We start from the raw sequence: 144,179 nt of genomic DNA, 5'->3' as shown, positions 1-144,179 counted from the left end.
GATTGTAGAAACATATGTAACCATTTAAGGATAGTCGGAGGGTGTCCGGCGAAAATTAAGGATCATCCGTATCAGGTATTATAATCTTACCATTTCTGGTGGTATTGCTTTTCTGCACATAAGTATGAACAGAGGCATTGTTATACAATAAAAGGCTAGAAATGCAAAGAACTTGAATTTTAATCCAAGATAAAGGCTATGAATTGCTTGTGCTTCTCTTGTCTTTATACATCCTGTGTCACACTAATAAAAAAACTAACTTTGTCAAAACAGGACGCAACTAACTAAAAACGTTCAACCTCTTCATTTTCTTGTACTGTTTCAAGGGACTCAGCGTGCCATGCTATGATCAGTTTAACTTTGTCACAATGAAATGCTATTGACAAATATAATTCAGTCTTCTTCTTCTCTTTACTGTTTTAAGGGATTCGGTGTACAATTCTAGTAATAATGAACATTTTTTCTATTTTTTCTCTTGCTGCGAAATAAAAGTAGGTGAATATTACTAACATGTGAGATCTAAATCTGAATTTAAAATCCAATTTTCCCCATTATGTACCATTTTCCAGGGAAAGTGAATTGCAATTTTTATGAAAACTTGTTTTTTTTATACATTTTGATTACACAACTTTTAACAGTACATCACTTCGGAATATGCAGTATATTACTCTTGCGTATTAATTATTAGGTACAGTACCTACCTTGTTGACTAGTTTCAGCCTGTTGTGGGCTATTCTCAGAACTGGTTGGTCCTGGTCTTTGCGCCTTTTGTTTGCGTTTTCTGTGGTAGTGTGTTTGTATAGTATAATGTGGAGTCAAAATGTGTATGCGTTCTGAAACTGAGTTGTGTGTTGAGAATTTCATGTGTATGTTGTTTTGTGTGCCTGTATATTTCGTATTCTAGTATGTTTAGTTTCTGGTTTTTCGGTTGAATATGTAAAATGTTCATGTCTGTGTATATATTGCTGTAGGTATGGTTGGAATTCGTGATGTGTTGTGCGTATGTGGAAGTGTTTTGTAATTTGGTCATGGCTGTGATGTGTTCTTTGTAATGTGTTTGAAATGATTTGCCTATCTGTCCTAAGTAGAAGTTGTCGCCGGTGATGCATTTGAGTTTGTATATGTCTGTGTGATTGTCTTTGTTTATTTGTGTGTTGAGATGCTTTTTTAGAGAGCTTTTAATTCAGTATGCAGTGTTGTAATTTAAATTCTTGAATGAGATTGCAATTGTGCTGCTTAGCGGATGAATTCTACTGACGGAGGAATTGAATATTAAGAATAAAGCTCTCCTCCGGAGATCTCCGGAACTACCGTAGGTAATATAGAGAGTACATGGAGGGATGCGGAGCTCCGGAGACAAGCGACAATAGAGAGATCGAATTCTCAAGGACGACCGGCAGGCCGACCCAACGACGAGACTGTCGGTAATTTGTCAGTAGGCACTGAAGCGGGTATCCGACACATGCAAATTTTTTCATTCTGTTTAAATTGGAAAGATTTTTGTCAAGATGATTATTATTAAAATTGTTTACAATTTACATTATCGCTACATTAAATTTTGTGTATTATTATTATTATTATTATTATTATTATTATTATTATTATTATTATTATTATTATTATTATTATTATTAATCACTTTAACTTCGACTGACCAAAAGAGTTCAAATTTTCTTTCTCTGTAACAGTCTTAAGAGATGCAATGTGTCATGCTAATAAATATTTTAACACAAGACAACGCATCTGACCAAAATACCTGGTTCTCTACTTTCACTTGTACTCTGTTAAGCGATGCCGTAGGCCAAGCTAATAATCAGTTTAACTTCGTCTCATGAAGATACAACTGATCAAAAGACTTCAAAATTTTCCTTCTTTTGTTCTGTCTCAAAATACAGTATGTCGTATGCCTTTCTAATAATCAGTTTGACATCGTCACAAGACGTTGCAACTGACCAAAAAACTTCAATACTTTCCTTCTATTGTACTATTTTAAGAGATGCCGTATGCAGTACTATTAATCAGTTTGACTTCATCACAAGGGGCTGTAACTGACCAAAATTCTTCAATATTTTCCTCCCATTGTACTTTCTTGAGGGATACCGTATGTAATGCTAATAATAATTTTAACTTTATCGCAAGAGGTTGCAAGTGACGAAAAGCTTATGTATTTTCTTTCTATTGCATTGGTTTAAGAGATGTCGTATGCCTAGCTAATAAACAGTTTTGTTTCGTTACAAAACGATGGAACTGATCTAAATGCTTCGCTATCCTTCTTCTAATGTAATGTTAATAGATGTCGTATGCCTATGTAATAATCAATTTTCCTTCGTCACAAGAGGCTGCAATTGAACAGACAACTTCAATATTTTCCTTATAATGTACTGTCTTAAGTGATACCGTATGCAATGCTAATAATTAGTTTTACTTCGTCACTAGAGGATGCAACTGAGCAGAAGTCTTCAGTATTTTCTTCATATTGTACTGCCTTAATGGACGTTGTATGAAATGCTAATATTCAGTTTGATTTCGTCACATGAGGATGCAACTTACCAAAAGATTTGAATATTTTCCTTCTATTGTATTTCTGAAGAGATTTTGTATGACTTGCTAATAATCTGTTTGACTTCGTCTCTAGAGGACGCAACTGGCCAAAAGCCTTCAATATTATCCTTCTATTGTAATGTCTTAAGAGATGACGTATGTCGTCCAAATAATCAGTTTGACTTCTTCAAAAGAGGATCCGACAGACCAAAAGTTTTCATTCTTTTTCTGTTGTATATGTCGAGAGATGTCATCAGTTAACTGCTTCACAAAAGGGCTGAAGTGAAGAAAATTGTTTTCTTTTTCATTTGATATCTGAAGATATTATACATTATGTCTGTAGTTGGCAGCTATATTTACCGTTTCATTTCATTGCACAGGTATTATTTGCTGGTAGTATTTTCTTCTACTAAAACTACAGTTTATACAATACTTCGGCTCACCCACAACTCGACACCTCCTGTTACGTTTCAAGAATAAAATGCCAACATATCTTGCACCAGCCATGTCAATTGATTTCAAGGTCTTAAAATGCTCTTTCTTTTGACAACGGTACTCTGTACAGATCAGGGCTGGGGACGGAGCGGTTCGGTTCGGAGCAATTACTGTGACGTCATTACTCGGTTGATCCGAGTACAGTACTGAGTACAAATTTTTGGCTGCAGATTTAAAATTTAGATAAATCGAACGTTTTATAAGCGATCTTTCGCTTTGCCAATTGACGAGAAAAAAAAGTGCTTCTCTTCATTGTAAAATGGCGGTTGCAAATTTTATTTGCGTGATTACAACTATTTGCGGAGTTATTTTATATGAAAGGCTATTCAACCTTCAGTGTTGTTATATATGACAGAAGAAATGAAATTGATAAAATAATATACAATACTAATGGCTAATAAATAAGCATGTGAGGTAAACGTTAAACGCTGCGGCTAAGTAACAAAGAAGATAGAAAGAAATGTGCTCCATGAAGCGCTGCCTAAAGCACTTAAAATTAATACACAGAATTATTTACTATTGCGGAAAGTGAATAAAATAATCAATAAATTGTGGAATCTTGAACTGAAGAACATAGTCTAATGTTTATTTATTTTATAACATTACTAGTCTTCCATGTTCTCTTTGATGAAGAGTAATATTAGTGATAAATTAAAGTAATTAGGCAACATAATTCGTAGAAATAAATACAAATAAAATGATGACTGTTCAGGTAACACAAATCCAATAAACACAAATAGAAAAAAATATAATGCACTTCCTTTTTAACATACTTCATTATTAATCAAACACTGTAATATAATAATAATAATAATAATAATAATAATAATAATAATAATGTGCGTGTGAAGTGCCCTTTAGCTCTTTAAAGGGGAGAGAATAGGTCCGTGTCCGTGAAAAATACAGCGTAACTACGAAACTCATTGTTGGATGATGGATAAATTAATAAACCAATATGATTAACAAATATAAACGGCCGTTTTAATAACAATTGTTAAAGATGTGACTAAATCTAGAACATAAGTATAAATAATATAAACCAACCAAATCACTCATAACCTGACCAAGCACTCACACATGAATAGAAAAGCCATACACAACGAACTAAAACCCACACAAGCAAGAGTATAATAAGAATCATTCATTACCCAAAAACGACTACACTCAAAATCCCATCGAACAGGCAAAGAGGGTCTCGGGGAAAAAACCACGCACAATCTTGTGGCAACTGGTTCGTGCCCGCTCGCCACAATTTACACAAATGGTTCATGCACATACCGCGGGCAATAATAGCTTGTCCACTGGGGCAATCCTCTGGTGCTGACACATACTAGGCGGCACCCCAGGCAATGGATCGATCTTTTGCGGGCGTTGCTTATCAGTATGCGACATATGGCACAGAAAACAATCTGAAAACTTATTTCCGGTATCTCACTCACCACAACTCGCACATGTCACCACAGGCACACGGTCGACTCGTCCAAAAACCATAGGGCGTTCGTCGGTCCCAGACCGGCATCCACAGAACGCCGTCCGACGCTTACTCGGAGTCCTTTGACCGCACTGCGGCAGTTAGGGGCAGGTGATCGAACCGAATTACGTAGGCTTGAGGCGTTCCTCACCGAACGCCCACAAATCTCGGAGGTCTCCACAGCGGGACACGGTCGACTCGGCAATCTACGGTCAGGCGTTCGTCGGTCCCAGACCGTTATTCACAGAATGCCTTCGATCGTAACGGAGCCCTTTGACAGCGCTGCAGCCGCTGATCGTCAGTCATTAGAAGATACGCGGTAAATGCGCCGACATCACCGATAGTTGGCTTAAGGAGTTACTCCCTGAACACCTCCCAACCCCGGTCGATCTTCACTGACCCCAGCCACACCAATGGTCACCACAGCAAGCCATTGTGGAAGTTCATTTGTCCCGCGATATCTAGAAAATAACTGAAACACTCATGTGAGCACAGCGAAATACCACAAATAGTCAATGCCACCTTTCCCCATGTCGCAACCAGCCGGTAGTCGTAGAGAAAGTAGAAGCAGCTAAGCAATAGCTTTTCCATAAACACATACAATAGGCACACAATCACTCGTTTTCCAATAGTTCGTGTAATCATTGAGCACAACATAGCGTTTATTATATATATATATATATATAATCAATAGTTTGAGAGGATAACTATCTTGCAAAATTCGTGGTCTATAAATAAATATTATAATTTTTATATTCAATAAATAAAATAAAAAATTGTAATATTATGAAAATAGTAAAATTGATATTCATCGTGCAATTATAAATCATGTCAAAATTTACAATTGTATATTTTGTAATATGTCCCATTAAAATAAAAGATAAGGAGGAAAAACTATTCAAAACTTGTACATGTAAGGATCAATAAACTATATCTGACAGTTAAGACTATAAATTCAACCCAAATACTGTTAGGTAGATTAGTGTTGATTATTTAATTATAATTAATTAATTAACAATTAATAATTAATTAATAATAATTAATTAATTAATAATTATTAATTTATATAACGGACACATAAAAATGAAAGAAAAGTACTCAAAATTATTATTATTATTATTATTATTATTATTATTATTATTATTATTATTATTATTATTATTATTATTATTATTATTATTATTACTAGCCGTATCCGTGCGCTCCACTGCACCTGATAGAAATAAATATAAATTAATTACATAACTAAAACAGGACGTTTGATCCAGGGAAAATTCGTGTTTGTTAGAAGGATAAATCGTTTAATATGTTACGTAATTGAAATTGTATTTAAATAACTAAAATGCGATCATTTTGGTCCAGAGACTACTCATTTGGTGCAATGACAAATCCTTTAATATGTTTCTTATTTGTTATTACATGCAACCATAGTTTAATGAAGATTGACATATCATTTAGTTTTAATGTGTATACTTTATACTATTTGCTATATATTTCCATTGAATTATGGTAATAACTTAATTTTAACCATTGTTTTCTACGTCTTCAGTAATTGGCTCTTGGTCCTGTATGGTTGTGAACCCTTCAAATAACTTAAATAATGATACAGCATAAAAAGTGATATGTAATTATATTTCTTTCTTTCGAAAATGTAGGAATTCACGATCTCCTATGTACCATTGCCATGGAATGAATTTAATGTGTTTTTTCTTCCTACTCAAAAATTTTATATTTTGCACATAAAGTAGGAATTACTGCAGGAACAACAACGCTACAATCTGAGGCGGGCGGCGGTGAAAACGTATTGTTTTGTTATTTTAAAAGTCTATCAGTCCTATCAAAATTTTGCATAGAATAAAACTTATCGGAAATCATTTTAAAGAAACTTTTGTTATGTAACATTTTTCACAAAAAAGCAATAATAAGCGAGATATTTCGATTTATTTAATTCAGGCCCCGTTAAATGAAGTACTTTAAATGCCATATAGCCTACAATCTAAATTGCAACGGACTTAATTTATATTTCAATTTTCATCGAATCCGTTCAGCCATTATCGCGTGCAAAGGTAACAAATATCCAGACAGACAGACAGACAGACAGACATACAAACAAAATTTTCAAAAAAGCGATTTTCGGTATCAGGATGAATAATAATGCATGTTAACACCAATTATTTTTGGAAAAGCGAAAATTAGCAGAAAAATTTCGGTTACGTATTAATTATTATATTATATTATATTATATTATATTATATTATATTATATTATATTATATTATATTATATTATATTATATTATATTGTATTGTATTATATTATATTATATTATATTATATTATATTATATTATATTATATTATATTATATTATATTATATTATATTATATTATATTATATTATATTATATTATATTATATAAAATGTGCGTTGATAACGGATGTACTCCGATAAGTAAGTTTTTAATTTGATGTTGAGCTCTTGAATCTCAGAAGGAACAAATTTTACAACAGAGCAACATAATCTGCTTGGCTCATTACCCATTTTTTTTTGCATTGCATTTATTGCATATATATTTTATGTATTTTAAGACGATTCAATTGAGCATAGTTAAAATTTGAATTATAAAATAATGGATTGCTAAGCTAACGTACTATTACTGCATACTAAATCAATACACTCTCGTTCGTTAATTCTCTGAGATTAAAATGAAAAATACAGAAAACGAATGTACAAAATAGCCTATCTAATTCTGTGCATAAGAAGCTATTTTAATCTTACCTCTCCTCGATTTACTCAGAAGTTACTGTAATAACATTATATCATTATGCTCATCTAGAGAAACTACACTTTCCAATAGTGAAATAAGATTTAATTATACAAATCGGTTAATTTAGCTTCCGATATTACTTCATACAAACACATAAACATTCTCTATAGGCTGTGTTTAATAGCTTTCGATTGTTGTTGTCCAAAGCCCCTTACAGACGAAGTCATTTGTTCTTATTTCATTGCACCGTCTTAGATGGCGTTATTTTAACTTTAAAACTCATTTATCTCATTAAATATCAGTCCTATCAAACTCTTGTAAGGAATAAAACTTATCGGAAATCATTTTTAAAGAAACGTTTGTTATGTAACATTTTTTACAAAAATCAATAATAAGCGAGTTATTTCGATTTATTTAATTCAGGCCACCTTATATCCCCACTTTTAAATAGAGTATTTTGAATGCCACATACCCTAAAATCTAAGTTGCAACGAACTTAATTTATATTCCAATTTTCATATAAATCGGTTCAGCCATTATCACGTGAAAAGGTAACAAACATCCAGACAGACAAAAATTGCAAAAAAAGCGATTTTCGGTTTCAGGGTGGTTAATTATATATGTTAGAACCAATTATTTTTGGAAAATCGAAAATTACCAGAAAAATTTCGGCTACAGATTTATTATTAGTACAGATTTATTATTAGTATAGATTATTATTATTATTATTATTATTATTATTATTCTTATTATTATTATTATTATTATTATTATTATTATTATTATTATTATTATTATTATTATTATTATTATACAGGTTTGTAACGCATTAACAGTTTCTTCCTGTGGCCAAAATCTACTTCTTATATTCTTACACCAACCTTCTCTAGATTTTCATTCCAGTTCTTGTAACACTTTATTACCACAGCGCACTTTGACTTATATCATCCATGTCTTTTGAGACCTGTCTCTTCATTTTCTTCCAAACGGAATATATTCTAATACACGCTTTGGACACATTTCATCAATCTTACGTCTCACGTGTCTGTGCCACACCAATTATCTGCACTATATATATTTCAAAATTGAATGGTCTATTTTGGACTTGTTTTCTATCCACCTCATTTCTTATGTTTTCATACCAGAATGTTTTATTGAATGTCTAAAAATTAAATTTCTATTGATAATAATTTTGTCATAAAATTTCGGTTTATCTTTCACGTTTCCGCTTCGTATATCATAGTATATCGAATATTTTATCTATATATTTGAATTTTAATGTCCCTACAAAAATTGTGTTGCTTGACATCCCATTTATCGTCACTGATGTGGATCCCCTTTATTTTTGCTATGTTTAATACCATAATTTTGACTGACTTCATTATTAATTTTGACATCTAAATATTTCTATTCAATACACCCTTTAAGTGAAAACTTTAACACCATTCAAAATTAAATCTGCATTATTGCACCACCCGATATGAAAGTCCTACTATTCATTTATTTCCAATTCTTTATTTTTCATAGCATGCTGTCAATTTTCTATTCATATATTCTGAACCTTCATATTCGTGTGATATTATTACTTGACCATCAGCAAACAATAATGTGAAGAAGATTTCTTCTCTAATACAAACTCCCTTGAGAAATTTGTTTTCTTTTTCATATTTCTAGTGATTTCTGTAAATACATATTGAAGGAAATGGGAGGCATAATATACCCCTTTCGAAAATCATTTTTTTTTGTTTACTCTTAATTTAGCACCATTGCACAATTTTCTTATTCAGTTCTAATGGTCGCACAAATTTTTATTTCTGCCAATATTTTCCATAAATTATTTAACGGTACGTTTAAGTAACTTTAAAAAAAATCCAAGAATACAAAGTGAATGTGTTGTCCTAATGCATTCGTATCTTCTATTGACTATTTGACTATACATAGTGATTCACGAGGATTTACCGTTCCTTACGGAGCTTATTCTGACCAAAAATTGTCAATAAACATTTGTCCTAATGTCAATATTTTCAGAATTACACTAATTTGAAATTGTGTGTAAAATACCATTATTCTTCAGTTTTAATGGTAAAAGAACATTAGAGATAAAGAATGAACTACTCCGGAGTATCATTTCTTTAATTAGATAATATTCTGAAGCTCAGAAAGTTGTTATAAATTCCATAGTTCCTTTGTTTTTCGATTTTTAACTACAAAATTATATTTTCTTAAGCATTTATCACAACAATTGTTACAAGTCACGCCCCTCTTGTACATTCTTCAAAACTGTACATTAGGATGCGTAATTAAACTGTAAAGATTCAAGTTCCTAAGTCGTATGATTTGGCCGACCTGGGTAGCACAAGCCGTAAAGGCACGCAATGAAAAAGAAACAGAAAACTAAAAACCTGCAAAAACAGTAATATTTCGGAAAATGGCCTCTGGCCGGATATAAAAAATAAAAAATATTGTAACAATTTTTGTGATAAGTGCGTAAGAAATATGTCACTTTCAGTTAAAAATTTAAAAACAAAATCTATATAAAGCAAATAAGATATTTTTAACTCCAGAACACTAGCCAATTAAAGAAATGATACTTCTGAATAGTTCATTACCTATTTGTAATATTCTTTTACCCTTAAAACTTAATAAAAAAGGTATTTTAAAAACAACTTCAAATTAGTGTAATTATGAAAATATTGAGATTAGGACAAATGTTATTATGACAAATTTGCTCAGAATTTTTTCGAAAATATGCTCCGTAAGTGATTTGTAAATCCTAGGTGAAGAACTCTGTATAGACATGATCATCTGTTGGTCTTTTTACTCTAATTTTTACTTGCACCACATTTTTTCCATTATTGGTTTCTTCTTCTAAAAGTATTTCAATACTCTTCCGCATAAACTAAGGAATGGTTTTAACACTAGAATTTCCCTATTATTTTCGCACACCCCTCTTCGCCCCTTTTATCATTAACAGATATGATTCCAATTTTCCATTGCTCTGGCACCTCCTCATTTTTCAAGTGAACTTCTAATAATAAAAAATACTTTTTTTTTACGTTTAAATATTCCTACTCTGATCCCTCCTTCACCACAAATTTTTCATATTATTGCTAATTCTAAAGTTGACATATTTAATTTTACCACCTTTCCTTCTCTTTGTTTGTTGTGTCTATAGTCCGTATATATTGTTTAAGATTTTATATTATTAACACTTCAAAATATTTTTTTTTCATTTGGATACAATCTCACCCTATTAAATACATTTTTTCTCATACTTTATAGAATATTCCAGAATTCTGTACTTTTTCTTTCACCATTATATTTTTGTATTTTACGACATGTTATTTACGAATACTGTAATTTTTCTGATATCTTCTTTCTGATTATAGCTTGAGCTTTTTAAATTATTTTTTTTTCCTCCATACTTTCAGTTTTCAGCCACATAAGCTATTTGTTTCAATGTATGTACCTCTATTAATATATATTGCTGAAATAATTAGCGGAACAGGTTTCCGTCTGCTGTAAATTCATGGTATAAGGCAATTTGTTTTTCATCTTCATCGCAGTCCAAGTCAATCGGATAGTAATCCATCCATGCTGAAAACCAATATGAATTAGCTAGATCTTCTCCGCTTGACTATGGTCATTTAGAACATATCGGAGGCTATGGTCATTGTTGTGGTATAATTCAGATGTTATTGCAAAGGAACTACAAAATGGCTGATATCAGGGAAGTTGAAGTCACACTAGTTTTCACCCTTATTCACCAGGAATGGACTTATCCTCAGATTGCCAAAGACCTCCGTTACTTTGTGTCGGTTGTGTATAGTGCTCTCTAACTTTATATGGCGTCAGGGCAGTACGACAGAAGATGTGGGTAATGACGTAAACAAAAATAACTGGAATTCAAGACAAATTTTTAGTTTTTCCTACTCTGTGTCGGCGTACATCCACTGCTCGTGATCTGCGAAACCACCTCAGATTAGTACACGGAATAGCAATTAGTCACCAGACGGTCAGGAATTAATTGTGGGACTTTAATTTGAGAACTCGGAGACTTCTACGTGCTCCTCGTTTGGAAGTTCATCACAAGCGAGCAAGGTTAAGATTCGCTCTAGAACATGTAAATTGGCATCTTCAACATTGGTGGCAAGTACTGTTCACAGACGAATCAAGGTTCTCCTTGACTTTCTGTGTTGAGCGATTACGTGTCTGGAGACATCGTGGAGAACGTCTCGAAGAACCTAAAATTCTTGAAAATGATAAGTTTGTTTGGGACTCAGTTATGGTCTTGGCCAGCAACAGCTTAGAAACGAAAACTGCTCTGACCGTCGTTCCTGGCCGGCTAAATGCAATTGGTTATGTTGAGAATATATTGCGACAATATGTTCTGTCTGTAATGGAAAGTATGGGTTTTGGACTTGTGTTAATGCATGACTATGTGAGAGCCCAAGTTGCCGCCGTCTCCATGAACTTCGTTAACGAACATGAAATCCCTGTAATGGATTGACCAGCGATTAGTCCAGATTTAAATCCTATTGAACATGTATGGGACATGCTTGGAAGACGCATACGTAGACGACATCGAAGCCCGCAGAACCTCGAAGAGCTTGCAATGGCACTTCATGAAGAGTGGAAGAATATATCCAAAGTCAACATTCAGCGGATTCTGGGAAACATATCTCTCAGATGCCAAGCAATAATTCATGCTCATGGGAGCCAGACGAAGTACTAAAGCTATGTAAAGATCGTGAGGACACATGATTGTTAGAATAAAGAAACAGATTTTTCACTTTGTTTTGGGCAATATTCAGTAAGATACCACAACTTGGTGGACCACAACTTGGTTGTAAACGACTATGGAAAGTAATTTGTTATACAAAATATAGCGCCTGAAGTTCATGCTATACTAAGGACAAAATTATACGTTTTCGTTTTTGAAAAAAAAATTAATTTCGAATCTTGTTCCGCTAATTTTTTGAGCATTATTATTTACGGTTCGGGAGTAAAACATTGTAAGTCACGTTATAGCGTTTTAAAGTTATTATGTATGTAAAAATTAAATACATGCAACAATTTGTATAGTTACCAGCAAAGTAAAATCTGTATACTTCTGCCATCTGTTGAGATATTGGAAAACTAACTACTGCATTAGACGCAGAATGTAAGATACCTATTATACGCTACCAGTGGCGGCTCGTGATAAAATACTATGTGTTCACAATTTTGTAGTTCCAAAATCGAAGAGAATTTGAAATTGTACGTTTAGTCTAATATGAAATGTCATGATTCCAATGTTTCACTATCGAAAAAAACCGTATATAAATTCAAAACGACATATAATAATAATAATAATAATAATAATAATAATAATAATAATAATAATAATAATAATAATAATAATAATAAGAGTAATAATAATAGTAATAATAATGAAACTCAGTCTTTCTATTTCCAATTTTTCCTGGTAAGCCAGTTTACCCAGTTCTTTACTGTTCCAAATTTCATTGAACAGAGTTCATTGTTTACGTTTGTTAAAAATGAATACATACCACAGTCTCGTTGTTTACAAACGCGTGTGTTCAGTAATATATTTTGATTCACAACACACTGATACACTATAGCCTATACCAGTACTGTAATCCCATTCGCATAGATTGATTGCTATAAATACATGCCAGTAAATATTATTCTTAAATATTATACACTACCATACAGATACTTAAATTCATACCACCACCACAGTCAGCCAGCACGTGTTTGAAAGTCAAACTATGCTATTATGCCGACACTGAAGTATAGTAATTCACAAACTACACTCTCGTAGCAGCACTGTACACACATCTACGTAAAGTAAACGTTCCTATAGTCAGATGCTGACATCTACAGGCTTTTAAATTTCCTCCTCGAGATATAGCACGTGAACGATAGGCACCGATGCACCTGACATCTGTAGGATAGATACTCATCATGTTCACTTAATGCTTTGTGCTCTTGACGAGTCATAAGCGGCCAGCTAAAGACAATTTTCTCCCGCGCATGCGTGAAATTCCTGTGACCATCTCGAAAAGAGCACGGCTTGTACGTGAACGGATATTGCCAAGTTTACATAAGAAGTCTATGCAAGATGCAGGAAGTTTAAAATACTCGATTCTGATATTATACATCCCCACTACGTCAATACGGTATCAAATAATAAAACTAGTCGTGCATTAATGGAAACAAGGTGTTCACGTGCTCTTGTGCTCTTATTGACGCACCGCCACTGTACGCTACATATCTAATTTTTGACCAAAATATCAGTTACAATGTTTTACGTCCGAGCCTCTCATTTTATTATCTCACAATGTCTTCCTCTTTGTCCTAAAGTAGCTTCAGCACCAGAATAAATATTATTTATAATGGCTTGATCATAAATTTTTTCAAACTTTGTTTCTATTCGAATCCTCCCCTGAGCACGATAACATTCTCTTTCAAGGGAATGCTAGAATTTTGTTAATTTACAATATTTCTTTGCATTGTATTTTTATGGCAATAAACATTATTATTATTACTATTATTATTATTATTATTATTATTATTATTATTATTATTATTATTATTATTATTATTATTATTATTATTGCTACGTTTTATCAAGTCCTTATTTATACCGGTACAAAATGCTATCATGTATACATGCATACATGAGTTCTGCCCTTGGGCAGATCTATCACTGTAAACCCAGCTTTCCTCAGTCTTTCCTATGGTTTGCCTTTCTCTTAGTCTCCGCATATGAGCCATATATCTTACTGCTGTCTATCATCCCATATTTACTTCTGCCTCAAAATCTTCTCCCTATTCACCATTCGTTCCAGTGCATCTTTCAGTAGGCATTTTATTCTCAGCCACTGTCCTAACCAATTCCTTTTTCTCTTTCTGATCAGTTTCAGCATCATTCTTTCTTCACCCACTCTTTCCAACATAACTTTATTTCTTATTCTGTCTGCCCACTTCACACGCTTCATTCTTCTCCATATCCACATTTAAAATGCTTCTATTAGTTTATCTTCATTTCGTCGTAATGTTAATATTTCTGTCCCACACAATGCCACACTCAACATAAACTCCTTCACTAGTCTCTTCCTTACTTATTTTTCCAGAAGTCCACAGAAGATTCTTCGTTTTCTATTGGAAGGATCCTTTGCCAGTACCATCTTCCTTTTGACTTCCTGGCTGCAACTCATGTTACTGCTTATAGTACATCCCTAGTATATGAAGCTGTTCATTTACTCTACTGTCTCATTTCGAATTCGCAAGTTTACCTTCTTTATTTTTCTTCCTATGACCTATCTTTTAGTATCGTCTCCTCTTCAGCTAACAACGCCATCATCAGCAAATCTTATGCACTATATTATCCTTCTTCCTCCTACTTTTACCCTCCCATGTTCTGCAAACTGTTCTTCATCATATCCTCCAAGAAGATGTTGAACAGGATAGGAGATAATGGACATCCTTGCCGTACTCCTCTCCCTATTTCACTTCCTTCTGATATTTCTTCTCCTATCCTGATTTTGACTCGGTTCATATATAGGTTACTGAACAGCCTCCTGTAGTCCACACCTGTGGAGTAATGGTTAGCGCGACTGGCCACGAAACCAGGTGGCCCGGGTTCGATTTCCAGTCGGGGCAAGTTACCTGGTTGAGGTTTTTCCAGGGTTTTCCCTCAACCCAATATAAGCAAATGCTGAGTAACTTTCGGTGCTGGACTCCGGACTCATTTCACCGACATTATCACCTTCATCCCATTCAGACGCTAAATAATAACCTAAGATGTTGATAAAGCGTCGTAAAATAATCTACTAATAAAAAAAGCCTCCTGTTTTTCCAATCCAAACTTATTTTCTTCAGGACGTTCATCAGTTTGTTCCAATCCAATCCAATCTTTTCACAAATACTATATACACTTCTTTATTCTTCTCTAAGTATCTTTCGTTAATTGTTCTAAGTAGTCCAATCACATCCTTCTTCCTTTTCCTTTTCTGAAGCCAAACTGCTCTTCTTCCAACCGTCGATTCAGTATTCGCAAAAGAATCTTCGCCGAATGCGATATCTGGCTCATAGGTTTGAACTCCTTACATTCTTGGCATTAATTTTCTTCGGCATTGAAAGCTGCACCGTCTCCGTAAAACCTTCATGTCATTCGCCTTTCTCATATATTTCTTTGCATAATTATACAATTTCCTTCCTGTTTTCGACCAAGCACTTCACTAATTCAACGGGGATTCCATGAACTCCTGTTGCTTTCTCATCCTATATTTCCCTAGAGGCTAGTTCAACTTCTTCTCTTAAAATAGAATATCCTTTTTTATCTCCTAATATGGTTGCTTCTTCTTCTATGGCTAACTAATATAGTCGATTCCCTTTCTCATGTAACTCTTCTACATATTTCGTCCATGTGTTCAGTATTTCTTGTTTGTGTGTTATTTCTTTTCCTATTTCGTTTTTTGTCAATCACATGGATTTTCTTTTTTTATTTGTGAAGTCCAAACATTTAACTTTGCAGACATTAAATCGTATCTTCCTTTTCTCTCTAGATCCTCTACTTCTTTACATTTCTCTGACATCCAATCTGCCTTGGTCTTATCAGTTTCTCTTCTTTGTTCGCTGTTAAATTTCTTGTCGTTTCTTCTACCTTTTCCCGTGTTGATCTTTTTCCATTGTCTTCTTTCCTCCATTTCCAACATTTTCCCTATGACCTAAAGTTTCTTCGTTCTCACTCCTTCTCTGTATCCTTTTGTTTCTTCTGTTGTTGTCTGTATACAACTTTATAGATGACTCCAGTACTCATTACTATTCTGAGGTGTGGATTCTAATGTAGCGCCTTTCTCTTGAAAATTTGCTCCACATTTTCTTCTTTCCGCTTCGTTCTTCAGTTTTTCATTTCAAATTTCTTCTTCACTTGTCTTCCTCTCATTTTCTTTACACAAATATCTACTTCACCTATCAGCAGAACATGATCTGAATTAATATCCACTCCTGGTTAAATCTCCGCATTTTTTTTAAGCATTTTCGGAATCTTTCCTGTACCAGTATGTAGTATATCTGATGTCTGTTTTCTTTTTTTGGGCATATATTCTTCGTTTATGTTATTGGAATAATGTATTTCCAACAATCATGGAATTTGTTTTACATAAATTCACCAAAGATTCTCCTCTGTCATTTTTTCCAATCCATATTTTCCAACTATTCCTCCATCTTTTTCTTATCTTTCCACTGCGTTCCAGTCGCCCATTATGATTACGAATTCCCCCTTCTTCTCCTTCTCAACTGTCTCTTCTATCTTGTCATAGCTTTCTTCTACTTCTTCGTCTGATAACCCAGTATTTAGCATGTAAATTTGCACTAGCACAAAGCCTATTTTGTCCCCTTGTAGGCTCACCATTATCATCCGGTCATCTACATAACGAACTGATATCATTTTATCTTACACATGAGGTCCTATTAATACACTAACAACATGAATTCCTTTGTAATTACCATTTGAATAAAAGAACATCAATTCATCACTCACCAACTCACAACTATTTTCCCATCTCATTTCTGACATTCCCACCACATCCACTCTTTTTCTTCCCGTTTATTCTTTCAAGTTTTCGAACTTACCTACTTGCAAAAGTCCTTACATTCTAAGTTTCAATCCTCAATCTGCTTTTCTTCTCTCTGGTAGGTTGCTTCATAATGTGTCCTTGCCCAGCACCCCACTCCCGGACATCCGAATGGGGAGAAATTTTACGTCCGGCATCTTTTACCATGGAAGACTCATACCATGTTTGCAGTTTTTCTTGGGAAGGATAAATTCTGTAGCTTCCCGTGCTTTCATCGTTCAATAAATTGAAATTGCCCTCAAGTTGATTTATGATTTTTAGTTTTTCTGAATTTTCGTCAAATAAACTATATTGTTATTACAAAAGGAAATTAACTTTATATAATGACCAATTAATGGTCACTAACAAAATTGGTATATAAAAACTCTAACAAGTTGTCTTGTAATATTGTAACCAATTGAAGCTTTGCCCCGAATAGGGATCTAAGAGCCACAATAGTCGACAACGTGTTTTTAGTGAACAAGAAATCTATGATAGTTTCTCTATCATATGGGAACATCAATGGGTAGCTATGGCTACTGCATCAGGTTGCAATTCCGAAGCCGAAGTTCGTTCATTGTGGGAGGTGGATCTAGCTCCAGTTTGTTTTTCTTAAATTTATCAAAAGAATAGAATTGGAGATTAGATCCCTATTCAGGGCAAGGCTTCAATTATTAATTTTATCTGCTAAATATTTCGATGCCATGTGAATTTGTGAATGTTTACTTGTTGATAAAAACCCGTTCACAATGTTTAAAGAACAAGATTCTCATATGTATTTAGTAATAATTCACTATTATCAATTATATTTTCGTTTCCTAATAGTAAAAATACATCATTTTCATTCTCTCTACATATTCCACCATTAAAGTTTCCAGGCTTTATGATTTACGAGGAATCCCTAATTCCGCTCATAACGTTGTTGATTACATCATAAAACTCCAATTTCTTTCCTTTTGTCCTTACTCTATATACTTGAATAACAGGGAATTTTCTTCCAAACAAATTGATGTGAAGTTTAATTATATTTTCATTAATCACTCCCAGTTATCTATACATTCTTTGCATTTGCTCTTATGCTTAATTTACAATGACGCGACATCCGCGACATCCGCGACATCCGCGACATCGTAGTATCGCGTCGAGGACTGGTGTTCGCAATTCCGCGACTTGAATCGCTGCTGTTCGTGTTGATTAGGAAACTTAAAATGAAACGATGTCTGTCTTCTCTATTTTTGGAGTAGAAGAAATCAACATATCATAACTATATGCGGATGACACCTTCGCCATTTGATGATGTCCTGCATATCATTGGCCCTCAAATACAAAAAAGTTCAATGCGGGAGGCATCCAGCAGAGCGTCTAAGCATAACTTTGAGGTTAGGTTTTCCTAATAGTTGGCATCTCTCTTTAAGAACTTGGTTGTCTCTCTTTACGATTTTCGTATTGTAAGTACACAATGTCCATTAGGCCTATAAATTTAGAAACAAGTCCTGTAATCTGGGATAAATTTAAAAGCACCTCAATGAGCGGAAACTCTTTAAGGACAATTTCACGAAGGTGGAAGAAGGATACCTATTGGAAAAAAGTAAATTTTCCGAACTTCATGGGAGCCATGGATGGAAAGCATTGTGTATCTCACGTAAACAAACCGTAATATATAAGGTGAACCGTAAATAATGTCATTAATTTCAGAGGGTTATTCTTTGAGATATTTTAAACAAACGAATTTATATAATTTTTGTTTTCCATTTTGCTTCCTTTTCGATATAAAATCTGTTTTATATGAAACATTTCTTACCGTCGTTTGGAAAAACCATTGATTTAATTAACAATATTTTCAGTCAATTTAAAAGAGCACTGTATTATGAAAATAAATACGCAGAAATTTGATGTAACAAATGTAATGTTTTAAAATTCCTTTTCAGAACGAAAATTTACAATTATTCAGATGAAATTTTTGCATATTTGAACGACAAAAATTATTTTTTTTATCATAATACACTGCTCTCTTAAATTGACTAAGCATATTGGGAATTAAGTTAATTCAATGGCTTTCCCAAAATATACGCCATGAAATGTTTCACATAAAATAATTTTTTTCTCGAAAATGAAGCAAAAACGAGCAAAATTATATTAACCTTTTTTGTTAGAAATATCCCAAAGAATAACCTCTAGAAATTAATGACATTACTCACGGTTCATTCTGTATAATTCAGTGTATCCTTTAACCAATTCTATCAACATCTCATCTGAAAAAGTATTCAATTTTCTTGCAGACGACGCCATCATAAACAAAACACATACGCATTCCGGTAACGTCGCGCGGTAAAAGTTAACTCAATTTTAACTTTTGTCGCGTCGCGATCTGCGTCGTGACGTCATGGAACTCGGATTTCCTATTGGGCTATAATTAATATAATGTCGCGTCGCTTTGTAGTGTCGCGTATGTCGCGTCATTGTAAACGATGCATTAGTCATTATTGAGATTCCTAATTTTTCTGTTATATTTTTAGGAACCCCGGTATAAAAATGGATATATATATATATATATATATATATATATATATATATATATATAATCTTCTATGCTCTTCCACATTATTTAATATTTTTTATAATTATGAGTGTATTTTGGTTCAGTGTTTTTAGTTCATGTTGCATTTCTATAATTTTATTTCCAAATTTCTTGCACATTCCAAGTTTATATAGGGGAATGTCGGGTAGGGCCGGACGGCGGGTGTGTCCGGACACTTACAGTTTTCGTAAATGCCGTAAGATAGAAGCATGTTCTTGAGTGCGTTTAGAAGCCTCCGTCCAGAGTACTGAATACACATCAGTGTGTAGCTCTACCTCCTGGTGTTAAGTGTGTACGTCATTGTCCGTGATTTCCATTGTGTCTGCTCTCCGCCTCAGTATTATTCAAGACATCACTACTTTGAAATAAGGTAAGTGAAGTGCATCTGCCAACTACTGTTGTGTTTATAGAAGTGTTAGGGAACTAATTATAGAAGTGCGCTTTAAAATTCAAGTAACTTTAGAAATGGCGGGAATTCTTTCGTTGGAGTGTGTATCGGGTAAGACAGGACAGTGCTTTGTCGGGTAGCACCGGACACATAAATAAAATGCTTTTCTGTGTTACAGAGCTCACTGTTGGAGGAGATAATGCCGAAATCTGAAGAAAAACATAATAAAAAGGGATGTTGGACCGAAGAAAATATGAAGCATGCCATGAATATGTACTAATGGGAAAAATTAGTATTAGAGAAGCAGTTAGGGTGTATGACGTTCCGAAAAGTTCTCTGCATGACAGAACTAATAAAATAAAGAAAGGGAAGGAAGCTAATGTACCGGCTAAATTAGGCATATTTGAACTTACTTTCTCCGAAACATATGAAGAGGAACTATTAGCCCATATCAGACAGCTCGACAGCATGTTTATGCCACTAAGCAAGAAGGAATTCTTGAAATTGGCATATGATCTAGCCGTGGAGTTGAGATTGCGACACAGGTTTAACAAGACAAAGAAACTTGCCGGCAAAGACTTTTATTATGGATTTCTGAAAAGGCATCCTGAAATAGCATTAAGAGTACCTGAATCCACTAGTATGATGAGAGCAGTGGGTTTTAACAAGCCCCAAGTAGACCTGTTCTTCAGCAAGCTTGTGGAATTGATGGAGAAACATTCATTTCCCCCTTCACGGATATTCAATGCGGATGAAACTGGTGTTTCTTCAGTGCATGATAACTGTAAAGTGATGTCCGTGAAAGGAAAAAGGCAAGCGAAGGTGTAGCTCATGATGAATGTGGATGAATGGTGACATATTTCTTGGATGGCTGAAACACTTTGTAAAGCACGTGCGTCCAAGTAAAGATAGCCCTGTGATGAAGAAAATGAGAAAATGGATGAAGTGGTTTTCACAAAACCACATGTCGAAGAAAGTCAATCTTCAGTCAGCACTCCGTGCAATGATTCTGCGTTCTGCGTCAATTGCGCCTCTCTTGAAGAAACTGTCCCCAATCCCTGATGCAAGCAAACGAAGACTTGCTACGAGAAAACGAAAGGCAGAGAAGAGTCAAATTCTGACTGGAACCCCCTACAAAGAGTCGCTGGATGAGAAACAGGTTCAAAAGAACAAAAAGGATGAGAAAAAACGCCGGAAATTCGCAAAAACTCTAAATTTGGATCAATCTTCAACATCAGTTCAGGCTTCTGTTTCCAGTGTGACTTGTTGCATATTGTGTGGTGAGAGTTTTGAAGAAGACTGGATTCAGTGTGAAAAGTGCAAGGGTTGGGCGCATGAAAAGTGTGCAGATTTAGAAAATGCGACCTTTTATTATGAGTGTGACAAGTGTATGCAAGTGCAATAACTCTTTCTTTTCAATTCATACCATCTGTTGTACTTTTTTTTAAAACTATTTGACTGTCCGGTACAACCCGCCAATATCCGAATCACTAGGCAAAATGTATATTTATTAATAGGCCTTTCCTCAGATTATTAATGTCTATTCATCAATAACAGTACACGTATATTGTTTTATGATTCTTGAATAGTGTTATTAAAGATTTTGTTCTTTTCGTTAACATAAAACCAAGTCAATATAAAAGAAAAACCTTAAGTGTCCGGACCTACCCTACTCTCCCCTAATCATAGTCGTTTCCATTAGCTGTTAAGTTTACTTATGTTTCCATCCGTGAGTTTGGGCCATTTAGCATTGTGTATTTCTTTTTATGCACAGAAAGATGACTTGATGCATGTACACCAACTAGGAAGAAAAGTTTACTTTTAATCCTGGTTTTTTTACTCTATAATTAGTAGAACCGACTACCAACTATAAGGCAGCAATACTATATTCGATCCATCCTGGGTATTTTATTTTCTCATCACTCACTATTATGTGGTGAGGGCGGGATAGAAGTATTAAATAATATCAATTATGAAAAATGTAAAGTTGATTTCTGGAGCCGACAGTAATTTTCAAAACACAAAACGAAAGTCCTCCAGGAGAGACTTCAAGCAGTGTGTCCCTTATTAGAGTTTTCCGACACGTTACAGACACTCAGGCCTAAATTAGAACCTCTGGGCTAAATTTCTCCTTTCTCGCGTTAAAGTAATACATTAATTGTTTAATAGGCGGCGTTTCTGGCAATGAGTTTATCACTTATCCCTCTGCCTCTGTCGACACGTAAGTGTAACTCAATTCCTTTTAGCTACGGAAAACTACTGCCAGGGTGTAGTGAAATTGGAACTATGGGTCAAATACATGCATAAAGATTGAGCTTATGTTAGCTTATCAATTGTAGATAGAGTGGGTTGTCATAGAAAGCAATAGAACAAATACTAATAATTTGAAGTTTCCCTGCATGATTTCCTGCGAGTGTGACTGAGGATGGATATCATAAATTCGAATAAATTGAACTTACATTTTAAATTAATAAGGGTTTGACTTTTAACATTTAAGTGAGGATGGTGTGATCCTCCAATTTATTAATCACATTATTCACCACTTTCAGGTTTCAATAGAACACGTTTACCGAGGACACTTTTGTGGTGGCTCAATTCTCAGCAAGCATTGGATAGTAACGGCTGCTCACTGTGTGAAGGAGTAAGTATGAAACGGCTATCCTCAATGGATAGAATAACCCCGCCGTCAACCGTACAATAAGGTTGATTGTTTCGTACAGGTGAGGTTGAACAAATAAAACACTTACAACAAATAATAGATTACCTGATAACATTTATTAATTTAAAATTCAGGTAATAACAAGAATATAAACTATATAAGAGAAAAAACAACTAGGTTTTAGAAATTTTAAAAATTACACAAGATTTGCAAAATTTATATATATATACATATATATATATAAGAAAAGCTTAACAAAATATGATCGACCAAGGGAACACCTCCATAAGAAAACAAATAGACAGCGGGTGAAAAGCTAAATATAACCCAAACATAAGGCTACTGATCTTTCGGGACTGGCTTGCCGAATAATGTAAGCTCATCTGACAATCGCCATTACACACGAGAATCGCATTAGCGTCTTTAACAGAAATTAAGTGTAAATTTAACTGATCTACAATTCTATCATTAAACAATGTAGAATAAACTAGCAATATGAAAGAGGAAACCAGTACTAGGAAATATACAACTGACGAATGTCAGAGGACTCCTTTAAATAGGTACAAGTTACAAATAGCCTTTAGAAAAGTAAGAATATATATTCATGAAAAAGAAACATATTATCACGAATGGTGACAAGCCTGTTATAATCCTCGATAGGCCAGTCTCGGTATCAGGTACCAATCTTCTTCCTCAAACCGTCGAGTAGCCATCATCAAAGAATTCCAAATCCGCAAAGCCAGGGCACGCCCATGCGTAGTTAATCGCCATCCCAGATCGGCATCAAACTCCAGCTGTTCACGTCTTTCCCCAGACCGGTTAGTCAGTTACTCGTTCGAATGCCGCTGTTTAACTAACTCCAGCCCCCGATGGCTGTATCTCAACCTCTCGCCTCGAGCGTCGATCAGAGACTCACCACTCGCGTCAACTGTTCCACCAGGAAACGGACGCTAATCACCGAAAATAAATATGAACAGAGACACCAATGAAAATCAAAAACCAATATCACGTGATAAATAAACTCGCTCCTTATAGCCTACATATAAACAATCAGACCTAAAATGGCGGATAGAACAACGCCATCTATTGAAAAGGAAAGGTAAACTAAAAGCAGGAAGTAACATAAATAAGGAATAAGAAAGAAAATCAATAAAAAACACGGGGTGCCGAAAATTAAACGGCACAAGTATAGCTTCTATTCAGATTTTTTCACAAAGACTAAAGCAATGGTCGCCTGTTCTCTCAATGTTGTTTATCATCTGACTCTCTCTACCACGAACTTTTCTCTCTTTCATCATTCCCTACATTGCATCCTTAAGTAAGTAATTTCTTCCTAACCAGTGACCCAGCCAATTTATATTTCTCTCTTTGGTCACTTTAAGCTTTATTCTTTCTTCATCCACTTTTTCTGGAACAGCTTCATTTATTATTCTGTCTGTGTATTTCCAAACGCTCCATTTTTCTTCATATCCACATTTGCAGTGCTTCTAGTGGCTCCTCTTCCAACTTTCGTAATATCTATGTTTCTGTCCCATCCAATGCCACAATCAAGCAAAGCACTTCAATGGTGACTTTTCCGCCCAATATTTAGGCGGAATATACAGCAGATCGTTCCTTCATTTTCCTTCCTAAATTACTTTACTTTATGGCCTGTGTGTCCGAAAGTAATACCTCAGTTCCTAGAAAAGGATCCGTTATGACACCCATAATATTAGTCGGGGCATCGGACAGAAGCGAATTCTGTCTGCAAAACGGGAGTGGTGGAATAATATGGAATCGGTAGGAAATATTGTCTGATATCCCTCCATAAGATGTAAGGTTGATATGCTGCGAAAAACCGGCGAAAGATACCTAGAGAAGAATAAATAAGGATATACAGGTCCTAGTATTTATGAATCTAGAAATGACATTTTACAGCGGATTGCAATTAACTGATGGGGATACGGAAGAAACTGATGTGGATTAGCAAAAGAGAAGGCTGTTCTGTAATCTTTACATATGTGAAACGAGTCAAAGTCAGAATAGGATAATAAATGTCAGAAGGTAGTGAAATAGGGAGAGGAGTACGACAAGGATATCCTTTAACACCTACCCTGTTCAATGTCTACTTGGAGGATTTCATGAAGAATTGTTTTTAGAACATGAAAGAGGTGGTAGTAGGAGGAAGAAGAATAAAATGCATAAGATATAATGGCGATATTATGGTATTGTTAGCAGCAAAGGAGCCGATACAAAAGGATATGCTCGAGGAGGATAATGCCTGCTATGGGCAGTGTGGGATGAATAATGTTATGTTTTATTTAACGACGCTCGCGACTGCAGGGGTTACATCAGCGTCGCCGGATGTGCCGGAATTTTGTCCCGCAGGAGTTCTTTTACATGTCAGTAAATCTACTGACATAACCTGTCGCATTTAAGCACACTTAAATACCATCGACCTGGCCCGGGATCGAACCCGCAACCTTGAGCATAGAAGGCCAGCCGGGATGAAGATAAATGCAAACAAGACGAAGACCATGGTTATTTTTAAGAAACCTAAAGGAGCTAAACGTTCGAATTCGAAATGAGGCAGTAGAGCAATTGGACAGCTTCAAATATTTGGGAAGTACTATAAGCAGTAAAATGAAATGCTGCCAGAAAGTCAAAAGAAGATAGCTATGGCAAAGGAAGCTTTTAATAGAAACAGAACATCTTCTGCGAAATTCTTGGAAAGAATTTAAGGAAAAGACTATTGAAGTGCTTTGTGTGTAGTGTGGAATTGCATGGAACAGAAACATGAACATTACGACGAAGATAAGATAATCGACTAAAAGCATTTGAATTATGGATATGGAGAAGAATGGAGCGTGTGAAATGGACAGACAAAATAAGAAATGACGCTGTCTTGGAGAGATTGGGTGAAGAAAGAATAATGCTGAAACTGATGAGAAAGGTAACAAGGAATTGGTTAGACCACTGGCTGAGAAGAAGCTGCCGACTGAAGGATTCACTGAAAGGAATGGTGAACGTAAGAAGATGTCTGATGATATACGACATTAAAATACAGTATATTGAGACAAACAGGAAAGAAGAAAATACGAAAGATTGGAGAAAGTTTGGTTTGCAGTGAAAGACCTGTACTTGAGTAGAAAACTATGAATGAATGAATGTACCGAATTATAACATGTTCCCCCTGTGTTTTGCTTTAGGTACAAAGGAAATTATCCTCAAACGGTACTAGAGTATGTCAAAAAAGCGTGCATCCTGTGTTGTGAAAGTATGTGTTATGTTTGCAAAATTCTTATTCGTCAGTAGTATCTCATGTGCAAAAATTACAATTTTTTAGGTCTGTAGACATCGAGAAGTTAGATACCTACATTAATGGATCTTTTAAAATATTGAGGGGAAAAATATGTATATTTTATTTGTTTATATAATTAAATTAACTTTTCTCTTTATCTATATGAAAATTGGAAAAAAATTATATATGTATGCAGAGTGATTCACGAGGATTTACCGTCATTTACGGAGCTTATTTCCGAAGCCATTCTGAGCAAAATAATATATCATATAAACATTTGTCCTAATTTCAATATTTTCAAAGTTACATTAATTCGAAGTTTTTAGTAAAATGCCTTTTCTCTTTAGTTTTATGGGTAAACGAATATTAACTTACAAATAGAGAATGAACTATTCAGGAATATCATTTCTTTAATTGACTAGAGTTCTGAAGTTAAAATAGTGTTGTTAATTGCTTTGTACAGATTTTATTTTTCCATTTTTATCTAAAAATGATACCATTTTCACTAACTTATCACAAAAATTGTTACAAAGGATGTAACTTTAAGAACTGGATTCTTTACGGTTTAATTATGCATCCTAATGTACATTCTTAAAGAATTTACAAGAGTGGCGTGATTTGTAACAATTATTGTGATACATGCGTAACAAAACTTAATTTTGAAGTTAAAATGAAAAAAAAAAAAATCTGTACGAAGCAACTATGGAATTCTCAATACATGTTAATCTTCAGAATACTAACTAATTGAAAGAATGATACTCCTGAATAGTTCATTCTTTATTTTTAATTTTTCCTTTACCCTTTAAACTCAAGAATAATGGTACTGTATTTTACAAACAACTTTAAATTAGTGTAATTCTGAATATATTGAAAATAGGACAAATGTTTATATGACATTTCTTGCTTGGAATGTCTTCTGAAATAAGGTCCGTAAGGGACGGTAAATCCTCGTGAAGCACCTTGCATGTCACCAGTAATTCTCGATTTATGACCTAAAATGTGAGAAGGGTTGTTATTCAGCAATACACGTTTTCGATAAGTTTCTCACTCATTAGACGTAGCCTACTTTGGATTTATTGATAGATCTAACGTTTCCATGGTACCTCACGCAATTTTGAAATAGTTTAATGAAGTTTCATAGAGAACAACTTTTAATCTTAGCATATAGGCTTTCACGGTCGGCGACAATGGAACAACGATTTTTCGGGCTAAGAGGCCGTGGTACTGCACAAAATATTGATGTTATAGATTGTGATGAGTTAGAAGATGTTAAAAATAGGAAAGCCCCTAGATTAGATAATACAATGTGTCCGAAATGAAACCTACCGATAAAGAAATGAACTAGACATCCATAAAAGTTACATACGGCCAGCTTGCACTAAAATATATAGAAACTCAACAAGTTTTTATGCCGTGAAGTTGGCGAACCTGTTATTCCTATTCTTGTGTATACACAGATTGTTTTCCAAAGTGGCTCCAAGAAGAAGTGCAGTGGTGTTATTTGTTAGCAGAGTTTAAGTTTTCGGTTACAGTTGAGCGGAGATTTCGTGATAAATACGGCCGTGCAGCTCCAGATAGACACACCAATGTTCAGTGGCAAAAACATTTACTAGAAAATGGATGCGAAGAGGACGTCGGATAAAAACGTCGAAGGCATTCGTGAAGCATTCACACTAAGTCCACGGAAATCTGTCAGGCAAGCAAGTCGTCAACTTCATTTACCTCGTTCTACCATTCATGATGTTCTTCATAAGTGCAGATATTGCAGCACGACGAACGACCACAACGATACAACTATGCAGTTCATGGATTGGTCGTGGTGGTCCTATTGTATGGCCCCACGAAATACTGATCTTACACCATTGGACGTTTTTATTTGGGGATTCGTGAAAGACCGTGTCTACAACACCACAGTGGATAACCTTCAAGTGTTACGTCAAAGGATTATCGACACAGTAAGATCTGTAACTCCGCAGATGTTACACAATGCCTGGAGAGAGATTGAATACAGGTTAGATGTGTGTCGTGGTACTAGAGGGGGACATGTTGAGATTTATTGATAGTGACATATTTTCCCCCCAATTAAGGAAACAATTATTTCGTATCTTTATCGGTAGGTTTCATTTCAGACACGGTGTATTGTCATGGAATTGATAAAAATATAGTACATTAATGTGTAAATTTCGAATATTACAGCTAATTAACAAATGTTGGCAAACCTGCAAAATTCAAAATTACCTCGGATTTTTCGCTTGCTACCTGCCTGCAGTATATTATATGCTATAAAAATAGGAGCGACGAAAAGACTAGGGTAACCGAGCTGAACATTATAAAGTCGAGATGCAATAACTCTTTATACTTTTTCTTACACATTTTAATAAATGCAATACAATTATTTCACAGCAGAAGATGTTACATATGTATGATTTTGAATAACGAAATGTTATTTGTACGTTCCATTACGGAATGATTAACTTGAAATAACTGCGTCCACGTACTTAATTTCCGAAACTGCTGGAATATTACATCATTGTCTTCATAATAACAATGCTATTACCGTACGTGAAAATAAACCTTTTGAGTTAAAATTTGACCAGAATATCTTCTTCGATTTCGGCTTCAAACCAGCCTTACTACTCCCACAAAATGTTATTCAAAGAAGAAAATCTAAGCATAGGGCGCTTATCGTGATGGAATAGCTTTGTCCTTAATCTTGGCTTTGTTAGGTTCATGAAAACCTACTGTTACGCACAATATGTGCTGCTGAAAATCGTAATAGAATAAATTTCGCTGCAAACTTACGAATCTTCGGACGCAGTTGACAGTTTAGAAATCGTAAAAGCTACAGAGGTTCTTGTCATTATAGGCTACGTGTATTTCAGTAGAGGAGTATATGGAAGATTAGTTAATCTTAGCTGTAACTCTTGAAGCAAATTTTCTGGATATAAGAATTAAGGGTGACAGAAGAGCTCTAATTTGTGTTCAATCATTTCTATTTAGCGCCTCTCAACACTTCATTTCTTAATAAAGCAATGTTTTTCTACATATTAAGAACAATATATCTCATTCTTGGTTTATGCATCGCTACTCAACTAAATCTATACATGCACCGCAACCCTTCTTTCTGTGTATTCTAGTAGGGGAAGAAAGTTAGTCCGCACGCAGTTTCACCTGCCCGCCGCGTGCTGTAGCCCATACGGGCTTGAATATCTATCTCTCATTTAATTCATAACCTCACGACAGTTCTAATACATCACGGAAAATTTGGTGTCTACTTTCACCGTTTAAAAATTGTAGAGGACTAAACTTGCGCGTGCAGAAGAGGCATACAAACAGCGAGCGGCTCGTACATTGTGGGAATGCGTGATCTTGACGCCAGATAGAGACAAATTTCGTCAGAGTGTTGTGAAACCTGGTGGAAGATGACCGGTGGAAAAAAACAGAACGTATAGTTAATTATTTAAAGATTTTTAAGAAAGTTTAATGAAAGCATAGGCTTTGACGCAGTACAAAATTACACAATGAAATCAAAGGCCACAGCAATTCTATAGATGTAATAAATAATCAGTGGAAATGAGTAACACAAAAGTATGCAGTATAAGTAGGGTAAAGGTGCCTAATACATTGATACCCCTAATCCCGTGTTAAAATTTCAATTGACTGCCATGGAGTTGTGGTCTCTGACTTTAATTTTTTTAAATACCTAACAGATGCCAGGAAATGTCTTCTTTTCAATTCTATTGACTACCCTCCTTTTGAATAGAAGCAGTCGACTGCAGAAGCTATTTTTCATTGAAAGGTGGTTGACCAGTAAGTTTTGACAGACAGACAGACAGACAGACAGACAGACAGACAGACAGACAGACAGACAGACAGACAGACAGACAGACAGATAGATAGATAGATAGATAGATAGATAGATAGATAGATAGATAGATAGATAGATAGATAGATAGATAGATAGATAGATAGATAGATAGATAGATAGATAGATAGATAGATAGATAGATAGATAGATAGATAGATAGATAGATAGATAGATAGATAGATAGATAGATAGATAGATAGATAGATAGATAGATAGATAGATAGATAGATAGATAGATAGATAGATAGATAGATAGATAGATAGATAGATAGATAGATAGATAGATAGATAGATAGATAGATAGATAGATAGATAGATAGATAGATAGATAGATAGATAGATAGATAGATAGATAGATAGATAGATAGATAGATAGATAGATAGATAGATAGATAGATAGATAGATAGATAGATAGATAGATAGATAGATAGATAGATAGATAGATAGATAGATAGATAGATAGATAGATAGATAGATAGATAGATAGATAGATAGATAGATAGATAGATAGATAGATAGATAGATAGATTTATTCGTTCCATAATATTCTTACATTTGCTTTATAGCATAGAATAAAGAACCTGTCCAATTCTTACGTTTAACAATAAGATGCAATACATATAAAATGCAAATATGAAATATGTACAGAATTAATATCTTCATAACAATAATATTTTATACAATGTAATATGTTTACCATTTAATAGTATTATAATATTTACACAGTACTTTGAAATGTCAAGAATTCATCTACAGAATAGAAAGTGTGAGATATTAAGTAATTTTTTAGTTTTACCTTAAATAATGCAGGGTTTTAGCTATGATTCTTAATGTCTTCAGGAAGACTATTAAGCATTTTTATCGCCATGTAACGTACTCCCCTTTGAAAACATGATAAATTTGATGATGGCGTATGAAAATCATTTCTTCTGCGGGTATTTATACTATGTATGGCTGAGTTAGTTGGAAAATTTTCTTTATTACATAAGAGGAAATTTATTGTAGAGTATATGTATTGATTTGTTAAGGTTAAAATCTCTTATTTTTTTTTAAATAATCTACATGATTCTCTATCTTTTGCTCCAACTATTATTCTAATGGTTCTTTTTTGTAATAAGAATATATTTTTACTATCTGCAGAATTTCCCCAAAATATTATTCCGAAGGACATAATGGAATGAAAATAGGCAAAATACGAGGGGGATCCAGGAAATAACGACCGTTTTGTTGTAATAATTAAAAAAATATATTTATTTGAAAAAAAAAGTCTGTTACATAACTGAAGCTTCCTTTACTTCTCTACATATTCACCACCTACATTTAAACATTTGTCGTATCTGTTCACTATCTTTAGAATTCCCGTGTTATACTCTTCTGCCGCCAGTTCATTAAGCCAGGTGTTCACTGTCTTCTTCAACTCTTCATCACTTCCAAAACGCGTACCACCCAGAAAGTCTTTCAGCTTAGTGAAAAGGTGAAAATCGCTAGGAGCAAGGTCTGGACTATAGGGCGGATGATCAAAGATTTCCCAACCGAATTGATCAAGCAATTCTCGAGTTGAAGCAGCAGTGTGCGGGCTGGCGTTGTCGTGAAGAAGCACAACTCCTCTCGAAAGCATTCCTCGCCTCTTGTTTTGAATGGCTCGCCGTAGTTTTCATAAAGTTTCACAATAACGATTTGCATTGATCGTAGTGCCTTTTGGCATGAAATCCAGCAAAAGAACACCTTTGCGATCCCAAAAGACAGTAGCCATGACTTTTTGTGTTGAGAGAGTCTGTTTGAATTTTCTCGGTTTCTTGGGTGATGAGGGATGATGCCATTGACGTGATTGGCGCTTGGTCTCTCGGGTGTTGTGAGACACCCAGGTCTCATCACCAGTCAGAATTTGATCAAGAAAGGCGTCTCCATCTGTGTGATATCGCATCAAGAATGTCAATGCTGAGGCCATTCTCTGAGTTTTGTGTTGGTCACTCAGTTGCCATGGAACCCATAGTGCACAGATTTTGTGGTAGCCAATATGTTGCGACATAATTTCACCAAGCAAAGAACGAGAAATGTCAGGAAAGACAATATGCAATTCGTCGAGTGATGTGCGCCTGTCTTGCAAGATTCTGTCGTTCACTTTAGTCTTCAGGTCTTCTGTGATGAGTGATGGGCGTCCGGGTCGAGTTTCATCGTGGACATTTGTTCGCCCATTGTTGAACATTTCGCACCATTTTCTCACATTTCTTTCATTCATTACAGTATCACCATACACTTCTTTCAATTGCCGGTAAATTTCTGCAGGTTTCAAATGTCGGGCATTCAAAAATCGAATCACACTCCTCACCTCACAGTCGGCGGGATTATCAATCACGTCGTTCATTTTGAAGTAACACAAAATGCACAATGGCGACTTGTTGCAACCAGTACTCACAACATTATGAGAACACATGTTAAGGAAGCCAGTTGACCTACAAACAAGGAAGGGGAGTCAGCTGCGCGGCGGGTATGCGCGAACGGTCGTTATTTCCTGGATCCCCCTCGTATATTGTCTTTAAGGTACTGCTGTTTCGAAATTGTTGTAACGACCTAATTGCGAAGCATGCTGAGCTAAGTTTTGGGGTTATTGTCTTTCTCTTGTGAGCGCTCCTGAAGAAACATATATTTGAGGTAAGGATTAATATTGCATTATAAAAATGATGTATTACTGTACATTAAAGTCAGCTGAATCAACGAGTATGATTATTTAAACATTATGACACAATAACAATGCTACAGGAGCTTTCCCATTTTCGGATTTACTTTCATATTTCTCCTCCTTGGCTCACTCCACTAGTAATTCCAACACAAAATTGTGAAAATTAATGTCTATGAAAGAAAATAGTTCGTGGAAATAATAATAGAAAAAAGTTATAGAAAATATTAATTATAATTATAATTATAATAAAATAATAGAGCATATATTTAACTTAATTACTGCTGCTGTTAGGAATATAAATAATGAGAAATAATTGTGTTATAATTCAATTTATTCAAATTTAATTTTGTACTGAATTGAACTTTCAGTTTATTTCGTTTATAATATATTAATATGTAATATATATTCCTACAGTTACACAAGTATTTTATATGAAATTTGTCACTTTAGGCCCTTTTTATATGTTGTAAATTCTTGCTTAGTCCATATTAAAATAATATAGCATGACTTTAATGTGTTTTTCCAAATACACGTTTGTTTTCTGAGCAGTTAGTGAGGATTATTTTAGTATCACGGAATTAGGAAACCACTATCACGGAATTTGGATCCCTGTCAGGGATTTAGGAGCCATTCTATAACAATGAAGAATCATATATTATATATCAAACTTGTGAAACTGTTGACACTGAATGTTGTAAACACTGTAGCTAAAGGTCCAAATAATGTCATTTAGGTGTTATTTGAAAATTTTTAATACAATTGTGGCATAAATATAGACTTTATTAAATATGTCACGGAATTAGGCAACCTTATCCTACTTGTGATGGAGCATGCAGCAAATAAAGTGTTATAAAACACATACAAACTGCATGTGACAATTAGAAATGTTGATGTTCTAATAGTATTGATCAAATTTTTCGGTTTTTTTCATTTCTGTTGAAGTGTGATGCACGGAAATAAGTGACGCGTTGAATGAAATGCATAAAGTCATCAGAGATTTTTCTGGAGCAGGAATATAGCGCAAGAATTCAACTGATATTGATGATCTAACGCTATCGAGTCGCCAGTACTCATCATGGAGGACCTCGCAAATTCATAAAGCTGATGGATTGTCTCTATGCAATACACATTCTCTAAAGCATTGTTCACTCTTCCCATTACAGAATGAAGGCTAACCAATTACGCGTCCGCGCTGGCACCAGTCATAAGCATGAAGAAGGTACTGTTCGAAAAGTTCACAAGATAGTTGTACACCGGAAATTTCATAATTTTGATTTTGACGTCGCTCTACTCAAGGTCAGTGTAAAATAGATTAAAGTACCTATCGTATTCATTATATACATCATAATCATATTCATCTTCGTTAACATTTCATAATTTAACCAGTGGCTTCTTCTGACCTCATACTCCGTATTTCAAATATGTTTACCGAGTTACAAGTGCTGTCAATAATCCGCATAACGCAATAGAAATTTTTAAAGGAACACATAATGAACAACGAAGAAAAATCTACATAGTTGAAACTACAAAATATGTATTGTTAATTTAATAATCTTGTTCGAAGGAATGAAGTTCAAAGTAGATGTAGAAAATTAAACAAAGTTATTTAAACATCAATTGTGATCAGTCTTATGTCTAAAAAATGTCTACTAGTCGAGTAGTCAGTAGTTCAGCTGAACAGTATTAATTAGGTGCCGTATGTTATATCAGCATAAAGGCAAATTGCTCATTCTTTCTGAAGAACTTTTTTTCAAAACTGAACATATCCATTTGACTATATGTTGTAAGAGAAGTAAAAAATGTATATTTTCTGAAACAAAAGAATATTTTGATTTTACATAATAAAAGTATATAGAGAACATGATACGTTATATGAATTTAAGAGAATTGAGTCCAACGGCACTCCAGTAATTGCGAGAAAACATTTGGACATATTCAGGTTTGCTATAAAAATATGGATAAGTATAATTTAAAAAAAAATGAACGTAATATAACTATTATTAATTATTAACACTAACTCGTGTTAATTAATGATTTTACATTCTTTCACAAAATTAAGTAAGAGTTCAGTTAACATGCTTATTCTCTTAGATATGTAAGCCACAGTCATCCACCAGACACTCACAAATCACTCTTCTCCATTACACTGTTGTGACGTAAGTGTCTGAGTCCTAGCTTTCAGTGCCCAGCTTTCCATCCTGTCACTGTTGCCTCATGTCCAATTTCCCTCGGTCCGTGGTTCATCCTTCTACCGAAGCACCTTCGAGTTGCCTCGTTGTTATAAGGGGAGCGAATAGATGACAAATTATAATTAAGCCATTAACAATTAACAAATGATTTATTAATCTAAATGAGAAACTAAAAATTAGCAATGATAAAAGTGTGATACAGATTACTATACTAAAATGAGAGCTACATCTAACTATACTAGAATCAGTGAGAGGATGATTAATGAGTCCTGGGGAAAATCCCGCGAACACTACAATAAGACAAGAGGTCCAATCTTGATGATGACGAACACATAGTTCCAATAACCACAAACTTGTCTCGCTGACGCACATGTCTTTTCCCACAAAGGGGGCAACTGTACTTTGACCTCTGCCATCAAACTGAGTACATACCTCGGTATCACTCGCACCGTAACCAACCCGAAACGTACTACTGCGGCTTGAATAGAAGTCCACTACCTGGCAGCATATTTCCAACATACCGCTGACAATCCATGAACGACTCGTGATACAGGTGTATGACGTCCCGTGGATAATTCGACATCGGGGTACCGATGCCGCGTAGTCTATACACTCTGAACGGATACACCAATCCGTCCCAGTACGTAGCCGCCGGATCACTCTCGTATACACGAAGCGGTGCTTTCGTGTACTCAGCAAGACACGAACTCCAATGTGAGCGGGCGCGCTCACGGCCCGTTCCCCACGCGTAGATATCTCCGGACTCCAAGTCCACTGCAGGAATACCTGTCTGCGGAAACGTCCAGTCGACTGTTCCCCAACACCCGAGTTGTAATCAGACTCTCTCAGACGTATCCTGGATGTAGGTCCTCTCCCGGGGGAACCCCAACCAACTCTCTTCTACGATGTCCTGCAACCAAGTCCTCACTCAGAGGTACTGTCCTCGACCTCTCCTCGTGATGAACCCTCGTGATGAACTTCCGTAATGAACTGTCGTGATGATCTCTCCTCGATGAACTCTCGTGATCAACTTTCCTCGATGAAGTCTGGTCGTCAACTCTTTCACAATCAACAGGAAATACCACATAATCTAAGGTCACCTGACCACCATGATGAGCAGCAAACAAACCACAGGAACCCATTGCACCATGGCTCAGTACACGGTCAAATGGACGCCACTGCTGGCTGTAAGCTCCCAATTCATCATGGAACAAAATACATAAATGATTAATAAATATATTCGCTCTGACTTCAAAGAAGCAACTCGAAGTAACGAAATGTTCATGCTACCACTATTGTGACGTAAGTATCTGAGTCCTAGCTTTCAGTGCCCAGCTTTCCATCCTGTCACTGTTGCCTCATGTCCAATTTCCCTCGGTCCGTGGATCGTGCTTCTACCGAGTTGCCTCGTTGTTACAAGGGGAGCGAATAGATGACAAATAATAATTAAGCCGATGCCGCGTAGTCTATACACCATCCGTAGACATTGTGATTCCAAATCACAATTTTCTGCGTTTCTTCCGACGTAGCGATTCACTCCCAGCGGATTCCACTCTGAACGGATACACCAATCCGTCCCAGTACGTAGCCGCCGGATCACTCTCGTATACACGAAGCCGTGCTTTCGTGTACTCAGCAAGACACGAACTCCAATGTGAGCGGGCGCGCTCACGGCCCGTTCCCCAAGCGTAGATATCTCCGGACTCCAAGTCCACTGCAGGAATACCTGTCTGCGGAAACGTCCAGTCGACTGTTCCCCAACACCCGAGTTGTAGTCAGACTCTCTCAGACGTATCCTGGATTTAGGTCCTCTCCCGGGGGAACCCCAACCAACTCTCTTCTGCGACGTCCTGCAACCAAGTCCTCTCTCAGAGGTACTGTCCTCGACCTCTCCTCGTGATGAACTCTCGTGATGAACTTCCGTAATGAACTGTCGTGATGATCTCTCCTCGATGAACTCTCGTGATCAACTTTCCTCGATGAAGTCTGGTCGTCAACTCTTTCTCCAAGAACGAGCTCGGCAAGCCAAACAAGAAAATCCGTTAGACTTTAAACCGGCCAATCAGATAGCTCGTCTTAACACTAATAAGGCTGGTTAATCTCGGACCCAATGGTAGACAAGGCTCAATTATGCCGCCTATTGGGCATAGAGGGAAACAAAATATACAGCACCATCTAACGTAAACACGTAATAACTAATACGAGGTGCCATCTAGTGGTGAGGAACTAAAACCTTCACACTACACCACAACACTCACATTATTATTATTATTATTATTATTATTATTATTATTATTATTATTATTATTGTTGTTGTTGTTGTTGTTGTTATTAATTATTAATAGTAATATCGATTAATAATATTATACATTGAACACTTCATATTCACAATCTTTTACATTCTGTTGTGCGAACATGATCTCGGTTTTTGCTTTAACTGAACTAGTTGAGGATCAGGATTGCCGTACTTCTCATGTTTTCCCTTCTGTGCTGCCAAAGATTTTGATCTTCCTTTTTTTCTTGATTCACTGCTCGTTTCTCCGACAGAAACATTCATTATAATAGTTTCGAAAAGAGCTATACTTTACAATGCAATGCAATCTGACTAAAATTCGCAGAAACGCGATGCCGCAGATTGCTGAAATAATTACATTTTTGTAGCCCATTCTCGGAAGGCACAAATGCTCTAAAATGACCTTGATCACTCATTGGCAATAGTTGAAAATAGCGGGATATTTGAACAACTGTTAGAACTAAGTTGGAGATGTACTATTTTGCTTTCAAAAAGCTTATTAAGCAATACAATAATTACTGAAGATGTTCAGTTTTGAGAAAAAATGTCTGGAACAACTGAACAGAATGGACATGTAAAAATCAATATTTACAATTATGTTTCAATGGGATAAATTCACTTTCTTTGCAAAATAAATTTAACTCTAATTCAATATCAGATCTACCATAATCGATTTAGGCTATAACAAAATTTTGTAATTTTTGGACATGTTCAGTTTTGAAAAAAAAAAACTTTTCAACTAGCATGATGCAAATTTCGTCGTTAAAATTGATATTATTTTTAAATGCTACGCTGTGTGTTTACTGTGAATTTTCAGGTAGAGAAACCATTCCACTTCGATAAATCGGTTCAACAAATTGCCATGGCATCAACTGTTCCTGATGTTGGAACTTGCGTCACTGTAAGCGGATGGGGATATCTTGAACTAGGAGGTCATTCACCTCTCAATTTACATCATGTTGAGATCCTCATCATAGACCACCGTCAATGTGCCTCTTCTTACCATGACCTCACTCCTCAAATGATATGCGCGGGATGGCCTAGAGGCGGCAGAGATTCATGCTATATGGATTCAGGTGGACCTCTTGTTTTCCAAAAAAAGCTCGTCGGAATTGTATCCTGGGGGTATGGATGTGCACTAGCAGGATATCCTGGAGTCTATACTAACGTTGCTGTCCTGAAGAAATGGATCAGAGAACATATGAAATAATAAGAGTATTTAATTGAATATGAAAAATATAATTATTTGTGTGTATATGAGAGATTAATAAAATTGACAGAGTTGGAATAATTTACATGTTGAGACATGTTCGCTTGTTTTTCGTAAAGTTATTCGATTATGAAAACTCAACGTTCACGAAATATAATCCATCTGCATTTTCAGATAAAGGAAAAATACTTGCAATCAAGAAGTAAATATGTTTGTATAAGTTAACAGTAAATAATTTATTCTCAGTAAGGTACATAGTATATTAAAAATATGTTCACCATGTAACATAAATTTAATATTCTATTATTGTCTTTCTTAATTTCCTAAAATTTTAAAAATAGTTTTTAATGGTAACCAATATCACTACTCAAACTTTGATTCGTAAACCATTTTTGGACCTCGAAGATCCCATCGATATCTTTCAACATCTTTCGACTTTTTTTAAAATATTTGTGGTCTTTAAAATAACCTTCATGAATTATTATGCTTGATGATTATCTATGATAACTTATCTTCATACAGTCGCTCTCCTTCTCACCACTAAAGACAAGTCATATTTTATTTGACGTCCAATCTTGCAAATAGTTTCGTAGCTGATTAGATTGTTTGACTTTGTAACGTTTGCATAGCTTGGCAGTGTTAGTTCTTTCTTCGTTTACGACTCACCGTACAAACTAATTATAATGTATAGAGCGTTGAAGACATAGAAAATTCGGAAGAGATATTCAGTAATATTTTATATACAAGGCTCCTACAAAAGATATTTCCGGTTTGAATGCATGTAACATACATTCTATGAATCTGAGGTGCATGAAAATAGCACCAATGGAAAGAGAAACTCAGAATGATTAGTTGTGGCAACACTGTTTTTCTTGTTAGTAACACTGTCTCATAATAGCGCATATAAAAAAAATTGTTCATTGTTGAGGCTAAATGGTTGCAATAGAGGACAGAAAAGCTTTTCGTGTGCTTGATTTTCATATGAATCAGTCGGTTATTAATGTGCAACTGCATTACCGAACAAAGTTTGGTGCAGATGCACACAGTGGACTTACAATCTATAAATGGTACTCTGATTTTAAGGCAAGATTCTTCGTAAACGGTTCCAATTTAATCCGTACCGGAGGGCTTAGAGTCACACAACGTCAATTCCAAAAATCGACTTTTGAGTTAAAGGTAGATTTAAAAATATAAATGTCATAATATTCGACCACCAAATTACTATTCTCTTATTTTCAAGAGGTTACATTTTTTGGAATTAACACCCTGGCAATTTAAAAATAATGAAGTGTCAAACAGGGTTAACTATACTTAGGATTCTTTGTCTCCAACTTATCGGGTTAACTAGACTTAGCATTCTTTGTCTCCAACTTATCGGTGGTGTAGAAAGCTACAACTGGAGACAGCGTTCTCTGTCTCTACAGTAGAGTACAGTAGAGATTAATAATGCTGAAATGAATTTGATTTGGTTATTTAAACACGCTGTATCAACTACTAGGTTATTTAGCCTCGATGAGAATGGTGACAACGAGAAGGTATTTGGCGAGATGAGGCAGAGGATTCGCCATAGATTACCTGGCATTCACCTTACGGTTGGGAAAAACCTCGGAAAAAAACCCAGCCCAAGCGGGGATCGAACCCACGCCCGAGCGCAACTTCAGATCGGCAGGCAAGCGCCTTAACCGACTGAGCCACGCCGGTGGCTGCTGAAATGAAACATATATAATACTATAAGATTCATTTTAGGGACGAAAATATCTTGATTTTCTATCAAAGTACATTATTATACAAATAATTGATTATTGGTATTCAGCTTTTACTTCAGCTCACGGTCAATATTTCATTCCCACTTTACACTGCTTTATGTATGAATTATTAGGACAATTTAATTTAGTTCAGTGATCTTTTCTAAGCAGAATAAAGTGTTCGATGAAAGAGTAATGGAACGGAGAAAAATTCCCTCCGGCGCCGGGATTTGAACCCGGGTTTTCAGCTCTACGTGCTGATGCTTTATCCACTAAGCCACACCGGATACAACCCCGACGTCGGACAGAATTGTCTCTGATATAATATAGAATAATATAGAATAAAGTGTGATTTTCAAGGCAAAGTTGATTTTTATGAAAATTGTATGTTTTTAGTCACTGATACTGGATCCATGTGACCACCTAAAGGTATTTATCCTTTTCCTTTCCTCTTACAAATTCTCTTACTGAAAACAACCATTCATTTATTCATAGTGTTCTGTCCAAGGGTAGGTCTTTCAATGCAAATCTAGCATTCTCCAGTATTTCCTACTTTCTGCCTTGCTCTTTGTCTTCTCATAATGATCCATATATCTTAATGTCCTCTATAATCTGATATCTTCTTCTGCCTCTAACTTTTCTCCCGTTCAACATTCGTTTCAATGAATCCTTCAGTAGGCAGTTTCTTCTCAGCCAGTGACCAAGCCAATTTATTTTCCTCTTTCTGATCAGTTTCAGCAACATTCTTTCTTCATTCACTCTTTCCCAAACAGCTTTGTGTCTTACTCTGTCTGTCCTATTCACACGCTCCATCTTTCTTCATATCCACATTTCAAATGTTTCTACTCGCTTCTGTTCACTTCGTCGCTACACTCCACACGAAGCACTTCAATAGTCTTTTCCTTACTTCTCTTTCCAAAAGTCCGCAGAGAATGCTCCGTTTTCTATTAAAATTTTCCTTTGCAATTGCTACCCTCCTTTTGTCTTCTTGACAGCAGCTCCTGTTACTGTTTATAGTACATCCCACGTATTTGAAGCTGTCCACTTACTCTTCTGCCTAAGTTAGAATTTGCAAGTTTACCTTCTTTACTTTTCTTCCTATAACCATGGTCATCGTCTTATTCGCATTTATCTTCATCCCATACTGCTCATAGCTGTCACCACAAGTAATATATCCCTTAGTATCATTTCTTCTTTGCTAACAATGCCATATAATCACCAAATCTGACACACTTTATTCTTCTCATACGATCACTCCTCTCATGTTCCGAAAACAGTTCTTCACTAAATCCTCCAAGTAGATGTTGAACATGCTAAGTGATAAAGGGCATCCTTGTCGTACTCCTCTCCCTATTTCACTTCCTTCTGACATTTCTTCTTCTATTCTGACTTTCACCCGTGTTTCATATAAATGTTACTGAACAACCACATGCACGGAAATTTTATTTATGATTTCTTTCAGTTTATTCCAAGCCACTCTGTCAAACGCCTTTTCTAGATCCACAAATACTATATACACTTCTTCATTCTTCTCTAGATATCTTTTGCCGATTGATCGTAGCAGTCCAATTGCATCTCTCCTACTTTTTCCCTTTCTGAAGCCAAACTGCACTTCTTAGAACTCGTCTTCCATCTTAGAATATAAACGTCGATTCAGTATTCGCAGTAAAACCTTCGCCGAGTGTGATATCAGACTGATAGTCCTGAACTCGTTACATTTCTTTGAACTATTTTCCTTTGGTACTGGAAGCAACACTATCTCCATAAAATCTTCAGGCCAGTCGCCTTTCTCATTACTTTGCATAATGATAGAATTTCCTTCTTGTCTTCACCCAAGCATTTCATTAATTCAATGGGGATTCCATCAACTTCTGTTGCTTTCTCATTCTCCATTTCTGTAAAGGCTAGTTCAAATTGTTGTCTTAAAACATAAAATCCCTTTTTGTCCTTTGATACTGCCGCTTCGTCTTCTATAGCCAAGTCATGTGGAGGATTTCCTGTCATAACTCTTCTAAATATTCCGTCCATCTGATCAGTATTCCTGGTCTGTCTGTTATTTCATTTCCGAATTTGTCTTCTATCAACCACATGGACTTGCTTTTCTTATTTGTGCATTCCAAAACACATTTAACTTTACGGTACATTAAATCATAGGCTATCTTCCTTTTTTTCTAGATCCTCTATTTCTTTACATTTCTTTTTCATCCAATCTTCCTTTGCCTTATCAGTTTCTCTTCTTAGTTCGTTTTAAGTTTCCTGTAGTTTTTTCTACCGTCTTCTGTGTTGATGTTTTTCCATTTACTTTCACTTCAGTACTCATTATTATTCTCAGGTGTAGATTCTAGTGTAGCGAATATCTCTTCAAACTTTCCTTCAAATTTTCTTCTTTCCGCTTCGTTTTTCAGTTTTTCATGTCAAATTTCTTCGTCATTTATCTTCCTCTTATTTTCTTCAGACGAATATCTACTTCGTCTATCAGCAGAACATGATCTGCGTTAATATCTGCTCCTGGTAAAGTCTTCGCATTTTTAAGCTATTTCGGAATCTTTCCTGTACAATAATGTATTTCCAACAATCATTGCATTTCCTTTACAAAAATTTACCAAAGATTATTCTCTGTCATTTTTAGTAGGATATTTTACGCCGATTTATCAATATCTTAGGTTATTTAGCATCTGAATGAGATGAAGGTGATAATGTCGAGGAAATGAGTCCAGGTTCCGGCACCGATAGATACTTACCCAGCATTTGCTTATATTGGGTTGAGGGGAAAACCCCGGAAAAATTCAACCAGGTAACTTGTCCCGACCGGAAATCGAACTCGTGCCGCCTGGTATCGCGGCAAGGCACGCTAACCGTTACTCCACAGGTGTGGACGATTATCCACTGTAATTTCTTCTTCCCAATCCATATTTTCCAACTGTTCTTCCCTCTTAACCTCCCACAAATGGGTTCCAGTCGTCCAATATGATTACGCATGCTCCTTTCTTCTTCTTCTTCTTCTTCTTCTTCTTCTTCTTCTTCTTCTTCTTCTTCTCAACTATCTCTTCTATCTTGTCATAACTTTCTTCTACTTCATCGTCTGATAATCCACTATGTGGTATATAAACTTCCACTATCACTAAGTCTATTTTCTTCCCTTGTAACTTCTCCATTATATCGCCTGGTCATCTACCTGACGCACTGATATCACTTTAGCTTTCACACGTGGTCCAATAATACACCAACACCATCACTTCCTTTGCATTCACCATTTGAATAAAACAACCTAAATTCATCTCTCACCAACTCATCACTATCTTTCCATCTCATTTCTGATATTCCCATCACATCCACTCTGTTTCTTCTGATATCTGATATCTTCCAAGTTTTCCAATTTTCCTGCTTGCAGAAGAGTCCTTACATTCCATGTTCCAATCCCCAATCTTTTTTTCTTCTCTCTGCTGGGTTACTTCATAATGTGTTCTTCCTCAGCATCCCTCTCCTGGACATCCGAATGGGGGAATAGTTTATGTCCGGAATCTTTTACCGTGGAAAAACTCATTATCGCAGGTTTGCAGTTTTTCGTGGGAAAGGCAAATGCAGTTGCTTCCCTTTGCTTTCTGCAAACCACTCTCTCTTTCGCATATTAAAATTTCCCAGGGGACTCCAACGTGGACATGAGGAAAGTGGATTTTATAATTAGGCCCTCTGAACTACTCCGAAAAGGGTTAAATATAAGTTCTATCAAGGTTTTTGACTTAATCAAAGACCGGGAAATCCCAATTATCCTTACAAAATAAGTTATATTATACAGTAACATAATGTACGGTATGCGTCTAAACAAACGACACACGACAAACGAAATTATTGCTCACGTACTGCCCACTTTCCCTAGTAACGAATTATTTATTATTTATTGTATATAATAGTTTAACCTATTGTGAATTCAGTGTTGTGTTGACTTCTGCAATAAATTATGGTTCTCACAGCAGAGGACACGGTGTTTAACGTGGAACATGATTTCCGATCATACGGAGTAGGACGTCGTAATGGGCGAAGTTTGCTTCACGTTAAAGAAAAGTACGACGAGCGAGTTAATGAGGCACCAAATAACAGAGCAATGTTAGCTGTCGTTGACAAGTTCCGTCATATGGTATCAGTCTTATGTCAACGAAAGGGGACAACAGGGCGCCAAAGAACCATCATCACAAACGAGAATCATGGACGACTTCTCCAACAGGTGTTACAGTCCCCAAGCGTAGTCTATGATGAACATCGCTGAAATTTGGTTTGGTATTGCAGTTACTCAGCATCTAACAGAATGGGATGAAAAAGCTAGATTACAGTATTTCAAACCAGTGTTGTCCATGACGTGTCAGGATCCATATTTCTTCTGTAACATATGAGCCGTTTAGAGCAGAAGTGGTGTAAGTCAAAAATGGGTAAAGAGGGTTAAAATAAACATTCTGTAAAATAAAGCCCAAAGTAGCAATTAATATTCAATTTATTTAAGCTATTAGTAGTTAGTGGATAGCAATAAGAACATATAAATTGTTACTTTGCGCTGTATTTTTCAGAATTTTTACCTTAAATCTCATTACCCAATTTTGACTTACACAACTTTTGCTCTGAAGGGCTCATATGTTTTTCAGATGAAAGCCAAATTCACATCGATGGGTGCATCAACCGACAAACAACTCGAATTTTAGAGTTTGAACGGCCTGATGTCGTTATACAGAAACTACATCCCAGTGCGCGGGTTACAATTTGGTGCGCCGTGTCCGGTCATGGAATATGGGGCGCTTATTTCGTGGAGGTTGGTGCACAGAATCATGCAACAGTAAACCAGATAGTCTACAGCGACCTAAAACACAATCAATTATATGGACACTATATGCTCAGCATATAGTGGTCCAAGTAATCCACATCCTACAGGATTCTTCGGCATCTTCGAAAATTTGACACAACAACATACACTTCATCAAACTTACAGTTCATGTACAAAACAAACAATGCTAGAGGAAATTGTCAATCCTGATAGCTGGAGAAAAAATAAATGCAAGAAAAATGTTTGTGCAGGCTTGGCTCACAGATCAACAACTATTCGTAATAAGGAGATAGCAGCTAAAAATATCATTGGAAATGATTGTTCGAAATGCCTAAGAAAATGGAATCAATCCTTCACTAAAGAAGACATACGCCTACTTAAAATTCAAAAAATACTATTGGAATATTGAAAGAATTGACGGAAAGAGACCACTTTCAACACCTAATAGATATAAATCTGGTGACCTGAATGTTGTAAGAAATATATGACATGTAGTAAAACGTTGCATAGGGCCTATATTAAGATGAAAAGTCCGAAAATTGTTATACTATAGCCAAATTTTGAATAGAAATTTCAATATTGGCTTCCACCAACATTATGACAAATGATTTCAGTATTAATTAACATTTAAATGATATGGAGAAGACTGATTTTCAGGATATGTAAGATTCTCACGTTCTAAGAAAGGAGAGAGTTCGTGAAATGAAAAATGATTTCAAATTACAACTAAAATAAGGGCAAATCCACTTTTTTTAATTTCATATTGAAACGCTCGATACTGCCCCAGATCAAAACTGTTCAATAACACACACACACACACACACACACACACACACACACACACACACACATATATATATATATATATATATATATATATATATATATATATATATATATACTAGTGGCTTGTGCAGCAAATGCTGCAAACTAAATTCATTAGACGTTCAAATAAACATTTTTCAGATTTATTTTCAATGAAGAATACCAGACATTCGGAAAGTTACTTGCTTCCATAGCAATGAAAGATACTCTCTCTCGAGCCAATACTGAAGATAACCACGCATATAAATATCTACACTACACCGCCATTAAATATATGAAAAAGACCCAATCCCACTTGATTAATAATTATAAAAATATTTGATTTTTAATAATATTATTATCTTACGTAAGCTTTATAGCTTTCAGTAACATATACTATATATACTATATAGCCGCCACTCAGTAAAATATAGAAATCAAAATCTAATTTAAGTTATTCTATACATCTACTTATATAAATCCAAAACGTTTCACTTTCATATCAACAATATAGCATGAATATGTATAATTAATTAAAAATAGTCACATCATGCCATTAACTACAATAATATTTCATTTCTAATGGTAATAATGTCATCAAACCACCTCAAGTTTTGTAGTTTTTAATATCCAATACACAGCTATACCCAGAAAATTACACACCACAGAATCGAACCTGTAAATTATTTTTAGTAAGTTAAGTTTTTAATAACCAATTTTATTTGAGCTCTAAAGATGTCAGCATTCATGAAGATCATGGCCTTCGTGTAATATTGTTTACTGTAGTATGTGTTTTGTTTTATTCTGAAATGCAACACGGCCGACGTGATGCTCGCTTCGCTTCTCTTTTACAGAAAAGCGAAGGGAATATCAAGTCGGCCGTGAATGCTATTAGCTAGTTCTCAAAACTGACGACAGATGGATTTTGGAAAATAGGAAAATTATGTTTAAAAATTGACATTTCACTGAAAACTACTATTTTTCCGAAAAATTTGAGTTCCGAGTTTCAAAATGAGGGTTCATTTATTAAAATCCGTCCAGCCGTTTTCCCGTAATTTCCATTACAAGTTCAAATTATATATATATATATATATATATATATATATATATATATATATATATATAAGTGATATTAGTGATTGCTGCCTCCTGTTTTATTGACACAATTGCCGACATTTCCGAAATGATTATAACCTTAAAGTATAGCCTAAATTTCAGTACTTATTTATATCTTCAACTCCTTCCTAACACATTTTCTACATGTTTCGATAGCCTATAAAATGTTCATTTCAGTACTAGTAATTTGAAAATTATAATTCTGTCATATAATGAGTAATATTCGGTAGTAATTTCAGCTAAAATAAATCATGCAACCACCCTTTGTCTTGTTTTTTTTTAAATCTAGTAGGTAAAAGAGAAGTTAAGTTAAATGTCATATTTTTACAATTATTACAGTTGTGAAATGTTTTAAACTTGTACTGTTTATAATGCTCTTTAATTACAACCATAATTGCACCGTTCCTTTGCTAACTTATGCAAGAAATCTAATGAAAAACTACATGAGCTATACGCCAAAATAATAAATGCAGAACACAACAGACAGATAAAAGTGATGTTTGTTTTGAAGATATTAAAAGCACATCGATTTTAAAACATACTCCAAAACTAAGTGGTTAATACCATATTTGTAAGTATTATATGACAGGGAAAATAAATTACTGGACCCTCGACATCGTCCAATCAGTTTTTCACTTAAAACACACTTGGGACAAAAAAACCGGACACTTCTATATTTGCTTGTATTTTGTTGCCAATTATTTCAAAATGAGACAAAACCCATTTAAACAAAATAATGTTTCATTTAGCACCTTATACGACAACATTTGAAAAAAAATCTCTGATGATAAAATTTACAAAAAATTACAAAGGGCGTATAGCTATGGCATCGTTTGGTCTAACTGTTTTTTCATTTTATGGTGCCTTAAACATTAAAAACTCTTTTCAGTAACGGGTATTATCCCCTCTGGCTTGAATAACTGCATCCATACGTCTTGGCATGCTCTCAATTTGGTTAGCAATGTCTTCTTGAGGAATAAGTTCCCATTCTTCGCCAAGTGCTCGCCTCAACTCTTGTAACGATTCTGATCTCGGTCGTCTATTCTTAACACGCCGTCCCAGCATGACCCACACGTGTTCAATTGGGTTCATGTCTGGACTCCTTGATGGCCATGGAAGAACATGGATTCCCACTTCTTGGAGATAACCTCCGACCGCATGGGCAATATGCGGCATGCATTAAAACAAAATTATCGCCTACAAATTGGCCAAATGGCACAACATGATCAGCCAAACATTCATTTATATACCTATCAGCTGTTAGTCTTCCATTTTCAACAAAAACCAACTCTGTACGAGCATCCGTACACACTCCTGCCCAAACCATCACTCCACCACCTCCATACGGCACATTTTCGGAAGTGCAACACTGTGAAAATCGTTCTCTCCTCCTTCTCCAAACTCTTTCACGTCCATCAGGTGAGCACAGATTGAAACGGGACTCATCGGTGAACAGATAACAGCTCCACTGTCCATTTCTCCAATCCCTGTGATCATTTGCAAAACGCAGTCGTTCAACTCGATGCATCCTGAGAAGTCTGGGACCAGTTGCAGGTCTACTTGATATCAGTCCACTTGCTTTCAACCTCCTTCTAACTGTTTTGGCCAAAATTGGGCGTCCATGCATGTTAACAAATTGCTGGGCTACACTAGTAGCTGGAAGGTTGCGCTCCCTAAGAACTCTCAACACCATACTCCTGTCTTCATTTGGATTTGTAGCTCTTGGACGACCCGAACCTTGTCTTCTGGTATATTCTAGGGTCTCTCTATACCGTTTTATGGCATCATGGGTTGTGCTTCTAGCCATATTCATAACATTTACAATGTAACTTACACTGCGTCCATCATCGTAAAGGGCTACAGCTCGAGCCACATCTTCAGGTCGCATCTTGTTTTAAGACAAATGTTACAACTCCACTTAAACTCAGAAAATGTAAAAATAAAGAAATAACGAATGATAACGATAATGAAGCACAAAATAGTTGAGACAAAATTGTTATAGCTGAGACTCCGAAAGCAAAATTGGAATATTTGGTTGTAATGGCTTGTTTATAAACCAAAAAACAATCAACAATGTATACACGTCTCCATAACAACAGATGGCTACCATAATATTGTATGAGAAAATAATGTTTTGCAAAATACCAGCAAATATTAAAGTGTCCGGTCTTTTTTGTCCTAGAGTGTATTATTAGTTGCCAGTAATTTTTATAACTATCCGATTCAAGCATTCTTTGATAAAGATAATGTGGCAATGACGCGAACTATGTTTTTCATTTCATGTAATCTAAAGTTCAGAATTATTTACTGCTAATGATAGAGTTATTGGTAGTAATGAAGACTTGAGTTTTTTTTAATTTTGACTTGGCTACAAATAAGCTGGTCAACTTTACCTCGAACTCTCTTTTTTCGTCCACTATATCAACGTAAAAACGCCGCGTTTTAACTTGCTATTGGGGAAACAATGTTAAAATTTACGATCTCAGATCGTATACATAACCATTGTCAGTATTTTGTTTTGATGTGTCTCAATGGAACGTGCAGCAAAGTGCGTATAGGCCAGTATCTGTAGGGTGATTTTCCGATTCACAGCGGGCTAAAGCAAGGAGATACACTATCACTTTTATTTTTCAATTTTGCTCTAGAGTATCCAATTAGGGAAGTCAGGATAACAGAGGGCATTTAGAATTGAACGGGATACATCAGTTGCTTGTCTATGTGGATGACGTGAATTTATGAGAAAATGGACAAACTGTTAAGGGAAAGCACGGGAATTTTATTTGAAGCAAATAAAAAGAGATAGGTTTGGAAATAAACCCTGAAAGAACAAAGTATATAATTATATCTCGTGACCAGAATATTGTACGAAATGGAAATATAAATATTGGAAATTTATCCTCTGAAGAGATGGAAAATTTGAAATAATTTAGAGCATTAGTAACAAATATAAATGACACTCGGGAGGAAATTAAACGCAGATTAAATATGGGAAATGCCTGCTATTATTCGGTTCAGAATTTTTTGTCATCCAGTCTGATCTCAAAAAAGCTGAAAGTTATATTACCGGTTGTTGTATAAAGTACGGCATTGTATGGGGCAGAAACATGGACATTACGACAAAGTAAAGAGAAGCGAATAGAAGCATTTCAAATGTGGATATGGAGAAGAATGGAACATGTGGAATAGACAGAAAAATAAGAAGTGAATCTGTGTTGGGAAGAGTGAGTGAAGAAAGAATGATTCTGGAACCGATCAGGACGAGGAAATGGAATTGGTTGGGTCAATGACTGAGAAGAAACTGCCCACTGAAGGATGCACTGCAAGAAATGGTGCACGGGAGAAAAGTTCGGGATAGAAGAAGATATTAGATAATGGACGATGTTTAGATATATTGATCAAATGAGGAAACAAAGAGGAAGGTAGAAAATAGGAAACTTGGAGATAGCTGGGTTTGCAGTAAAAGACCTGCTCTTGAGCAGAACAATAAATGAATGAATTGTATGGTTGTGAAACTTGGACTCTCATTTTGAGAAAGGAACAGAAATTAAGGGTGTTTGTGAGTACGGTGCTTAGGAAAATATTTGGTTCTAAGAGGGATGAAATTACAGGAGAATGGAGAAAGTTACACAACTCAGAACTGCACGCATTGTATTCTTCACCTGATATAATTAGGAACATTAAATCCAGACGTTTGAGATGAGCAGGGCCCTGCGGGTTCCATAATTTGTACCAAAGCGCTTCTCTATCTACAGTGTCGAAGGCCTTTCGAAAATCCACGAAAGGGCAGTACAGTTTCTCCCCCTTTTTTAGCCATTTGTTTCTGTTTCAGTGAATCCAAAGTAAATATGTTGTCAACTATGCCGCGACCTTCCATAAAATCCATCTGAAATTTTGAAATTTTGCCATGCCAAGACACCCACTCCGTCATTCTTTCATACAAGATTTTACAATAGATTTTGCCCATAGTTTCCAGTAATGCCACACCTCTATATGAGTTTGGAGATCCAATCGAACCCTTAGTTTTGTAGATTGGATGAATGATGGATGTAGTCCAAATTTCCGGGTATTACCCATACTGAAATAAATCATTAAACACAATTTGCTCCCTTTGAAATAATTTCTTATTGACAAGAGCAGCCTTAAATATTTCTGATGGCAGAGCATCCTAGCCTGGTGCTTTATTATTCTTCAAAGAGGAAACCGCTTTTCTAATTTCTCCCTGTGAAATCTCTGCGTCCAGCTCCGGAACCCCCGGAAACCCCATTAATTCTTCCGGTCCTATCACTAATCCCCCATCTCTCCTTGCCCATAAACGCCCCTAAAATATTCCTGCCATACTTCTGGTGTAATTTCGTTCCTTACCCACCCCCCACCTCTTATGTGTTTAATAGTATGCCACATTTCAGATATATCCCCGTTCTCTACCACTCTACTCAGCTCACCTGCTTTCCTGAGTTGCCAGTTAGTCTTTTTGTACATGCGTAAGAGATGCACATGAAGTATAATAATTTTTGTAAGATAATTAATAGAATATTCCAAATCGGAAACAGAAAATCGCTGTGAAATTCAAGTCGACACTTATGATTTTAAAATTTCTCATAAAATTGAGGTAGAGAAATGATCTGTGCAATATGTTCGCAGGCCACTACGTTTCCTAGAGATGGTTAATTAAAATAAAAAATATTTCTAGGCTTTCTTATGAAAATTATAAACATCTAGTTAGTCCTCTCTCGAAACCAAGTATTCACTAATCTTAGTCAAGAGCCACTTAAAGGTTAGCATCCCTTCTTATGAACACATTTGTTACTAGTTGCAGAACCGAGACAAAATCTTACAGGTTTTAACTTCCATACAGACCAAAACGAAGATGGGCCGACCTCTTCAGTGAACGAGTAGGAAGCCATTGGTCAAGCAGAGCAAGACATAGGGAAGACTGGAGAAACATAAGAAGACAAGTGAACAGCGACTAAAACCAGTGCGACAGAAACAAGCGAACAATACCAAAGTGTGCAGAATGTGAACCAAGTGAACAATTCCACTCTTACGCGGAGTAGCTCACCGCGTGAGACAAATAGAGCTCTCCCTCTATAGGAGGAGGCCTTTGCCCTTAACGGGACATTTTTTAGGCTAATCATTTCACATTTTAATAATTGACATAAACTAAAGAATAGTTGTAGCAATGATTGTGATATCGAGAGCTATTCTACGTACAAAATTAATAGCTTAAATAACGCGAGTGAAAGAATGTTAGGCTTATATAGTAAAACCTCTATTAAAAGATTATAAGCGGTTCTGAGGAAAACTGGTCTTTATGAGAGGTGATCGCTTAGTGGAGAGAATGCTTTCTTTACTACATTAAATATGACACTATAAATTATAACGTACTAATTTTATTCCATTTTTATCCTTACAGATCTTAATTACTAAATTTGTTATTAATTCTTTCCTGTGAAGTAACTATCAATAGTGGTTTGTTTTTCAGTAGCACATAATTTTTTAATATTTCACTTTCAAAGTCTCTTTGAACATTAAAAATTATTGTTTATATTTTCCTTATCCATTAATTCACTTTAATTGGCGGATGGGTGAGTTCTCTCAATGTTCACTAAACTTTTTGTAGTGACATATATTGATAGTTACTTCACCCTCCTTATCTTCTTCGTTATCCTTGTCGTTTTGGATGGATTCACCGGATTTGTCTACTAGAAAACAAAATTACGTAAATGTTATGGAACATAAATTATAGAAAACAGAAGGAATGTCTTAAATGTAGAATAACTCTAACCTTCCACCGAGAAAAGCAGTACAGAATCAATTTCATATAAGCATAGCATTTTATTAGGAAATAATTTATTGTGAAATATTTGAACTTGTGATTATTTGAAGGGTAAAAATTCATGTAGGCCTATTATTCCAAGTATGAGTTTCTCCCGTTCTTAAGTTGTTGTGTTCCATAAAGACTTTGCATCAATTATAAGAAACATTTTCAGCTACACAATCTGTATTTTTTTTAAATGAAAGTGAAATTATAGAAGTCCTATATACTAATATTGTGATTTATTAATGTAAAATCCTCAGTTCAGAAACTTCATTTAAAAATAAACAAAACTAGAACTCCCTAGCCAAGTAGCTCTTAGCAAATATGATTGGCCTAAATGGTATGAAATAACCTAGAATCAACAAATATTAGAGTGCCAAATGCCCTCACAAATGTAGAGCAGGCATTTGGAAATATTATTAAGAAATCATTTAAAAAAAAAAAGCGCAGTATAAATTTTTGAAAAAAAAAAATAGTAGTTATTGTGCAATCTGTGGTATTAGAGATATTTGAAAGGTCATAAAAGCGAAGCTATTTCGAATCACTATAAGCAGTTTTTAAAAGTTCGCAGCAATTACTTTATGTAACGTAGAGAAAAGTTTTTCTCGATATGAAAATTGTTTCAGGGAGAAGGACAGAAAATTCACTTTGTTGTGTACATCAATTTTCAATGCCCGTGCGTCCTACTTTAAATGGTTCAAACCTACCCGCGCGAACGACAGTCTGTTTTCTCTCTCTCAGAAAGATGTTAGCTCGCATTTCCCTCTTGTGAGGGAGAAAGCAAGGATCGCGCGGCGACGAGTCATGTTGGCAGTAGAAATGCCCTCAGGCATGGTGACAGGGGTATAAATATACCCCATCTCCGCGTCTTCATCCGAACCCCTTGCAAGGACGCGTTTTGCATTCCTTTCAAATTTGTTCTCCCAATTCACCTCTTTCAATTCAATTCAATCAATCGTCTTCAGACACTGGTTGGGTAGATGGCAAAGAGGTAGCTCTAACGCGTCCTCCGTCACTAGCAGCAGTCTTCCAACCAGGCCTACGCTATGGTTGTCTTTTGTTCGAACGTGTCTATACACGGCCACCACTCCGGCAACAGAGAGCCAAGCTGCGCTCCTGTCTCCTGTATTCTTCCTACAACAGCCGAATCTTTCTCACTTCTTACGTATTATAAACTTATTTCATTCTCGTCTCGCTACAAGTCTCATCACCACCTCCAACCCACCCACTTCTCTCCCCTGATCACCCTTTTCTCACACCTTCCTGATTTCGACTCTCCACTTATCCCGGCTTGTTCGATAAAACACAACCATCTCCTCAACCCCTCTCTAGAGTTGGTAAGTCGCGAGTTCGCTCTCTTTGATCCGTCGAAGATAGAGGTCACCATTTTCCTTGCTCCTGAAGTCGGTAAGTCGCACAGTACGCTGTGTTGATCCTTCGAACTAGAGAAGTAACCTTCTACCCGATTCCTCTCTCTCTCTCTCTCGTTATCCTACCCTCACCACAACACACATGAGAGCAAGTCGATTTTCCCCATGCACTCCCGTTACCCCTACCCAGCACTCACTCATGTCGCACTTTACTATCACCCATCATAACTCTCCTCGCATCGAAGCCTCAGGACAAATTTCTAAACTATCAATTTCTATCACAATTCCCCCGTTACCCCTACCACAGAACTAGGAGGAAAACACAGTTACACTTTCACTGTCATTTCTGTAATAAAAAATGTTACTTTAAAAACAGTCTTTCCTTTAAACTTCACCACAGTTTTGTATCACCCCACCCACAAACCACAGCCATCTTATCACGTCACTCCCGTTTCTTCCCCACCTCGAGAACACGTCGGAGACGAACGACCGAGGAGACCGGCGTGTGACAATTGGCACCGAACGTGAGGCCTTTTTCTCAGTTGGTACTGAGACGAATCCACAACCACCCTTTGCACACTCTTCCGAGAGGAGTAATTTTCCCGGTGACTCCCAACCATGTTTACACGCCCCAGAGACCAGTGCTGTCAACGGGGTTGCCCGGACGCGGGCAATACTATGTGGACTGCGACACCTACTCCACCTTCTACCACGCAGTGTGCCTCGGGCTCGTGGACGAGCCCCAGCTCCGAGAAAGCGACTCGTACACCTGCGACTGGTGTCGCAGAAGGAAAGACGAAGATAAAATGGAACTCGAGATGCTGCGGAGACTCACACGCAGTCTTCGCCCCGCCCGAGATTCCACAACCTCTTGTGCTCCCCGAGTTCCATGGATTGGAGCACGAGGATCCGGCCGACTTCATCTCCAGATGCCGCGACTTACTCACCGATGCGCACATAGACCCCTCCCAGTGGTCACGTCTCGTTTAATAGCAGCTGAAGGGACCAGCCAGGGACTGGCTACTGCTCTTCAATGGAATTCCTTTCCCCTGGGAGGAACTGTAACAAAGACTGACTCGCCGCTTCGACAGCCCGGCTGTAAGGGCTACTCTCCAAGCTTGTCTCTACGGGAAGCACCAAGGAGAAAACGAGGCTGCCCATCAGTTCATCAAGGGAAAAAATTTCTTATATAGGCGACTTTTTCCTAATGCCGATCCTAACACGATCATTCCAGTGATCATCGAGCTTCTGCCGCCACAGCTTCGGCCGTTTCTCAGATATCCGGTTCCGACAACTACAATGGAACTGATACAACTTGCTGTTCCCCTGGAAGGTTACATCAAGCACACCGCTGCCAAGCGTCATTGCACTTCATCATCAAACGCTCCACGGTGCCACTACATTCGGGACTGTCCGCTCCGATAGCAGAGACGCACCGATCATGCTCGCGACATCCCGATCTCTAGCACCGTCGCGCAGACGGCATTAGCTCCCGATGAACAGGAAACGGTCCCGAGGATTGGCATCCAAATGGGATCCCACGCAGACACAGCGATAGTCGACACTGCCGCCTCCAGGAACATCATCAATGCTGCGAAAATTCCAATAGGCAACACCATACGAGCCGACAGGATGTCATTCATCTTTCCCAACGCGAGCAGACAATGGCAACCCAGGGCGAAGCTGAGATCCCCGTCACGCTTGCAGGCACAACGAAATCCATCAACTTCCTCGTCGCACCAGAGTTGCTTGCTGATGCGATTTTGGGGACCCCATGGTTGCGAGACATGTCAGCGCAACTAGACTATCGACAAGGACAGCTGAGTTTGGGAAGCGGTGCAGTAGTACCGTTGATCAACAATCCCAGAACCGAAGAGGGTACCAAGCCAGAACCACATAGGGACACTGCTCCTGGCGGAAGGCAACAACCACTGCCCCCTGTCAAGCCTTTATCAGGAGATCCCGCTAAGGAGAAACGGTACCAGCATCTCTCCAGCCATGTCAGTGGCCCTCCCTCACGGAGCGGACGCAAACAGATTCCTTTAGCTCCTAAGCCACTAGAGCTCCACATGTTGGAGACAGGAGTCACGAGCGACAGCCTCACCCCCACTGCAGCTGAGGGGATCTGTTGCTCTGAGGAGGTACCACAAGTGGAGGACCCATCTGGAAAGGGAGCCCCTGGCGGATCCCAGACAGTTGCCCAAGACGTCGCTGACGCCAGGCACAAAATTACTATTCCTACTGCTATAGAATGGATGTCGGATCAACTCTGAGGCGGCAACACGACATCAGATGGCCCATATTCCGAGGTCACAAGCAACACCAACTTCTCTCGGAACATCCGGCCTCCCGAGACCACAGGGACTACCAACAAACTCAGCAGCCCAGCGTGTTGGCGCGCTGTGACCACCTGCAAGGAGGCGGAATCTTCCCCGTCTAGTCCGGACCGACCAGCGAACACACCATTCCAGACGACGCCGGAGGCTACTAGGAGAGACACTGCAGAACCATTGTCGTTGTTACCTCTACAAAGAAGAAAACGCGGCGACCACTCTGATCAGATCGCCGTGTGCGCGCCCGCGATGTGTGATCAAACCGAACGAGCTATTAATGAGAGTGTAGTGGTGCCGCAAGGCACACGTAACAAGACTGTTGACACGCGAGTTGTGTCCGCAAATAATTATCCGGCCATACAGACCAAAAGGTGATAGGCATAAATGGGGGCTGAGACCTCCATATGTTAAGGGATAGGAACACTCGGACCAAGGCAACATTAGCCTTTCAACTTATTGTATTCATTCTTTGTGTATTTTCTCATATTCAGTGTATTGCTTTGTTTTGTGATGCTCCAGTTCTGTGCATTATATTTAATTGTCTTCTTGTAAGGGGTATATTAGATAATTTACTAGTAGTACCGCCGCACGGGCAGAAACAAGAGGGGCGATTGTTGTGTACATCAATTTTCGATTCCCGTGCGTCCTACTTTAAATGGTTCAAACCTACCTGCGCGAACGACAGTCTCTGTTTTCTCTCTCTCAGAAAGATGTTGGCTTGCTTTTCCCTTTTGTGAGGGAGAAAGCAAGGATCGCGCGGCGACGAGTCATGCTGGCAGCAGAAATGCCCTTAGGCATGTTGACGTTACCGCGTCACCAACCACCATTGTTCCGAGGGGTATAAATATACCGCATCTCCGCCTAAAAAAAAAAAAAAAAAAAAAAAAAAAAAAAAAAAAAAAAAAAAAAAAAAAAAAAAAAAAACTCTTCAGACACTGGTTGGGTAGATGGCAAAGAGGTAGCTCTAACGCGTCCTCCGTCACTAGCAGCAGTCTTCCAACCAGGCCTACGCTATGGTTGTCTTTTGTTCGAACGTGTCTACACACGGCCACCACTCCGGCAACAGGGGGCCAAGATGCGCTCCTGTCTCCTGTATTCTTTCCTACATCAGCCGAATGTTCCTCACTTCTTACGTATTATAAACTTATTTTATTCTCGTCTAACTACAAGTCTCATCACCACCTTCAACCCACCCACTTCTCTCCCATGATCACCTTTATTTCACACCTTCCTATCTTCGACTCTCCACTTATCCCGGCTTGTTCGATAAAACACAACCATCTCCTCAACCCCCCTCTAGAGTCGGTAAGTCGCGAGTTTGCTCTGTTTGATCCGTCGAAGATAGAGGTCACCATTTTCCCTGCTCCTGAAGTCGGTAAGTCGCATAGTACGGTGTGTTGATCCTCCGATGCCAGGAGCTTGTTCTCGAAGTCGGTGAGTCGTACAGTACGATGTGTTGATCCTTCGAACTAGAGAACTAACCTTCTATCCGATTCCTCTCTCTCTCTCTCTCGTTATCCTGCCCCCGCCACAACACACACGAGAGTAGGTCGATTTTCCCCAGACACTACTGTTACCCCTACCTCGCTTTCACTCAAGTCGCACTTTACTATCACCCATCATAACTCTCCTCGCATAGAAGCCTCAGGACGAATTTCTAAACTATCAATTTCTATCACAACTCCCCCGTTACCCCTACCACAGAACTAGGAGGAAACCACAGTTACACTTTCACTGTTACTTCTGTAATAAACAATGTTACTTTAAAAATGGTCTTTCCTTTAAACTTCACCACAGTTTCGTATCACCCCGCACACAAACCACAGTCATCTTGTCACGTCACTCCCGGACTCGGACTCTTGTAAGTGTTATTAAATAAATATTGGTATATGTATTTGAAATTATTTAATTACAAGTATTAAAAAATAATAATATGCATTGGTACATAGTTGTATTCTGACTTGCCCAACTATGGTCCACTCAGACAGGGACATCATTTTATTTTCACTTCTAATTTTATTGTATCTGAGTTTTTGAATGTACTTCACTCCCACCCCTTCTACTAGTAAACTTCCAACACAACCAAGGCCGCGTACTTGCAGTCATGCAGTACTGAGTATAGTACGTTCCAGAAATATGTTCGCGTGTTCTAGTGACGAAACAACTTTCAATATTGAATCATATTTTCGCACAGGTGCTGTCGTCCGTTTGCCTACGTCGCATCCTGATTTTCCCCACCTGCTTCTGCTCACGCCGCTGAAAAGGATAGTGGCTGGGCTGTCTTAGTCTTTTCTGAAAACATTAATTTCTGTTAGGAATTGGACGTCTACGTAATATTAAGCAACTGTTTAAAGTAACTTAAATGAAAGGGCCTCGTTAAAAAATTAATTGTAACGTGATTCCCCCTTTTCTACGATCCTCAGACATAACTACTTGGACGGACAGTAGATAGCATGTCTGAGTAATTTTATTTTTTTCGGTTCGGACAGAAGTGAAGATTGAATTTACAGTACGTAAGGTACGTTTTTACAGAGTAGGTATAAAATTATTTCAACATGAGTTATTAGTACGAAGGACGAAACTGGTAATTGGAATTAGGTACAATAGTCTATAGTGCGATAATATGCACAAAAGGACTGAACCCTGTATCGAAATGAACGGTCACCATTTTCAAAAATGTGTTTAAATATCCATATTATGATTATTTTACAATTTAACTTCATTCTCTATATTGTATGCTAATGTGCTATAGACAGTTTAATATAGGCCTGCACTGCATAATGAATACGTCCGAATGGATAGCTCAGTTCGTGGGTAAAAACACTTATTGTTAATACTGTACTGTATTTTGATTACACAAAAACTTAATGAAAATTATCAAACTCGAAATTGCGATATTTCCTAGTTTACGTAAATGGATTAACTACTTTTCTTCCCTCCTAAACTTAGTAAAGTGATTTGTTTTTATTTTACGCAGTATCATCGAACTCCAGTCGTGGGAAGGGGTAGCAAAAGGTATAGCCAGGTTAATATTAAAAATGTTAATAAAAATAAAATGATGTCCCTGTATATTCATGCTTGAAAACATGAATGGACTATACGTAGCTGGAGCTGTAATTATTCGTAAATCAATACATTGGATTTCTAATTTAAGGGTAGAAACATAATCCAGCACAGAAATATTAAAAATAAATAAAAAGTACATGGATTCGTTTTCATTAGTACACATTGCAGAACACTTAATAAAGAAGTGAAATCTGAAAGTAAAAAAAAAGGGGCCACTTAAAGTTTCTCAATTTTTTATGAGTGAGGATCAGAAAACCCATGATGAAATGAAGAAAACATTGCTTCCCAGAAAAAATACCTTTTTTATGATCACTTGTGCTATTATTTTCAACGCCAAACATTGGATATAATTAAAAGGTGTAAAAACTTACAAATTGTATCAATTTCCTTCCAAATGTACAACTGATTTTGTGGCCAACCAGAAGTTACCTCCCCGTGACTGTATGACTGTTACCATTCGCCGATTCAACTCTTCGATCAGACTCTGGATGTTAGTCTGGTCGATTCTATTAGATTCTTTATTTAGAATATTTCGGAGCTGCTTTAATTTGCTGTGAGGAGTTAGACGACTTCTAACTCGTTTCCCTAGCTTTCTCCAAACATTTTCAATAGGGTTTATATCAGGACTTCTTGATGGCCATACCATCCTATTCATTCCAATTTCGTGAAGAAACTCATCCACGATCCTTGTAGCATGAGGACGAGCATTGTCATGCATTAACAGGAAATTTTCACCAATAATAAGTGGGGCATATGGTACCACATGTTAAATTAGTCCTTCGATTAATCTTGGAGCAGTCAAAGCACCTCCATTAACGAAAACAACTTCTGTGTGAGCTTCATACGAAATGCCACCCCATACCATTACTGATCCACTTTGGAAACTGACACGTGAACTGAAGGTACATGAAGAAAAACGTTCTCCTTCTCTTCTCCATACTCTTTCACCTCCATCTATAAACTAAATCTCGATTCATCTGTGAAGAGCTGTCGTCGCCACACCTCCAGGATCCAATTAGCATGATTGTGAGCAAAACGTAATCGCTCAATATGATGTTGATGGAGCAATTCCGGGCTTTAGCTGGTCTCCTGTAATTCAGCCCACATTCATCCAGACGTCTTCTTACAGTTCTTTCACTCACGTTAACTTGTCTTATTTCCTGGAGGACTCTTCTAGTCTCAATAGCTGTGGAATGGCGATTTCTTAATGTGTTTAGGACAATAAAATGGTCGTCACGAGCCAAAGGTACTCGTTTTCTCCCTGAACCGGGTCTCCTGGAATAACCCCATGTCTCTCTAAAGCGATGGTACACTCGTTGTACAATCGATCGAGGAATCCCAAGAACTGCAGCCACATAATCCTGAATATTCCCATCTTCTATCAATGCAACCACTTTTGCTGAATCGGTAGGACTAAGTGACATTTGTATACAATGAAGTACTCCAATAATGCCTCAAAAGAGCTTACAAGTCTGTAGACTTCTTCAGCTTAGCTTGAAATGTGTCCGAGAAATTTAGACACAATATTACAAGAAGGACGAATCTTCTATTCAGATCATTGTTGGCTATTACGTATTCAATATGAAATTGTTACGTATCATAAAATAAATGAATAACTAAATGAACCTCAGCACACATACAATTATTTAAACAATCCTATAATTTTTAAAAATTTTAAATAAAATGTAGTTGTCCCGGTTTTTTGCCGGTGAGTGTATATTAAAGAACAAAATTATGGTATCAAAATAAACTAACACATTCTTAGCAAAATATTATGCAAATAAATTCACTGATAATGTTTATTTGTCACATTGAGAACTATATTCATTAGGCTTATTTCCATCCCTTGAATCTCCACTTCCCTTGTAATCCTGAAATTGAAAATAGATCTCTCTTTTTCGAGACGCATTTGTAGTCATTAAAATTGTTTTATTATGTTTTCCTTTCTACTGAATAAAATGTCTTCCATTTCTCGCCACCTCAGTAATTCCCGCTTCTTACTATATATGAAACAACAGCTCCATTGTTCTTCACTTCCAAAACATTCCCTGGTCACAATTCCTCCTCATAAGTAACTACCATATAACTCTGTGCCTTTAGCATTAATTTAACAGATTTCGTCTTCTTTTCCACATCTGACTCATTGTCTGTAAATAACGAGAGAACACCGGAAATATTATAAACTGTATCCAATTGAATTTCATCGCACTCGTAGTCGCTTACAGGGACGGTTGTTTTCCTTCTACCCTGATGTTTTCGTTTTACCGGACCATCAATCATGCTAGTACCATTGATGCTGGAACAGTCTGTTTCTTTATTTACTGGACTATAATGTTAAATGGTGTTTTAGAATATATTGAGATACCGTATTTGCAGAAGTAAATAATCACATTTATCACATTTTATTAAAACAAATATTTCAAAATGAAATACAACTATGGTCCACGAAAAATTGTGGAGCATAGTTAAGGACTGACTGCTAGCCTTGAGGTTAAACATTTTTCACGCAGAGTCCTTAATCTCTGCCAGTCTAATTATTACTTGAAAGTAAACACTATATAGCCAGGTTTAATTGTACAAACAATCATGTATCTATAACTTACCAGTTCTATAGAGGAGAGTTTAATAAAACAGACAAACCCAAACTGAATGATTTCGTGTCTTCAAACATTCTATAGAACGATTCACACTGACATTGTTAAGCATCCATATCATTGCCACGTGTAATAGTAGATGGAAGCATCTATGGGGAATATAATTCCATCACAGTGGCGCCTCAAATGGCAAACACCGAACTGTTGGGGGACTATGTAGTATATAATGCGTTTTGGGCCATAGTTGGGTGCTTGGACCATAGTTATGGGTAATGACGGTACTGTACAATGAAGTACTTAATCTATGTCTGACATGAAGTGGTAGATCTACAATGTAGAGTGTACATATTTATAGTTGCTTCATAAATTAATGGGAATTTAAAAAATAAGGCAGTGGTACAGTGAAAATCCACATCGCTTTTACGAACAACTGCTGCACGACATAAATTCGAGCCATTTCGAAGAACAAACTGCGGCGATTTGCTGAACATGTCTCCAGATGATATGCACCTGCCAAATATCACAAGGGCGTAATTTCAAATATGAATTGTGAATTCGGTAAGTATATCATTACGCAGTACTAACAGCAAAAGCGCGGAACGTATACTCCGCATATGGTAGCTTCGTTACGTACAGTATGTCTCAGCTGCCGTGAATGCAGTTAGGAAGCTAGCCTTGGCTGGTTCACTCTGTAGCCCAAAAAAGTGTATACACTTTTGTCATCAGTAACTTTGGAATAATTTGAGATAAAATTCTAGTTTGTAGGGAAATTGTAGCTTAATGTAGGTATTCGAAGTGACCACTATCAGCAATTAAATGGGCTTACTGTCGATGCCGCCGAACTGCACCACAATTTACGTTCTGTAACGTATCCAGTGAGATAGCTGAACATGACATTTCGATTTGTTCTCGTAGCGCATTCAGTGTAGTGACTGTTCCCAATAAACAATATCCTTTAGAGTCCCCATTAAAGAGAAATGTTAGGTCTATTGCCCGTGCTGGGTACTCAACAGCACCTCATCGTCCGGAGAGTTTAATTCAGATACGTCCTGACATCTCAATTGTAGTGGGTTGGGACGCCATATTCTTTGAGATAATACCTCTCGTCCCCATACAGCTCTTGTATGGCACCTACAATAATTGTTGTCTGAAGAAGCATCTCGAGATACACTGCACCGGTAACTGTGCCTTCAAAGAAGAAGGGCCCAATCAAACCCCGACAGGACAAATTACATCAAACATTAAGTCCCGGTAAATTGACGGCTTTGAATGTGCGGATTTTAGGGAGTGGGGTGGCAGTACACACAATTGTAGCGGTTTAGATTACCATTCATTCTGAATTGTGCCTCGTCAGAACAGACAATGTTCTCTGGAAACCCCGCATCCTCGAGCAAAATGTTTTCAAACCACTCGCTGTACTCAAATTCGTCGATCAGGGTCGTTCTCATTCATAGTATGCAGCAGTCTTGGAATGTAAACCTTCCACTTTGCAGTCTTCATAATTCGCTGTACACTTGATTGACTGACTTCGGTTTCACGTGCACACTGTTTCACAGACTTCTGTGGTGAACATGTAAAATGTTGTAACGCTGCTGCCGTGGTAGCTGCCCGAAAGGTCCTTTATGAATATCGTTAACAATACCACTTGCTCCGAATTTATTCGTAATAAATTTTTAAACGTGTCGGCAGCATTGTTTGAAACTCGCGCTGTTGTTGTCATACCTACCTAATGCTTTCAAACTTAAAATACTACTTCAAAATTGCCTTCCGTTGTTCGACCGACAACCTTGTATCCGCCATTTTGTTTTCACACTACTCCTGAGTGCTCATTTGGTCACTACCAACTAACAACATTACGCTACAATTTCCCCGAAAATGAGAATTTTATCTCAATTTGTTGCAGAGTTATTGATGAACAACAGTCTATATATTGTGGTATCAGTCTGAAAAATCCTTGTTGCCTCGAGAGTGTGCGCACGCATCCAGCGCGGCTCGCAGCGAGAGGGGAGGCGCGGGGAAGCGGAACTTAGGGTTCGGTAGAAGCAAGGAGAAAGAGCTGCGGTCCCGGCACGGAGCGGATAGAGAGCGGAAGTAAGGAAGCGCCTAGAAGTGGATTGTTGTGGAGGCTCAGAGGCTTCGCGACGGAGAACATTCTAGACCATCATGGTAAATAATTACACCGTGAGTTGTCGAGAGTAAGTCAGTCAGCTGCGAGTTAGTTAGTCTTCGGCCAGGCTTCAAGTCTTGTCTTGGACAGCGGAGACGTATCCAGAGGATCTAAGTTCGAGTTGCAGTGAACTTGAGCGAGTCTGTAAATGTGGCAGCGTCCAGGCGAAGGCAACTCGCCCGGAAGTTCTTGAGTTCAATGTGCAGTGAACTTGAGTAGGTCCGTAACTGTGGCAGCGTCTAGGCGAGTGCGGCGTATCTGGAATTCTTGGGTTCGAAGTGCAATGAACTGTATCTGGATGGCTTGGGTTCGACGTACAGTGAACTTGAGTGAGTGAGCTTGAAGAAATAGCCAAGGCAAACGAACTGTGAACTGAGTTCTGACAGTTTTGTTCTGTACAGTATGCTTTGTGAACATTGGTTGAAATTAGGAGTACATTGTTGTTTTTCTCAATAATACACGTGAATTGTCATTGTCGTTCTGTGGAGTGCAATAATGACTATTGTGTTGCTGTGTTGAGTGAAATACTACTGTTGACAGGTGTGTGGTTAAAGTTAGAAATAAAAGTCATATTGTTGTATTAAAGTTACAATATTTTTTGGGTTACTCTGTATATATACAGAGTGGCCCAATTAACTCTTTTACCACCAATAGCCTATGAAATATTTCAGTTTTACACAAACGACAATTACAAGTTAAATTTCATCTAAGGGGACATCTGATACACGTAATGTATTTTTTGTACATGAAATAATTTTCAAGACATTAGAGTCAGCTTTTTTTTTTATTGGGAACCAACTATGTTTTGTATTGAAAATGTTGCGATAGCTCTTTCTAATAACAACTTACTACTTTACCGATTGTTTGAATGTAACCGATAACGTCCCACGCACCCTTCCTTATGTCTAGTTCATAATGTTGACCTAATTGAAGAGCGAACAGACCCATGGCACTGTACACTACCCAATACAACTCTTATTTCTACAGTTCTTTAGTGGATAATTGAACGATAAAATATCGGTAAAGTGTTTCGATATAAATGTTTTAAACGTCAAATGAATTTCACATATCAATAATTTCTAGCCATTAGTTTGCACACATTTATTCTGATTGCCCACCGGAGATTTTGTGTTTCGTTTTTGAGAATAATTTTTTAGTTTTTATACTACACTAATTTTGTCTCACTTCACTAGGTACGTCGTTTCCATAGTATTAACATGTATAGTACATTGTGAGTGTCATTTAATTTGACGCACAACACTAACCGAATTGTCCTCTCTCTGTTCGATCATTAGTCAGACATTGTTTATGTTTACTCTTACCGGTGACATTCAAACAGCCAGCAAAGTAACCATTATCATGAAAACAACGATGACATTCATGATATAAACGACGATGACATTCAAGATGACAGGGACAGTGGCATTCATTTTTACAGGAATTATGATATTTATAATCACAACTGTACCATTCTTGATGACGACAATGACATTCTTGATGAAAAGGATGACATTCTTGGCGACAACGCTGACATTCATGATGACAAGTGCGATAATATTCATGATGACAACGACGACGAATTCATGGCATAAACGACGATTAAATTCATGATAACAACGACAATGACATTCATAATGATGATATTAATGGTGACAACTGCGAGGACATTCATGACTACCATTACGAAAACGACGATGACATTAATGACAGTGACGATGACATTCTTTATGAAAGCGAGATTGGCATTCATGATCACAACAACGATGACATTAACGATGACAGCAACGAGGCTACTCATAATTAAAAAAAACGAAATTCATAGTATAAATGATGATGAGAGTCATGATGACGACTAAGACCAGGCTTAGGATCCGAGACAACTTAAGAATGAAGTGAAGTTACTGTGCAACGGAGTACAGATAGAGTGAGGTGCTGCGTTGTTTTTTTTTACCTTTGCTTTAGAGTACAATCCGGTTCGTGGTCAGAGGTCCAGTATTCTTCCGTCTCTCTCTACGAAACGAACTCAAGGGATCTCAGTGCACTTTCAATTCATAGTGAACAGTTTTATGGAACTATTTGCAAGTATGTACATGGTTGTTCATTGTAACGTGAGACGGTTCCTCGTATAGGATAAGGAGGTTTTGATTAGATTAGTATTTCGTGTTAAAATTCTCATATGGATAGTAAGAAGCATGGACGTGTAAGTTTCAGAATCTGAGACGGAAGTAACAGGTGGGCAGGAAGACCGAAGCCAAGCTAGGCGGACAGGAAACATGTGTCCAGGCGTGGAGTTGACTGATGAGGGAATGTATGGACTTTGCCTGCGGGTGGTCAGTAAGATGACGCCAAGCCAGGTTCCAAAAGAGATGATCTGGTATATGTCAGAGAATTGTCAGAACCCCGGAAGTAAGGGGATGTTCTAGTTAACGAACAATTTTTGAAGAACGCGTCTTAAGTGACGTAAGTGTAATCATGGCCAATCAGGATTCTTAATAGAGACACGTGATATATAGATAGGAGAGCGAAATTCTATGTTTGGTGGTTGAAAGTAGGAGATAGATTTGGCAGATAGACAGAAGGCAGATAGACAGTGTTCGGAGAGGTCACACTCCACATATTCTCGGCAAACCTAACTCTGAAGTATAACAATTTACGGACTTAGAATTTTTTAGTGGATGTAGTAAGAAGTCGTGTGTTGCATTATTATTATAAGTCTGAATTCTTTCCTCTCATCACGTTATCAACTGTCCGTTATATTACTGGTGTTTTATAGTACAAAAGATATAATTACGTGAACTCAGAAATTAGTATACCAACTTGCGGGAAGTGAGAGCGAGATATTATACACTTGGACGCGCATTTCTGCTAACCTGAAACGAACACTTAATAATAATAATAAACGTTTTCATAGTTCTTACCAACAACTTCTGGTGTTCGCCTACATCATTTCAACCTACGAGCACGTCTCCCAAAACCCCATGTCCCGACCGTTTTTGCAGCTGACCTGGGAATCTCATACCTCTACCGGAGTAATCTCGAGGAGGCTGGCGCCCAAATTAATCTGTGTACATAGTTAATTATTGACATCGACGTGCCTCCTCGAGATACTTTCCATATACGACTGAGCTGGCAGCCGAGGGCAAGGAAAGGCGTCGTGGGCACCAGAAAAGACGACGACAGACGACCGTCGCAGACATGGCGACCCCAACGACGACCGACCGTCGCAAACGCTAACGCCTTCAACGTCGCCGAGGGACATGAGGTACGTGAGGTATGTATCCTACTTAATTTTCCACCGTTACTAGATTGTACTATTAACAGTAGAATATAAGGCAGCACATTGATGTCGTTGTTTTACATTCACAGTATATCTGTCTACTATGTTCAAGGAACTCTATAGTCATGTTGTACGTACATTGGTTGCTAAAATGTCCTGGATCCTAAGCCAGATTATGACGTTCATTATGAAAACGACGATGATATGCGTGACAGCTACGATGATATTCGATGACATTCGTGATAACGACGGTGACGTTCATGACAAAGCAACGCCATTCAATATAAAAACGACGATGATATTCATAATAACAAATGTGATGACCAGGCATAAGCAGGGTAGAATTGCAAGCATAAACTACAATACAGGCGCTCCATCATCAATGATGTTTATATAAAACATTAAGTTACGACTACATTGTGATCTCATTCTAATACTGAGTAAGTTGCATTTTTATTCAGACTTTTGTGTTAATATTATTTTAATTGATCAGTCTATGTTATATTGTGTTTTATTTTGATCTGTATTCTGTATATATTGTATAAAATGTAAACATTGTTAATTTGTATATTCATTTTTTCTCTTATAATTGCATCCCTGTAACGTCTTTTGACGTAGGAAGAACGTTACCTTACCTTAAATAAATTTTTACTGACAGTTATGATAAAATAGCTATATAAATTTCATAATATCAGAATATATGTTTTTGTTTAACCTAAAGGAGCTGATTTTGTTAAATGAAATAATTGTATAATATATTGTATTTATAGAGTATATACAGTTAATGTGTATCATGTTTACTATTTTGTTGTAAAATATAAATTATATACCTATATTAGTTCAGTATTATCATCGATATAATTGTCCACACCTGTGGAGTAACGGTCAGCGCGTCTGGCCGCGAAACCAGGTGGCCCGGGTTCGAATCCCGGTCGGGGCAAGTTACCTGGTTGAGGTTTTTCCGGGGTTTTCCCTCAACCCAATACGAACAAATGCTGGGTAACTTTCGGTGCTGGATCCCGGACTCATTTCACCGGCGTTATCACCTTCATTTCATTCAGACGCTAAATAACCTAGATGTTGAAACAGCGTCGTAAAAAAACCCAATAAAATAAAAAAAAAATAAAAATCGATATAATTATATTTTCTGTCATATGTAACACTAATATTTTGTAGACCGTTACTTTCGCAGTGTTAGTGCGTTTATATGGTTAAAAAGTAGCTGGATATATCATATCAATTTAATAGCAATCAACTTACAGTTGTAATGCTGCATTATTATTATTATTATTATTATTATTATTATTATTATTATTATTATTATTATTATTATTATTATTATTACGTACTGAACGAGGTTTTTTCTTTCGTAGCGTCCTGACGTAAGCATTTATGGTTACAGTTTGAACCCTGAAACTCCAGGATATACTAACCGATAACTTTCCTAACTTGTTTGGGATCGAAAATATACTGCCTGATGATGACATTCATTATTATTAGAGCGAAAGTGACATTCATAATCACAACAGCAATGACACGCATGACGATGATGGCAACGACGATAACATTCATGAAGACAATTGCGTCACATTCATGACGACAACAACTATAGCATTCGAGATGACAACGACGATAACGATCATGGTGAAAATGACGGCGAAATTCATGACAACAAAGATTACTATGAAATTAACGGGAATGATGACGATCATGAAGACGGCTGCGATGACGACAATGACAATGAGATAAGTGTCGCGATGACGGCAACGACATTCATGATGGCGATGACGGCCATGATAATAACGATGGAGACCACCATTATGACGGTAACTTCTGACTATTAGGCTATATAATGACAATTATAACGATTACTATCGTGTTGGTGAGAGTGGTGATGGTTCTGGTTATGATGAAAGTAATAAGTGTAATAGTGAAATAGGGTCACAGGCTCTGACTATATTAAATGTGGACTATGACTTCCTTTGGGTTGTTCGATGTTTGCATGAAGAGTATATACTTCTTCCACTTTCTACATCCACGTGCTTTCTCTTGTAGCTTAGTGGAGGTTCGTTTATGTCACCTGACAAAAGCTGTCGTCTTTTCGACAATACCATTGTCGACAAGTTTCAGCAGTCGGTTGCAGAACACGTACCAAGTTACGGCAGCCGCCGGCAAAACGTCGAAAGGCTCTTATCAGTGGTAGTATTACATTCATCACAAACCCAGTACATTTACGAGAGCTCTGTGCTATTACATTTTTGCGTTTTTATTATTGCGTAACTTAAAGTCTGTGGAAAGACTGACGAATGTGATGTGTTGTAGAATTAGAGTAAGTAATATGTAACTATATGTTTACTCCATAAATGTTCCCTCTATGTTCTTACAAACAAGAAAGTTATATGCTATGTAATTTCATAGGCATTATATGAACGAAGAAAATCTACTTCTGAAAACTAATAAAAATTCTATACAGTAAGAATTAGCTGTAAATTGATTATAATAAAAGTAATCTACATCTTATAAAAACATTTAATTTTAGTGTAAATATAGCCTAGCTAAATAAAAATGATTTCTATAATTTTCAGATTAAGGTATACCGAATTAGTTGTAAGATTTCTTCATTTATAAGTACAACTTCATTGAATGGACAGACAATAGCTTTGTTGCAGTAACATGAAATATTGTTATCAATGTAAGCTCCAAAACATGAGTTAAAAGTGAATCATTATTTATAAATTCAACAAGAATTCTTACTATGTTATTCCTTGTGTTACTTTGAACTCATTATTTCCCAATTATAGAAGCCATATTATTTTTCTCTAAGGATTTGACTCTCATATTTAACTTCAAATGTACAAGGTGGAGGAAAATGTATGGTATAGTAGCACATAGCAACGGCGCCTTGGAAATTGTATGTTTATTCTAGGATGTCTGCCATTTCATTTACGATGAATCAATGGTCCATACAAATATGCATTCAGGTTGTGGAAGTTTTTATTCTTTTATATAATTTAATCGTAATTCACCGTTTCTTTCGCCAAGGACATCGTCATCATCGTGTTCCTGACAGACGGACAATTGTAAGATGGGTCTAGTCTCGAAGGTAACATGGAAAAGTGGAAAAAAAAAAAACAAATCCTCTAGATTCTAATGACCATTTTGTTCAGAGTTGTGTTATACCTACCCACATATTACTTGCTAAGAATGAATTCTAATGATTTATATAGTTTGAATTAAAATCCCACTAAATTTGAAGCAAAAGATTCGTTAAAAGTCACTGTTAGGTTGAAAATTTCCTTTACTTTCCGCTAGTTACTGTCAAAATCCTATCATTTGTCAAAGTGGAACGCATAAGAATGTTAATCGTGATCGAGCAGAAATGTAGCGAAGTCCACAGCGCTCAGCCCTTCAATGCAAATCAGCCGGCGATAGCTTCACCGGATATTGAAAGAAAATTTGAAATTCCATCCGTATAACCTGCAAGTTGTTCATTAGTTACGCCTAATTGACCGGCAGATGAGAATAGCATTCTGTGCGCAACTTCAAGAAATGATTGCTGAGAACAACAATATTCTGCCTAATGTGCTTATGAGGAATGAAGCACATTTCCATTCAACCAAATTTTTCAACAAGCAAAACTTCCGGTAATGGTCAGACACCAACCCTCAGTTGCTTCATGAAACACTACTGCACAACGCTAAAGTTACAGTTTGGTGCGGTTTAGCCAGATTTGGAATTATTTGCCCATATTTTTTCAAGAATCTCCAGAGCAGAACCGTTACTGTTAACTCAAATGCTCAACACTTTCCTGGTACCTGAATTAAGACGGATGGGACATCTTGACACCTGGTTTCAGCAACATGGGACTACTTCCTACAGAGCCAATATCACCATAAACAGATTGCGATAGCTGTTTCCGGGCTGACTCATTTCTCTCTTTGGTGATATGCACTGGCCCTTCAGATCCCAGGACTTATCAATTCCATATTTCTTTCTTTGGGACTACCTCAAGGAGAAGGTCTATTTTACTCGCAAGGAGACAATTGCGGAATTACAGGTATCAATCTATGATGAAATTTCAGTCATTTCACGCGATATGCTGGCACGTGTGATGGATAGTTTCCTGAGTCGACTACACATTAATTGTGAATTGAATGAAGGATGTAATTGCACTTGTAACAATTCCAGGCCAGAAATTGATTTAGAATCGTTGCTGTTGATCAGACACGAGTATGGTATGTGGATTGTCACTCTAAACATGGCTATTGCGGCTATTGAAGACACTTTTACGCGTGAAACAGCCGTCATCCGTGAACAGTATAGGCCTACACCGTAGGAAGGTTTGTAGTGTAGCGCAGAGCTGGACGAACCTCTGACACAACTGAACTCTGTCTGGGTTCTGTTCCAAATCATTTGGCCCATTGCTTATACCCATAGTACTCCCTAGATCATAGGAGCGTAATTGTTATCCCTCAGTAACCTCCATCTTGACCTATCATTCGAAGCATGCATTTCATAGGAAAGCGTAGGGCTTCTTATAGATTGTGTGCTTATTAATCATTGTATAGGTAGCTATTGGAAATCTAGCTAAAAGTGCAGATACTGTAAAAATTTAGATTTTATTTAAAGTGCATTTTTTCAGCATCCTCGTACCGAAAGGTGGCTTTAATTATTTCGTGTCTTTCTCTTTTGTCTCTGCATAGCTACTGTTGCTCAACTCTTCGTAGAATATTGTTCATACTTAGTACATTTTATAATTTATCCTGATATGATATGGATGAAATGTAATAGCATTTAGTTGAAATGAATGTTTATCGATATTAATTTTGGAAAAATAACATAAAATGGTGAATTTCACAATAATTCTGAAATTTTATACTTAAATTATTGAGGTGAAATGTGACAGTATTTTGGAAATGAGTGATTACAGATATTTATTTGGGAAAATAACATAAAATGGTGTACTTCAAAATTATTCTAAAATTTTATTCACTCGTTTCATCTGATATAATTTTTTAAGAAGTGAGAAATGAACTGATTTAGGCAAAAGTCAAAAGACTCCAAAGTGTTTAATATCCTAACATATTATTATTATTATTATTATTATTATTATTATTATTATTATCTACATAATAAACTATTTAGGGAGAACTTTTTCAAAATGTAAGACAATAAAAATGACATAAAATAATTTATAAAATTACATCACCCTAGCCATCTTTGAATATACTGAAGAATAATTTGAGTTACTAAAAATAGAGCCATGAGAAAGAGACTCGAGTGATACAAACTATGGATCTGAGAGATCAACATACATGTTCAAAATCTCAAAATGTGTAATAAGAATTCGTTTCTTGACACTATTTAAGTTCTAAGTGGGCAGAGGGCTTAGTTCATTATAATGAAATGTTACTTTCTCTCTGACAATATGTAGGAAATATCTCCTTTACATATTTTGATTGATTATTTAACGACGCTGCATCAACTACTAGGTTATTTAGCATCGATAGAAGTGGTGATAGCGAGATAGTGTTTGGCGAGATGAGGCCAAGGATTCGTCATAGATTAGCTGACATTCACCTTACTGTTGGGGAAAACCTCTGGAAAAGCCCAACCAAGTAATCAGACCAAGCGGGGATCGAACCCTCGCCCGAGCGAAACTCTGGACCGGCAAGTAATCGCCTTAGTTGACTGAGCTACGCCGTTGTCTCCCTCAGTACTGAAGAGGGATTTTTCATAAATTATTTTCATTTAAACACGGTATTTATGAGACTTAGTTATTATCTTTAAAAGTTGCATATATTAACATTGTAAAAAAAACTAACACTTTAAAGTATGGTATTTGTATTAACTTATAATGGTGATTTTATTAAACGTTAAATAATAATATTAGAAGCTGTTAAACATACAAACAGTTACACCATGATACATTGTAAAAAACTGAGTTGCTTACAAATATCTTGTTGTTAACAATCGGTAAGCTGACAGTTTATAATTTAGATAATAAAGTTAAAGTACATGATAAGATAAAATTTTATCACGGATGTCTTAAATATGTAGCTAATGTTGCAGATTAATCTGATATTCTGAATAAACTGCAAAAATCTACTAAGGATTTTCCTACTCCTTTCATTTTAATGTCAATCAGCCTCAGATAACAAAATAATTCTGTAACGGATTTACCCACTTCATTATCAATCGCCTGCAAAGCAATATAGTACATGCTATGCACATCTGTGACGCAGTAGTTCCTGTCATCATTTTTCTTATTTAAGGAGTTTGTAACAGTTATATTTGCTGAAAACATGTTTCGAACCACGATTTTCGTTTCAGCATTCATAGCTGCCTGCTGGGGTAAGTTATATTCATTTATTTTGTACATTAATTACAAATCTAGCAGACATATTTCAATTGAAAATCAATTAACGTCTTTTACGACCTGATATGAGAACACCACTTAGTAGAGCTCGCATAATATTGGGTCAGCATGATCTAGAAGGGGGTACATCCACCTTTGGGGGTAAAAAAATTTTATTTTTCAAATTATTTTTTTCTATATTCTATAGACTTTCCTCTTCATTGCAGTGAAAAAATTTTGTAAATATCTTGTATAGTTCTTTAGTTATGACCAAAAATGTGTCTGCATGTCACTTTAGTGCGCCCTTTAAATATCCTTCACTCAGCCTCCAGCCCCGCCCACTTCTTATAACTTTAATAACATTCAAATTATATTCAACTAATTTGAAAATGCCGCTCCAAAGGTGATTACCGCTGACTTACTACACTCTGTGCTTCACAGGAAGTGCAGACATGTTGTTTGCAGGATGTTTACATGTTAGAAGAGGGAAAGTTTGTAAATCACTGTGTTTTGCTGTGTGTTCTCTTGTTCTTGTATTTTCATGTTTTTTCCCAGAATATCTAAACATGGGTAAGCGAAAAACATCTTACAAACCAGTGAGAAGTAAATTCAAAGGAAATCAACATCAGAATAAAAGGAAATGTGATATAAATGTACCAAACCTTGAAAGTGCATCTGCAAGAAAAATAGTAACTGGACTAAAAGCAGAGGATGCTAATGTAAATAATACTGGTGATAGTGTAAATTTAATATTTGATGTAAATATTATGTTCAAAGAAATAGAAAAGTGTCTTCGATGTAAATGTGGCAGCAATATTGAAATGAGTGTAAATAGAATAGTAGGATTAGGTTGTAGTGTTAGCATAGTATGTAAAAAGTGTTTAGATATAGGATCATTTGAAAATTGTAGGAAATTAGGTAAGAATAATAATGTTTATTCAATAAACAGACAAGCTGTGTATGCAACTAGGTGCATAGGCCAAGGATTAGTAGGCTTGAAAGTTTTTTGTGGTCTGATGAACTTGCCACCACCTGTTGTGCAGAACACATATGACATGATAAATAATAGGATTTTAACTGCAACTTCAGAGGTGGCTATGGACTCTAAAATAGCTGCAGCTGAAGAAGAAGCAAGTCTCTCCAATAGCAGAGACATATCAGTCAGTTGTGATGGAACCTGGCTAACAAGGGGCCACACATCACAGCATGGAGTATGTAGCGTTATCGGTGCTAAATCTGGTAAAGTTATCGATACATATGCTCTCTCGCAGTCATGCAAAGGTTGTCAACAGTGGAAAAACAAGACTGACACTGTGCAGTATTATGAATGGCTCGAAAATCACGAAGATGATTGCTGCATCAATCACAGAGGTACTTCAGGTAGCATGGAAGTGGAAGGGATGAAGAAAATTTTTTCTCGCTCCATGGATATCTACAAGGTACGGTATCTGAACTACATTGGGGATGGAGACACCAAGAGTTTCACAGCTGTGAGTGAATTACATCCTTATGGGCCTGAAGTGGAATTACAGAAAATAGAGTGTGTTGGTCATATTCAGAAACGTATGGGGACACAACTGAGAGGAGTGAAGAATGAATGGAAGGGGAAAAAACTAAAAGACAATAAACCTCTCTCAGGAAAAAACAGACTGACAGATGCTGTCATCAATACACTTACTGTTTATTATGGCAATGCCATTAGAGCCAACTGTACTTCAGTGAATGACATGAGAAGGGCAATATGGGCTGTATGGTATCATAAGGCATCTACTGATGCTAACCCAATGCATAATTTCTGCCCTAAAGGTATTGATTCTTGGTGTCCCTACCAGCGTGCGGTGCATGAGGGTACAGTAAAGGACTATAGGCACAAGAACACTCTTCCAGCAGCCATCATGGAGGTAATTAAGCCTGTTTTCAAGAAGTTAGTGGCCACTGAACTCCTAAAAAAGTGTGTTGGAGGATATACACAGAATAATAATGAATCCTTCAATTCAAAAATCTGGAAAATTTGTCCGAAAACCGGATTTGCTGGTACCAAAGTAGTTCAGATTGCTGTAAATGATGCAGTGATGACCTTTAATGAGGGCATGCAGTCCAGAACGAAAGTACTGGAGAAGCTGGAGCTGGTACCTGGAAAATTTTGCCAGGAAGCAATGATGAAGCAAGATGAACTTCGTGTTCAATCATCAACCAAGAGGACACTGGAGAGGACAAAAGAAGCCAGGGTATGCAGAAAACGACTGAGACTTGAAGAAGAAGCCAGACATGCAGCAAAGGAGGGTCTAGTCTATGCACCAGGTGCATTTTAATTCCACCACTCGCCTTTGGTAAGTTTGTCGCCTGTTCCCCGTAACTTCCATTTTTCATTACCATTTCCCTCATAACTTGGAAACTATTTGAGATAATGCTATGAAATTTTGAATGCATGTCTATTGGATGTAGATAAACAAAATGTACCAGAATCCTTGTTGTAGTATGTATAGTTTAGAAATTAAAAATAAAAAACTTCTAAAAAAGTTGATCATTTAAGTGCATTATGAAAAAAATAATAAAAAAAATATTAGTTATTTATACATTCCAGAGATTCTGGTACATTTTCTGGATATGGATCTTAGAAACATAACAAAAAAGAAATTATGTAAAAATATTGAAAATTGTGGAAATTATTAAGGAAATGATATCCAAGTGCACATTTTACATACGCCATTTTGAATATTTAATTAGCGGTAATGGATCATATTTCTTAAAAACTAAATATGGTATCTTAAAGCTGAAGTAGTACAAATATACCCTGCCAATTTTTAATTTAATACTGTTTCTAGATACTGAGAAAAAAATTTCTGTTTTTTTGCCTAATTTGTAATACTCAATGGTGGATCTACCCCCTGTCAATCAGCCTCAGATAACAAAATAATTCTGTAACGGATTTACCCACTTCATTATCAATCGCCTGCAAAGCAATATAGTACATGCTATGCACATCTGTGACGCAGTAGTTCCTGTCATCATTTTTCTTATTTAAGGAGTTTGTAACAGTTATATTTGCTGAAAACATGTTTCGAACCACGATTTTCGTTTCAGCATTCATAGCTGCCTGCTGGGGTAAGTTATATTCATTTAGTTTGTACATTAATTACAAATCTAGCAGACATATTTCAATTGAAAGTCAATTAACGTCTTTTACGACCTGATATTAGAACACCACTTAGTAGAGCTCGCATAATATTGGGTCAGCATGATCTAGAGCTCAACCTAATATTCCTTTTAAATTTTTTATTAATAATTACAGTTTGGATTTACATACATATTGCATTTTGTTTATAACACTATAAAATATGAATAGTTTACGTCTCATACATATAAACTAATGTTTCATTGAGAAAATTGGACGCGTGTTTTCGTATTTCCGTAATGAGTATGTATTCACATGTTAGCCTACGTTAAGAAATTATGCCTTTTAAGGAAGTGTAATTATTTTTTTGCGGTAATGCCTAGTGGAAAGGAAATCGTTATCATTTTAGTATTTAATATTAATTTAACTGATTTAATTTTACTAATAGAATTAAGGTCATAAGGGTTTCTCTTCCACTCATCCTGTTAAAAAAACGCATAGGAAGTACAAACAAGAGCAAACAAATTGAAAAATAATATTAATAATAATTTTTAAAACATTTATAATAATATAATAATTATAATAATAGCAATAATAATATTGACAATAACAATAAGAGTAAAATTAAGATACGTTTAGTTACAAGCAAATGTAAGTGTTAAGCAATATAATTTTAGTGTTAGCCTAAATGAGACAATTTTAATCAAAGGTGAGATTAAGATGATGAAGCAAAATTTATGTATTATATATTATATTCTACGGAAAATGGTATTCCACAAAGATTGTATTTTAAGAAAGATATTCCATAGTACCTCTGATTGACCACCGTACCTCATTATCTTGTGGCCTAGTTGCCTCATAAGTGGTGCCATGTTGGTATCACTTGTGAAGTTCAGATCTGTCTTCGGACAGTTGAGTAAGCAACAACATATTCCACAGACGGACAATCGGTTTTCGAATGCAGTCAATGTCTGACATCTCCTTAGTCTGGGGTAGACAATTATTGAAAAGATTAAGGATGTCGAGTAGTTTTGTGATGAGACATACGTAAAGTTAACAAACATAATAATTCTTCTTCTATGATACTAGTGCCTAGATGTTGTAAACTTACTATGACTTAAAACGTACATTTTTACTGTTTCAGGCTAAAAAAAAAACATTAAGTAATGTCGAGAATGCCATGTCAGTATGAAATAATTTATAATTATGAATATATGCATACACGCTTTTTCAGTAGAAAGTCTCTGATCTCCGTCACTGTCGCTTCTTTAATTTTGTTAATGTAATGATGATGACCATTATGTCTTACTTAATCACAATTTTCACAGTTAATTGCTTTCATTGCAAAAAATATGAAATTGTTTCTTTATACTAAATAATGATTATTTAGAAATGTTGGTGAAATCCAGATGTCCGAAATTTCTTGACATTAGTAAAGTAGCTTCGACATGTTCACATGTATATAGATATTTTTGTCAAGTAATGGATAAATCTTCCTCAGATTGAATATTCAATGTTTCATTTGTCCGAAATGTTTTCAATTGTGATATATTTTGAATTAGCCTATTTAGTACGAATGAAACGAAAACTATATTTATTGAAGATTATTTTAGTTTCTACATTTTTTTTATAATTCCTTACATGAGAAATAATTTCAAACAAATGAGTATGTTCCTAACAATGCTACTATTTACCAAACGCCTAAAACATGGGTTTCCCACTTAAAAATTCTGCGTTCAAACTCCTACAGTCAAGCGGAAGTTATGATAAAAGTGTCACCATGCTGACACCCCTTCTTATCATACTGTTTTCTCTTCAATAACAATCAACATGTTGACCTAAGAGGGATCCACCTTCACGTGGTTCACGCGTGCAGTGTCTAAGAAAAATGATAAAATGAAGCACATATTTTATGCATTATTCATAAAGAGCAATACTGTGTAAACATGATTAATCAGATACTCGCCATTAGATAAATATAAAATTATGATTAATACATTTCCTCTCAAGAATGGTTTACTGTATAGAGTGGTTATAAAGTACACTTAACTAAACAATTTGAGGTAGAAGACATAGAAATAAATAACTGTTGTGAAGATAATAAGATTTAAATATTCCTATTTTAATTAAATGTATGTGAGCTTTTCCGTCTCACTTTATTGACTTACCGCAAATATTATTTGTAATACATCAAAATAATACATCTAAAGAGTCAGGGATTCATAGTCTGTATTGAAGAAAAACGATTACACTTCGAACAAAATCTACACAAATTTGTGTTGTTAGATCATTGTTATTGAACCTGTGCATCATGTATTTAAAGTAGAATCTCGTTAATCTCACCAATTGGAGATGATAAGTTTTCCTCAACAACTGAAGTCGGATTAACTTAACTAACCTAAAAAACAGACTTTACCCGCATGTTATGCATGTACTTAGCACGTACATTTTCCATTTACAGTGGTTCGTTCCTATTATTAAGTTTTGTTAGTTATGTACGTTTAAACCTGAAGTTGTTCTGAATTAATTTGACCTTCAGTAAATATTAATATTTTCAAAATATTTCAAAGCTTTAATCTCTCAGTACCTCCTGTAATACGAGGCTCTGTAAAAAAGTAATGCCTAATATTTGTTATGCTTAAATAAGTTGGTAATGTGAAAAATTTTAATTTGGCGCGATGCCTCAAACATTCTTCTACAGTCCACTGCAGTAACAGCTTCCTAGGGCACCAATCCAACAATTTGGCTGATATCAACGTACGTATAAAACAGCGTGCTGTGATAGAACTCCGGAATGAGGAAGGTGAGACGCCCATTCCCATTCATGAAAGGCTGAAGAAGGTAACAATAAATGTCAGCACTGTTAGACGATGGGTTCGTCGCTGTACAGAAGCTGAAGTGGAAAAACTCTTGGCTGATGAAAAACGAAGCGGCCCGCAGGCGACTGCAGTGAATCTGGCTATTTTTTGGAGCAAGGACGCATAATAAATTTTGTCCAATACGTCGAAATCGTCAAGAAGTTTAAAGCACGTCTTCGGCGAGTTCGCCCACCAAAAGCTACGGCGGACATTCTTCTTTTGTACGACAATGCAAGACCACACACCAGTCAATACACCTCTGGCCAGATTGTGAAAATTGATTAGGAAGTCTTGCCTCATCCACCATACAGCCCTGACCTATCACCAATTCTTCGGTTCACTGAAGGAAGCTCATCGTTGGCATCACTTTGAAGATGAGGAAACCCTGAAAAATTTCATGCGCCAATGGCTGAGGAAGAAGGAATGTGATTTTTACCGCTCTTATTTCAAGTTGGACAAAACTGTGGAAAAAGGCAGAGATTATATTGAAAAGTTCTAAATTGATCGTGAATATTGTGACTTATGTTTTGTAAATTTCATTTAATTTTCTTGTATATTAAAAGAGGAAAAAATAGGAGATATTACATTCTGATTGCAACTCGTACATCATAGAACGTCATAAATATATTGTTGGATTTCGTAATTGCGTTTCATTCTGTGTAATTAATAATCAAATACAATAGTTTTTGACTGTGCGGATTAAGCGAAACTCAGATTACCAGGATCCGGATTAACGAGGTTTTAGTGTATTTCCTTTTGTAGTTATATGTTACATTTTATGGTATTATTTTGATTTGTTGTAAATATGTATATTGTTATTAATTCCTTAAGTTAAAGATATAGAGAGTAAATTATTCTCAAATATGAATATTAGAACCAAGTTATATTGGGAACAGTTAAAGGTTTCTGATTTCTAGTTCCTTACATCGGATTGTTTATTTAAGTGTACTCAATAACCACTAGAATTTTGTCAGTAGATTACCAGTTTACTCTGTATAAATTTGTCAAAGTTATAATTTTGTTAACAATGGACTTACAGCACTGTAAATTTATTATTATTAGCTACTTACATTATATCGTTTCTCAGGAGCTTCTATAATTCCTCGCCGTCAGTGGATGCGGAATGATGGTCGAATTGTGGGAGGTGAACCTGCAGATATAACCAATTTTCCTTACCAGGTAAGTGAACAGCTTCCAGTTTATTTCAACAGTAAATATGATCGTGTAACTAGAGAAAACGAAGAACATTAACGATTGGAAGATACATTTTAAAATCTATGCTTTTCTTCTTTCTCTTCTAGATAAACTCTTTCTTTGTGGCGTGGCCTTTATCAAATAATACATATCATAAATATTATTAGGTTGCCATTGCCATCAATGACTTGCTATTAACTACGGACTACAAGCTATAGCTTTTATTGAATGATGACTCTTTTATTAAACATTATTATTAATCAGTATTTTAAAACAAACTTGGATAGAATATTGTATGCGATTTGTAGAATGTGTATTATTATCGTTCGCGTGTAATAAAGAACTCGACTAACGTCTTATTTTTCGAAAACCGAAAACACACTCCAGCGATAATAATGCACTTATCAACTACCATATTTACTCGAATCTAATACGCCAACGAATCTAATGTGCACCTGAATTTTTAAAGGCTTCAAATTAAACAAAAATGTTTACTGGCGAATGTAATTCGCAGCTGCAAAGCAGGTGCAAAATTTAATTTTACTTTACCCATCTACTATCTACATTTGTCTCGATATACCACGGGCTTAGCCACCTCATTAGCTTTATTTTTTTCTAATTGTGTCACTAGTCACTGAGAGCCCATTTTTCCTCCTTTCCTGTATGAATTTCAAAATCTCTACCTCAGGATGTCTTTCTTTTCTTGGACTGGTGAATTTCTTCTTCGTCGCTTTAGAAACAAATATCGCCATATTATGTTGACGCCATAAGCGAATGTTGCTCTCTGCTACATCGAATTCTCTTCCAGCCTGCCAGCTTCCACGGTTTTCACCTTTTTGTCATCTAACTTCTGATCAAGTACGACTCACTTTGAAGTTTTTACCGGTATTAACAACAATACCTACAAAAATACGGAAGCGCGCGAAGCTGTAGATACGCTGAAGAACGACGAGCAACGAGGTAACCCGAACAGAGACGAAGCATACGGAGAACCATAAACAGAATTTTAGTTTGCATAAGAATCTAGTGTGTAATCGATTCTAATGCGCATCCCGACTTTGGAGCCTAAATTCAGGTGGAAAAAGTGCGCGTTAGATTCGAGTAAATATAGTAATTGCTTAAATAATTACTGTATATTTTCCTCGCTGTCAGAAATGACTTCGTCTTAATATATCTGTAACGAAAGGCATTAAAATTATTATTGTTCATCAGGTATTAGATAATTTATCTTTTTTAACTTTATGAGTTCACTCTAGATTATATTAAACAAAATACGTACTCAGTTAATCTATTATCTATTGATAGCCTATTTTGTTTAAAAGTTTAGATCTTAATTTTATTTCAGTAAAGTTATCGTCATATATCGATACATGGTAGAGGCAGGCAAACTGTCGATCAGGCTTGCCCATGACTGTTTACGTCCGTGAGCGGGCTTACGCTTCGTATCGTTCGCCTGCCTGCAACCTTCACAAGCAGGCAGGCAGTGTGGTTGCACGTGACTCTCAAACAGTCCTAAGAGTAACCCGAAAGGACTGTTGGGTTCCGCCGACCTGCGCCGGACTGCTGCTTTCAGATGCATGATTAATATGAACCAAGTCATTCAAACCTGACAAGAAGCCTATAGATATAGACAAACTACTGAAAACTTAATTTGTTGTCTTCTGAAACGTGCCGTTAATAAAGACAAAGACAACTATTTCTCGTCAACATAACATCCATTAAATGCCAACAGTTATTATAAATTACTTGCACTTTCCTTTTCATCGTAGTAATATAAATTTAATGAAAACCATTCAAACTCTCAGCTTCATAAATAAAAAGAAATCTGTCCCGAAGAAGTTAAATAGGAAATCAATATTCTGAAGAACGAAAAACTTTTTATACATTTACAGGTATTGATGACGCTTTTAATTGTTAATAAGGAATAAGTTAAAATGAAATATTTTTCTATAATAATTGTTGATATTCATAATAATTGTTACCAATATCTTTTCAATCTCTTCTCATATCTTCTCATCTCTCTCCTCTCCCCTTTCCCCTTTCTCTTCTCTTCTCTTCTCTTCTCTTCTCTTCTCTTCTCTTCTCTTCTCTTCTCTTCTCTTCTCTTCTCTTCTCTTCTCTTCTCTTCTCTTCTCTTCTCTTCTCTTCTCTTCTCTTCTCTTCTCTTCTCTTCTCTTCTCTTCTCTGTCTTATTATTGTATGAATTCTGTAGCGAAATAAATCGTAAAAATGTGTTTCTTTAATGAAGTAGGGTAAACTAGGGTCTGTTGGACAGTCGGGCATGTTGGACACTCTGTACTTTAACGTGTTACCTCGCCACTTGTGGGCACCACATTCTGCTAGAAGTCAATGACGGAAGTAACCCCATTCGTGGCTACTTCCGTCATTGACTTCTAGCAGAATGTGGTGCCCACAAGTGGCGAGGTAACACGTTAAAGTATGAAGTGTCCAACATGCCCGACTGTCCAACAGACCCTAGTTTACCCTATTATCTGTCGTGTTGGAGCATAAGATAAAGATTTTTTGAAGTGACTAAATAGCCAACGAACTTAGATTTCAAACTAGTACTGCTTCATCTTAACCAGCGCAGACTGGCTTCCGTGAATGCAAGTCACTCTGCCTTATAATACGAGCAAACAAGCAGGCTTTCTTGGGTCCCGCCTGGACTGAACCTATAAAACCCGGGCTCAATGGGTTCAGGCTAAAAGTTAACTTGCTTTGTAGCGGCACCGGAACCCAAGCCTGATGGCAAGCAGGTACTGGCGTGAGTCTTGTCTGATTTGCCGCCCTCTAATACATGGCATAATACTAGGTATTTGGTGAAGTAAACCCTGATAGGTATATAGTAGTATAGTAGTAATGTCTTCATATGTTTAGGTATCATTTGAATTCTTCGGCTCCCATCATTGCAGCGCAGCTATAATCAGCGAATTGTGGGTTGTGACAGCAGGACACTGCGTGGATGGGTGAGTAGTGAGAAGCAGTATTAACACTTCAATATCAGGTTCGTTCCAACAAGCGGTTCATGGATCAGTTCATGTACGGTTCCTGTACCATCTTATGCGCATGCGCTAGTTGAGCATCTGCTATGGGATTGAAACTGGATTGGACGCTGTTGGAAAGCTTTCGCGGATCGTTATGTACTAAATCCAGAGATGCTATAACTGTGATCATCTTTGCTAAGAACGGGATGCTTAATTATTATCGTTTCGCAGCTAATTCTAATTGCAGAAAATAGAATTTCGATCATTTTCTATAAAAAGATGACAAAAAATATGGAAGGCAAGAATTCCGATAATTCAACGTCGTGTACTGGGGGACTCTCATCTAAAAATAGTTGTTGTTTTTAATTATTAATGTATGTACGTTATTTATTATATTTTTAATCAAAGCTGCATTTTGAAATTGTAATTAAGTATTTCAATACCCAAATAATTTCCATTCCCTTTCTTTTTGGCGAAAATTTAACTGAAATCCCTGGTTCTATTATTCGTCTGCACTGTCACTTTTCATCTTTAACCTCAATGATGTGAACAGTCGATCATGTCTTTCTTCAGTATCAAGGAGACGTTGGTGAGCTTATGCGCATGCGCGTCTTGCGTACTCTTCCGTACATGCCTCAATCCACGGACTACTTTTGACAGTTCCGAACCCGTGTCAAAAGATTGTTGGAACGCCCGACTGCAGTACATGTTTCCGGTTCAGGACTGGTTCGGATTGTGTTGGAACGCTTTTTTTGTACTGCGCATGCTCACGATGGTTACGGACGGTTCCTGACTGTTGTTGGAACGAACCTATCCTTACAATTTGACAGTATAAAGATAGCTAGAGTTGTGAATTATTGTAAAATAATTGTATTCATCATCCTTACTTCTCGATTACAAGGTTCATTTTCAATTACCTAGTCATTTAACGATGCTGTATCAACCATTGCATTATTAAGCGTAGATGGAATTTGTGATAGCGAGATAGTATTTGGCAAGATGAGGTGGAGCATTCACCATAGATAGCGTGACATTCGCCTTACGGTTGGAGAAAACCTAGGAAAAAAGTAACTAGATAATCAGCCCAAGCGGGAATCGAACCTACGTACGAGAACAAGCACGGATCATCAGGCAGACGCGCTACCGACTGAGTTACACTGGTGGCCACGATCAGAAGATACTTCACTCTCTCGTTACAATTAATACTTTCTTCCATCTTTATTTCCGTTTGTTCTACGTATGTCCATTTTTCGAGTTTAGTATTTACATGAAGGTTGTTTTATAGTGCTAAAGAAGTTATGAAATCTGTTCTCTCTCTCTCTCTCTCTCTCTCTCTCTCTCTCTCTCTCTCTCTCTCTCGCTTGCCAGCAACTACATCAGTATATCCGCAGTCTACAGTATCGTATATCGAAATGAGAATTTGGAATGAATATTCCTTTGAACGTATGGCACCTAATTTTAATAATCTTGATACGAACACCAAGTTTTATCACTTGAACTGTACTAGGTTAATGCCCATTATAAATAAATATTCGTAGAAATAATTTAACACGTTATCATTGCAGTTAGCATTGTATAACCATAGGTCATATTTCAATTTACGTAGACTATATGTTAACGGAGTATAATGCGAAATATTTTAGGAAATATTCTAGTTTGGAATTAATTTAATCAAATTTATTTTCACTACACACACGCACATTGATCTTACTCCATGTATTATTTTTTAAATGATATATTCTGTTTCTCTCAAATATTTTGCTAATTTCTTTTTATTTTATATGTACCTGTAACATCTTTGTGGAAAAATAATCAGTTTAACACACAAATAACATAAAGAAAAACATTTTCTCGGTAGTTTATTTCTGATGGTTAACATAATTAATCAATAAAGAGCACGAGATACTAAATCTGAACGTAAACGATAATAGGGCACAGACTTAGGAAAGTAAATCGCATGCTGCTTCTCACTCCGTCAAACAGAAGTTTTTATGCACAGAGTACAAGGGAAGAAGACAATTGTTAGAAAAAATGTCGAACTTTCGCTAGCATTTGGGAAACTCAATACAAAATTGCAGTGAAGAGGAAATAACGTGTTTAATGTTTAATAAAATATATTTGCCGTGAATTATTTTACATCACATACTAGATTTACATTTCAAAAATGAAAAACAAAACTAATGAAATAATAATAATAATAATAATAATAATAATAAAAATAAAAAATAATAATAATAATAAAAATCATATTAACCATCATCGTCATCATCACTATCATCTATTTGAAGGACAAGATCCATTCACTATTTCATCATAAATTAGGAATGCTAACCTACATCAGTCATTCACTAATAACGAGACTCCTTTGGAGAGTAGTTAGCATGACGGAAGGTTGCAGCTTGAAATAAAAACGGGACAAATACAAGACAAAGAATCTAAGCCTGGATTCGCTGATTTCGTAGAATAATACGACACCGATTTAACTCACAGAAATTGTGTTAATTAAATTTCGAAAATAAATTTACAAAATATCTGAAATTTAACCCACAGAAATTGTGTTAATTAAATTTCTAAAATAAATTTAAAAAATATCTGAAATTTAGAAACGATGACGTCACAATCACACTTTTAGAAATAAGTAAGTCTTACATGAACGCTCATATATTATTCAAGGTGTGAAACTCTTTTTCATTGCACCATATATTATTATTGAAATTGTTGTGGAATAAATTAATACTGATCAGTAATCAACATTTAAGTAGAAATTTACTTTTCTGTACAAGTCGTAAAATTTAAAAATTGAGTAAAGACCTTCTTTGTAACAAAGAATTTTCTATTTTCTCAATCAGTTTATTGTAGTGGTGATATTTACTGTAACAAAAATTGTTTCTCTTGAACGGTTTGCTTCAATAGTACTAGTACTATACGTTGATTAAAATGAAGAGTAATACAGTTATAATAAATATAATTATTGTAAAAACTTATATCTCTCCTTGTATTGATAGTATCTCGTGAATAAATTAAATAAGTCAGTAATAACATATATTGCCGTAGCATGAGATATTCGATTTACTCACTTCTTATCATAATATGAAAGTATTCACTTAGAAATACGACCAGAGCCGTCTGCTCTTTTACTTCTCCGATTGAACAAGAACCAGAGAAATAATTAAATAATGGAAATGTCCGTTTTTATCATAAACACAACGAAACTTAAAATGTTACGAATTTAATTAAATTTATAACTAGATATATGAAAGCAATACTTCGTAAAAGTAAATTTAGTGATTTTCTGTGATGCTGAGAAAACTGATGTTGATTAATAAGTCCTAAGTTTTTTTATGATTAAGTTTTGGTGTTCCTCACTGATTAATGAAGACTGTTACAAATAATCAGTGACAATGTAAAATCTAAATTATTAGAGTGATAAATGACTGTGACTGCTCGAGTACAACGCATTCTTTTACTCCCTCATTCAATTGTTAGATAAAAAATCTTTAATACTACATAAATATTATAATTGATTACAATGCATGAAAAATTATATAGCAGGAAATTGTGTACATGTAATTAAATTCTACAATTTGGAATTCAAGCCAAATCTTATTGCAAGAATTTTATTTTGTGTGTAGAATAAGCAGTCGTGGACAGCCGATAAGCGGTGGTCCTCCAGCTTGGGGGTTGGGTGAAGGTGTAACAAACCATCACTGTAAGAAACAGCTTGTTATGAAACCATACAATAAGCCTCGAAATGGGACAGGTTCTTTGCCACGACCACAGCAAAACAATAAGATTATGAGATTTGGTACTTGGAACGTACAGTACCTAGTCTTTATGGAACAGGAGCGGTAACATTTGTAGCAAAATACCTAGCTAGATATAGATTAGACTTTGTGGGAGTAGAAGAAGTTAGGTTAAATGGGAATGGCATATCACAAATAGGAGATCATTTATTATATTATGGGAAAGGAAACAATAATCACCAATTAGGAACAGGATTCTTTGTTCATAAAAGAATAAAATCAACAGTAAAAAAAGGTCTAATTTATCAGTGACAGGTTGTCATATTTAGTAATTACGGGTAGATGGTGCTATATCATAGTTATAAATGCTCACGCCCCTACCGAAGAGAAAGACGATCATATAAAGAATAGCTTCTATGAGGAATTAGAACACACTTTTGATAATTTATCTAGATATCACATGAAAAATTTATTGGGAGATTTCAATGCTGAAGTAGGACGGGAGGATACTTTTAAACCGATTATTGGAAAAGAGAACCTACAAGTAAAGTAATGATAATGGAGTTAGATTAGTCAACTTTGCCACATCACAAATTTAATTGTCAAAAGTACAACATTTCCCCATAAGAATATACATAAATATACTTGGACTTCTCCAGATGGCTTGACACACAACCAAACAGATCACATCTTGATAGATAAACGGAGAACTATTTTGGGCAACTACTAAATGTATGTAGGTCAAATAGAAATGATCGGGACGAAATTCAAATACAAACTGCTGAGCCGAATCCACACTTTCTGATGTCGAAATTGCGATAAAAAAACCTGAAAAATTACAAGTCTCCAGGTATCGAACAAATTCCAGCAGAATTAATACAAGAGGGGTGGAAGCGCATTATCTAGCGAAATTTATAAACTTGTATTTGCTGCAAATCTAGTCTTTCAGGTGAAGCTCCCTGTAAAGCAGAGTTGAATAATTTGAAGGGAAAAATTGTTCCGGGGCCGGGTATCGATCCCGGGACCTCTGGTTGAACGTACCAGCGCTCTACCACTGAGCTACCCGGGAACTCCACCCGACACCGTATTTGCTATTTGGGAAAAGAAAATTGTATCAGAACAATGAGAGTTCATAATTGTACCTATTTTTAAGAAGGAGGAGAAGACTAATTTTAGTAAATTTCGAGGCATATCACTTTTGTGACTTCGTATAAAATTTTGTTCAATGTTCTTTTGAGAAGACTAACTCCATTAGTAGATGAAATTATTGACGATCATCAGAACGGTTTTAGGCGTAATAGACCGATTATTGGACAGATTTTTTGTATTCGACAGATATTGGAGAAAAAATGGGAGTATATTTATTCATTTCAAAAAGGTGTATGATCGGTTAAAGGAAAAATATTACATAACATTCTTATTGCATTTGGTATTCCCCTGAAACTAGTCCGATTAATTAAAATATGTCTCAGTGAAACCTACAGCTGAGTCCGTATAGGCCAGCTTCAGTCTGATGCTTTCCCAATTCACTGCGGTCTAAAGCAAAGAGATGCATTTACTTTTTAACTTCGCTCTAGAATAGAAAAGGTCAGGATAACAGAGAGAGTTTGAAATTGAACGGATTGCTTTCAGTCATCTGATGACTCATTTATTTTTAGGATTCAGTTAATAAGCTTCTTGCCTGAGCGGATGAAGTGAATATATAAGGAGAAAATCCACAAACTATTAGGGAAAAGACGGATATTTTACTCGAAGCAAGTAAAGCGATAGATTTGGAAGTAAATCCCGAAAAGGCAAACTATATGATTATGTCTCGTGACCAGAATATTTTACGAAATGGAAATATAGAAATTAGAGATTTATCCTTCGAAGAGGTGGAAAAATTCAAATATCTTGGAGCAACAGTAATAAATATAAATGACACTCGGGAGGATATTTAACGCAGAATAAATATTGGAAATGCCTCTTATTATTCGGTTGAGAAGCTTTTGTCATCTAGTCTGTTATCAAAAGTGTTAAAGTTAGAATTTATCTAAAATATATATATTACCGGTTGTTCTGTATGGTTGTGAAACTTGGACTCTAACTTTGAGAGAGGAACAGAGATTGAGGGTGTATGAGAATAAGGTTCTTAGGAAAATATTTGTGGCTAAGAGGAATGAAGTTACAGGAGAATGGAGAAAGTTACACAATGCAGAACTGCACGCATTGTGTTCTTCGCCTGGCATAATTATGAGTATTAAATCCAGACGTTTGATGGGCATCTAGCACACATATGGGCGAATCCAGAAATGCATATAGAGTGTTAGTTGAGACACCGGAGGGAAAAAGATCTTTGAGGAGGTTGAGACGTATATGGGAGGATAATATTAAAATGGATTTGAGGGAGGTGGGATATGATGATAGAGACTGGATTAATCTTACTCAGGATAGGGACCGACGACGGGCTTATGTGAGGGCGGCGATGAACCTGTGGGTTCCTTAAAAACTATTTGTAAATAAGTAAGTGTATTATAGCATAAAATAAACTTTTGTTGTAATTTGTGTAGCTTTAAATATTTAACTTCTCAAATATTTGTATAATGAGAGTTTAAGATTATCGATCTAGAATTAGAAATATAGCTGGAAAAAAAAATAAAAACGCTGAATATTCGAAGAGAAGGCATATGTCGTATTCGTTATGCCGATCTTTAAATGACACGCTACTTTAAATTACTTTCTGTTTAGTGAATAGTGTGTAAAAATGTGATGTTGACATTTATCAATTTCTGCTGTTAAACAAATATGTTTCTTACAGAATTCCTGTTTCCACTGTGACATTTCGGGTTGGCTCTAACACCATAGAAAGAGGAGGCACTGTTCATGAGGCCACGGATATAATTAATCATCCTAATTATGATTATCACACTGAGGACTGCGATATCGCAGTCGCTAAGGTATGTTACCAAATAGTTGAAGTGTTTAATTCGCTGAAGAAATAATTCTCTGTTTTAAATAATGAGTATTTACATACGTGCTATAGACTACATATTGAATCTGGTATTTAAATGTTGGCCTTTCCAGAAGGTAGGGATGAATTCAATAATAGGGACTCAAAATATTCATTTTGTCTTATTACTATTGTGTGATTTAAGCTGTGAGTTGTATGGATGTTCTACTATTCGTATGCGTTTAGTTTTATGGATAAATCTAAAAAAAAAAAAAAATTAAATTAAAAAAATATTTGTTGGAATGTATTCGTCTTAGGAATTTTTTAAAACTTGACAAAACCGACTTATTTTTACGCCTTTTATAACTTCTTGATGTGCGTTCTTTCAAAATGTAAATAGGCCAAAATATCGAAACCTCGTGTCGCTGACAGCTATGAAGAATATAACTAAGCAATATTAGGCTACGTATCACGTTTCACTCAGTTAAAATTTCAACTTAGCTAGTATTCAATGTATTTCCTCTTGCTCAGGATAATTAATTAAGCTGTAGAGATATTATAGGTAATCGCAAATTGAACTGTAGTAGAATACTGCCAAGAACACTTTAGGAAGATCTAAGTCGTCATATCTGTAAAGCATAAATAACCAATATTGATCATGACGAAATTCGTTTCTTTTACTAATTACAGACCCCTTAGAATAAATGCGGACGAATGAGTATTTACTCTATAAATAATAGTGAATCTAATATTCATTGTTCAGTAGTAGATTATATAGGCAGAACATATATATATATATATATATATATATATATATATATATATATATATATATATATATGTATAGTATGTGCTAGGGACTGTACTTCATCATTTTAATCCAAACTGTTAATGAAATACATAGTTTGAATAAATTATTATGTAAAACATCATCATACGTATGCAAATTATCCTTGTCCGAGTAACTTACATAATTATATTGACTTCATTTTGTAAGTAATTCTCAGATACTTGTAGCTAAGGTATAAAGTTAACTGTGTACGTTATATTACGAATATTTGTGGGGAAAATTGTCAATGCAGTTATTTCCTCCTGCTACTGCACTGTAATATGAGTCACTAACAATTAGGTGAATTGCGTATGGATGGCACAGAACACGCCGGTATCACATTAACGTTTGTTGCTTCCAGGTATCGACTGCTTTTGTCTACCAATCCGCAGTTCAGCCAATATCACTAGCATCTGTCGAACCTCCCGCAGGAGCAATGGCGGTGGTCTCCGGTTGGGGAACTACTTACTCAGGCGGACCAATGTCTCCGCTGCTTCTACAAGTGTCAGTTCCAATCGTCGATTTCGAGGCATGCAACGCGTCTTACTCTGATCACGGGGGAATCACCCGTAACATGTTATGTGCCGGTGAAGACGAGGGGGGCAAAGACTCTTGCAAGGGTGATTCTGGCGGACCTCTAGTAGTCGAGAAAGAACTGGTGGGCATAGTGTCCTTTGGAGCAGGCTGTGGGGTCAGAGGTTACCCTGGAATTTATGCTAGCATCCCTGTACTCAGAGACTTTGTTTTCAGCAATACTGATGTACAGCAAGTTCTGAAATAGTCAAATTAAATTAAAATTAGAAATCATCATAATTAAAGAACATACATTGTACTTTAGTGGTTTGCTACGATTTATCTGAATGGTATATCTTAGCGTAAGTGAGTGGTATATACGTACATTTAGACTATCCAATGGTTTGTAAAGAATTAGATATAATAATGAGTTTTACTTCGTGTACCGGTATGATTAAATACGAGTACATTGTCAACCAATGTACGTATTACGAAACTAGTACGTGCTGGACACTTTTTGAGAATGAAAGATTAAAGAATTACCACCAACAAAGTATTTCAGGAACACTTTATAGGAAAGAGAATAGTTGGAAGACCATAGCCGATAGGAAAATATGGTTTAGAAAGATCCTGCCAACTTGCTCATTATTTGGAATTGGCAGACAGTTCCAAGAGATAGAGAAGAGTGGAGGAGGAAGATTGGAAGGCCATGATCCGAAAACGGGCCCAAGCGCCGTGGATAGGTGGACGGGCAGACAGACTAATGGTGGAATTACTAGAGCGCAATGTTACTAGTGTAATTTCTTTCTTATTCATATTGGTTATATGATGAGAGCTACAGAGGTTTCGTAGTTGAATTGTGGCAGAAAATGTGAGAAAAGTGATACAATTTACCCTAGTAGAATATTTGTTTACATCAGTGATAAACGTATTAATTCAGAGATATTTATCGTAGGAATAGCATGAAGTAAACATAATTTCAAAATATTCCAGGAGTATTCAAAGCGGCTTTCATTTTAAATTTCGTATATTGATACGCTCTCATCGACAAAGAACTATTTCAGTTAAGAAGTATATGAAGTAAACATTAAATCTCTATTTGTGTATATTAAACGCATTTTGTTAAAAAAAATGGTTTCGAACTGCAAATAAGCGTATTCGAAACGCCGGTCGGGAAAAAATTAATAATGTTATTCATTTCGTATGATAGTTCTGAAAAGCATTCAGCTACTCTGAAATGAAGACAGAAAATTGTCTACCAGGTTTACAGAAGTCAAACGGATTTATATATTATCACTTTCCTCCATATTTATTTCCTCCTCTATAGCGCATATAGCCCAAATTCTGTGTATGTGTGTATAATAAGGTAGTGTTCTTACTTCCGCATACAGTACACTAAGCCTCATCATTTCAAATAATATCAAAAGTTATATTTTTCCCATCTTCATTCTCCTTCTCTCCAACATCTTCCTTCTCCTCCTCCTCCTCCTTTTAAGTAATATGAAGTGAAATTCACGATTGCAAAATTCCTGTTGTAATATTTATATTATTGTTTCTGGTCGTGAATTTGATCTCCATCATGGGGCGGATACAACATTTTTTCCTTTCCATTATTGTCGTTTTAAAATGTGTAAGTTCCAAGGGCAGGTGTTTTCTTTTCTTTTTCAATGTAATTTAGGCCTTATATCTAATTTTGTTTCGACGATTTTATATTTAATTTCTCAATGTAACTTTGGTACTGAAATTGAACATGTATAAGAATTGATACTTACGTTCCTGTGCAATAATATATTGGTCTATAATTTAAACTAGTAAGGACCTTGAAGTTTCTCTTCTTCTTCAATTTCATTCTTACATTCAATTCCATTTAATTCAAAAAGTTGATAAAAAATCTTCGCTGTTCACTATTGATTCAGTTTTAATTTAATCTGGCTGTCATTCATTGTTATTTACTTTTATCCAATTTTATTAAGGTGTTTAATGTAATATGATTCCTAAGGCTGATATCCTTTTCTTACTCAGCATTATTTTTGTTTCTTGCAAGCTACTTTAAAGATCAAAGGTCTTCAGATTTATACCGTTAGCGTAATATTATGATCCGGAATTGAAGAGTTCAGAACCATATTGGGCCAAGCGCCATGTACTAAAACCGTAGAAAACAAGAGTTAAAATGAAGTTATTACCATAATTCAATGGAAACATATAGCAAGTAATATAAAGTATACACATTAAAACTAAATGATATGTCAATCTTCATTAAACTATGACATTCACTTAATTTTAACCCTTGCTTTCTCCGTTTTTAATAAATGGCGCTTGGTCCACAATGGCTCTGAACCCTTCAATTGCAAATTAATAATATGGGAGTATAATTTGATTTATAATGCTGCATGGAATTATTTACGAAATAAGTCCCTATGAGAAAATTTTACACAGCTCAAGTTGTCTCATAAACTATGAATAAAGAAGTATACGTAAAATCTCCAAAATCGTACTTCCATATTTGAATCTCATTTCGTTCTCAATTTTTATGAGGTTTTAGAATCAAAATAGAGGTTCATACAGAATATAGCAGAAAGTTTTACTATGTGGTCAACGTGGGTTAATGAACAAAGCTTCAGTCGCCATACGTGAAGCCGAAGAAATATGACACATGCATAGCGTCATCTAAAGAAGGGATATGGACTATAATATACACTTTCTGAGGAGAATCGAATCTAATTCCACTAGATTTTGTTTCTGATGCTATTACTCGTAAGTCAGAAAATGAAATAATAATTAACAGAACAAATTTCTATTAATGTACATTTTGAAAGAAATTGTCTGTAAGAATATTCTTATAGTCTACCTATTACCTTTGTAACATAATTCCATTTGAAAGTTATAACTTTTGTCTTTCATACAACTTACAACATTTCTTATACATAGGCCTAATTCACTTATTTTTAAGACTTGTTATCGATGATTGACCTCAATAGTTCATCTTTCAAAATAACGTGCCGAAACCGCAGATCTCTTTAGTATTTTATTTATTGTCATTAATGCACAATGAAAATTGGATCTATATTTCATCAAAATTCCAATGTTGTGATTGTGAATTAATCCATATATTGTCGGCAGAGAAAAGAGGAATGCCCCGCAAAAATCTGTCCAAATTCTGCTTTGCTCACTATAACTTTTTACTTGAACTCAGCGGTATTCAGTCCGCTTCAGTCCGGATCTCTCGTAATTTAACTGTTAATATGCCAATAAACTAATTGATAATGCGTTAGTTTTTAAATATAAATTTAAGCAAATTAAAACTTTACTACTAAATACTGTTCTTGGCAGTACAAGTTAACAAATTAGTGACAAATACAAAAAGCCTTGATTTTCCTCTGGACATATTTTAGATTTGTAACTTTTAGATTTGTAACAAAGAGTTGCTCCCTTTTAGACATAGAAGTTTCACGTTTATAGGTAAATTGAAGGGAAGTGCTTTCTCTCAGTAAGCTAATAACTTAACGTTATTTAGTATATCGTCGTTGTTTTTATGAAACCTCCTATGTGACATTACAGAACGTAATTTTTTCAGGAGGAAGAAAAAATAGTTAAAAGTTAGTGGGTGTAAGTAAGAATATGAATTAATTCGGTAGAAAACGTTGGAGAATATAATGAACATAAATGACATCATCGATGATCAGTGCAGGCCTATAGGTATTTTAATTAATATTTTATTCCTCCTGAAAAATTACTTTCTGTGCTGTCACATAGGAGATTTCTCGAAAACGACGACGACTTTTCCAAGGTCGTACAAAAATGCAGAACGAGTGGTTTAAATTCAAATATTAAACATAAGTATTAATGAGGCATCTAGCAACTAACCCTCTAAAATACTTTTATCATAAATTTTTACTACTATTCGAAGGATTTATGGGAAGATTATTATAAGATTTTGCTAATAGATACGGTATCAAAGGTGTGTTGTGTGTTGTGTCATATGTACTGCACATATTCTATCTTACAATCACTACAGCTATCGGTCTTCGTCAGGTATAGAATATCAAGTAGTCAATGTTATAACGTCACAGATTTCACTGGAAGCAATGGCGAGGTTGGTGCTTACTGTTCAACCTAATATTTTTCTTTGCTCATTACTGCTATGTTTAGTAGCAGAAATTCGTATATATATGGTGTAGGAGAAAGTCAATATTCAAATACTTAAACATAACAAGAAGAGCAAGTCCCCTGCAGCTGACAAACATGATATTTAGGTAATACACGAAAATAGAGAAATATTGTGGGCAGTAAAACATTCATCATACGGGAATTGATATTTAAGAGCTTTTTTTTTTTGGTGGGTTATTTTACGACGCTTTATCAACAGCTTAGGTTATTTAGCGTCTGAATGAGATGAAGGTGATAATGCCGGTGAAATGAGTCCGGGTCCAACACCGAAAGTTACCCAGCATTTCCTCATGTTGGGTTGAGGGAAAACCCCGGAAAAACCTCAACCAGGTAACTTGCCCCGACCGGGAATCGAACCCGGGCCACCTGGTTTCGCGGCCAGACGAGCTAGCCGTTACTCCACAGGTGTGGACTTAAGAGCTGTTAATTCATTATATGTTTGTATACATCTGAAGCTTGATTAGTGGAATAAGTAGCTAATCTGCGATGTATGAAATGGAGGAGGAAAAGAACTGGCCACCTTACTCCATTATCTCCTGGCCTAGTTGCCTCGTAAGTTCTGCTAGGTTGGTATCACTTGTGGGGTTCAGACCTGTCTTCAAACAGTTGACTAAACAACAACAACAACAACAATTCATTATAAAAAGTGAAACAGATACAACATTAATACAAATGAATTGTATTTCCTAGAATAACTTATATATATATGTATAAAATAAATAAATAAATAATTAAATAAATAAATAAGCAAATAAATAAATAAACACGTAAACAAATAAACAAATATGTAAACATATAAGTAAATGAGTGAGTATGTCAGTGAGTAAATGAGTGAATAAATAAATAAATAAATAAACAAATAAACAATTATGTAAACATATAAGTAAATGAGTGAGTGCGTGAGTGAGTAAATGGGTGAATAAATAAATAAACAAATATATAAATAAATAAATAAACACGTAAACAAATAAACAAATATGTAAACATATAAGTAAATGAGTAAATGAATAAATAAATGTACAGTATATAGATACATACATTAATAAATAGGATAAATAAATAAACAAATAAATAAATATTACCTTTATATCCTTAATATTAGCGACATTTTTTTGGCGTTGAATAATATTTACGTATTCAAAAATACTCAGACGTGAATGTTTTGTGACATGATGCCTTGCCGGTATGCGGGGGCTTGGTTTTTTGTCACAACAACCGACCATGTTGTAGACCTACTATTTTTTTGCTTTCTTTAGACTCAAACGCATTCTACTAAACCGGTTGAGCAGTGTAAGTTGAAGTGTGTAGGTTACACGTGAATTACATTACTCTGAGGAGAACCGTAACGTAAAAGTAAGTTTAAAATTTCTTTGCGTAAATCGTAATTTTTATGACTGCTCTACTAGCACCGGTAGAATACAGTATACAAATGGGTCCAAATATTAACCTGTATGTTATTGTTAATTTGTAATTTTTTTTTTTTCAATAATTTAGATTAACAAATGCTGTACATGCTTTTTTCACTATGCAACTACGAATTGAGACAATAAGCTACATAGACTTTCTAATCAAGTGAAAAAACCTTCCTTTGAGTAAAATTCTGGAATCCGGATGACAAGCCGTTTCTTACACTCGTCTGTAGTTGCGTGTGGTGGATGCGTGTACTGTCCTCAAACCAGTTGCATTAAATTTGATTCCACAGATGTAACAACATATGGGAATGCCTTGAGTTAGCTCGTATGAATTTAGGCTAATTTTGGTTTCCTACTTTTCTTATCTATTTATTTACCTAGTGAAAAGTGACTCCAGAAATGCATATAGAGTGTTAGTTGGGAGGCCGGAGGGAAAAAGACCTTTGGGGAGGCCGAGCTGTAGGTGGGAAGATAATATTAAAATGGATTTGAGGGAGGTGGGATTATGATGGTAGAGACTGGATTAATCTTGCTCAGGATAGGGACTAATGGCGGGCTTATGTGAGTGCGGCAATGAACCTCCGGGTTCCTTAAAAGCCAGTAAGTAAGTAAGTAAGTGAAAAGTGAGTGCAAATTCAAAAGTATACAACAAAAAATGTTATTAGTTGTACTTCACTTATGTGACATTTAAATCCCCCGAGTTTTGCTTTAGGTTGGGTTTAGGTGTCCCAAACTAGTTTTATTTTGTGTATGTGATTTGGTATAATTTAAGTTATTTTAATTTTGTTTTACAGCGTGGCACATTTTTTACCATCCTACGTCGGCTGTTATGCTGTCTAAGGCACTTCATAGGGAATATTTTGTTCTCATTTTTTCAACTGCCTTCTTGGCCCCGGTTTTAGTGCTGAACTACTGTTCAGGAGTGCGGGAAGTGTCGCTTTTTGGAATCCTTTGGCCTCAAAGGATAAATATCTTTCCACAAAATGTTTGTAATGTGACAATTGAGTCATATAGTTCCAAAACCTACCTTCTCCTCAAAAATCAGAAAGTGAATTAGCAATGACAGTGCATTCTATATTATAAAATCTAGCTATTTTCATATCATTTCTGTTTAAAAAAAATTATTCCACAAGCTGCTTTACCCTCAATAGGATTGTTCAAAAACTCGCCTAATCCAGACCCATATAAAACTGCTTTATCCTCAGAAATGGAGTTGTTCATCTGTTTCGTTTATGCCAAAGCATGCCTTATCCACATATTACTATGCTACATATATGTTAAAGCTATTTATTCACTACTAAGAATATGAATTTTATTTTATAAAGTAGTTATCGGGTGAGAACAATTCCTTTGCAATGATTCATGCAGTTACATGAGTGTTGTAAAAATTGACATTCAGTACAAGAAATGACTCCTACATCGCCTCCAGCATGTAGAAACCATATCGCAAAAACAGAATTAACTGATGTTGAAAATCTGCTGAAAAAAAGATTTTGGAGGTTTCTGGACAGATCTACCTTACTAACTTATAAATGGCTTTTAAGGAACCCGAAGGTTCATTGTCGCCCTCACATAAACCCGCCATCTGTCCTTATCCTGTGCAAGATTAATTCAGTCGCTATCATCATATCCTATCTCCCTCAAATCCATTTTAATATTATTCTCCCATCTACGTCTCGGCCTCCCCATAGATCTTTTTTCTTTCTGTCTCCCAACTAACACTCTATATTCATTTCTGGATTCGCCCATACGTGATACATGCCCTGCCCATCTCAAACTCTGGACTTAATGTTCCTAATTATGTCAGGTGAAGAAAACAATGCGTGCAGTTCTGCGTTGTGTAACTTTCTCCATTCTGCTGTAACTCCATCCCTCTTAGCTCCAAATATTTTCCTAAGAATTTTATTCTCAAACACCCTTAATCTCTGTTCCTCTCTCAAAGTGAGAGTCCAAGTTTCACAACCATACAGAACAACCGGTAATATAACTGTTTTATAAATTCTAACTTTCAGATTTTTTTTTATAGCAGACTAGATGACGAAAGCTTCTCAAACGAATAGTAACAGGCATTTCCCATATTTATTCTGTGTGTAATTTCCTCCCGAGTGTAACTTATATTTGTTACTTTTGCTCTAAGCGGGATGAAATTACAGGAGAATGGAGAAAGTTACACAATGCAGAACTGCACGCATTGTATTCTTCACCTGACATAATTAGGAACATTAAATCCAGACTTTTGAGATGGGCGGGGCATGTAGCAAGTATGGGCGAATCCAGAAATGCATATAGAGTGTTAGTTGGGAGACCGGAGGGAAAAAGATCTTTGGGGAGGCCGAGACGTAGATGGGAGGATAATATTAAAATGGATTTGAGGGAGGTGGGATATGATGATAGAGACTGCATTAATCTTGCACAGGATAGGGACCGATGGCGGGCTTATGTGAGGGCGGCAATGAACCTTCGGGTTTCTTAAAAGCCATTTGTAAGTAAGTACTTTTGCTGTAAGATATTTGAATTTTTCAACTTCTTCGAAGGATAAATCTCCAATTTCTACGTTTCCAATTCGTACGATATTCTGGTCACGAGACATAAGCATATATTTTGTCTTTTCGAGATTTACTTCCAAACCTATCGCTTTAAAATTGGAAAAGTGCATAAGGCAGGTCTTCGAACTACAGGGTCTCCCATATAAACTAAGACCGAACGCACGGTGTTTGTACTCTGCGCTACGGCAGTTGCCTGAGCCGAACTTATGTCGCGCGCGGCCGCCCTGCTTTGAGCGTGTATACAATCTTATATGAAATCTTACCTTATAAAAATGCTGAAAATATCGTTCTTCCTGGGCTATACAGGCATTGTACCTGATAACCACATTCTGGCTGACGCAAGTGAGTTCTGCCACTGTAATGTTTCTCATTTCATTCGTAATGTTTTCTTTCAGTTCCTCCAATGTGTGAGCATTTGTTCGATACACTTTTTGTAAAAAATTAAAAATCACACACTGTTAGATCTGGAGAACGAGGGGGAAATAAGGCAGCACTGATCACTCTTTCCGCAAACACTTCCGAGATTGTAAGAAGGAAATCTTCTGCTGTGTGAGCAGGGGCTGAATCTTGTTGAAACCACCCACGCGAGTTTTCTTGTTCAGTTAACTGATCGAAGAACGGCGTCAAAATGTCATCTTGGTACCTCTCTGCATTTAACTGTCGTCTCGAAAAAAAATAGATCCAATTGTTCGTCTTGCACTAACAGCACACCAAACACCAATCTTCCTATCATAATGAGCGACTTCATAAACACCATTAGGATTTTCTGCACACCAATAGCGAGAGTTATGACTGTTCACACGACCATTAAGATGAAACCACGCCTCATCCGAAAATAACACAAGTTGTGGGGTAAACTGAAAGAAAAAGTGTATCGAATAAATCCTCACACATTGGAGGAACTGAAAGAAAACATTAGGAATGAAATCAGAAACATTACAGTGGCAGAACTCACTCGCGTCAGCCAGAAAGTGGTTACCAGACAAAATTCCTGTATAACCTAGGAAGGACGACACTTGCAGCATCTTTTATAAGGTAAGATTTCATACAAGATTGTATACACGCTTAAAGCAGGGAGGCCGCGCACGACATAAGTTCGCCTGAGGCAACTACCGTAGCGCAGAGTACAAACACCGTGCGTTCGGTTTTAGTTTATATGGGAGACCCTGTATAGGACTCAATTGACAGAGACGAAACACAAGAAAGAAAAAAGAGAAAAGACGAGGATAGCGAACAGGGAGTGAATGGGGAGAAAGGAGTGATGTTTGGCATAAGTTTTCTGTTAAAGAAGCTTTTAAATTTGTGGATGTCCCTTGTTAATGTTCTGCCCTGTGTTTATTTCTGTGGTGGCCACTAAACCTTGCTAACACCTGGCTAGGAGAGCACCATATATATCAATGTGTTGTGTGTGTACATAGAATCGTGTTTTCTCCTACGAGCATAGGTATGTTACACTTCAGGGGAGGTTAAAAATCAAAGACTTGGTAGGATAAAACCAATAGTATTATCATTAAGAAATTTTATACAGAAGATATAATAATGGACTAGTTCACATTTTAAAATTTCCCATTTGCATGTTAAGTAGAAGCAGAAATAACTTAGTTTAAATTATTAGCAATATAAATAAGAATTTCATAATCAAACAATGCATAGTGCAGCCAAAGCTTAGCACTAGAATTGTGCAAGACATACTGTATGTATTGTGTCCTTTTTTACTTTCTAAATTTGATGGGATAGACTTAACAAGTTTCTTTAATAATAATAATAATAATAATAATAATAATAATAATAATAATAATAATAATAATAATAATAATAATAAGAAGAAGAAGATATAATTATTGTCATTTTTATTACTTTTATTATTATTATTATTATTATTATTATTATTATTATTATTACAGACTGTAATTGAAGCATAAAATTAAGCATAAATTGCGATGTAAATTTTAGTGAATAGCTTATATTTACGGAACGGATTTATAGTTCCGTGCTTATTTTGTTTGCTATATCCTAGACTCTATCCTATGTTAATCAAATTTTTCTACATTTGTTTATACGGAATACCCCTATTAAAACTCTATAGAATGGAGTCGTGCACAACCGGTTACGAAAAATAGGAATTATATTGCTATTGTACGCCTGGCGTTATAGCCAGTATGTTAAGCTCTCCCATTTCGCAGAGTGTCTCAGGAATATTCGAGTTGTTTCTCATTCTTTGTGGGTGGACGGCAAAGACAGACCACATTGAGCCATGCTTGAGTTACAAGAGTCCTTGCAACGACGCGTTTATCGTCGTGTTGCCCTATCATTTAATAGATAATTCTTCCTCTCTCAGTACATTCAGTCAATCAAGCAATAATCCATCGATTCATTCATCATCCATTCATCCATCCATCGAATCATTGATTCATTCATACATCGATTCATTGATTGATTTATTCATTGATTCACTGATTGATAGATTAAATAATTCATTCATTATTTGATTCATTCATAGATTCATTGATTCATTTATTCATCCTGTCCAGGTATTACAGTTTGGTACATTCAAGGGAAAGAACATGCTTCGTGAAAGTTCAAGCATTTGAGCTTCTGAGTATTTTATTTTTGTTAATAACACTTTACCTTTTCAAAATGATTTATTAATGAAATAATAATGCGGATCTTTAAAGTAATTAAAAGGCATTTCATATTAAAAACTACTGTTTTAGAGGTATGCATTTTGAGTTTAAAACGTTAATATTAAAGTAGAATGTAGGCCTATGTACTTCGTTGCTCTTCTGTTTAGTAAATAATTGTAATTTATTTTATTCTTCCATTTCTTTACGTACTAGATTTCATGTTCTCCATTACGCTTATTTCCATTGTTATTACTGGTGTCCATTTGTTCATTTACTGTACGTAGTAGTTACGAAGATAAGCATATTAAAGTGTCCAATCAATCATTGTAGACCTATATCAGGCAAACACATTTTTTAATAAAACAAAATAAATTTCCTTCAATTGTTACTTCGTTTGTTACTCAGAAAAAGTCGGTTTCATGTTAAAGAAGTGGGCCTGGTGTTCTGTCTACCTGCAAAACTTAAGGGGTAACATGTGAAAATCGAATATTCGGTCGGTTTCCCGACCTTGATGGATGTTCTCTAACCGGTAGAATCTAAACCGGTTGTAAGCGCTATTTTGCAGCTCTCTGCTATGGAACCTAAAACGCCTAAGGTAGCGGTTGTCAACTCACTGCACTCTCGTGCTAGCGTCTCTTACCTGCAAGTCTTTTACAGCACCAGCGTACATTCGTGGCTACTGGCGGGTATGCTTTCTACCTCTTCCTGCTACACGACGGGGCAAATCATGTTGCTCCGCTTACCCTTTACTCATTTCAGCGAGTGCTGACGACCACTGGCCTAAATGAACCATAAACTGCTATAAATGCGAAAAGATGAAAATTGTACAAAGTATCAAATCTTAATCCAGTTCTTACAATATACTTAATCAGAGGAAGTAGCTATATCCCGTGTTTTCTCTAATAGTAGGTGGATTTTCTTCTAACATAGTCACGTCATCCGCATAAACAAGGAACTGATGTAACTCGTTCAGTTCCAAACCCTCTCTGTTATCCTGGAATTTTATTATTATTATTATTATTATTATTATTATTATTATTATTATTATATACCGTATGTAATATGTACAGACTGTCAGTGTTCATTAGGCCCAATTGACAGTTCATATGTAGGATGAATTCCTCTTCAATACTAGGGTTTCAGCCAGCCTTGGGGATAAGGATGATCTCCTGCCGGAAATAATTTGTCCTGCATCAGAAAATATTTAAATATAATAAATAGTACCTAAGTTGTTGTCTGCTAGAACTAAGTGAAAGACGTGAACTCTGTTTAAACGTTTGCATTTACCGTTAACGGCTACGGTTAACCGAGTAACTCCGGTGCTCCGCTGCAAACACATTAAACCGCTATAACCGAGTTACTCAACAGTTCTACTCGCTCCGTCCCCAGCTCTAATATTTATTGTTATATATTGTATGCTGTTGTGAATTAGAGCCAAACTTATATTCTCTTATAATGAGTAACACGTTTAATTTATGTATTGCATACAAGTGTTCACCTAATGTACATCACCTGTGTTTAATTTTATTTGTTTTTATTGTGTCTGTCGCTTGAAGATGACTTTATATAAGTCGAAAATATTCGTGAAATATATAATTTAATGTGATGTGACAGAATTAATTCTGTATTTACATACTTCGATAAGTTGCTGACTGAAACGATGTAACCTTTTCTATTATAAAGTTACAGGAGATTAAATAATTTGTTTATAATACATTGCGATGTGTGTTAGAAAAAATATAATTACTTTGGAAAAATATTGCAGAAAGTTAATTGAATTTCTTTTAATGTATTTTATTGCTTCTTCTAGTCTGACATATTTTTACAGTACAAGTATTCTATCTTTCATTATACGTAATTTCTCAACAGATGTTGGAAGATGTGTCCAAGATGCTACGCTAAATCAAAGTGGCCAAAATAATATTAAAAAGTAACTTTTCATTTTTGTACAGTATCAAATCCCGTAAACTACAGAGAGAACTTACATGCGATGAGACAGAAATTCAATAAAGGTGAATTATATCTATATAATAAAGGCAGCGGAAAGTTGGAAAAACCTGCTTGTTATCTCCTTTAGTCAACACATATATCAGGAAAGGAATTTCTTTGTCTTCACTGAGAAACCGTCAACTATCTCCACCGAGATATTCTGTTAAATCAATGCTATCTTAAAAGAAAAATACGTATCAGGTATCTCCGGAAACTTTTGTCGCTGTCATAAATTAGTTGATAATACGGATATGTATTATTTCGTAAGTGAGTGTTTGCTACCCGTCAGTTGTCAGTTTCAATTTAATCAAAGTAGCACGTTGAGATAAATGTTTATCACTTTCATACTTAATATCGCAGATTGTCTCTGATTTGTAAGAAAACTAAAAAAAAAAAAAGAAGTTGCCTCCTATATCACTTGATATTTAAAACATTCTATAATAAGAATCAAATCTCAGATAACATAAATAATGTAACGACGGATTTGCACACTTTTAAACTAGTCCCCTTTAAAAGAAACTGATAAAACACGACGCGTATCACTGACGCAGAAGTCGAAATGCTCATGACAGTGCTTAATAATGTGTCTGTGTGATTCCAGAGATAGTTGAACTTGAATTGTCTGCCGACATGTTTCGCATAGCTATCTTCGTCTCCGTGCTCTTTGCTTCCTGCTGGGGTAAGTTATAATCACATAGATTTGGTTTTGTAATTAGCTGCCTATCCATCCATCCATCCGTCCATCCATCCATCCATCCATCCATCCATCCATCCATCCACACGTTCACCCGCTCCAACCAACCAACTATTTATTTATTTATTTATTTATTTATTTATTTATTTATTTATTTATCTATCTAACTATTTAATTATTTGTTTATTTATTAATTACATTATTCCGTACTCACGTCATGGCGAATTAGATGTAATCCGGTTATTAATCCGCCATCACCTACTATACAATGATTCCAAATTAACAGTGAATATGGCAACATATTATGAGCATATAGCAAGTATCTGTTTAACTTTTTTTTCTTAGATTAAAATATAGTAATATTATTTCTGCATTTACAACTGTCATACCATTAATTTTTGTAACTAATTTATATAATTTCCCATCAACACTTAGAAAAGTATATACAGAGTGATTCAAAACTTATGTTATGGAAGAATATGGTAGCTAGAGAGTACTAAAACAAACATTTCTCATTAAGCAATGTGTGTCCTATCTCGCACCGATACTGCGCCACACTTTTTTTAGTGATCTGGCTGTTTGGCATGTTGTGCTTGTTTGTTGTTGCTATGCCCATTGATGCGTCATTGTCTTAGTCCACATGTCATGGTAAATCGCCTAAATATAGAAATTACAGGGACTTTCTGGATTTTTTTAATATGTTTTTATTTACTTTTTTTATTTTATTGAGTTATTTTTAGGTTATTTAGCGTCTGAATGAAATGAAGGTGATAATGCCGGTGAAATGAGTCCGGGGTCCAGCACCGAAAGTTACTCAGCATTTGCTCGTATTGGGTTGAGGGAAAACCCCGGAAAAAACCTCAACCAGTTAACTTGCCCCGACCGGGATTCGAACCCTGGCCACCTGGTTTCGCGGCCAGACGCGCTGACCGTTACTCCACAGGTGTGGACACTTTCTGGAAAACATCGTGCCCGTTTCATTGAAAAAGGTACCGTTACAATACACACCAATATATGGATTTTCAGCGCACTTCAGTCTTTCGGCAAGGCAACAGCAGACGGCAACATTTGGTAACAGATGAATTATCAAGGTCTCGTCCCATGGCCAACAAGATCACCAGATCTTAATCTACTTGACGTCTTCTTGAGAAACAATCCATCTGTCACTAAAATGTCGCCGTCTGCTGTTGCCTTACCGCAAGACTGAAGTGCGCAGGAGCTCCGTCATGCTGGAACCTTATCCTGGTGCGAACTGCAAGCGCAAGCGGTACCTTTTCCAATAAAACGGACACGGTGTTTCCCGGAAAGACCCTGTAATTTCTCCATTTAGGCGATTTGTCATGACGTGAACTGAGACAATGACGCAACAATGCACATAGCAACAACAAACAGCCACAACATTAATACAAGTGTAGCGCTGTACCGGTGCGAGATAGGACAAACATTTCTTAATGAAACATGTTTGTTTTAGTACTCTCTATCTACCATATTCTTCTGTAACATAAATTTTGAATCACTTTGTGTGTGTGTGCGTGCGTGCGTGTGGTTTGCGTGTGCGTGTGTGTACTGGTGCATAAGTTTAATTTTAAGTAATCCTAAGGGCTGTACAACTGTTGCATTCTAATTTGATATTTGATCTTCTTATGTAATGTTATTTGTGTATAATAAATGGATGGAATCTGGATATAAATATGGGTCGCTATGTATATGTGTACGTATATGCATGCTGGACCAAAGAAAGGGAGATTTTTAAATAGTGAAATTAAACTTCAGTTATTGTATTAAGTCAACTTTTATTATGTGAATATATCAAATATATTTTGCCATTTGCATTTTAAGCACTACTTCTTGAATAATCATGACATCCTTGAAATTCCCTTCACCAACATGCATACATTTTTGTAATCGCTCTTTGAAGTTTCTCATTACACTTTGCAACATTTCGATTGTGATGTTCGAAATTTCTTCACGAATTACTGTCTTCTGTTTTTCAATATTTAGCGGTTTCTTTGCGTATATCTTATTTTTAGATACCTCCATGAAAATAAATCACATGCACTTAAACCGGAGGATCGTGCAGGCCAGAGAATGTATCCATTTCTCGATATGATAAGATTCCAAAACAAATATTGCATTTCTGTCATAAGATGGCTACAGTATGCGCTGTTACATCGTCTTGCTGAAACCAAGTTGAACTCTTGATACGAAAATTTATTCTTCTCAAATAACCACTTAAATATTTTTGAATCATAATCAAATAAAGGGCTGCATGAACAGTTTGCGTACCACCATTGGCATCCTCAAAGAAATATGGCCAATAACTCTTTTGGAAGTGTTCCGCCAAGTGAATTTCTGCTCTATCCTAGGTTATACCATGCTCTGTACACTCAGTAGCTGTTAAACTTTTCTGTGCACAAGCTGATTACAGAAAAACGTATCCACAATATTTTTGTAATTAGTTTTTCAAAATTCATACCAAATAATTCTATACAAAAGTTTTTTCAAAAAACAATTACAACAAAGTAAAACAAAATCATTTTCACAGTATACAGAGTGGAAGTGAAGTAGTCTTGCAGATTCCTAGAGCGAATAGCTCATGTTGTATGTAAGAAAAAACTATAATCTCATATTGGTGGAATGTTCATATTTTTTTTTTTTCAGAAAAAAGTTTTTTCCCAAATGTTTCACAATCTCTTATCCGGTAACTATTGCGAGTAGGATCGTAATTTTTGTCCATATCGATAGAAAATCTAATATAGAATAATTTATCCCTCTGTCGTATTTCAATATCATGCACAGTTTACGTGTACATTTAATTTAAAAACCCCTAAATTCAAACCATTGCACGAAGCGAACGCGTGGCAACGTCTTTGCAGCTTGGCAGCTTACGTACGAAGACACACAGAGTTCGTTGACCTCTTAGGTATGTATACAAGTACAGTGTTTTAGCGACGATGCGATGTTGCCGGACTGCCGAAACTTCAAACTTAAGGGAATATAATACTGAAATTACTAACTTCCATGTTTTCAAAGCTAATTTCACAAAACTTGTACCACTGGTGTACGTGATTAATAACAATACATGTACAAAATTTCGTCCCTCTATGTTAAGTGGTTTGCATTTTATTGACATCTCGATAAAAAAAAAAGGTCGCTTTATTTAAGAAATCCCTTGCACCACAATTATTCACATTAATTTTAACTGATATTCACTTATATCATTTTTTATATACATTGAAACAAACATTACTATTGGATTCTTCTGTACAGTGATTCGGTAAATTACTAGGTATTTTATTATCATTAATTTTTATTTTTTGTTTATTCTTTTATAACAAAAATTCTAGTAATATAAGTACTGATTAATTTTACAGCAAACCTTATATCAAGTTTGGTCCCATATAAGTGAATATCAGTTAAGAATAATGTAAATTGTGACGCAAGGGGATTTTTATATAAAACAATTCAATATTTTAATAAAATATTATAAAATGTAAACCACTTATTATAGGCGCATGAAATTTTGTACATTTTTTCATTATTTACCAGATATAGCAGTGTTCAAAATTTGGTGAATCTAGGTTCATAAGTATGGTAGTTATGGATTTCACTATTATGAACCCTTAAAAATACGGAACTTGTTAATTTCAGTATAGTGTCCCTTTAATTTAGTAATTAACCGTGCTTTAATCACAAAACGTAATATAGATTTTCTATTAATTTACGTGTATCCTGTCGCCTATTTCAATCTGCAAGGTTATTTCGCTTCCACCTGGTATATACATTATATAACCATCAATGTCAATATAGTGCACTAGTACACATATTTATCGTAATTATGTAATTTTAACATTTTATATACAAGTAATGGAAGAAAACAATATAGGCTACCATGATTTAATTATAACAATCAATTTACATGTCTAATTTTTCACAGAATGTACTTTCCACAAATCCACAATTTAAAAACAATAAGGATAAATCGTATGAATAATACTTCAGATAATTTATTTTAACTTTTAACTTTCAATACCTTTTATGATATATATTTTAGCTTTATTTGTATACCAGTAATATGTTCAATCATACATACAATATGGATCTGATGATGTTAAATATAGCGAAATGTTTGTTCAAAAAAGTGTGTAATACATTAATGTGCAATAAAAAAGCTTCCACCTACTGATAAGTAACACTGAGATACTTTAATAAGAAATTTTATATCAACAATATTTATCTGAACAGAAAAATGACTTTGAAAATTAAAAAAATTACTTTCACAGCTCCATGCCCTCTTTCAGTTGATAGAACACACAAGAGTGACGCTTATTTCGATGTAAGTTCATATGAAAATAGAAAACATTGGGGCCCGATCGCCCTTTCAAAACTGATTCAGAATACGTATGGAAAAAATACCTTTTCGTGAATATTCTAATATCCAACTTAAAAGAGTATATTCGGAACTGAAATCAACATAATGAAAACGCCTCTTCTGAAATTGAATTCCTATCTCAGAAAGGCGGAAAAAATTATCATATTTTATATTCGTGACAGAAGAATAGTCTTCAAGCAGAATTAAGACTAATTACTGCAGGGCAAATTTGAGCACTGGCTACTTATCATCCGAAGACCATTGGTAGGCAGGCATGATAGCGACTAATGTTTCTACTTTAAAGGAGAATCTAATCAGCATATTTTTTTACATTCTTTATAAATTGTGAAGAAATCGCTCGCTAATGTTACAATATTTTCAAAAGGCATTGCTACTGCTTGTTCTGTAACATAGAGCACTAGTTAGGAAAGAAGAAGAATTTCTTATAAAACGTAAGTTTGAAACAAAATATTTAGAAGTACAATCAATACAAGAGATAAGCTTATTCGAAATACAACTAGGTGTAGCTAATGATCATGAACAGTGGTTGGTATTCAACCTTTTTTCTCCCCGTATCTCTAAAGTCACTTTTCTACTTACGTTTGTACGCCAAAAGTTGTTAGTTCAAATTATACATAACTATCATCATCATCATCATCATCATCATCATCATCATCATCATCATCATCATCAACTCTTCAAGGATTAGGAGAGCATTCTTGTTCCGATCTCATGTTTCGGTCATATTCTTGCATGTCTTCCTAAATCTCTGTAGCCAAATAGTTAGTTACTATATCTAAATTTAATTCAACTCAACAATTTATCACTTATTAAATCATCTACAGTAATTTTAAACTATAAAAGAAAGAATGATGTTAATAAATAAATACATTACATATCATGGAAAATAAAAGTTATATTATTATATTATTAACTCAATTGGGTCTCACCTGCTAGTGAGATTCCTGATGTTTTCTGCACTCCAGCTTCTCGATTTTTGGTCGAATCTTCGTGAGTGTGAGTATCAGAGGTGTTTCTGGATTCAAGTGATTTCTGTTCTTCGTTGTGATTGATGTCAATGTAGAGAAACCCTGCTCACACAAACAACTTCAGTAGAGGGAAATGATAGAAGGCGTGAAATGGTAGTGTCACTAAGTTCCATGTGATCTTTGGGAGAATAACACCAAAAGTCGCTAAATGACAAGTTTTGGAATTTTATTTTCATTATCAACTGATAGGTCTATTTCTAGCAGACATACTTTCAATTTGAAGGAAAGTTCAGGGAAATTGACGGCTTTGGTGCAAAACGGATTTGTAATTCAATCATTACTTCTGTTCATTTACAAAACGTATATGTTTATTTTAAATTTTACGTACCCCTGAAAAGTTTTCGCGTACTCCCAGAGGTATGCGTAGCCCGGTTGAATATCACTGTTCTAGATGACTCGTCAACAATAAGAGTAAAAACGATAACAATGGTAATAATAATATTTCTAATAATAGTAGTAATAATAATACTTACTTACTCATTGGCTTTTAAGAAACCTGGAGGTTCATTGCCGCCCTCACATAAGCCCGCCATTCGTCCCAAGATTAATCCAGTCTCTTCCATCATATCCTACCTCCCTCAAATCCATTTTAATATTATCTTCCCACCTACGTCTTCTCGGCTTCCCCAAAAGTCTTTTTCCCTCTGGCCTCCCAACTAACACTCTATATGAATTTCTGGATTCACCCATACGTGCTACATGCCCTGCCCATCTCAAACATCTGGATTTAATGTTCCTAATTATTTCAGGTAAGGAATACAGTTCTGTGTTGTGTAGCTTTCTCTATTCTCCTGTAGCTTCATCCCTCTTAGTCCCAAATATTTTCTTATGCACCTTATGCTCAAACACTCTTAACCTATGTTCCTCTCTCAAAGTGACAGTCCAAGTTTCACAACCATAAAGAACAACCGGTAATATGTTTTATAAATTCTAACTTTCAGATTTTTTGACAGCAGACAAGTTGATAAAAGTTTCTCAACCGAATAATAACAGGAATTTCCCATATTTATTCTGTGTTCATTTCTTCCTGAGTATCATTTACATTTGTTACTGTTGCTCCCTGGTATTTGAATTTTTCCACCTCTTCAAAGGATAAATTTCCAATAGTAATATTAATAATAATAATAATAATAATAATAATAATAATAATAATAATAACAATAACAGTGATGTTCGTTTTATGGTATAATTCCCAGGAGCTTCTCTAATTCCTCGTCGTCCACGTCACGACGGCCGAATTGTGGGAGGTGAACCTACAGACATAACTAATTATCCTTACCAGGTAAGTGAGCGGTTTGAACTTTTCATCCATTCGTTCATTGTTTCCTGCCCAAAGGTAAGTTTTTCACTGCAAATTCAGCACTATCCAATATTCCCTTTTTTCCGCCTTCCTGTTACTCACTGCATACGATTCATATAATTATCTTAATGTTGTCTATAATCTGATATCTTCTTCTGCCCCGAACTTCTCTCCAGTTGACCATTCCTTCCAGTGCATCTTTCAGTATGAAAAATCTTCTTAGACAGTGACCCAATCAACTCAATTATATTCTGTTATTTGGAGAATGTAAAGACATCGTCAATTCAAAATGAATGAAAAAAAAAACAGGAAAATTTTGTCGCCATTAGACAATTCGGTGTGAAAACAAGATACTATTATCGAAAGGAATAGATAATAATTTGTATGCGAATTAAGTGTAAGCAAGAAAACAATTGAAAGTAGCACATAATTTTGTTTCGAATAAGACTTTTATTCCAGTAACAACTGTAATATTTTGGCAAAAGCTAAAATTATTACACGTGCATCAGCCATTCGGTATCTCGTGAAATCTACCTGCGCATGAGGGGAAGGAAAAAGTGAACTGAGAAGCTTCTCTCCCTCACAGCGCTTCGACTTACAAGCTAGCTAGCTCGCTTACCCCCAACGTAATATTGTTACTATGAGCTACGGCGCACGAATGCATTTGGTTTCAGGAGATAACGAATGATCTATATACATGTTAACACAGCAAATTTTAATTCGGTTAGTTATATCTTGTATTTCACTCTTGGTGAAAATTTTATCATGACACACATTTTCTCATAAAACTACACAATTTAAACATATTTATATTTATTGTTCTCTTTTATATTATTACTACAGCAATCACTGAAAATGTTCATTAATGTGGTATACATTATGTTTCGGTTATATGTGGTTAAGCTTTAGCTAACTATATTTGAGGTAAAAAATATTTGTAGGTTTCTGTAAATAATTCAATAATACGATATTGTTTAATTATCGATAGTATTATACTGTGTATGTGAATTAGTTATTAACAGTAAAAAAATTTATTTAACATTGTTTGAATTCAGAAATATTGACTCTGCCACCAACACTTGCATTGTAGGAATTTGGTAAAGCAAGCCGTAATAGGCAATATTCGTCATAATAATGCTTTCCTTTGTTTAGGTATCGTTTGAATTCTTCGGCTCACATCACTGTGGTGCTGCCATCATCAGCGAATTATGGGTTGTGACAGCAGGACACTGCGTGGATGGGTTAGTAACAGAAAGCAATATTAATTTCACTGATTTTAAAATGAAAATAATGACACTATATTATTACCGATATTATTATTATTATTATTATTATTATTATTATTATTATTATTATTATTACCTATTATTATTATTAATTTTATTATTAATGTTATTAATTTTATTATTACTGTTATTATTATTATTATTATTATTATTATTATTATAGTCATCATCATTACCATAGTCATTAATAAAAAGAATATTCCCTACTAAATTCTCATCACCCGCACTTGATCTCTCTTTTCATTTCATTTTTATTTGTCCATAAAAGAGTTAAAACCATAGGACTTGTCAAAGACAGAGACAGAGAGAGAGGAACAATAATTAAAACAAAAAACAATAATTAAAATAGATAAAAATACAATAAATTAGGACCAATGTAAGCCCACACGTATTTCATCTAAATTGTAGGGACAGAGGTTTGTTAAAATTCTTTTGACGTATCTTTTATAATATCTTATATCATTCGTATTTTTAATTTAATGAGTCAAACCATTATATATTTTTAAGCCATAGACCATTTACGTTTTGTTGAAACTTGTCAGTCGATGTGCTGGAATATAAAAATTTTACTTAAAATTTCTTTGTAATAATGAAAATACTCTTACGATGAAAATGGTTCTTACTAGAATGTATTAATTCCGTAAGCTTAAAAATATATAAAGCATAAACTGTTAAAATATTAAAACTCTTGAAATATTCCCTACATGATGTACGATTATCAACACCTGCCATGCTTCTCACAACATGCATCTGAGCAATAAAAACATCATTCATCTTCGAACTTGACCCCCAGAAGCATATGCCCTATGATAATCTCGATACCATTTCGGCACAATAAAAGGACCGTATGGTTCTATGACACAAAAAGGTCACAAATTTATAATTTGGTAACAGACGATATTAATTTTCTGAATTAGGTGTGAACAGTGTAATTTCCAATTCAAATGTTCATGAAATATTAAGCCAAGAATTTTGGTTGAATATGACTGGCACATTTGGTGCTCGTTAATACTTAATGTTTAAAATATTTTCACTTTTGTTTTGAACATTTTGAAATTGAATGAAACAGGTTTTATTAAAATTCAAATAAAACGTATTGTCTGTAAACCATAATTTAAGATCCTTCAACAACTCATTACACTTTTGTTCTAAAACTATTTCGTTTTCAGCACTCATAATAGCCGTAGTATCATCAGCGTACATAGTAAGAAAATACTACTTTAAATAAAGAGGCAAGTCATTTACATATAAACGAAATAATACAGGACCCAAAATTGAGCCTTTAGGGACACCAACATCAGTATCAGTATATTTTAATTTGTAGGCCTTCATATACTTATCTGTAGTTTCTAAAATTTCAACATATTGATATCTCTATTTCAGGTATGATGAAAACCATCTTAAAACTATACCATAAATATCATACTTCTCAAGTTTGGAAAGCAATATATTATGACTGACACAGTCGAACGCCCTACTAAGGTCACACCATATCGTAGGTCAGCAGGTCTAATTTTATATGTGCTCTGTGATTATCAAAAATGACTTAAGACATGGCCAGAAGTTTGGTCGCATAGAATAGATTCCGCCCTTTATCTGAAAGATGCCAAATGGATTTGCTTGGAATAACATAATTACGTTTCCATATAAATACAGCTGTCATATTTCCTGTTGTTTCAAATGATGTTCAGTTATACATATGTGAAATTTATGGCTTTGGGATGCTAAAACAGTCGTAATTCATTTTTTTTTTCTTTGTTTCAATCCCCTAACATTTTGTTGGAAAACAGTTAAATTATCATATTCAGATTATTCATTATTTGAAAATTGATAATATTCATCACATAATATGTAAAGTTTATGATTTTGAGATGACAGAGCAGTTATTATTGCATCAGTTTTTTGTTCTAATCCTCTAGTATTTTGTTGAAAATAGTTAATTACCATATTTAAAATATTCATTATTTGAAAATTTATAATATTAATCTTATTGGTCTCCTTTAAAAATCCTAGGTTTAACCTAAGAAAGAAGAAGCTCTAGCAATAACAAACACAGGGATAACACAACTTCTATTTTCAATTCGGCTAGCTGTGATGCTATTAACGATACGAAGCGAAGGGTACTCCTTGCTTTTACCATTCAGATGCAGTCAGTGTTTTGTATATTTATCATTTATATTCAAATAAGTCGGTGATATATAATATTACCGGCACACATATGTACACTGTCGGGAGCTCAGGAGATCAGCCCTGGTAGGAATGTGGAGTAATGCCAATCCTACTCGCAGGGAACAGCCAGCGTAACGCCACTCTTGCTCGCAGAAAACGACATAATGACACACTACTATAGGTCTCGTTAGCACTGAGTACCGACAGAAGGAATGCGAATCAAACACTGCGATAAGGAAGAGCGGGCGACAGGAAAGGTCACGAGATAGCTTGAATGATATTCAAGGGTACAGTCGGAAGAGAAATGACATCAGTCTTGCGTTGTGATAGTTACATTACGACTTTAGTTTGTTCCATTGCATGTGAAAACGTGTCTTGTATCGCACGGTATTATTATTTCATTCGTAAACATATGTTGCGCGTTTAATTAGCTTCGAATTTTTCTCTTGCTACGTTCTTTATTTCCACAGCATGTCCTCATTTGTTCATCTTCTTGGAAGAGACAGTAATTCCATCGGCTCGCACCTCTCCCCCCTCGACGTGTCTTACATACACACGTCAAAACAGACAGCAACGCCACCATTGGTTTTCGGTAATCGTTTCTTGCGCGAGCTATAACTACATTACAATAACTAACCAATGTGAAAACATTCGATCAACTTTTAAACAATATCTACTTATACAACACACCCACACAGAGCTAGTCTCAAACTATCTGATATTTTCAGCCACAATATAATTAATCATGTGCTGACAGTGATGTTATCCATTTAGTGTCATAAAGGTCATACTCATTACAACTTATCTTATCTACGGTCAATTCTAGGAAGAACGGTGCTCCATTCATCAATACCTCCCCAACCGCACCTAATTAAAATACACCTCGCAGAGACTTTCTCGTAAGCTCCCCAAAGTACATACATACGTACATACATACATACATACATACAAACCAACCGAAAAAGTAGACCTAGAAAGAAATTTTCATACAAATATTCAAGTAAAAATTGTACACGATAAATGTGCGGATGTTAGAAGTTGTTGGTTTTGAGTTATGACCGTCATGTAAATACGGAAAAATGTAATTCTTCTTATGATATAAGGGCTTGTGTTTGTCCTCTTCCATAATGATGTAGAACATCAGATTTCTAACGTACTAATATTTGTCCTCATTTGAAACTTTGCTGTAGCTCTACTGGAAACTTGCGATTTATTACGTATGTCCCTTTTACCGTGCACCATAGACACTTCATCGTTATGTATTATGTTGATATTTTATTAAACCCAGAATATATATACTCATAACTGACACAGAAGAATAGCTGATCTAATAAATCGGAATAAAATTACGTATAATTAATTCATTTTAAGAAAATATATCTTGGTCAATTACTTATTTTCACTGGCGGTGTTAAGGCAATAGAGCCTTTTCGAACACTCCGCCATGTCACAAATACAAACCACATGACATAAGACTCTATAGTTTCAACGGTAATACTCGTTAGAAATAAAGAACGCAATTCATTGAAGAATCTCATTCTTTGACAAGTTCTTATGGAGTGAGCTTAATATTTATTTATGAGAAACTTCTTTACTAAAAATTATATGGATATGCAAGAATTTTTGGAAATATATAACAGGATTTTAAATTTCTAATAAGTCCTAAAGATATACAGATTAAATTCTACAACGTAATGGCAGAGTCTACCCTTTCGTAAGGGCGTGAAAATATGAGCGAAGCTGCGGCAGGATATATACCATACTGAAGAGGCAGACATAATAATTTTCTTACGATCTATGAAATGAAGAATTCATGTATCGCAAAAACATTTTGTGTCGTTGATATTTTCTTTACGATTACATAATATGCATAAATCGTTAAATGAACCACTATTTCAAGTAAATCATTGTCACATTTCTTATCATTTCTTTGCAAAAACACAATATTGCCAAGTTTGCAGTTTTTTCGCTATTATGTTGACCTTAGTTAATTGTGTCACAAAATATTTTCATATTCACAATGCATGGTTCCTAATGGGAAACACATAATAGATACTTGAATAGTTTTTTGCACTAACTGGAATATGTATGTAAGTGGTGCATAGTTTTTGACAAAATTGTGGAAACATATAACATATATTATTATGTAATAAAATGAAGTAGAGAAGTGTTACTGTCCATTTCGTATAAATTAATCTTTTATGAAAATTTGTTTCGTAGAATTATATAAAATAATTCTGTGTAATTACTTGATTAATTATGAGTTGTAACATTTTATATGCAGAATTTCGAGATGAATTGTCGATATTGAATGCGAATAAAAATCAGTTACCATTCAGTCAATTAAACGATAAGACACACAAGCAACTTGCGAAAAATCTCATTTTTGGTACACTGACGTTCAAAAATATCCGACCTACTATTTTATGATCGTGTAAGCGAACTTTCCAACCACGGGATAGGTCAGAACCAAAACATAAAAATTCACAAACTTTGAAAGAGTTTCTTTAGTTCTCAGTAGGTGGCACCATTATTAGGGCCGTAAAATGTGTCGGGGAAAATGATTATATAGATTAAACATAAATTATTCTCTTAATTAACAATATCAGCGGTTTCCAGCTAAACTCAATGTTGTTTTACATCAGTAGAGTGGAATGAAAAAATTATTTAACTAAAGAATTCTCATTTACACCAACTTTATCGATCAACTTCGATTAGTAGGGTCAGATATCTTTGAACCTCAGTTTACCTATTAGCAATTTTGTAAATACTTTTCCATACATTTGAAGTATTTTTTTATGTGTTCATTATATATAGTTAAAGAAAGGCCATTGTGATGCTGCAGAATTTGATATGAGATTATTAAGGACATAACTTTTGCAATTTCGGTGGTGCTGAAGAAATCTGATTTCAGTGTGTATTAATAATGAGAAACTATCTCATTGACATCGATTTCTGCTCTAGAATGCGTATTTAATAACTTCATACAAGCAAATATTACTTTTGCAGAATCCCCGTCTCCACTGTAACCTTCCGGGCTGGTACCAATGTCATGGAAGAAGGAGGCACTGTTCATGAGGCCGCGGAAATTATTGCTCATCCCAATTTTGACTACCTTTCTCTCGACTGCGATATCGCAGTTTCTAAGGTAAGTTAATTCAACTTCTTAATTTAAGTACAATTATTCACATTAATGTAAGACTTGAGGCTTTCCCGGAGTTGGATATGGAATAATTCTTCTCGCGTTCTCAGCCAGGCGGTTGGAAGTAACTGTTGATTGGCCCGCAGTGGGAAGCCCTACTGACCTCTTATATACAGGCTATACATGGTCCCACGGCACTTCAATCCCTAAAGAAGATGGCAGAGGTAGTCATGGAAAGCTTGGAAGCAACAATCCAACACACGTGGCTGAGAACCCGAGAAAAATTATTTCATATTCAGATTAATTTTTTCTATAAGTGGAGTAACTCTGAAAATTATTACACAAACATAAACATCATCATCATCATCATCATCATCATCATCATCATGGTATAAGCCGGTTCAGAAGCCCACCAGTTTCTTTGTCTTTTTGTTCTATATTGCCACATTAATTTTAGGTATCTGTTATTTTCCATTCTTAAAAAAAATTGCATTCGTATTCCTTCAATTTGTGAATTGAGGGATTCTACTCTTAATTCCAATCTTATAGCATTTTAATGTAATCTAGTCGCGTTCATTCTTCTATGATTGAAAACCTCCCAGGAAAAAAGATGTAAAATCAGATTCTTGAAATATGTTATGTACTGTAGGTAGAAAAAGTCATTTTGAAAAACTTATTTATGACAAATTATTGTAATCAATGGCTGAATAAACTTGTATCCTTGTTTAGTCTAATGGTTATGATAGTAAATGCAGAACTAATGAAATATGACCCTGAAATTATTTTCCTTTCTCTTGAAACACGAATTACAGTTGTTGGTTACATCCTTATTTCGGGGAGGTCTTCAATTATTCAAAACTCCTTCTCGGGAGACTACATCATCTCTTCGTCATATATTGCAGTGACTCATCACTCTCTTCCTTTTATTATTAGCGAAGGTATAGTCTGTGTTTTATAAAACTTTTGTTATGTGTTTTCTCTTGTCTTTTGTACATTAACTGAAATTGTGACAAATTATTCTGTGTCTTCTTTGACATGTGATACATAATCTCCCAGATAATTGAAGTGTGAGATTTGTGTTAAAAATGTAGTTACCTTTTATAATCTTTTATTCTATTCACATTCTCGTAAGTATGATTCTTAATTCATTTCTAGACAGTTTTTTTCTGTTTATGTAAAGAATATTGACGACACTAAGGTTATTCTGCTGTGATTTAGTTGGTAGCTTTCGAGAGTATCTGGGTTTATTTGATAGGAATTTAGTGTATGTCCATTGTCTGAGTCCTATATTATTTTAATCTGTGGCCTTGAACCATAGTGTATCCTACTAGGAGTGTATGTCTAATCTATTTTAAGCTATTCAGTTCTTGATATAAAAATTGTGTCCTCCAAACTTTTACCTAATATATTACAGAAGTCCTTAAACTGATATGTGTCGAACTTTGTGGTCTATGCGTTATCAGGTGCGGGATTTTTGGGACTCAGCATTTCGGAAGTACAGAGTCCTCTATATATGTGTATATATTACTTTTCCTTTACACTATAAGCTCAGAGACATTTTCTGTTATACTGTACACTTCACACTTCACACTTACCGCGAAATGGGTCACATTTCTAAGATAGTAACTTTAACTTCTGAAATCTGTTTGGCAAGAAAGATGTATATGAGCTTAAAAATGAATAAAAGTGCATCTTATTTGTATCACAAGAGATGTTCAAAGTGTCTTCCTCCTGTTAGAGTTCATTTTTATATATTCAAATATTATTCTGAAATACCAGGTTAATAATGTCTTCTTGCAAAATGTTCGAGATGAAATTATCGGATATTTACTCGTAGTTCACTTCTGCATAAATTAAGGTAATCATCGACTTTAGAAATGTCAGATTTCTTCAAAATAATATTTTAGGCTCATCTGGAACCTCGTGTCTTCTAGTTTTCAAAAATATATAACTTCTACCTATTATCTGAATAATGTAATAATTATTTGGGCATTTATAATACAAGCGCACTGTACTTTCTATAACTTACGACAAATTCAGTGTCTGTTTTCTCCTATTTTACATTTTCCGACATTTATTATCCTTTCGACGGACAAAAAGTAGACTTCCAATTGGGCAAAAGACTTAATTGAGGTACCAAATTAAAGCTTAAACATGTGGCTATATTGTAAATCAAAATTATTATTTTCAATCGAATATAAGTATTACTCGGACGGTAAGACCTGAAGCAAACTCGCACAGCTAGATTCTCTGCTGCCGGTAGCGAGAGAGAGGAGTAGGGTTAGAAGAGAATGGATACCACTTGCTGCGAAGGCAGACAAGTCGAGATTACGTCATCGTATACGTCTGCGCAACCGTTTGTTTGGTTCAGGTCTTACCGTCAGAATTATATATATATATATATATATATATAAGTACTTATATAATATAGCATAATCTTTTGAATGGTTCAAGATAAATAAATAATTGTACTATGTAACATTCTCCATATATAGGGGATCATTTTTCCTGGGTCAATTTCTACTGTAGTTAGGTCGATACAAAATTTTACTAAGTTAAAAAAAAATCTTTGGGTCACCAAATTCGATTTTCAAATTTCAATTATATAAATTGCTTAGTATACATCCAATAATCATGTCACCAAAGTTTGAAAAACATGAAGGGAAAAGTGTGAATTTTTATCCTAAGAATTGATGAGTACATGAAAAGTACAAAATCTCGCTGCAATATGTTATACTCCATACCCAAAGAATTTAGAAAAACAGTAGTTTGCACTACACTACACTCGAATGAGTACGTCCTTCAGTATTCTCAAACAATTAAAAGCAATATAGGTCCTAATAATTTGCAATATATTATGCACGGATTAATTCCTGCAATAGCAAAAACAGACTGAGCTGAACGGTACGCATGCAACATTGTCAAACGCCCTTGATGTTTGGCGCGTACGATAAGCATGCTGTGAAAGACAACGTTTCTGTACGTTTCATGGTGTCGCATATGGAGGCTCTGCATATATCGGTTCCTTACCTTCACTGATGATGAAGCCTATAAGTACAGTAGTTCTGAAACGTTGCATTTTTCTGAGTCTGTGACACTGTACAAAAACTGAAATAACTAGCACTATATTGAACAACGTGACAGTACAGCGAGTTCCAGTCAAAGTTTCCGGTCTTTCTGTTGATTATATTAGCGGCAGGTCACCCACGCTACCTTCGCTCCGCTGCTTGCATTCGCAAACTCACGGTGCTTTGCTGGATTAAAACTTACGTACAATATTATGTTAATGACAACATTAGACTGAAAGTCTTGCCCATCTTGTGTGATACATATTTATTTTTTTCGCATCTTTGTAAGGATATAATTCTAGAACTAATTTCCAAGACAGCTCCTACTTCAACCAATTTTTTGTCGGTAAACACACCAGGTTCGCGTTAGCTTTTCACGTCATTCACAGAACTCAGTAAACACATTCTCTAAATTGAGTATTGTTTTTCTACGCGCTACTGATCGGCCAGGAAATTTACGTCCTTGTTGTGCCACACGGTTTTTTTTTTCCGTATGTACGTTTTCAAAATATGTAACGGTACACATTCACGCACCGAATAAGATTGTAACCATTGCAAAGCACGAAACAACGTAAAAGAATAAAATGCACAGACTGTTAGTTGAATCACTGCACAGCTAACACGTGGAATGATCAGCCTGTCAACTTACAGCTGCGGATACAAGCAGCGGCGGAAGTGTAGTGATCCTGACGTCATAGGCCTACAGAAACATCGCGAACGTATTATTAAATTTATAAGTCGGCTACGGCGCATGTATCAACTGCGAGATCATATTTTATAGACATTGGAGTAGGTGATAGCGAGACAGTATTTGACGAGATGAAGCCGTCATTTCGCCATAAGATTACAAAACATTCGCCTTACAATTGGAGAAATCCTCGGACAAAAGCCAACTAAATGGCTCAAGAAGAATTCAAACCCACTCCCAACGAATTTTCGGATCAGTGGGCAAACGAGTCTGTCACTTGAACTTCGCCAATGGCCAGAATGTCTATCATAAGACTGATTATCTTACTTGTAAGTTCTCCTTGTATGGATTCCTTTATGCACAGCCTTCTAATAGACGTTCATCCGTAAATGTGCGGCCTCTCGTAGCGCCTGGAAGCACGCTGTTTGTCGGCAATGTCACATATTTACAGCCCCTTAAGTCAAGCGTATAGATTGCTCATGCAAATGACTATTACAGTAACCACCTACCTTTGTCATAGAAGATATTGGAAATGTTCTCTTTGTACCACCACACATCTCTCACAACTTTTAAGGCAATTATTAATAATATTTACTTCTTCTTCTGAATTATTTCTGTTAACGTAGAACGTGGCGCGTGCTTGATGGTTTTAATCTTAGAAAATAATTGTTCATAATGTTGAAACAAATATACAGATCAAAGGTTTATCAAATAAACATAACAGCGGAATAGAAATCTCGAACAGAGAGTAAGATAATTCCAATCCATTTGCATCGCTGCATTTAACTTGGGTGCTGTTATCTAGATATAATATTTTTAATTGTAAGAATTCGGGAGCTTTCCCTGGATTAAATATCAGTGGATTATAAAAGAGACGTATTTCACTCACCATTGACCTACATTCAGTAAATCTATTCCGAAAAGACACGCGAAGTAGTTTCAGTGTCAATAAATATTTATTATACTGTATTTGCATGTCAGACAATACTCGAAAATGAAACAAGTTCTTACCAAAATATAAGGGAGGCGATGTTTGGAATTTCTATTTTCTATATATATTTTTTTAAGTTAGTGAATTAATTTTTTTGCAAACGTACTTCTATTGATGTCAGTAATTATGTGCTTAAGTTTCATATTTGAATGGATCACTCAAAAAACGTTGTAACAGCCTTAACTTATAAGTAGGGAACGGAATTTGGAGTAGTAAAAGCTAGTATTGGCATCTACACAGCCATTTATTTACAACCCTTTATACCAAGTCCTCCCCTCCGCAGATCTCTGCACGTCAACAACAGGTGAACGGGACAGTTGTCGCATAAGAACTTCAACATGCAGGTTTGCAGTTCAGAGTAGTGAAGTGAAGATACAATGCCGAAAGTATCAAAATTCAGGAAACAATTCCCGATGACGCGACTGCGATTCAAATAAGCCAGGAGCTGCTAAATGATAGAACAATCTAAAAAGAAGTCATGGATATTAAGTCAATTTTTTATATTTACCGGATGCCATTATTTGGTTAGAAAAGTCAGGAGTAGAACTAGTTGAGCAAATAAATATTATGAGGACTATTGTAAATAAACTGAGTACAGTAGAAGGTGAAGTAGGAAAACGTGTTGGTGAAAAAATGAACATAGTTTGATTAAAAATGATAGGTATAGTGTTCTCAATCGGATTTCAGATGTACTAACAAAGACATGTCCCAATGACGTCATTCAACATGTGAATTTAATTGACGTATCTTGTTTCAAGTACTCTCCAATTGTCTCTGCAGATGTAGAGCGGAGTTTTTCCATGTTAAAAAATTTCCTTCCTTGCAACAGAGCAAAGTTGTATTTTGAAAATTTGGAAATGATATTTACAATTTACAAGGCACAGCAGGAATAATAAAATTGTCTTATCAACAAAACATAGCATTAATTGAAAATGCCATTTCGTTTGGTTCTACATTTTGTTCAACATTTAATGTTACTGTATTAGGCTATGTTGTAAATATTGTAGTATATTGTATATATTGTAAATACTGTAGTATATGTTGTACATATTATCATATTTCATAATATTGTAAATAAAGATTTTAATTTAACACGCTCCTGACAGAAAAACACACATATTCAGAGGCGAGTTCCATACAGAAGACAACTGTCTATCAGCCATCAATATTTCCACTGACACGTGAGGACGCAGAGATTGATATTTAATTATGTATATTTGTAATGTTGTTTATTGGTGTCTTGTGCGTTGCCAAGAAAATACATGTAGTTCAAAATGAAATGCAGATTATGTATGTAGACCACTATATGTCACTAAACTATAACATTTGTTTATTCTAAAATACGTTTACAGCACGTTGCGTGTAAGTTTGTATGAAGTGGACTGTACTCGTCCATGCAGCTCGCTTGACAGTCACTGAGCTACGAATATCTATACTACGATTCACCATTCTTTATAATACTCCAAATCCCTTTCTCTGCTTATAAGGTTGAGAAAGTTTTCTTTAACGAAATAAGTTATCCACACTCTAGAAGGTTTAGTTGAGTTTTATAGTTAAATCTTGTCGCACTTGCTGAGAACAAGATAACTCCAAAATTGCCTTCTTTAGCTGAAAACGCTTTTTATTATTTTATATTTTATTTAATTGGGTTATTTTACGACGCTGTATCAACATCTAGGTTATTTAGCGTCTGAATGATATGAAGGTGATAGTGCCGGTGAAATGGGTCCGGGGTCCAACACCGAAAGTTACCCAGCATTTGCTCGTATTGGGTTGAGGGAAAACCCCGGAAAAACCTCAACCAGGTAACTTGCCCCGACCGGAATTCGAACCCTGGCCACCTGGTTTCGCGGCCAGACGCGCTGACCGTTACTCCACCTGAAAACGCAGCCTTATATAAAAACAGTTCACTTTCGTTTTGTATAGCCGTGATATCTCTATTTAATCTTATGTTATTTACATTCACATTTGTATGTAAACTAGAATTATGATTTGTATAGGAAAAGTGAATATTAAAATGCTTGTATCACAAAACAGTTTTTTTTGGAGTTATAATGTTTTGGCCAAACACAAAGATTTGTGGACTTAAGTATAATAAACAACTTGAAACTTCCAGAGTATGGATATTTCGTTAAAAATACTTTTTCCAGTATTCCAAACTTATGGCTGTTACAATGTTGTTGGGGTGACCCATTCATTTGTAGATTCAGTAGTTTGAGTTGTCTTAATTTAAATAATAATTTGCATATTTTTAAATCATTCATCTTCAAATTTTAAGTATTACTTGGAGTTATCTTGAGGTTAGCAGAATGTTAGTCCATTACGTTTCCGTTCATTCGTAATTTGGTCCTAATCTTACATTTGTCCAGTTACATGTTTGTCCTGCATCAAATTTTGGCCACAAATCTTTCGTCTATGTCATTTTAGTATTATGTGAAATTTCGTCCCATATAAATATATTTATTTATTTATTTATTTATTTATTTATTTATTTATTTATTTATTTATTCTACCTGATTTAGTCCAAATTTATTTAATTGTGTTTATTACAAGAAATAATCACTGAAATAAACATGAGATTTATTTTCAGTTAGTTCAAATAACAAAGATCATGCATTCATTGCAGCTATTTCTTAATGTAATTTTCGTCTTTAATTTCCATCTTCGTGGTTCTGCGGGTTGTTATGTAATTTCATTACAGGTTGCATTACAGGTTGACCGATTCTCGCATCGCCAATACATCCTGGTGCGGTCCTTATTTTGAGTGGTGTTGATAACAGTAGCTGTCTTTTATGAGCAGTGGTTTGTTCCTTTTTGAAGTAATTACTTTGGGATCCATACCTGATAATTTTAAGTAAAACTAATATATGCATTTTCCTAGCACCACCGGTCCATTTTTGAGTTCTCCATTACGTGGTATTCTATTGTTGGCATCTGTTTAAAACGTGCTTCTAGTATCTGAATACCCGAAATCAATCTCGATTGAACAATACGTATATTGGACTAAATTTTTGTGGACAAAGAATTTCTGGACGAAATGTACTCTTGGACGAAAATGCTATGGACTTATTCCATAGGACTTAAATGTGATGGTCATAGAAATTTGGAAGAAATGTTGTATTGGACGAAAATGTTTGGACAAACTTTCCTGAAAGCTATCTTGATATCCTACCTTCCGTGAACGCCACAGACATATCAAAAACAGAGTTTAGGTTTGAATCCTATCTCCTCCTGCCGGACGAACTGATGTGGGAGTGAATGTGACTAATGACGCCATCCCTTATTGAGGTACAGTCGCTCAAGCATTCAATAAATTATGTACCAATGCTTGCTTATCTCTGCCCTGTCAAGACTAAATCTTTATAAACGAATAATATTTATACCTGAATTTCTACATATTAAGTACCTAGCATATTCATAAGTAATAAAACATTAACAGCGATATTGATTAGATATTGATTAACAGCAACACTTTCTTACTTCTCTTTTTGCCTGTTTTGAGCTGATGGTCTGATAAAATATGAAATTATCTTTTTTAAATGTATTATACTTAGGATACATTGCAGTAGCAGCTAATCTAAAGAGGAAATTACATATAGAGCGATAGTGGGAAAGATAAAACAATAATATTATCACTCTCTATAATATATTTCTACATTTAGCTCTGTTTGTTACTCAGACAATACAGTATATTTTTAATTAGAAGCTGGTAACATTCGTACTGGGATTTGGAATACCGAAAGATAAGAAGTTAGGATTTACAGATTCTACGTAGAGCGATAATTACTAAACCTTCATAAATGCATGATATACAGGAACAGCTGATTGTCTCAGTGCTCGGAGTTTTTCAATGCGTGTTGGTAAAGCGTGAAAGTTAAATTGTATCATAAACGTACTATGTTTTCAGTAAGTCTGAGTAAGGCGTGTTTGTATCCCGAATTCAATATTCTCTAATAAGTTAAGTGTCTAATGAGACTGAGTTTACTACTTCTTTACAACTTACCTACATAGGTCACTCTTAAAGTTTAAGATAATTCGCAGAAGGATTTTCTGTTGTGAAAGTTCCATTTCGTGATAAAATAACGTGGTTGTTTTGTAATGAATGTTTTAAATACAGAAAGCCAAAAGAAATTATATTTAGAGCTCTTACTCGTGTTACTCTCTTTGTGGGCAGCTTCCGACAACCGAACTATGGCGACATGATCGGATATCTAACTGTGGGTCGTAACTTCATTGGTTTTACAAGGTTACTTACTCGGTATAATCAGCGAATAGAAATGATAAAGAATGGACACTGAGTGAATTTCTCTGATTTCTTTTTCTGCGTGCATGCGGTCCGTTAGCGTATAATTCCACTTTCAAACGGTGGACATCAGTGTAATCAAACGCCCACAAACGGTGGATCAGCAATCCTGATTCGCTGGCAAGTCTGCTGAAAATATTTCTGCTTTCGACTGCTGGTGCGATATCATCGCCAACTCTAGGGACAGAGAGTTAGTTTGAAGGTCACTGAAATAAGGCATTTCTACATCGAATGTACCGCGTACAGTGTCCATACTTATACGTAATTCCCTATATTCTGGTATAACGTTAATGGTATGACCTCATTAAGTTGTCATATTAGAACGAATGAACATTACAGTAGTTTTATGCTGTTATTGCACTTCGATAAGAATGATTGTTATTGTATACAGAGTGTTAAAAAGTATCCAATATTTTAGGAGGTGATAGTATGCACCAAAACAATAAAAAAATGTGTAATAATCATGGGTTCTGCAACACATACTTTCTGATATCTGAACACTTGTTCAAAGGACGTGCTCAATATGACGTCCATTTATGGCATTGCATTTTTCTGCCCTACAATACAGCAGGCTACCAGATAATCATACCGTAGTTGACACCCCTGGCATGGAATACTGATACGTCTCAAGGAATACTGAAAAGAGAAGTTTCGTTCCGGATATGAGCGGGGTTCAGCAGAGATGGTGTTGTGAATTTTCGTAATCAGCATGTGTGTGCGCTGATGAAAATTCCCATGCAGTTGAAGAAACAAGGCATCAGCACCGATTCTCGATCAACGTATGGGTAGGCGTTCTTGGCGATAGATTAAGGGCCATACGTACTACCACAGAGATTAACTGGGGATCATTATCAGGACTTTCTTATTTACGTATTGCCTACATTGCTGGAGTATATGCCATGTCAGCAAAGACTACAGATGTGGTTCATGCAGGATGGAATACCAGCACATTTTTCCGCAATGAGCGTGAACACCTGACGCTGACATTTCAGGACCGCTGGATTGATTGGGTATACCCCACACCTTGGCCTGCTCGTTCCTCAAAACTAAGTCCCCTAGACTTTTGGTTATCAAGAACAACCAGGTCAGTTTCAAAGAGTACGTGATTCCTTACGCCGAAGGGCAGAGGAATGCATTGCCATAAATGGACGTCACATTGAGCATCTCCTATGAATAAGCGTTCAGATCTCAGAGATTATGGGTTGTAGGACCTATGTTTATTTGACATTTTGTTCTTGTTTTGATGCATACTAGTACCTTCTAAAAAAATTGGATACTTTTTTCTTAACACCCTGTATAAATAGATGATAATGCAGTAAGACACGTACTGTGAAATGTTCAACAAACAACAGTTATTCACTATAATCCTTTATAAATAGTTGCAATAGACTTGTCAATATTACACTATATTTTCTTTCAGGTAACGACTGCTTTTACCTATCAACCCTCAGTTCAGCCAGTATCACTAGCGTCCGCCGATCCTTCCGCTGGAGCGATGGCGGTTGTCACTGGATGGGGAAGTACTTCCTCCGGTGGAGCACTTTCTCCGCTACTCCTAAAAGTTTCAGTTCCAGTTGTGAGCTTCGACGCATGTAACGCGTCATATTCCAAGTACGGAGGAATTACCAGCAACATGATGTGTGCGGGTGCAGACGAGGGAGGCAAGGACTCTTGCCAAGGCGATTCTGGCGGACCTCTCGTGGTCGAGAAAGAACTGGTGGGCATAGTCTCCTGGGGAGCAGGCTGTGGGGTCAGAGGTTACCCTGGAGTTTATGCAAGTGTTGCTGTGCTCAGAGAATTTGTTACTAGCAATACTGATGTACAATAAGCTCCAGAAATCAGATAAAACTGGCTTATGCCGGAAATAATTACTGGAAAAGTTCGGGTAATTAATCAGGAACAAATAAATTACTCTACTGATTGCACATGAAAAATAGTTTCTGCCTTTCTACATATCTATGTATAGTAATGTTCGTTGGCCTGTATGTGTGTGTGTATGTGTAGTGTAGTGTAATCTATGTAGTAGCCTATATATTCGCTTTGCATATATATTATATAAATGAATAAAGAAGTAAACATGCAGGCCTATTTTGTACGTATAATGCTTATACAGTGTGTTAATTAAGTGTGGAATATTCCTAATAACTCTTTATATATTCATTTTATAAAAAAAATACCAAAACAACAGTTGTTGGAGATATCTAACTAAAACGTATGGCTGTGTTCTCACAGAAGTATTGCTACATGTACAGAGTGTGGAAAAAAATAACACTTCTTTAATGATAACCTATATTAAATTTTACACATTTGAAATATCCATTCAATTTTACGTACAAATAAAAGTTTGACTCAGCAGAAATGATGAATAATCTCTTGTAAATGTTATGGTTGTTTCAAATGCTTTGATAATGTAACACAAAATAAATGTGTGTATTGATATGGAGTAGGCTTTGAAGCTAACAAAACAATGACATAACAGTTCCAGAGAATGTTTAAAATTATGTTTATTTCAAATGCTTTGCTAATGTAACACATAATAAATGCGTGTATTCATATGGAATAGGCCATGAAACAAAAAAAAAACAATAATATGACTGTTTCAGAGAATGCTTAAAATTGTCACAAATGTTCAAAATGAGAACCATTCACGACCAAATAATGCCCCAGTCTATAACGAAAGCGTTCCATTGACTTTCTTACAGTTTCAGGAGTGATCAGTTCCAGCTCATTACTAATCCTTAATTTCAAGTCTTCAATACTGATCGGTCTATCACGATACACACCTTGGACTTCAAGTAAACCCACAGGAAGAAATCCAATGGGTTGAGGTCAGGTGATTAAATAAATTACATACCTCTTGTTGATTTCCCTTTCTGTCACCATAAGCAACCATCATTAAGATTTATACCCTTTCTCTTTCGGATAGCATTGCCATGGTGAAGAGTTTTAAACAGGGGAATAAAAAGGAGTCATTGTTGATTTATGTTATTGTTTTGTTTGTTTCATGGCCTACTCCATATAAATACAGACATTTATTTTGTGTTACATATCAAAGCATTTGAAAGAACCATAATTTTAAACATTCTCTGAAACAGTTATGTTATTATTTTGTTTCATGGCTTACTCCATATGAATACACACATTTTATCAAGAATCATGACATTTACAAGAGAGTATTCTTCATTTATACGAGTCAAACTTTTATTTACATGTAAAATTGAATGGAGATTTCAAATACGGTATGTAAAATTTAATATAGAGTGTTATTTAAAAAAGTGATCTTTTTTTGCCACACTCTGTACATGAATCAATATTTTCGTGAGACCACAGCCATAAGTTTTAGATAGATATCTTTCAACAACTTTTGTTTTTGGTATTTTTATATAAAATGAATATATAAATAGCTATTAGCAATAATCCATACTTAATTAACACACTGTATATCTTGCCTATAACTACGAGTATATTATACAGAGAGAGAGAGAGAGCGCGCATGTATGTATACGGTGAACGCATATATATTTTAAGTACCCGTAATGATGAATGTAGATCAATGTCGTATTCGCGGGACAAAACCTAGTTATAACGAGATTTCTCGTTTCTGTACTGATAGAGTTTCTAATTAAGTAATAAATTTTTGGCAAGGGAACATCAACACCTTTATAAGACGAACTCCAGGATATTATGTTCACATTGGAACGAAACGTAATATTTATTTCAATTCTGAAATGAAGTTATATAGTTCGGAAATTTCATGACCCAAGAATTAAGTCCAACATAACAAACATCTTCATCGAGTTTACCTTAATTATTAGCCTTTTATTTTTTAAAGATTCATTATTTTTTCTATGAGATGTATATGAATTTTCTCAACTTCGTGGGACGTGAAATAATAATCTCGTACATGTGCACATTTGAAGAAGTTAATAGGATTTTGGAAGAAACTAAATGTTACACAATTTTTAGTAGGAATTTGGAGATCACTCAGCCTGGGGCGAAATGATCACCGAAGACTTGCTGCTATGTATACAGTATCCACATATATACACATGTTGTCGTCAATACGTGTCTCCTAATATAAATATAATCTTAACGAATTACTGACGTGTCCCAAAACTCTCTGTTAATTCCAAAGAATCCCAATCAGTGTGTACTGTGGCAGAAACTTGTTGAAAATGTATATTGTCTCTCTCTCTCTCTTTGTCAGATAACATTTGAAATCGGTGCGAGTATTTTTGCCCGGTGCCTCTCTTAATTTAATGTAGGACCTATCTATAAGAATTGCAGGATTAATCCTCACAACGTAGAAATCCTTAAAGGGAATGTAAGAAAAATATTTAGAAGAATTTCCTCTCATACAGATTAGTAGTCATTCTACTTCGGTAATCATGTGTTCGTTTCGAACAGTCATATTTTTGGATAGTGTGCAAGTGTACTAATTTAAACTTGGTTCAACAGAGACTTTTACTACATTTATATTAATCCCTCAATTTTAAATGTTGTAAGTTATATTCTTATTAAAATCGAAGTGTATTGTTTCTTTTCATATTACTCTCCCCGTTGAGATTCTCCTCCGGGCAGCAGCGGACATTTGAATTACTAATTGATATCTTATAGGTTATGTCACACTTTCAAAACAAACGTTTATTAGACATGATAAAGTAATTAATTCTGGTGAAATGCAGGACTCTAAAATGACTAATGAATACAGGAATTCTGAGTCGTCTCAAATAAATAGTCATAGAAGGATTTTCCCATTTACGCAAGATATGATAATTAGTGCACACAAAGGTACTCAAACTACTAATGAGAAATCACCTACTTTAATATCTCAAAATAAGTATTCTTATAATATTCTTGACACTGACCCCTTTATAGTAATATTTAAAACAAAGGACAGTAAAATTTATGTGATGTAATCAATCAAATTTGCTAATATTCTATTAGAGAAATTTGACTGCAACAACATTACTAACATTAAAGATGTTGGTAGAAATAAATTTGAAGTAATATTTGAACAATTTAATAACGCTAAAATTTTCATTAACTGAAACATCAATGATGACTATAATTTTATTGCTGCCATACCATTTAATCACATTCTTTCTAAAAGCATTACGAAGAATGTAAACATCCATATAACTGTAGAAGAAACTACAATTTTATTCAAAAGTTCATAGATGACGGATATCTTTTACTCCTGGTCTCATATAACAGATTGATCAGCCTCATGCACTTTGAAGATAAAAAATTTTACGACTTTCACTATGCTGCAATCTAGCGATTACGAAAGAAGTCACGTTAAAACCCTGATGGAATTGCTTGAAATAATAGATTGCCGCTGTGTTTCCGTCTAGCGGTCGTTACCATGAAATTCATTTTCGACAGTGGAGATACTAGTGGTTGTTCTCTTTTAGATGTTACAATTTCATAACATGGCAGCGGCCAATCTGATATATACGTGATCAGACTCATACGTAATATTAATTTTTTTTAAAAAGGAAGTTACAGAAAACGGAGGAGTAACAGGTTCTCGAAATTTTAAAAACCTATAACCACATGCCTTGAACATTGCGTTCGCATCTTTTGCCGAAGAAAACTATCTGATGTATTTCTTAAACATATATCAATATGAACAACGAGCAATGTTCTGTAATATTCTATACAAAACGGATAGTGATACATTGTAGACTTAGTAAGAATATATCACACTTTACTTTTCAAGGATTTACACAAGGTGCATAAATCAACTCAATTTTTTTTATAATGCATATTACAGAATATAAGCCAATTAGATTTTAGTGAAGTAAAATTCTTCTAATTTTTTGCCAATGGCTATGTTTTATACTCACGGTTTTAATATAAAAAACTTGTAATAAATCCTACTGATATCCAACGTGATATTAATACATTTTCAATAAATGGAAGAACTTGGGTTTTCTATTACTCGTAATATACGATAAGTTCAAAATACCATTTTAAAAAACAAGCCAAGTAAACCAGAATTAAAAATGAATTCTTAGTTATTCAGAAAACTATCACAATCAGACTATAAATTATAGAGTAAAAACCATGTACATAATATATGTAACAAACTTCAAGCAACAAATATATATATTTTATATTCTTTTCTGGTTATAAATATGGTTTTTTCCACAAATACTTACACTTATTTTATAATTATTTAATTCGACCGCTATTAGATTATGGACTGGATTTGAAACGTTTCATAATATTAGACCTAAAAATAAAATTAATATATAAAATTATTGAAAATATTTTAGGCATAAGAGTTGTAGCCCAAAAATATACAAATTGCTCAAATATTAGATTTACAATTATAATACTCTTCATAAAAATTTTTAGACTATTAAAATTATGGTAAATTACGGAAATTTAAAGTTCTACCCGTATTTTCCAAATTACTATACTGTTTAACATTAGGTAAAAATATATCTAATAATACTCTGCCAACTTATCTTAATAATGTAAAACATTTTTCTAAAGTATATTATGTTCTAAATTTGCTAGACCACCATTACAGTACGTAAATTACGGGATACTGATCAATACTGTAACCCTAGACATTTGCTCCAATTTTCATAAAAGCGATTAGTTAATTTCACCCAAGTTTCATTAATTTGTGTCAAATTATTATAATAACCGTATAAATCCTTTATACAGACGCCGCCAGAGATAATTTCGGAATGGGTGAGACTTATTGTCAACCTAAATCTATCATTAAACAACAATTCAAATTTAGAGACAATTGGTCATCTTACTCTGCGGAAATTGTAATTATCAGGCAATATTTAATATTCATTAAAAATCACACTCTTTATTTTCAAGTCATAGTAATAAACTTTTCTCCGTATAATTATTGGCTGGAAATTAGTTGTAAATATGTAATAGAATAGCCTATAAATTAAGTAAGCAACAAGACTGTTTTCCATTTGTTTGGGTATCGGATCAGGCAAAAATAGTGGGTAACGAAATAGCAGATTCTCTGGCTGCTTCAACAATTCATAAGCTCACTTCAGATTCATTCATTCATTCATTCATTCATTCATTCATTCATTCATTTATTTTATTCCATAGATCTTACATGAGCAATGAAGCTTTAAGATGTGGAACATGTCAACATTTTACATTATTACAATTACAATTTTTACAAATTTTTATAGTTTTACAATTTAGTAATTTTTACAATGTTGTACAATTTTTTTTACATTTTGGCGAGATGTAGTGAGATGAAATGAGGTCCGAGGATTCGCCAAAATATTACCCGGCATTTGCCTTTTCGGTGGGGGAAACCTCGGAAAAACCCAACCAGGTAATCAAATCAAAGGGGGTAATCAAATCAAAGGTGTTGATGCCAAGGACTCGCCATTGATTGTAGATTCCAATATTTGTTTAAATCATAAGTTCTATTATAGAAACAAGAACAAATTTATTACTAAAACTAAACTAAATTAACCCTTAAATTGGCAAAACTTCATTTATCACACAAGTTTATTAAACCGTGTTGGACTGTAAAGAAACCATCTATCGCAATGTCCATATTTTATATGTTGTACAATATTGTAATATTATGAAATTTTGGTTAAATTTAATTTTCCTATCAATTTTTTCTATTGTTCTATTTCAATTGTAGCATATAGCCTATTAACTTCTTGTATCCTATAGGATACTTTGTGAATGGGTTAAACACCGGAATATTCAAATAACAATCCTTGGTTTTAAGCTTCTAAATTATTCTAGAAAAAAATTTTTAAATGGAATAACATAATTTGTAAACAAGAACTTACTCTTGCATATCTATATCGAATAGGTCGAAGTAACACGCATGTATGTGAATGCGGTCTACATGGTGTCCTAAATCATATGACATTGAGATGCGACAGATATAAACAGTAAATAACATTTTATATAATAAATATATAAACATATAGGCCACGGTCTACGATCAATAACATCTTTAATATATACCTACACAACAAATCACACAAATGTAAGACAACTTATAAGACATATTAATCGCTGCAAAGTGAAATTGTGATAATTTTACTGAACTAGACCAAAAGGTACTATTTCTTCTTTAACAGTTAAGTACTATGAATAGGATAGAGTACTAAGTACATGGTTTTAGAGGCGTATACTGGTTAAAGGGTTTGGGCTACCGGACCCTATTATTACACAAAATATATCTAACAATTACTTTAATTTTAATTACTATGGTAAAACTAATAATACAAAATTATTACATTATTTTATATTATAAACTTTTTCTTTTGTAATTTCCTTGGGCTACCGCCGGTAGCCCCGGTAGCCCGCAAAATACGCCCCAGTTTTACTTTCCGCACCCAATACTTTCCACAAAAAACTTAGAACCATTCAGGTACTTCTAAGTAGTAATGAATTGATGTATTACCGCCGTAATATCCACCTCAGACATCACAAGCGAACTGATTATCATTTAAGTATGAAACACGATTATCAATTATGTCGAAATACAACCACCTCCTATAAATACGTATATCTATCTCCACTGGTATTAAAAATGCTTTCTTGCTTGTGCGGCACCCAAATATCCACTATTCAGGAATTTGCAGCTGGACTAACTTAAGAACTTCAATTACATGTCTCATCAGCACGTACCAAGTTGACTAAATGGTTAATACATTTTTCACTACTTCCAGAGGACGATGGATCGAGTCTACCACAGTAAGTAATAAACAATAAGCATTGCAATTAAATGTACGTTGTGATTACATAAATATAGCTAACCGCGACAGAGAGAACATTAGAAGATACGACAGAGAATCGGTGAGAAGGGAGGAAGGTAGAAGAGAGTCATGTGATAATTACAGTTGAATATACGTACATCTACTATGAATTTATATCTAATGTCTTCTTTTATGTCGTGTGTATGAAACTTCCATGTAATATGTCAGTTTTGTGATAAATATATATGTAATGTCTATGTAATATATTTTTATATGTCATATGTGTGTAATTTTATGAACTATGTATTTTGTTTCTGTCGTGTGTAGATAATTATGTACTCATATGTCTGTTCTTATTGCAACATGTTTGTTTTTTTGTGTCTGTTTAATTTCTGTTTAACATTCCTCATTATTATTATTATTATTATTATTATTATTATTATTATTATTATTATTATTATTATTATTATTATTAAATATGTACTTCTTTATATATAATATGTTTTATGTCATGTGTATGTAATTTAATGTAATACGTCTGTAAAATTATATATATATATATATATATATATATATATATATATATATATATATATACGTACAACAGACAAATACTATAGTTTTACATTATTCTTTGAAAGAATTGGGTGCCGTAAAGTATAGCATACTTCGCACGAAAACATGACGACCTTCCCTCATACCCTTCACCAGTTAACTGCAGGCACGCGCAAGGGATAAACCCTTAGCCGAGTTGCCAATTCTTGAAGTCATTGTGATTTGCGAACGCTTTTCAAACTGTGTTCCGTGAAACCGCGATTTTCAGCGAGACTATATTATCTTTGTAAATATACGTTAATTTATAATTACTAAAACAAAATTGGTATAAAAATGAACGAACTTATTTTAAAAACACTTATATTTATATTTTCACTAACATGTTTTGTCTAAATAAACAAAGAAATGCAGAATTATATAATGAGTGTTAAATTCTCATGTTATTGAAATTCCAGAATTTTATACTTAATTAAGGATGTTGCGCTGGTAAAATTTTCGGAAACTGTGATCATTGAATAGCAATTTATAGTACAAAAGAGTAAAATTAGAATTTATCCGCTTCGCCTTGGGTGATAATTTCCGCGAGCGCATAAAATCTATTTACTCTAGTGTGGTATACAATATTTTATTAATTACTGGTACCGTATGTAAATTTAATTTTAAATTGTAGATGTTTTCTTTGTAATGTGTTATTGGCGAAGAAGTTCATATATATTCATTTTAATTAATGCTAATATGTTGGTTGTCATGTAGGGAGTGATTTAAAAACATTTAATTCACTGCTGTAAGTTACAAAACTTTTAAGCACTGCTGTGAATAACGTCATTATTTAGGTTGCTAAGGATGGTGAAATAAAGACCAGTTTAGATACCAGTCATGGATAAATGTATCATCATTTTTTTCATAACATGAAAATCATATTAAAGCACAAACGAATATATTTGTTTCTCTGCCAGTTTAGTTGCTGATTCGATGCAAATTTTCTGTAGGTCTAAGTAACGTTATAAATTAATTAAGGGGGCATGTACACTTCTTATACCTTAAAATTCTGTTATGTAAAATATAGGCCTAATATAAAATTTAAATTTCTACACCAACTTTTGAAGTTCGTTCAGGTAAAACAATCTGTATTAGTTTTTTTTAGTTATTTAACGACACTGTATCAATTACTAGGTTATTTAGTGTCGATGGGAATGGTGAAAGCAAAATGGTATTTGGCGAGATGAGGCCGAGGATTCGCTATAGATTACCTGACATTCGCCTTACTGTTGAGAAAAACCTCGGAAAAACCCCAATCAGATAAATCAGCCAAAACGGGAACTGACCCCACGCCCGAGTGAAACTTCGGATCCGCAGTCAACTCAGCCAACTGAGCTACGCCAGTGGCTCCTTATTAGTTCTGAAGTTATTATTTTTAATGTAAAGTGCGGCATTGGCTATAATAGCTGTTAAGTGGAAAACGGCATGAGCTTTTTTTTCTTCTTCGCAAACTATATTCCTTAAAATCCTTTTCCTGGTAATTCCGAAAGTGCTGGATAGAATCGAATGAAAATTTTTCTGCATTCTTAAACATAATGTACAAATCAGGCCAGACTATTTACGCAAGTTTATTTGCTGTTGGCGATATCTCTTTCGCGTCTGTTCACATACTGTTCGACGAAGTAAATCACGCATAAAATCGTCTATCTTACCGAAATCTGTTTTAGTTTATTTTCTCTTTATTTGGTGAACCATAATTCTTAATTTCTATACCCCATTTTTTTTTTACCAACTCCGCCGGTTGCGTCCGATGTTAAGTGATTAAGATTTGTACTTATCAAAGTGCATCAACTTTTGATTACTCTATGGATAGAATTTCTAACGTTAGACACAATTTTAACACTTTGTTTTCTTAGCTACGCTCCTCTGCAAATAACATATTCTGTTTTCTTCGACGGTGTTATTTGTTCTTGTGATGGTCCTGGATCTTCAGGTGAATCAGGAGGCCTGGCTGCGGATCATCTGCTCCAACACTCATTAATCATGGCCGGAATAAATTAGACATATTGAAGCGCACAACGGTATAAAACAACACGTCGACAAATGTCTAAAAAGACACTGAGAACGGGTGAAACCCAACTGGTTAAATTTGGCAATGCTGGGATCTATTGTATTTCTGCCACGCGGCTAGGGGTTGAGTAGAGGATGGGGGTTTATGAGGGATTACCAATTCCAAGAAGAGAGGCCGTCATGTTTTCGAGCCAAGTATAAAGTAAAATTGTGTACTTAGTGCTGTATAGTATTCGTACCTACTACGTTTTGTTAAAAAATGGTATCTCCTTTTGTCTAATTCTCCTGTAGAATTAGCAAAATTAAAACTAAAGATCCAGCAAAAATATAATAGCAATATTTTTTATATTATATAAATATAACATAGGACATTGAATTTGGCCACTACTACACATAGGACGTCGATAAACAACCTGCAGTGTAATGAAGTAGTCTTTCTACTTCTTCATTATCTCATTCACGAACTCCTTTTTTGATATCTAATACAATCCAATTCAATGCGATGTAAGAGAATTATTATCTTTGGACCACCACTAGACCTACACACAACGCTGATCTCATGACCTTGTGATCAACACTATGCAGTACCACCACGGAGACGTCACAGGGAACAAATACCTAGTCCAATGTATTGGAGGTAATTCTCTACCTACCCAGGGAATCTAACCGCGCAACGCTTGGTTAGGAAGCGCACACGCTATCCATTAATGCTTAACGACGGACGTTAGTACACCTTATGAAGTTAAACATTGTTACAGCCTGATATTATTAATTAAATTTATGTGATAAGAAATATGTGGGAGGTTATGGGTCGATAATTCTGCAGATCGGCCAAACATGCATGTCTCGTGCGCGCGTCCCTGGCAGGGGGACGAATGGAAAGAAAGAAACAAACAAACTGGAAGAAACCATTAGTTTCATTTTAAACGCAGTTTCGCTTTAAAGCTACAAATTTTCCCGTTCATATAATATTTATAAGCCTATGTAGGTACATAAGTTATTTATTAATTACATGTTGCATTTCTTTCAAGGGTCGTTAGGTACTTCTATCCATGACCTCTAATATCTACCCCAATGGGTAAACAGTGAAATTTAAATCATCCTATCGCTTTCTGTATTGACGTTGGTGCAGCACGTGAGATTGATCCTTGTTCAAACAACTTTGTGGTGAAGCAATCGATGTGTTGTCGGTAAGAGAAACCTATTGCACAAATCGACTTTGTCTGTCCTATAATAATACCACAGTCTAGTATATACAGTCACGAAGCTCAATACGTAGGAAATATGCATTCATAGGTAGTTGCTAATCACTAGAATCGCTACTATCGCCTCATCACAGACAATGCGAAATAGTACCGGCACAGTGTATTGTTCCTAGTACCCTCATCACCTCAAGCTACGTGGCTGTATATCAGGGGCGATTTTCGAAGGGGGGCTGCGGAGCTGCAGCACCCTCAGACATTTGTGGCTCTTGTCTCGTTTTATGTTGTGAAATACATTTATTATACAGTCTCTATTTAGCGGCTCGAATTTTTTAAAAAATTTCGCTCTCATTGACATGCATGCAATCGTTAGTGAAGTCACTTCCTCCCCTAGTGCTGCCAGAGCGAAACGAACGACAAGGACGGATTGGTGAAGCCACTTCCTCCCCTGGAGCTGCCAGTCTCGTCTCGGATGCTTTGCGCGTTAGTTTTACCCCTCCCCCTGCTACCCCTCGCCGTGAATCCAGAGTTTCCAGGCGCTGCAAAATTTGCAGCAGTTTGTCAGTAGCGCGCAGTTTTAAATACATTTTCTTTAGTCTTGTGAGTATAACAAGTGCAACAATGTTTAATTCTATACAATATTTATAGTCTATTCAGTTCAGTACCTTAACAATTCAGGAGAAATGTGAAATTAAGTGCCCATCAGTTGAATCTCCTAATGGAAAGAGCCGCTAAACAAAATAGCCTACAAAGCTCGCATAGTTTTTACTAATTTATCCAGTATCCCTGCTTTCTTCTCTCGATCTCCACACAGCCTGTATTAGATTAATGTGTTTCAAAGACAATTCCATCACCTGGGGCAACAAGATGAAGTTTTAAAATAAGAACAGAAAATATTGTTCATTAGAAGAAGGAGCCATTGCTAGAATGTTTTCAAATGATAATGGGATCTGAAACATCTAACAACATCACAATAAATGAGGCAAGCTCTCTGGTGCGTACTCTTGAAGATCCTGAATTCAATTTCTGGCTTTTTTTTAATTTATTGATGTATCATGTAGATATATTATACAACTAACTACAACATCGCCAGTTAGATATTTCTAAGGTTCAAATCTGCATAAAAATAAATTATGGTATATTTAACGGCACTCGCAAGTGCAGGGGTTATATCAGCGTCGCCGGTGTGCCGGAATTTTGTCCCGCAGGATTTTTTTAAATGACAGTAAATCTACTGACATGAGCCTGTCTTATTTAAACAGATTTAAATGCCATCGACCTGGGCCGGGATCGAAGCCGCAACCGACTATGCTACCTTGGCCGACTCTGCGTAACTTATCAAGGTTTGTTAATGCCATACAGACAATACGGAACAGTGCACAGTTGAGCAACGAGATCTGTGAAAATGAAAACCCTAAAAAGAGTCGTAAGGTCGAAGGGATTCAGACAAGGGTTGCGCCAGCCAAGGAAGTGCGTGACCTCATTTTCACACAAGCTTGAAGCGGCCGGCCTTCGTTGGGCGCCAAAATATGCGACGGTCGGTCGTCGTTGGGGTCGCCATGTCTGCGACGGTCGTCTGTCGTCGTCGTCGTTGCCCACGACGCCTTTCCTTGCCCTCGGCTGCCAGCTCCGTCATATATGGAAAGTATCTCGAGGATGGCACGTCGATGTCAATAATTAACTACGTACACTGATTAATTTGGGCGCCAGCCTCCTCGAGATTACTCCGGTAGAGGATGAGGTCCCAGGTCAGCTGCAAAACGGTCGGGACATGGGGTTTGGGAGACGTGCTCGTAGGTTGAAATGATGTAGGCGCACACCAGAAGTTGCTGGTAAGAACTATGAGAACGTTTATTATTATTATTAAGTGTTCGTTTCAGATTAGCAGAAATGCGCGTCCAAGTGTATAATATCTCGCTCTCACTTCCCGCAAGTTGGTATACTAATTTCTGAGTTCACGTAATTATATCTTTTGTACTATAAAACACCAGTAATATAACGGACAGTTGATAACGTGAGGAGAGGAAAGAATTCAGACTTATAATAATAATGCAACACACGACTTCTTACTACACCCACTAAAAAATTCTAAGTCCGTAAATTGTTATACTTCCGAGTTAGGTTTGCCGAGAATATGTGGAGTGCAACTTCTCCGTACGCGTTCTATATGCCTTCTGTCTATCTGCCAAATCTATCCCCTACTTTCAACCACCAAACATAGAATTTCGCCCTCCTATCTATATATCACGTGTCTCTATTAAGAATCCTGATTGGCCATGATTACACTTACGTCACTTAAGACGCGTTCTTCAAAAATTGTTCGTTAACTAGAACATCTCCTTACTTCCGGCGTCCTGACAATTCTCTGACATATACCAGATCATCTCTTTTGGAACCTGGCTTGGCGTCATCTTACTGACCACCCGCAGGCAAAGTCCATACATTCCCTCATCAGTCAACTCCACGCCTGGACACATGTTTCCTGTCCGCCTAGCTTTCCTTTCGGCCTTCCTGTCCACCTGTTACTTCCGTCTCAGATTTTGAAACTAACTTACACGTCCGCGCATCCTATCCATATAAGAATATTAACACGAAATACTAATCTAATGAAAATCTCCTCATCCTATACGAGGAACCGTCTCAAGCTAACACCCGATCCCACTTCATAGATCGTCTGATATTAACTTCTCTTCTGTGTCAAGAAAAATTTGAATGCTACAAAAGCTCATTTCCTGAAAATGACCTAAATGTATTTGTGACGCTTTTTCCAATGTTCGATAAAGACAAACTAAAAACGGAACTTACTGTGTTGTATCAGAGACAAGAATTCAGAAATATCAGTGACGCAGTCAAGCTATTGCAGTTTCTTCTATCTGAGAACTTGCTTGCCTCATTTTCAGAAATTGTGGAACTACTACGCATAGCTATCACCATACCAATGACAACTTCCGAACCAGAACGTTGCTTTTCGTGTTTAAAGAGAGTTAAATCCTATCTCAGAAATACGATGAGAGAAAAGAGACTGACCGCATTAGCTATGATTTCCATTGTAAAGACTATGTTAAATGACATATCGGATTTTAATAAGACGATGATTCAAAAGTTTGCAACCTACAAGACAAGGCGCATAGAACTAATCTTTAAATAAGGTAAGTTACATGGTTTTTTTTTTTGTATGCAGCCCCCCTGAATTCAATACCCACGAGCCACCACTGCTGTATATACTAGACTGTGATAATACTATATTTTTACATGACTTTGTCGGTGTTTGAATCAGTTGGAAAGAGGTGCAATAGTTACGCTGACCTTGAGCCTACGTTCTGTATGAGTTGTGTAACATTTATTGAAGGAAGTCTGTTTAATAGTGACATAACATGGCTCTTCTTTTACTAGGATAATATATGGCAAATTCAAAGAACCCTCACCTTCGTTTGGATATATTTTAGCTTGATAACTACAAGGAAATAGTGTAGCCACTCTCCTTTCACAGACGGAGTTCGAGGATCTGACGTATCCATGACGAGAAGAGCGCATCTTTGCTACCTCTTTGCTTATTTGATGTTGAAGTCTCAACTATGTATGCGGAAGAGACACGGAATGGGGGTTTTACATTTCATATAGGAGACCATTAGCGCGATATCTAGCGACAAAATCTTAAAAGTACTTTCATCATCGTTCTTTCTGCATGTTATACTAGATGATGAGAAGAATGTTCCAAAATGTTGCCACTAAGGATCATGTTCTAGTTATGTTGTATATCGAAATGTATCGACTTTCTTTTAATCACTAGAACTATTGGGACTAGATAGATCTAGAATATTTAGCAGGCAATGGGATTACGTCATAGTTTGCCGAATGTAATGGCGTATTAGCTGTTGTTCAGCTACCGATGTAATTTTTTGAGTTGTAGTTGTGTTTAGAAGTGGAAACTCTTCAAGAATTTAAGTGTGTTGGGAACTACAACTGAGGTGAGAAAAACGTAATATAAGGTAAAGAAGGATTTTTGTGCATAACACCACCAATGTGTACCAAACGAATGACTCATTATATATTGTATATATTGTAAAATAGATTCGAATAATTTAACAAACGGTGCTCCTGTTTTATTTCATTATGCAACTGAGACTTTCTGGCGAGTTATATTATTATTGTGTAGTTTCTACTAATGAAAAAATCTCGC

At 35.5% G+C, this 144,179-nt stretch overlaps 2 protein-coding genes across 2 annotated transcripts in view; both read left to right on the top strand.

Annotated features, from left to right (window-relative positions):
* LOC138698946 (trypsin-7-like) overlaps nucleotides 1-38,044 on the top strand; it is a 48,953-nt gene extending 10,909 nt beyond the window's left edge. The window contains exons 2-5 of the mRNA XM_069825144.1: nucleotides 1-75; nucleotides 22,414-22,505; nucleotides 33,516-33,648; nucleotides 37,652-38,044. The exon at nucleotides 1-75 is cut by the window's left edge and continues 32 nt beyond it. Of these exons, the coding sequence (XP_069681245.1) occupies nucleotides 1-75; nucleotides 22,414-22,505; nucleotides 33,516-33,648; nucleotides 37,652-38,044 (693 nt within the window). The remainder of the gene's footprint in view (nucleotides 76-22,413; nucleotides 22,506-33,515; nucleotides 33,649-37,651) is intronic.
* A 38,394-nt stretch (nucleotides 38,045-76,438) lies between these two features.
* On the top strand, nucleotides 76,439-133,594 carry LOC138698945 (uncharacterized). Its single transcript, XM_069825142.1, has 12 exons — nucleotides 76,439-76,607; nucleotides 80,563-80,654; nucleotides 83,547-83,635; nucleotides 90,194-90,332; nucleotides 91,516-91,934; nucleotides 100,864-100,916; nucleotides 104,607-104,672; nucleotides 105,007-105,084; nucleotides 111,717-111,802; nucleotides 112,973-113,061; nucleotides 118,285-118,423; nucleotides 128,888-133,594. The coding sequence occupies exons 1-12, from the start codon at nucleotides 76,559-76,561 to the stop codon at nucleotides 129,293-129,295; spliced, it is 1,707 nt and encodes a 568-aa protein (XP_069681243.1). The 5' UTR covers nucleotides 76,439-76,558; the 3' UTR covers nucleotides 129,296-133,594.
* Nucleotides 133,595-144,179: the final 10,585 nt, after the last annotated feature.

This window comes from Periplaneta americana, chromosome 4, assembly GCF_040183065.1.
Source record: "Periplaneta americana isolate PAMFEO1 chromosome 4, P.americana_PAMFEO1_priV1, whole genome shotgun sequence".
Lineage (NCBI taxonomy): Eukaryota > Metazoa > Arthropoda > Insecta > Blattodea > Blattidae > Periplaneta > Periplaneta americana.
The sequence above is the reverse complement of the archived record's forward strand: the minus strand, read 5'-3'. Positions and strand labels throughout refer to the sequence as shown.

Coding starts and splice junctions, on each gene's coding strand:
- LOC138698945 (XM_069825142.1), top strand. CDS start 76,559: ATGTTTCGAACCACGATTTTCGTTTCAGCATTCATAGCTGCCTGCTGG. Junction 105,085..111,716: donor GCTCTTTGCTTCCTGCTGGG/GTAAGTTATAAT, acceptor TATAATTCCCAG/GAGCTTCTCTAATTCCTCGT. Junction 113,062..118,284: donor GCAGGACACTGCGTGGATGG/GTTAGTAACAGA, acceptor TTACTTTTGCAG/AATCCCCGTCTCCACTGTAA.